We start from the raw sequence: 144,179 nt of genomic DNA on the forward strand, positions 1-144,179 counted from the left end.
TCCCGGCAGCGTCCCCAAAACTCCAGAGAAAGCGGAGAGCCCGCGAGCCGCCCAGAACCCGCTCCGCCTGATTAACGCCCAGAAAAGAAAGACCACGCAAGCTGGTGACTTCCTGCGGCGGGGGGCTTTCCCACGTTCACGCTTGGCACCAGGACGCAGATAAAGGTGACAGGCCAAAAATGAAAGGATAGGTGGAATAGGAAGGGTGCATGCGTTATCGGTTCCCAGCCGTGTGATTGATGCCATGCTTGTCAGATCCTTTATAAGTTGCGTCAATTGTCCCAAATTTATCCTCCCTGAGAAGCGGGTGCTACATTTAGAGTGTGGCTACTGCACCCCTGAGGCCTGAACATGTGTGTTTGTTTGCTTGTTGCTATGCTAGCAAAACTCTGCTGATGTGAATTTCGTACACTGAGATGGATGCTTTAAAGCAGCGTTATGCAACATTTTTTTACCTTAAAATATCCAAGACCAAAGGAGCTTCAGAATCATGCTGATGCTCCACTGATTGTAGTACCCTCTATAGGTAATACTCCCGGCTCAGAACAATGTATAGCTAAACACTGCATAACCAAATATTGGGAAACAGTACCAAGTCAGTAAAATCCTGTAATATTACTCTGCCACATCAGTAGAGTGCATGCTTTTTGTACCTCTCAGCTTGTCCAGAAATGCATGTGTAAAACGTGTCCTTTATGGGTGTCTCAAGCGCACATTACATTCCTTCACTGCACCTAAATTTAGGAGGACCTCAGGAACAATACCAGTTGTCAATTTTTTTTTTTTTTATGTTTCTGGAGATAGATTGTACACCCACTGTCCAGTTTAGAACGCATTTTTTTCCATCACTGGCTACTTTCACCTGTAGTGCAACCTAATGTGCAAAGATTAGAGACCTAATGTGCAAAAATTAGAGACCTAATGTGCAAAAATTAGAGACCACTTTTTTGATTTCCAGTAAAAACAGATTAGAGCACCATCCACCCACCCAAAGAGAGCAAGGCCAATTGTGCTCTCTCAGGTGAGTTGATGGTGCTCTAATCTGTTTTTACTGGTAGCCGATGGCAAGCTACATGAACAGGATTTAAACTGGCGATCTCCCGATCATAGTGGCAGAGCCTTAGCCTGCTTGACCACTCGGAGCCCAAAAAAAACATTTGTAATATAATATAAGATGTTTCAGTGTTTGGCTGTGTCCACTGTTATGTTTACTATAGCTTTAATTCTTTTTTAGGATAATCAACTTTGTTTTTTTGCTGGGAAATTTTTCCACATTTCCAAGGTGTGTGTCTTAGGGCTAATTTATGCTCAATGTTATGCTCAATGTGTTCCTTTTGTCCAGATTTGTTCACTAAAAAAGGCATATGGACAGAACAGAGCAGTACCACTGAAAATTGTGGGGGCAGTGTAGCCAATAGTTCAAGAGAAACATAGACACTGGCAGAAGAACTTGTTCTTTCATTCGTTTATGTGTGTGTGTATTGGTGTGTGTGTGTGTATTGGTGTGATTGGTGGAGTTCTTTCTTTTGTACCTGGCAGATAACTGAGAGATCATAAAATCTGCAGTTATCACTCAGGATCAAGAAGTGAAGAGCCATCCAAACACCACTGAATTCCCATTCATGAATGAATCATGAGAACATATCATTCCGACCATTACTCATCACTGTATAAACAGCACTACAGAGTGTTTTATTTACAGCAAGAACTGCCACTTCCTGCTCCTGTGATATCCCCACAGTTGGCTCCCACTAAAAGACAAGCTGAGAAATACAGAAGCATCACTGAAAGTGAGAGAAGAATATGGGCTGAGACAGTTTTATACCATTTTACACTCATTTGGACTGGGTTATGCTGTGCTACACAGTTCTAGCCAATCAAAATTAGAGTTTTCTTTAATTTAGATTTTAATTTGATTGCAGACAGCATGGGCCCAATATACAAAACCCTCTTATTCAGTGTTTATCTTTATTTCTTGATTTAATTTACTTTCTACATTGTACATTAATATTAAGGGACCAGAGGTGGAAAGTAACTAATTACATTTACTCACATTACTGTCATTGAGTAGATTTTATGAGTAATTTGTTTTTTTAAGTAGGTAATTTTACTTTTACTCAAGTCCATTTTGACACAAGTAATTTACTTTGCTACTTTGGAAAACTCCCCATTACTGAGTAAGAAATAAAATGCAATAAAATAGAAATCTATGCCACTTAAAAAAATGTTGTATGGGGTGGTCTTAACAAATACTGCCTAAGAGTTTGCAATTTTTTTAATTTAATAATTATTTAATTTATGATTTGTACTTATTTTTACATCAAATAAATAAAAGTAACTATGTAACTTTTACTCAAAGTAAATTTCAAATTTAGTATTTTTTACTTTTACTCGAGTAGATTTTTAGATGGGTACTTTTACTTTTACTTCAGTAGAATTTTAGCAAAGTTTTTACTTTTACTTAATTACAATTTTTCAGTACTTTTTCCACCTCTGTAAATACTGTATATTTGGCTCACACTGCCTGCAATCAATTTAAAGTTTAAAATAAATGCAAGAATCATACTGCAGTCATACTTTTTAAATAAAGGCCAGACCTGGGGTTTAGAGTCCGTCAGAGTCATGGGCCATTCAAGTACGTCCAGTTGCCAGGTCAGAGGGGGTTAACAGCTAGCCATGCTTCAGTCTGAAGAAGAAGCCATCCTTCAACACATCTTTCACCCTCACCACAGCAGCACTTCCCGTTGTGTGAAAAACATCAACAATTGACTGTTGGATTCAGTTTATTTAGAAGATTAATTCTTTCCTGGGGACCGAACGGCAGCTCCCCCGGCCTCCTCCTGACGGCCCCATAAAACAGAGCTTTAGAGAGAAAAAGCCGAGCAGACGCTGAAAACCCGGTCAAATCGTCCAAGTCTACGAGTCTGCGGATTTACAAGCGTCCAGAGGGACGAGGAGGGGATGGGGTGAAGAAAGGAGCACACCCCTTCTACACTGCTTCTGTTCTAATGCACCTGCTACACACACACACACACACACAATCAACAAAGACTGCCCGCTAAACCAACGGAAGAACCAACTCTCCACTTTATGGACAAAAGTATTGGGACACCTGCTCATTCATTGTTTCTTCTGAAGTTTATCCTGCTTTTGTTGGAATAACTGTATCTAATGTCCAAAAAAACTTTCTACGGATTTTCGAGCACTGCTGTGAAGATTTCATTGCATTCAGCGAAATCAATTAAAGTTAGTGAGGACAGAACTCCAGAGAACACAGAAAGTCCAATGTTATTGAAACCTCTTTAGAGAAACTAGACAAGTTGTGTGTGTGTGCATATGCTGAGTCGTTACCAAGTAGTTGCTATTGTGCAGCTAGGAGGATGCTATGTTATCCAAAGTAGTTACTCTGGTGTTGCTAAGCAGTTGCTAAGGTGTTGCTAAGCAGTTCCTAAGTGGTTGCTAGACTGTTGCTAAGCTGTTAGCTTACTGGTGCTACTAGCTTTTAATTGCTAAGGTGTTGCTGGGTGGTTGGTATAGAAAGTTGGTGGTTGCGAAACTGTTGCTATGACATGTTTACTGAGCGGTGTCAAGAGTTCTAAGTGGATGCTATAGTGCAGCTAGAAAGATGTCATCCAAAGTAGTTACTCTGGTGTTGCTAAGCAGTTACTAAATGGTTAATATGCTGTTTCTAAGCTGTTGCTAGATGCTGCTATTGTACAGCTTTTGTTTACTGAGCGGTTCCAGGTGTGTTCTAGGTGGTTGCTAGGTATTTTTGAAAAAGAATGAGTGTGAACCAGAAAAAATACAAATAAAAGCCGCCTTTTATATATAAAAAAGGATTATGTGAGGATTATCATAGGAGTGTGATTTGAGAGTACAAAGGGTATAAAAAGTGTGATAAAAAAGGTGGTTATTTAGAAAATGTTACTTTCGCACTTGTATACTTTTAAATATAAATTGTTGTCCATGTAGAAAAAGGTTATTTCAGGCAATGAAATGTGGATTTTCTAAGGCATCGTTCCAAAGACCCCTTTTTGACACATTTATTTTGAGGTGAGAGTAATGTTTAAGACTTAATGGAAGATATGTGGAAGTCGATTGGTTGTACTTTAGTTACACATATTTTAGCGAAGTGTTTGTTACCTGATCTGATAATGCAGCTTTTATTTTGAACCCCACTGAACTGTTTCAAATCCCCCGCAGGCCCGCTTTTTTCTTCTTGACGTGCAGCAGATAAATTCCAGAACTCCTCGGGCTTTTGTCAGCCGAATGGATCTCCAGAGGAGGGGAGATAAGGAATGGACTGACTAAAAGACGAGCTCCCGGATGACGGGGGATCACGGCTGGATCCACTTTCGCTCCCCGCCGCGTGTGAAATAAATCAGACGGCGACGCGGGGCTTTACTCTGGGGTTCTGTGGCCCACCTGACAGGAAGTTCAGGCAGACCTGCTGCTTCCTGTGGAGCCAAATAAGGCATATCCACACCTGCCAGTGGGCGAGCGGTCAGCTGGAAGGGAGTGCAGTGTCTCGCGCCACTGAACGGCCAGGCCCCCTCCCTCAAATGGCCCTTCCCCTGGGGCAGCCAGCGGACAGGCATTACGAAGCTGAACTCCAATCCCTGCATTCCCTCTGTCTTTTTTAACCACTTATACTACCAGTTACACCAGCACACTTTTTAAAAACTTTTTAAAACTGCTATTACATTACCATGCCCAGTTAACCACTGTCATTGCTATCTTACACCTACCAACCATGTGTTTTCACGCCATCCACCTGCGTTATTTAAATAGCAAAGGTGCTTCTGAATATATCTACACCCCTGGGCGTGGTGGTCTCGAAATGAAGTTTGTTCAGGTACATTTCTGGCGTATTGCTATCTTGGCAGTGAAAAACACAGGTGCACATCTAACTGAAATTAACCTAGGCAGACGTCAAAAGCCAAACGTTCATTGCTATCTTGGGAGTGGATTGTTAACAGGTGCATCTCCAACATGTGTACTCCCCCACATGTTACGCACACACATAAACACACAGCAGTGCACAAACCAGGGGCGATTCTAGGGTCAGACCAGACCACACTGACTTTTACATCAAAGAGAGTAAAAAAATGTTGTGAGAAAAATGGGTCAGGGCACAAACTATAGGAGGGATTGTGTGGTCTGACCACCTAATAAAGATTGAACCCCCAAAAGGTGTAAAAACCAAAATTTGGGAGGGGGTCCAGGGGCTGTAGTTATATTAATTATTAATTAGTAATATTATTAGAAGGCTTGTTTCACACCCATTCAGTGTTCCTAATTAAAAGGCAGAACATTTTCACAGGACGCAACTGCAGCATCAAATGAAATTATATCTAAAAAAACTAACTTTAAAAAAGAACACAAACTAAAGAAGTTGACTTAATAGGTTCTTACTGTGTTTAATGTGACTAATTATGAGCTTAGTAATGTGGCTTTTTGCAGCAAGCCCAAACTAATTAGCTACAGCTTGAATTTCATGTCTTATGTGATTTTGCCAAGGATGAAACCAAAACTTCATGCGAAGCATTTCTCTTTAGAGCATCAGTTGAACAGAGCAAACTGTTTAGACGAATTTCAGATACATTCCACATTAAAAGCATAAAATACACACCAGATTTGGTGAGAAAATCAGATTTGGGCTACTTTGACCTGAACGTAACCATGGTAATGTGAATGTGGCATTTGTGCATTTGTAAAGGAAATTCTCTTTCATATTTATTATTAATCCTATATTGTATAACTTTACTAATACAAACATTTTTTATATTGGCACAATGTTAACACAAGCAATTAATTTATTTTAACGCATTAATCACTTTATTCATTTTTAAGTAAGCTGAACTTGATTTATGCTTAGACACAGTTCACAACGATACTATTAAAGAAACATATTTGAATATAAATAAAATCTCACATTGATTCTTTTTTTACATTTTAAAATCCATCATATAAAGTTTCAGTGTTAAGAAAAAAACATGAAGGTGATTAATTAGTTTAATTAGTAAACTTTTCTTAATTGACTGATGTTTTCTTCATTTTAACAGGACACTCTTTTTGGTGTTTTTGGTGTTCTGGAGCCGTACAGTAACTACCTGAGCCTCCCCCACAAGCGTTTCCACATACGTACATCCTCAGCGTACAGTACAGATGATAAATAAAGTCGTGACTATTTCAGGGAAGAGGAAATGTACAGAGGATGCAGTTGGTTTTCCTCAGACGGGGCAGCGTAAAGATTGGCAGTGACAAAAGCGAGTCATTAATAACGGCAGAGGAAATAGAGAAAGGCCAGAGAAGACGTCCAGAAAACAAGCTGCGGTGAGCTCTTCCAATCTGATGTTAAAATATTTACTTTTGTCGACCCGTGGGAGGTCTGCGCTTCCTGTTCCGCCGCCGTCTCTTCCCTCGACCCACTCTATTACATCCTCGCTCGTCACATCAGGCCTGAGCCCCTGAGCCCCTGAGCCTCTGCAGTGGTCTGGTAATTGTTTCTGTCCAATACAAATGCTAAACCTCAGACTTAACATGTCCAGAGGTTATTATCTAGAGAGAGAGAGAGACAGACAGGCAGACAGACAGCAAACAGTGGAGAAATATAACAAGGGAAAAATTATTAAGCAGCACCTCAGCAGCACCTCACCTAAAGCATTAATGAAGGATTTGATGGCATTCAGCAAAAAGTGTATTACTAAATCAGGATGTTGGGTGATCACCACCTCACCTCATCCCCAACTCCCCAACTTATTCTATCCCAAAAGTATTGGACAGAGCTCCATCATTCCAGAGAACACATTTCAACTGCTCCACAGCTCAATACTGGGGGCTTTACACCCCTCTAGCCCACACCTGGCATTATTAGACATGGTACCAACAGATGCATGTTTATCTGCTACAGACAATCCTAGTCTATTGGCAATACTTACATACAGAGACTAGACTAGTGTGTGCATTTATCCATTTGTGTCAGCAATTGGTGTAGCTTAAAGCAGCTTAATGCATTCATTATAAGGAGTGTCCACAAACATTTGATTAAAGAAATATAACAATGAGCTGTGGAGCATTGGAACTGTGATCTCACTGGATATTTTCTCTTTTTATAACCAGTCTCTGTAAACTCTAGAGATGGTTGTGCGAGAAAATCCCAGTAGATCAGCAGTTTCTGAAATACTCAGACCAGCCCATCTGGCACCAACAACCATGCCACGTTCAAAATAACTTAAATCACCTCTTTTCTCTATTCTGATGCTCGGTTTGAACTGCAGTAGATCGGCTTGGCCATGTCTACATGCCTAAATGCATTCAGTTTTTTTTTTTTTTTTTTTAATATATTATATTTACTGTCTTAGTGACTAAAATTGTCATATGGTGTGACATGAATGTTATTGTGTATTAAATTAAAAATGGGTCTAATGTGATAATGTAAGTCAATTTATTCTGATTCTCTATCATTACTATATGAAATAATATAGCATTGCTCACATCATTAAACTACACACGTTTAATCGATTTATTTTAATATACTTCAATTTATTTTGGGAATACCTTTTTATAAAAGTACCAAAATTCTTGTAACCTTTGCTGGCACTATTCCTCATCTGTCACACTGAAGAGTTTATGATAAATAACCAAATAACTTTTTTTTATTCTGAATGTCACACCTTATGACATGGTGTCACACTATATGATGAATCACATCTGCATTAGCTGCATTTAGCAAACAAACAAACTTGGTTTGTTAAGTGACTGAAATTATTTTCAGTTACAGCAGAATCACAAAATTGTTGAAAAACAAGTGAATTCTACTCAACATAGTGAAGAATGTTTCTTTTTATTTTAATCTGTTGAATGTAAACTACAGGAATTCTAATAATCTTTAGTAAATCATGGACCTTTTTAATGCATCATCTCTTTTTAAAATGAGAATGAGCAAAACAAGTGAATGCATCTGCATGAATGAGTAAGTGTTGCTGTATAAATATTATATTTGTGAACAACACACTATAAAAATGTGTTAAACTAATGAAATATTTAATAAACTTAACTATTAGCTATAACATATGTATCTAAGAGTATAATTTATGTATTTAAATGCAATTCATATCGTATAGTGTGACAAAATAGTCATATGACACCATATGACGTTTTATGTACTTAGCCTGAAATTAAGCAATATTGCTTCATGCTAGCATCATAAAACCATGTTAACTACAATATGACAATATAAGGTTAAAATGTTGTATAATACAACATTTTAAAGGTAATGTTGACTGAAAAGTTATTTTATTTTGCCATTTTTGTGTAAAATGTGTCACACCATATGACAGTGCAAAATGGAACTGAGGCAGGAGTGCTAGATATACTTGATTTTTCTGAAAGCATAAAGAGCGATAATACACCCTGTAACTTTCAGTGTCCTTCTGAGATGTTGTTCTTCCTCCTGAAAGAAGGAGGACCCCCACTCCCTAAAGGTCTCCACACAATTGCCTACACAATTTAAAAAAGGAGTATGACATCACACCATATGACATTCATTTTTGGGACAAAATGTTTTAGTTTTTAGTGGCTTCAAAATATTCTGCCTGAACTTTTAGCCAAGCAGACTATTGGTTATTAACCAGAACCCTGGTTGTTAATATATGATTGATTAAACAGAAAAAATAAAATAATTAGCTTGTTTCTATTAAAAATCTAACCGTGTGAAATGTGATTGGGACAGTGAACGTTTTCTGGTTTGACTAAAAATTGTGAAAAAATAAAATGTTAATCCCATGAATGCACTGTAAATTTGTATAAAACAGCACTTTCTGAACAATATCATCACAGTTTTTGACATATTCTTCTACAATAGAGTATGTTGTAGACTCACATATCCTGAGTGGTTAAACTACTGGCAGAGACACATCTGTCTCCAGCTATAGACTCTGGATTACAGCTGCAGTGTATGAGGACGTGCTGCCCTCTGCTGGTAGTCTGTGTAAAACAAACCCTGGGGACAGAGATGCCAGTCTTTTACACTGCACGTGCTGCAGTCAGGCCTGGTATTGATTCTGCTCAGATCAAAAGGTGCAGGGGGGGCTGTTTTATACTGAAGGTCAGGCTCAGTCAGATTAAACCTTTACACAAGGGTCATTCACTGAATCCGACCCTGCAGCTGTACATTTCTAAACCAGTTCTCGAGGTCCCGCACGGTCTCGCATAATTTTCACAAACATAATAATAGAACAAACAAACAGACAGATGGCAAGTGCAGTAATACCATCTGCTCAGCTTTTCCAGCCTCTGTTTACATTTCTTACAGGATTGGAGTTTAACTAGCATCTCTTCTTTCCACTTTTCTTTTTCTTCTTTTCACATTTCAAACCCCTTCAAAATTGGTTTGGATTTCATGTGGTTTCAGGCTGTACAGACTATCAAAGATCAATTTAAATAGAATCTAGATATGCTAAAAATGTATTTGGGCTGGCAGCCTTTAAAACAAGCGGTTATTAAAAATGTGCAAGAGAGCCATGGGAGTCAACTGGCATGCATATATATTGGCATGGCCAATATATGATGGTTGGGAGGCGTGTAATATATAAACATTTGTTTCTGTTACATTCCTACATTCAGTTTTTGTATTGTAAATCTGCATAATGCTACAAAATCAGTCTATGCTATTTTAAAGTGTCTTATATTGTCATTTTAATTGTGACTGGGTATCAAAATGCAGTATGCTTACAGAACCAAATAAATCAGTTCAATATTGTAAAGTATCAACAAATTCTATGATGTTTATTTAATACCAATGTTTTAATGATAATGTAGTATCAGGATCAGCCTATTAATATATATATATATATATATATATATATATATATATATATATATATATATATATATATATATATATATAATTTACAAACAAGACCTTCTACATTTAAAAAAATTATATCTTTACCTTTTTTATAAATAATTTAAAAGACATTTCATCTTCTGTATTTGTATAACTTGTTAAACCCCAATATCACCTCCAGAGTAAAGGCATCACGTCCCATCACCCATAACTGAAATGTTTCAAACACCCACACACTTAAATCTGATGAAATTTGGGAGTGCATAAAAACACTGATTAATCTGTTTAATGGACTGAGGGGGTTTAATTCTGAATGAAGGCCTTCATCATCTTATTGACCTGCTGTGACGTAAAGCACAGTGACAGAGCATGGCAACATTATTATTTTTTTTTGTTGTTGATTAATTACATTACAAATAATAATAGCAAAAATGTGAATTATAAGATATTTTTTGAAAACATAGCCTACTAAAGCCTTCCGCTGAACACATTTTGTGATTTACAGCCAGAATTTTTTTTATCTATTTTGGCTTTTCGACCACACTCGAAGTGTATGGCATAAAATGTGTATATAATAAAGCTTTACTCCAGATTTCATGCATGATGAATTCAAACTTTATTTGATTTTTTTTTTATGTATTCAACATTAACTGATGCCAGAAATTTTGAAATATGGTAAATAAAGGCTTCCCCCCCCCCATATTCTCATTGTTATAAAGATATAATGCAAACACAACATGTATATGATATCAGGTTAACAGTGACACAAAACAGAACCTTGATTTCTATGAATTTCTATTAATTGTTTGCATTGTTTTCTTAACTTGGTAACCAATTAACCCCTTAACAGGAACGTATACGGGCTACAGGTGTAGATGAAACAATTTGCATTCAGGAAAATACTGATTTAAAAATGAAGTTTAGGAAAGTGCCAATTTTATGATTGTTATTTATTATATTTTTAGAGCTACAGACTTTTTTCAATAATTTCTAAAGCAATTACAATTAGAATTTGTAATCCTCAAGATGTAGATGTGTAATATCAGGAAGAATATTGACAAAAATGCTGGCCTGTTAATGGCTTAAATTCATGCCCAGTAAAAAACATATTAAAGCATTTTAAAAACACACAAAAACAAACGTGATAGTGTGACAGGCCGCTCGGCTGCGCAAAGGGGCAAAGGGACGATTCGTCAAAATAAAGTCTAATAATAATCTGAGATAAAATCTCCTTTACATTTTTTTCCATAAGAGAAGGACGGGACTGGATAGTCTGATCGATATTCCACCGTGCCAATGTCTGTATATATTTATACATTTTTATATTTATATTTATGTACAGGGAAGCCACGGGTCTGTCCAATCATACTTGTAGCGAAAGAAGCGCGAATGTGCTGCGCTGAAACCGGATCCGCTGTGATGACGTAGCGACGGGTGAACAACAAAACAGTTGTCGGAGTGGTGAAGTGAAGTGTGCGCGCGGTCTGGTGTTTTTCTGTGTGAGTTTTTAGCCTGTTAGCATTTTCTTCTCACACCACTGCGGAGTTTTCCCCGCTGCCGCGTTCAGGAGCACCGGGCACTGGGCACTGTGTCGCGGAGTGCGTGGAGTTCCAGGTGGACCGGCTGTTTTCTCCTCTATCAGCGGCAGAGGCTCGGAATGACGGCCGCCTTTCCTGCGCCGACCCCCGGACTGCGCTGCGCCGCGCTCCGCTGACACAGCGCCGTGTATCCCCGTGTTTTCCCCGCTGCCCCTCGACCTGCTCCCGTCGAGCCGCCTGGAAATCCACCGCGGCCCGGGCGGGTAACCGTTTAGTGCGGTTTAGCCTAAAAGACTTCGATAATTTCGCACTTTTTCACGCAAATGAAACAGACGGTATTGGCGCAGGCTAGCCAGCGCTGCTAACAAACAGTGAGCTAACATCAACATAGTAACGCTATAACGTCCGGGGAAGCTCAAATTCCTCCAGTTTAATCACAAAACAGCGGGGTTTTCTGATTATTGAGGCTGTTTCATTGGTTCTAAACAACGTTATCATTCATTTAACGCTGCAAATCATAGTGGATAAATAAGGAGAAGGAGAGGGCTCTAGCTAACCTGGCTATTTAACAGTTAGTACTCACAAGTTCAGCTAAATATGTTGGAATTTTACTAGCTAAACATAACTATTTAGTGCTGCCTACAAAAGTTGTAACTATTTAGTCTTTAAAAAAGTGGTGTTTAGCGAGCTTAACTAACTAGTGAGGTAAAGCATTTTATTGATTAGCTAGGTTGGGTAACTTAACTATTTAGGGCTGCACGATATATCGTTTCAGCATCGTCACGTAGGTAAACTAGTTTAACGGTCACATCGCAGGACGTGCAATGTCATGACAAACACATACTAACTAGCTAACTTAATATTGCAACTTTTGTGCTGCTTTTCTTCTAATTTTCATTACATATCTTAACAGCTTAGCTTACTAGCTAGCGGAGTTTGATTATATCAGCTCAGTGTCATTTAACTAGCTATCTAGCTATTTTACTCTCTACACCCAAATATTAATTTGACACATTTGATCGTTGACCTCACATCAATGTAAAATCTGGTGAAGTTGTCTGCAATTTTTTTTTAAATCGCAGTAAATATATCACCTAATAAGTCTGTCACAATAGCTCTATTTCGCTAGTCATTTAAGACATTGTCATTTTTTCACTGATATTATTTGGTCAGTCCACTTTGACTTACTTTTCCAAACATTCTAGCTGAAATTATGCAGTCTTCTGGTAGAACACTGATTAGCCTCAAATAACACAAATTCAGCTATTGCAAATGAGTGTACAGGATAGTTGGCTAAAGATTGGCAAATCTATTGTTGAATTTCATTTTTATTTAAACACTCAAGTAAACACAATAGGCAGTTGTGAGATTCCCACTATTGTGCAGCCCTAGAGACAAAACTAACTTAGCTTGTCAGTAATAGGAGTTTTAAAAGAATGCTGCCGAGGTGAGTTGGAGGTGGGACAGGCAGAAAATTCAGTGTTTGAATATGTGTGTCTTGTGTATTTAACTAGACTAGCTAGCTTAATGTCACAGTAGGTGCTAGCTCACTACTTCGGGCCAGGTGAAGGAAGCTGCTTGGGCTAATGCACAGGTGACATTACAGTCAAGGGACATTAGTTGTAAGCACTTGGCAGCACAAACAGGCAGGAGGCTCTCTGTTTTGGTGGTACGAAAACAAATGAAGCAAAAGTAAGTCACAAGACTGAATGAAACTGATTGCACAAGGCTAAGACTGTCTAAAATCAAACTGTATATGTGGGAACAACAGATGTTAACTATTTAAAATGTGGATTCAAAAGTTGCACTTATAAGAAGCTCTGAAACAGTCTGGAAAAGGAGGCTATTGAAAATATTAATTCACTTATAGGCACAGTTAGTGGTGTACTTTGTTTTTCTTGAAATGAGAAGATGAATAGTGAGAATCAAGCTATAGATTTATGCAATGCTAACACAAAACCTGGTGTCAACAACACTACAGCACACATCTCAGAGGAGATCATTCCACGGAATAGCCTCCACTTGATGGACGTGGATGCAGGGAAGCAACCAGGCGATGCAGAGGCCTTGGAGGACGGCATTTTGAGTCTGACCAGGGCGACGGGTTATGAGGATAATGTCAACGAGAAAGGTAATGAAGAGCAGTTGCTCCAAAAAAACAATGGGAATGGGATCACTATTGCACCTGCCGCAGTGATCTCTGACCCATCGGACGACAAGTCTGATGACAACAAACAGCAGAAAAGTAGCAAAGACGAGTTGGCTTTGGCCGATGAAGGGGACATGGACATCGGTGTGGATATAAGTCTGGATGAAAGTGGTGTTTTGGAGTCTGAACCAGCCATGGCAGCACATGGGACCACTTTGAAAGAGGAAATTGCCTCTAGTTGTACTGGTGGGAATTCTTTAACGTCAAACACAAAAACTGATTCAGACAAGGAGTTGCAAATATCTTCGGAACCAGGAGGAGCTGAAAGAACAGGGGTTCTGTCGCTGTCCCTAGCCCTAGAGGAGGGAACTGGGCCTAAACATGGAGTCAAGAGGGTCACGTTCCCTTCTGATGAGGAGATTGTCTCTGGATCAGTCGAACCCAAGGACCCCTGGAGACATGGTAGGTTTATTTTATTTTTTTAACTATTTTCTGTGGATCTGGAGTCTGGATCCAGGGTTGATGTGTTTTCACAATGTATACTGTCCATTAGGTTCCAGTTAGTTTTGGTATGTCACTGCAGTTTAGTGACTCAGCAAAATGTCTTTCCTGAATTCCTGAATGGCGTTGTCCCAAAATATGCCTCCCTGCCAGAATCTGACTCACTTCAAGTGCAGGTGCGTCCCACAGCTGAATGAGCACAACAGATTGCCCTCGGATTCTTTATACTTTTATTTATAAATGAGGGTACAGGACTCTGTTGTACCCATACTGCTGTGTGGTGCATGTACACATGAAGGAAAGTCTGACTTCGGCCCAACTCAGGTTCTTTTTCTTCTTCTATTGTTTAGTGTGTGACAAGTCAAAAACATCAGTGCTTTCACACTGCAAAAGGGATCAATTTATATACGTTTGTTTGGTCTAAACAAGTTTTGGTCCTTTGACCGTACTGAGCAGTTGATCTGGAACAGCACCACTACCACATCATACAGTGGATGCAATAAATACTGCCAAAATTATAGGACTGTCTGTGCAGGTAAGTATGAACATGCTGGCACCATGTTTAATGCCTATGAGTGGGCTAAAAGTGGACAAAGCCCCATATATTGAGTTGTGGAGCAGTGGAACTGGGTTCTCTGGAATGATGGAGCTCCATCCAATACTTTTGGATAGGATAATTTGGGGATGAGGTGGTTTTCCAACATCCTGATCTCAGTAATGCTAGTTTTGTTGTGCAGTCATATCTTCATTGAACAGTAAAGACAGTTATACCAGCAAAATCAGGATGAACTCTTGATTTCAGAAGAACCAGCGAAAGAGCAGGTGTCCCGATACTTTTGCCTGTGTACTCATATACATCTTGTTTAGCTAGCAATACAGGTTTGATGTCCAAGTAATTGTCTGTTTTCATGTTGAGATGAAAATATGCAGAGGCCCTGCCGCCAGGCCTTTGATAGTGGCTTGTGTTGCGTGTCCCTGGCAGAGAGGAGCAGAAACGCTGAGGGAGGAGGTAGCTGCTGTCTTTTTGAGGTTTTCATAATGAAAATGACATTTGATCACTTAGGTGCTTGTGGTTATTCAGCAGCTCCATAACAGCTGCATTATGCCACATTCCACAGCACTATCTGTTACTCCTTACATCATAAGGAGAAACACACAGAGTGCAGTCCATGACATCATGCTTCCCTGCTCTAAGAGATTGCAGGGCCTATAATATGTAAAGATGTATAATCTCAATTATCCCATTTTAAACATCACATTGAAGTAATAACTTTACTAACATTACTAATGTGCATTTTGTATTCGTGAAATATCTGCATCTTCTTTGGCTCAATTTACCATAAACACTTTACAAGATAACATCTCACAACTTATACAAACCTCATAGTATTGGATGTAGCAAGCAGTCAGAATGCTTTAATGGCAGGAATTTATAAAATAAAGTGGACATTCTCCTTTAAACCTGATTCCCATTGCGAAAACCCAGCCTCTGCATGCTCCCGGGGTCATAGTTCGTCCAAAATGCCTTTATGTTCAGTGAAGAAGGTTTTAAAGGGACATACAGCGTATAGCCACATCACTTTATCTAGCCTAAGACTGAATATCCTGACTTAGCCCAGTAACATTTATGCTGACTCGCCGACAGCCAATCAGAAAAGGGAAATGCTCGATGAATTATCATGTTAGCCTAAGGTTCTGCTTTATTGCCGGTGGTCTGTTCTTTAAACTACAATTAGCTTCAGTGAGTCAGTGGGACATGGCAGGGGGAGGCTGTGAAAATGACGAATGCTTATGTCATTAGCTGTGAGAACAGTTGGACTGCTGCCAGACATAGGATGTTCTATGAAAGTCTTCAAGAGTAAATCTTACGCAACTGACTGCAATCTAATCGCTTAATTGTTGCCAGTAAATGCTCCAAATGTTCAGTTTAGACAATTAGGATTTTCAGGCCTAAACTCTGTGGTTTCAGTGTTCCTGTTGTTCTGTCTGGGACATTTCGTCTGGAGTGCCAGTGTGCTTTGTGTTCAGCTTCTGCGAAAGACATCTGAGAACAGCGTTAACAGTGTTTAACATAATACGTAGTGCTGATTTACAAATTATAATGCCTATTAGGGTGGTGTTTTGACAAGATTAGTGATAAAACACAGTCATTTTAGAAGAACACAAGTGTTTGCAAGTGCATAAAAACCTAAATGGATAAAGGAAAAAAAAAAAGTACCTCACATTTTGGAGGCAAGTTAGAAACCGAATAACTCCCCTGTACTTTCCACTACTCCTCATACTGCTCTACACTACCAATACTGTTTAATAGAACCTATATTTCCATGTACTATCCTCTACTTTCAGTACTACTCTATAGTACCCTATAATCCCATATATTACCCAACACTACGCAATGCTTACCTTTACTAACCTATACTTCTTATGTATAAATCAGTGACAATTCTCTTATCAATTGACTCAAGTGGCTGGTAACTGGACACAGCCAGGCATACAGATGGTTTAATCATGACACAGTTTTCTAAAGGTTGCTAAAGACTTTTTGACATGGTGCACCAAAAGCTTCCAGGTGTTTGGTGGATATCCTTGGCATGGCACAGAGGTTTCCGCTCCTATTTAGGGCTGGGGCGACGCGTCGACATAATCGACGTCATCGATTACGAAAATACATCGATTTGCATAACGTGCGTCGGCGCGTCGTAAATATGATCAGAACTATGTTAATTAACACGGTAACATAGAAGCATAGAACTATTATTTAATTAAAATGATTTTTAATAACAGCTAAACACAGTTCTGCAAGTCAAACGCGGAGGAGTTCACGTGCAAGAGAGAGAGAGAGACACACACACACACACAGAGAGAGAGAGAGAGAGAGAGAGAGAGAGAGAGAGAGAGAGAGAGAGAGAGACACACACACACACAGAGAGAGAGAGAGAGAGATTCGCTTGTTCTGGTGAGAGCTCATATTCTAGTCCCATACATAATTCTACAGCTCCCTCAGTGTTTTCTGCCGTATTTTGCGGCTAGCGCGAGCGCTTACAACTGACACCGCGGACCGCGAGGTGCCGCCGCGTTTGTGCCGAATCCGACTCTCTGCTGAATCTGACTCCCGCTTCGCGGACAGAATCGGCACAACACCCCCGCTGTAGAACTGCGGTAGTGAAAACAGCGCTTATAAATAAATTAGTTTAGTTTCACTTTCAGTTTTCGTTATTTTCGTAATTTTGTTTAAATAAAAATATAATTAAAAAACAGACGCCTACATCTCGGACTATTTTCTGGAGCCCGGGTCGGATTTCGGGTCGGACCTCGGGTCATGTCGGGTTCGGGCAGAGAATCTAAGCTCTAGAGAGCTTGGACTCCGGAGAGCAATCTCCAGCTACAAAAAAAACGCCAGCGGGCATCTAAAGTTTGGGAGCATTTCACGCAAAAGGGCAACAATGTGGTCCTCTGCCATATGTCAACAGGGTCACACAGTAAGTTACCGTTTACATCAGGGTCTCCGCGGGTGTCCTTATAAAGACTTAAGGCTGTCTACCAAAGGTTTTAAACCTGCCACAGGCAGAAATTATACAGTTTTGGTTTATATTTGTGCATGGCATTTCGCAGTTTCCAGAAACAGTAGCATTATTCATAAGTTCAGGTGTTTAGCTAAGCTAGCTGCCTTAAGTTATTTTAGCTAGCGCCGTCGGCGCTGCGGTGTTACACCGTTTTCTGTCACCGTCGGAATTTTGTGACCAGTGCTCACGGTTATGAGCGTTCATTGGCAAAACGGAAGCTTTCTATACCTACACCTTACCCTCAGCCCTAAACTGAACCGTTTTGGCCAGTCGGGGTAAACATTAGAAACGAACACGTTTCGAATCGGCCAGTGCACCGGTCTGCTGAGAACTACTTGCCCGTGGTCACAAAATCTAGCGGTCACAGAAAACAGTGCAACACACGGTTGTGGTGTATGGGAGCTTATCCATTTTTAGCGTTATAGATCTAAACGTGTTGTACATGTAAGTGATTATAAGTGTGGGGTTTGGTTTAGTAGGCTTGTGTTGTTGTTGTTGTTATTATATATAAATATAGTAATTTATCGTTTGCTTTAAAACGTAAAATAACAATTATTTAAATATGTTTCTCAATAAATAGATTAGTCGACTAATCGAAAAAAATAATCGTTAGAATATTCGTTTAAAAAATAATCGTTAGGGACAGCCCTACTCCTATTAGGACTGCTATTATTCCTCCTGCCTGCCATCTCTGAACTTCAAACAACACAGCCATAAAAAAAACTGTCTGCTTGATTCGATGCGACTCCTAATCAGAGCAGTCTGTCAACTACAATGTTTTTTTTTTTTGTCTGCTGAGATTTCTGAATTGCACAAAACATTGGCAAAACATTTTGATGGAAATCCAGCTTCTGTCTCTTTCTCTGTGTGTGTATTTGTGTTTACTAAAGGAAGCCGAGTCAAAGTGATTTGGACTCAGGCAGTTCCAAGTCCTCATCCCTCGGTATCTTGCCGTGACATTGATCGTTTTGATCGGGCTGCCTGGGTCTGTTTATGTCGGGCTGTGTCAGCTTGATAATGTCCTATAGCGCCCGTGCGCAGTTTGTCTGGAGTTGTCGTGATTGTTATGGTTTGTCATCCAAGTTTAAACCAGTTCAGGCCTGCAGTGTCACTGTTACGCCCTGAGCGTTCATACCTCACTCTCCCTCTGACTCCCACTCTTTCACCAGATGCTATAAAGAGTGGCCTGCAGGCTCCTCTTCCTGTGTTCTGTCTGACAGCCCTCATATTAGCCTTAGTGCTTATGTTCTGTCTGAGAGGAACAGAAACAATGGATAATGACCCTCTGAAGTTCTTCTCAGAGCAGCTCAGCAATCCTTTTCCATTGTTACTGAAGCGAGGCAGTATCTGATCTCTCACTGAATCCACATTTATGAGTTTGTATCTGTGAAGCTGTGTACAGGAATGCGGCCTAACTGTAGATGTGCCTAAGGTGTGTATGAGGTAATGCTCACCAGGGAGGTGGAATGTACTTGGATAATTGTACTTTCTTGCTGCACTTTTGTTCTTTTGTTACTGAAATTGAATATGTGTACGCTCAGTTATTATCTAGGGCTGTTTTTCATGTAGTATTAAAAACATCCTAACCCAGCAAAATGACTTGGTTTTGTTGCTTCTGTGAAGCGGAGATGTCTGGTGTGATTGTGAGTTTTACCCTGTATACACTGTGCTCCCATGCTTATAGATTAGCTCTAACTCTTGCGTCTTCTGTTTATCAATGTCATCTATTTGCAGAGATAAAGAGCTAGCTGCAGCAGTTTCAGACCAGCAGTTCCAACACATGCCATAGTTTTAGAGAAGCTAGTGTTAACAATTTTTATTCTGACTCAAAAAAGCCTGCTTGACTGCTAGACTAGTTAAAAAATGTCAGTATTTATATAACACTTGTGTTAAGGTAACTTTTTAGCGTTAGCATTTTCACTGACTTTATAGTTCCTCCTTTCCACCATTCCACCTTAAATTTCACCTTAAGTGCATTAACCCAGAACTTTCAAGATATGCTGTAGTTTTAGAGAACCTTATGTTAAAGGTTTTTTTTTGTTTTTTTTAAACAAATTTTAATTTTTTAAGTGTTTTTGGTCTAAAATGCTGGCTTTCTGAATGCCACACCATACAGGCCAGCCAAATAAGCAAACGATCTTTATGGCTGGGCTGTCTTGTCAGTATAATCTGTTATGTAGTTTATGGAAATATATGTTAAATGCGTTCAGGCATTGCAAAGATGGTGAAATTGAATGAAATCTTTTAATGTATGCATTTTCTTTTGGCTAGAGCTTTCATTAACAAACTTTATACACATTTGCTAATGAAATGTACATTTGGGTCAGTTTTTTAAGCACTCATGACATCCACAAAATGCTTATTAAAGCATATTGTCGCTACTGTAAAAAATGTCACAGTAAAATAAAATATCATATAGTCATATTGCCTTAGGTTTTCTTGTTCCCACTTGCCTACAGCCAGGTCAGATGCTGAAGAAGAACTGAGTTGTGAACCTGTCATTTCCCATAATTAGGCTTTATAGTCTGCAGCTGTAGCAGAAGAATTACCAGGAATGTGCCAGAAACAAACAGAATACTATTCCACAAACAGGATGGGCTTCACAACGAAAAGTTAGTGAGAAACAGAATGTAGTTTACTCAGTGTCTAGGAGAAGCTGAAGAACAAGACACACTCATTTTATTCTGCAACCCCATTACATTATTTGTGATTATACACTCCCTCGTCTGTTGTTTTAGTATAAATGGTTTGTCTGTTCAATATACGAAAAACAGTCTATTTAAATTGTGAATAGTGTACCTGTAGCTAAGTGTATTCATTTCTGCTAAACATGTAGAAGCGATTTGATTAAATAATGCTTCTATATAATGGTGCAGTGCAAAGAAAAAAATTATTTAGATGAGCAAAACTTATGTTTTAGATTTGTTTAACCCTGAGTATATTATTATTTCCAGTGTAGCAAAATATTGTGTTGTGCTCTATTGGAGTGTAGTCAATTACTCTTATTATCCTTATCAATGGCATTAAATTGGCTTAAAATGACTTTGATTTATTGCAATTATATAATCCAAAAAGTATTGTTAAAGGCCAGTTCACACACCCATTATAAATAGTGGCCAAATTTGGACTGACCTATTGGCTGACTTTCGTGCATAAATCCATATTCCGCATACTTAGCCTGTATGTATAGTCCTGTGTGAATTTCCAAAGTATCTGCCTGGGCAGTATAATTTCCTAATATTCCCCTCTCTCTTACTGGGGCATAGAGCAAGGAAGTAGTGTGGTATTCCCTTGGGTTCTCTATACTATTCCAGCCTGGACTAAACTCAATTTCCTGATATTCTGTGACTTTTTTTTCCAGTTTTACAGCTTTGTTTCCTACAATACACCCCTTCCCCCCCTTCAGCAAACCCCTACTTAATCTGTAATCATGTGACTGCATGTGAGCAGGAGTTGAGACTTCCCCAGAGCAAATGTTGTTTAATGCCATTTAAATGCCAGCGATAAGCCATTATCAAAGAAACGGCATGGTGGCCCGCAGTCAGGTTAACAGAAGCTCACTTTAGATTCACAACGGGCTGTTTTATTATTAAATATCAGCCTTATATATCATTTTACTGACCAGCACTGGCTAAACTGTTGGTTTAGATGGTTGTATTTGTGAGTTTTGTGGGCTTGTGGAGTCTTCCAGTGTCAGGGTTATTATGTGTATCTGTGAGAAACAGGCTGTGTTTATTACCACCTTTCCTGTGTGTTTTTAAATAGGGTGGAAAAATGTTGTTGGTGGATGACATTCCAATTAAACGTAGCATGATTTTACACTATCAAAACGTTTAAAAGACAGTTACCTGTGTTTTAAGGTTAATCCAGCCAAAACATATCCTACTTCAAGTATTGGGGTGTCATTATTGGCATTGTATCAGTTTAGCATTGTTTGTGTAACCAATTTATAACAACACATTATATAGTATTCTGCATATCCAAACAAAGTCCTTACAAATCCATCTTTTCAGTCGATCACTCGTTTCCAGTCATGCAAGATCAACCTTTCATCTGTTGAATGGAGAGAGACCAAATTACTGGAAACCAAACGTTGGATTTAATGTAAGAAATATGTTTAATCACTTATATAATCAAAAACTTGAACAGCTTCTAGCGTTTAGATCAGTGAAGTACAAAAATGTTTTTTTTTTTTCTTGTCTGGTATAGCTACTACGGATGGTACACAAAACTGTAATAAACTGGCTGTTAATCTACACAGATTTCTCTCCTAAAACAAAATAGTTTATTTAGGTGAGTTAAGCACTTCTATTTATTTACAGTAAGTCTAGATTCCTGAACTTCTCCAGCACTAAAGCTGGATCATTATCGGCTAACCGCTGAGAAACCCTGAGGAGTGTTCTGGTAAGCCAGAGCTAGCCGTTCGTCCCATGTAGCTTGTTTTAACATGGTAAACGCACAGGCTACAGTCTGATATACTCACCTCTGAACGGCAAAACAACTAGCATGGTTAGCAGGTAATGCTAATGCTGCTCCAGTACAAAAATTTGGGAACCCCTATTCAAATGAGGTATTTGTTTATTGTGCAAGTGAAACTATATTAAGTCCTCTACAGAGAACATGCGTCTGCATATTGTTACAGTAACAACCACATATTTTGCATACAAAAAAAATAGGTCCTGGCTCCATTAACCTTAGCATTTGTTTCTTACCCAAAGAATTGGCTGACATTTTTTGTGTAAATGTTCGTCACATGTGACCTTCTGTGTCTGTTTCTGTCCTCATATGGCTTTATTTTAATGAAGGGCTATCAGAATGCAGAGGAAATCCAACATTGATTTCAATTCAGTAAAATTTAATCCCAACATTCATGGAATCGTTTTATGAACAAACCCTTTAATAATAAGATCCAATCAGCTTGCTGCTTATGCTCCCTCTGTGTGGAGATCTGTAGTGCAGTAGCAGAACAAGCTGAAAAATCTTTTTTTTTTGTACATTGTTGAACCAAATGCTACAAACTGTTCATAAGGTTTTTATAGTGGTTGCCCAACATTGTTGAAAAGATTTCTGCTGTGTGAATGTGCTTGGCTAGAATTACTTTAGTTATGTGGTGAATTGTTGAATGCCAAGAAATCAAACAATTGTTTGAGTCATGAAGTTCCTGTGTGGTGGCGATGGGCTTTACGCTGCATTGGAAACGTTATGGACCCCCCCATAAAAGAGAAAATTACCCCAGGACCCCCAGAAAAATTTATCCCACTTGGATAGAGCTTTAGTCTGCATCTCCAAGTGCCCAAACACAACAGATTACAGATTTACTCACTAAATAGGGTGTACTTTCCATGTTTTAACAACATCTAAACATTCAAATGGCTTTTAAATCTCATGTTCAGTTGTTTCTATCGTTTTTTTTAGAGATGAAGAAAATGGCTGACTAATCAACTAATTGAAAAAAAAAAATCATTAGATTAGTTGAGCACCATGGTCCTTGGAGGAACGTTGTTTCGTTTCACTGTGTACTCTGTATATAGCTGAAATGACAATAAAAACCACTTTGACTTTGACTTTGACTTTGACTACCAAAATAATCAGTTGTTGCAGCCCAAGTGGCAGTAAGGCAAAAGATTTGGAAAGGAGGATTCTTAAAAATATATTTTAAATAAATAAAAAACATTCCTTTGCGTAGCTGTAATTGATGGAGCGTTACTTAATTTAAGAAAAATATCGTTACAAAAAATAAAAAATTGTTACGCCTGTTATTTCTTGTTTTTCTTTTACTGCTAGTTCTTCTTCTTTTTTTTCTTCTTGCAGTTGTTCCTCTTCTTGTTCTTGTTCTTCTTTCTTAGGATGCATGTACAGGTGCTGGTCAACGAATTAGAATAATTTGAAATAGTGCAATCATGAAATTCTTTGAATGCATTTTTTGTGCAGAAAGCAAATCAGGTGTTCACCACACCTGTCCTACTCGTTAGACTAATCACAGAACTCGTTACCTGGAAAAAAATTTGCTCAGCTGAGCTTTCCAAAAGGCCCATTTAGGCCATTTAACTGTGACACTGTTGTTTTATTGAATTAGAATAATGGAGAAACCGTTTCATTTAATTAGAATAAATGCTCGAATTTTTGTTTTCTGTGAAGAGTGTTCACTGTGCAGTATAAAGTCAGGGTTGAGTAGAATTTCTAAGTTGTAAAATCAATCATGGGTAAGCAGCGCGACCTCTCAACCGGAATAGTGGCTCAAATTCAAGCCCTTCGCCAACAAGGCTTGACCCAAACTAAAATTGCTGAGCAGCACGGCATCAGCCAGTCTTCCGTCTGCAAAGCTCTCAAGAAAAACTGCAGCAAGCGCACCAACTGTTCCGCAGCTGAGAAAGCAGCTGAGAAAGATCGCAGTCAGCAACCGGTTCAAGTCCACTTCCGAGCTCACCGACTTGTGGAACAAGCAGACCGGCGCTGACGTCTCCAGATCAACCACTTACCGTCGTCTGCGCGAACTCGGCTTCAAATCTCGCGTTCCAGCAGTAAAACCGATGCTGAACAAGAAACAAATGGAGAAACGGCTGAAGTGGGCCAAAGAACACGGCGAGTGGACTGCTGAAGACTGGCAGAAAGTGGTCTTCAGTGACTAATCACGCTTCTGCATCTCCTTCGGTGACCAAGGTCCTCGTGTCTGGCGTCGTGGTGGCGAAACCTACAACCACGAGTGCGTGAAAAGATCCGTCAAGTTTCCAGAGAGCATTATGGTCTGGGGATGCATGTCCACTCGAGGTGTAGGGAAACTCTGCTTCCTCAAGAAGACTGTCAATGCTGCCGTATATCAAGATGTTCTGGAAACGTTCCTGATTCCGACTGTTGAGGAACAGTTCGGCGAAGAAGACTTCATATTTCAACAGGATCTTGCACCGGCTCATGCGCCAAAGTCGACCAAAGATTGGTTCACTAAAAACAGCTTGAAGTTTTGGCATGGCCGGCCAACTCGCCTGACCTCAATGTCATTGAAAACCGTTGGGCCATCGTCAAGCGGAAAATTCGCGACAGAAAGCCTACTACGCTCGACCAACTGGAGCAGAACATCGCCACTGCCTGGGAAGCTGTGAGTGCGGAAACTTGCGACAAGCTGGTCAAATCGATGCCGCGGAGACTTCAGGCAGTCATACAAGCCAAGGGGGCAGCCACAAAATACTGAGAAAGTGATTGTAATTATAATAAAAATTATTCTAATTCAATGAAACGGTTTCTCCATTATTCTAATTCAATAAAACAACAGTGTCACAGTTAAATGGCCTAAATGGGCCTTTTGGAAAGCTCAGCTGAGCAAATTATTTTCCAGGTAACGAGTTCTGTGATTAGTCTAACGAGTAGGACAGGTGCAGTGAACACCTGATTTGCTTTCTGCACAAAAAAATGCATTCAAAGAATTTCATGATTGCACTATTTCAAATTATTCTAATTCGTTGACCAGCACCTGTAAATCATGCCCTGAAAATTACTAAATTAAACAACAAATTAATTAAAAATGTAAACCTGTTACTTAAATTTTTTTTTAATCCACTGATTTATGGTACTATTAATCTGACTGAACACTTATAACAAGAGGTTCCCTAAAGCTTTAGTTCCTGTTGGGTCACACCGCCGGCAGACCAAAGCCCTCTCGAAACGCTGCTGTATGAAAGGAGCTTTGAATGAATGGTTACACTAATACTGTACTGTACTGTTCCTGCCCATCATCCAGCAGTCTGACTGATCATTAACCAGGATCAATCTTAAAGTCCGAACTCGTGCCCCGCGTGACCCGTCCTCCAGGATGCTGACATCACTTCACACAATTTTTATATATGTCTTGTGTCTTGCTTTTAAATCCGCTGAAGTGGCTCAGCATTAGAAAGGAATATCTTTATAGTGAGCCTATCTTAGGATACAGTAGGTTTAGGTTTAGTTTATGTTGTTTGTAGGTTTTAAACCATTCAGTTCATGCACTAAATTCAGCATTGTCACCTTTGTTTTCTTAGCAGGAGATTTTCAGCTTGTTTACACATTCTGTTATCAAGCCATTCACATTAGGATATTATCTAGAAATACTACATATACTATCTGGTGTCTGTTTACACTTTTTACTCAAATGTTTTCCCAAAGTGGCCGGGTGGGTGTCGGTTTACTCTCAAATATAAAATGCTCTTTGTTTAGTTGTTACCTCATGACAACTAGGATCTAGGTGGTCATGACAGTATTTATGTGCTTGATTACGAGTACTGACCTTAAAAATTTAAGGGTGATTTATGCCTACTCTGGATGCCCACAGCATAGATTTTTTTTCTCATGCGATATTCAGAGATTAATATCTTTTTGGCCTTATGTATTTTTTTATATTTACCTACAGTATCGTGTTATATATGTCTGCTTTCTGGTTCTATTTTTATATCTAGCACATTTGCATATAGTGTTATTCATATTTAGTCTTATTTTAGTGTAGCTCAAAGTTTGTTGTTGTAGTGTTTTAGTTGTTTTTGTAATTTCTCACAATTGGTAGAATTAGCCAGTCATGCTAGCTAGCTAGACAGGTTGGCTTCAGGAAAATTAACCAGTGCAAAGTAAAGTTCATGAAGAGAGCAGTTATCTCAGCAAAGATCTGTTTCTGGTTGCTATATGGCAAGTTCTCCACAGCGAGTTTTCACTCCTTTCTAGCTGATAATGAGCTTAGGGTAGGGCTGAAAGATAAATCGTATTTTTGTTATTTTGGTGGGAATCTTTACACTAAACCACTAAATCACAAGAACTGCAATAACATTTGTAAATAAAATCAAACTCAAACTGCATTACCCTAATGCAGCAACAGATGGAGATGTTCAAACTGTAACTATACTCATGTGACATAACAGGGCTGGAGGCAGAGCGAGGTAGAGGTCCACATTTAACATACACAGAACCACTTTTTAGTGCAGCCAAGCTCCTGAAAACCCTTTTAAGAAGCTTAATTGAAGGTCTTTATTTATATTGGCTTATATCAATATTGGGATATTTTACATCAAATATGTCCTAAACTCCTAGTATTATAGAAACTTACCATCACAGAGTGCTCAAAGATGTGTTGCAGAATTTTCTCCCCAAAGATCTCATCCAAACACCAACAGAAGAAAGAGTGTGTGCGTGTTTGTGTTTGTGTGTGTGTGTGTGTGTGTGTGTGTGTGTGTGTGGGTGTGGGTGTGCTCGTGTTCACACACATAAATATTTGTTCATTTCAGTGTTTAAGACAGGACCCCCTTTTTTGCATTTTTTTATTGTTGAAGAGAACTCTACAATAATACATTTAGTTTTCAATGATTTTTTTATATCTGTTATTTGCTGTAGAATGACAGGCATGTTGCCATTTCCTTGGAATTTACTTCCCGGGGCAGCAGTACAGTTTAATTTTACCAACACAAGGTAACACTGACCTCAGTCTGACCCTTACATAGAAATGAAAATGAAGGTATGAGGTTTACTGGATCTAGCCTAGCTCCTAGCATGTGTCACTGAGTTTGAGACACTCACACTCAGTCACACTCCGGTCACGTGTGTCGTGACCACACCACAGCTGCTATGCGAGTGACTCTATAGTCACCCTGTTGATTGTGGCACTGTGAACTTCAGTGGAAGGGCTATTTTTGACAGCAGTGCTGGTTCATTAGCATCGGTTGGCATCTCATGTGCCCTGCCACCCAAACTTTCTCTCCCAAAGCTGGAATTACACTGTATAACTTTTGGCCCAATTTTAGATGGTTCTCATTCTGGCTGAGTCTGTGCTAGTTGGTTCGAGTAGTGTGTGACTTGATTCAGACCAGTCATAGCTCATCAAACAAGATAAAAACGAAATAAAGTAGGTTTTCTTTATCTACTTGCAGGGTTTACTCTTTATGCTCAAATGTGATTAAATGTTTCCAACTTCCACTGTGCAGAGCAAAGGGTGGCCTCTTCTTATTATTCATTTCTTTAGGGATGTTTTTCAACAGTACTATTAAGGCCTGTTAAAATGGTAAAATGGTCTCATAAATGGTTCATTTACACACATGGAATGGTTTGTTTCGGCAGTCAACACAGAGTCAACTCAGAAATTGCCCTCGGTTGCGGACCAAATTAACGCAAAAGAACTCTGGAGGGGTTTGTTTATCGTAAAAAGGGGATTTGACCCCAATCGACCCAACTATTATTTATAAATTTAATTATTATTATTTTTTTTTTGTATTATTTCATGTTTGAGATAATGGCTGTTCCGTTGCAGTTTAACCTATTTTTTACACAGATTATTAGTTATTATTATTATTACTACAGCTGTGAACAAACTGTCTCATTATACTCCTTTAATGCAGCAGCATTTTTTTCCCTGTGTTCAGTGTGAAAGCAACTTCACACTGCACAAATATTCTCACTGGTCTGGAATAATGGACCTTCCTGTGTTTACTTTCTTGCTTCCACATCAGACAGAGGAGACAACGTGCTCATGTGGTTTGATGGGGCACGTTTTAGTGCATTTAGGTTTGTGCCTATGTGAAAATGGACCAAACAAATGGGGAAAATGCTCCAAGTAAACAAATGAATCAAATGAATCAGGCCAGAGAAAGAAACTGGTCTTATTTTCATTTTACGTTCCACCTTTAAAATGAAGAAGCAACTAAGCTTTGGTGCTAGCACATGTCCAGTACCAAAGCACTATTTAAGGTGGAACAGACAATTTGATACCATTTTAAAAGTCATGTAGTGTATTTAAGTCTAAATTCCACACCACAGCGAAAAACTGCATCCAACCTGGCACTACTGCTCTAGAGAGAAGACACACATATTGGACAAACACTCAAACTGAAATATACACACACTGTATCTGTTGCAGCCCAGGCAGCCGTCCTTCTGCTGGGTAATTACACTGTTTGCCAATGTCACTGGGACCTTGTGGCAGTGCCATTGATCTCACACACTCGTGAAATGCTGCAGTGTTAAACAGTGCTAACGGGGGCCTGGACGGTCCCTAGCCTCTCTCTCTGTAAAGTTTGAACTAATGGCTGTTTGCTGCTGGCCTTATCAGAACGTCCCTTCAGGCCTCATTAATAATGCTTGCTATTAAGTACTAGCCAAGATGTTTTTGTGTCTCATGCTCTAATGCTCATGGTAAAGCATTTGTCTGTTCAAGGCAAGCTCTTAAGATTGCAGCAGTGTGTGGAAGCGCATTGTCCTGTTGGAATAGTGCATCTCTATTTAAGAAATGGTGTAATTAGGCTTTCAAAAAAAAAAACAGTATGTATCTCTGTACTTGCAGTGGCAGTGACTGTATCTGACTGTATAGCGATGGGGTGGATGGCTATGCACTGTCAGTCAGTTTTGACAGTGTTTGCTGATATGCAGATATTTTACAGTAGCTGAATCTCAATGTCAGACAGCTCATTTGTTTTCATTCTGGGCTTCTGTACCTCCTGTACCTGTGCAGCCTGAACTGCCACAAAGGAAACTTGATACACAAACAGGATCAGGCCACTCCCTCCCTGCACTATTCCAGCTTCTTTCTCCAGCAGCTGTAATAGTTTGTTTCTGAGTGTTTCAGTTCATGTCATCTGGTTTGATAATGGCATCTTTTCAGTACTCCCAGCATTATTTGTAAATATTTTTATATTCTAAACTATATTATATACACAACATTAAACATGACCATGTTGTTATCTGTGTGTGATTTAATTCTGAGAAAAGAATGAGTTTTGGAGTACTGGTGTAGAAATGTCGTAATTTAAAGGAGCAGCATAACTACTTTCACCATTTCACAATCTTAAACATCCAGTGCAGTTCACGGAGTAACTAAAATACCACCAGTAGTGTAACTCTCTTATTTAGATTAATATCTTTCTTGATAATTAGACAGTTCTTTACGATTCTTCACGGCATCTGTTTAACTGAACAGAATAAAATACTCCTTAGTAATCAAATACCAGAAATTATTATTAATGTCACTTTCATTGAATTTAACAACCAATGTTCTTCACCCCAGGTTTACCCTATTCATTTAATTTGCACCACTCTGTAAAGCATTAAAGCAGTAACTTTTGGAAGTAAAATTGCTGGCGAGTGTTTGGAAGTTTAGTACACCAGTGTTTCATTAAATATATTGATATTCAACACCATGTATTAATCATTTATCACAAAACAAAACCAATTTTTTTCACAATATCAGTATTTGTAGTAGACAATGTATGTATACATGTATTTTAAAGTATTCGTTTTTATTGTATATCACCATTTTTTTGTGCCATCTCGCCCAGCTTCAATCTCCAGTGTCTGTCCAGAATCTCTCTTTTCTCTGTTCCCTATGGTCGGTCTGTGTGCAAGTGTGTGTTTGGCACAGGCCGGGTGTGAGGAGTCAAAAACTGGGCTAATCGATTCTGAGTAAAGTCCACACTGCTGAGACGGTCATCGTTCAAACACACACTTTGGTAACTTGCTGATGTAGATATAAACTGTGCCCATTGGACGTCTGTTCACTCTCTTTCCTTCGGATTTGCTATTATTGCACATCATTTAAATGTCTGGATGAATCTCTTGATCTGTGTACGTCAATAGCAGCCAGTGACAGAAAAACAAGTGTAATTTCCCTGTAGCTTGTAGGTCTGCGAGCTTATGGTATCTTATGGTATCATTCTTTTCTGGTAAGGATGATACCAAAACTTCACTTGTAGCACTACTGTATTACACATGAGCATCAGTAACTTAGCACAAATTGTTCAGACCAGTGTTCGATATAGACCACATAAAAAAGTAGTGTAAACAGTCTAAAAAACATTGGATTTGGTGAGAAAATCGGATTTTGATCACTTTTATCTTTTGTGTGAATTTAGCCTTTGTCACTTTTAGCAACTTTTCAAATATAATGAGTTATTATCAGAAAGCAAGTTGCAACAAATTTCAGAAGTTTCAAAAAAACTTCCTACATACGTTGTCATCTTTGGCCATACTCACTGTTAGGTTGTCTCTCCTAAATATTGTGAATAGGTCAGTCAGGAGCTTTATTCAACACATTTGCACAGTTTGTAAAAGATTACTAAAGGGAACATGGAGAAACATTTAAAGCTTTAAGACAGTTTCCCATTAAAAAGCTTTTAGCTAACACTTAAGGTTTTTCTTCTTTTTTGTTTTTGTTTTTTCGCAACAAAGGGCAATCCTAAGGGAAAATGAATCACTTAAGGTGTTTTCTGCAACCAGTCACAGACACTTTATCTCTTAATCCTGTATGTACTGCTACTGGTTTTTCACACAGCATCTGGCCCTGGCAGTGCTGGAGCATTTTAGCCTCAATGCTAACAGCCAGCCTCAGTAGACATGGAACATGTTCGGCGCAATGTTAACTGTTTTTATAGACTATAGTCGGGGCACTGCAATGTTGGAGCATCTTAGCCTAATCAGTCCTGTGTATCCTCCTTATAACCCAATACCAAATACAGCCAATTACCGTTAATTGAACCGTTATCTAATTGTATTATCAGATTGGTGCATCCCTACACTGACCTGAAGCTTTGTCAGCAATTTCCAGTCAGCAACTGGAAAAACAGGTCTAACGTTTTGTGGGGTGACCTTGGCAAAAAACAGCATTGTAGAGAGTTTATTTATTTCATATTTTACATAAACATATCTACCAGATAACTGATATATATACCCAGTCCAATTTGTTACTCCAACTATTGATTCACAGATTGCATTTTTAATATAATGACACATTGGATCATTTGACTTCTAAAATTTGGTGTTAATTATCTGTTTTTAGTATCACAATATATATATACAGTATAACAAAATATTGCATGTAATTTTTTTCCAATATTGTGCAGTCCTACTTTCACTCCACTGCAATAAACACACCATTATTTGAGCGTTGTGATCATTCTGAAGCTGATATGTTAATGCTGCATAATGTTGGTTTGTGAGTATATTTATTTAAATGTGCAAGTCTGTTGCAAGAATGTGCTAACCAAATATAATTTGCAGTTAAGCAACATTTAGTCAATAAAAAACGTCAATAGATTATCGAGCAAAATAAAGAGAATCCGAATTGTTCAACTGAAAACTGTCTACTTTTTCAAACCAATCAATATCAGAATAGTGGAAAGTTCAGGTCTGACATTAGTAGTTTATTAATTAAAGACTTGTTCATATTTTAGACATGGATGTTTTTTTACCTCCAAACGTTTGGGCATAAAATCACCAGAAGATGAAATAAATGAATGAAAATGAAAAAATAACACAAAATATTGATAAAGATGACTATGAATCATGATACTCTAAGTGTTTTAAGTGGTGATGTATTAGATGTATTGGCTATAATGGTGACTATTTTAGTATTTTTTTTAATGCCAACAAATGTGTGTCTTAGCTTGCCCGCTTCTGCCTCTGGTTCTCTTCTCTTTGTCGATTATATGCAAATGAAGATTATATCAACAGAGGGATGCCTTAACATCTCACCTGCCTGTGAGAAAGTGCCTTTAGTCACTTCAGCTCATACTTAGTTGAGCAGTAAGACAATAAGTTATAAAATTAAAGTCAAGTCCACCAGAATTCATTAGGTTGGGGGGAAAGTGGAAAATGTTTCAGTGGGCAAAGCTGATCTCTAAGTTTAAATCCACTCCAAGCTTTCATTCACTTGCATAAATGGGCCTGAAGTCGGACACCCTGTCCAAGACAAACAGCCACCGGGTAACTGGATCCTTCCAGCGCTTGGCAGAGTGTCCCAGTGGAGTGAAGCAAAAGTGTAGCTGTGTCAGTGGGTCAGACTTTATACACTTATCAGATCAAATAAAGGACCACACAGAATGAGAGTATTATTCAAATTCATCTGTATAAAATAAGACATTTACACGGACATGCCACACATCATAGGGCAAGAACTAGTATAAGAACCATGACTTTTGCCAGGTTCATTGACTCTGTATGAGAACAGTCTGGATTGCTTTGTGTGAATGTTTGGTAAAGCGAGGCAACATTCATTAGAGGAGTGCAGCGGCCGGGAGGTAGTGTAAACCTTCAGGAGTGAGTGCAGGTAGGAAGGAGCTGTTCTGTCATCACCTTGTAGGTGATTTATAAGAGCTTTGAATTTGATACGAGCATCAACGGGTAGCCAATGGAGCTCAATGAGCAGTGTGGTGACATGTGCCTGTTTTGGCTGGTTGGAGACCAGACGTGCTGCTGCATTGTGGATCATCTATAGTGGGTTTACTACACAGGCCCGGAGGCCCGTTAGTATGGCATTGCAATAATCGAGGCATGAGATGACGACTGCTTGTACCAAGACATTGTGCCAAGACATCAAACATTGTGTGGAAGTGTATGTTTAAATTACACACACTGTTGTGTTATTAATTAATGAGGAAAATGAACGTATATCTTTGGTTAATTCGTCATGTGAACACTAATTTAATACTGGATGGTTGTGTTTTTCTTATACAGTTACAACTATAAATATATTTGACAGATAATTGAAAAAATAATTGACAGGTTTACTGATTATCAAAACCATTAGTTGAAGCCTTAATTATCTTTCTGTTCATGGATTAGAGTAATTGTGAAATTCTGCAGTACCGTGATCATTTCTGAGACTGCTAACATATGGAAATCAAACCGTGTTTTTGCAATCTGAAACTGACCGCTGGTGGCTGTTGTGCTGCTTGTGGTTCACAGCCAAGCAAACAGACAACACAGATTACAGAAGTGACGCAGTTACCACTTCTGGTTTCAGATATGCTTCGCTTTACAAAGACATGCTTTTAGGAACATGTATGGTTATGGTGCCAATGTGCCCAGCAGTATTGTCAGCGTGTGACTACACCAGTAGTGCAGTGTAGGCCTTGCTGAATTTTGAAGTGTGCGAGTAATCCAGAGTGCAGGAGCTCGGATGGATCCTCTCCTCTTTTTCTCTCAGCATTTAATGGTCTGACTGGTCTATTAATTTCCACTGTAGCTAACTGAACCCCCTGCTGCAGTTTATTGAATCTGCTCAGCCGAGACCCAGCCGTTAAACTGTGCTTCTGCAGAGGAGCAAGTCTTTTAGTTAACCCTCCCGTACCAGAACCCAGCATTGATAATATACACTAATAATCATCAAGATGTATGTAAATTCGTCATGAAGTATTATCCTAGAGAACAGCTTGGGAATGCCCACGCCTGTATAAGTTCTGAGGTGTTATCTTGTGACTGTGGTTGGACGCTGTCTGGCAGTGGGCAGCATCCTGTAGGCACTGATGAAGGACTAAAAGATGACTGATGAGCTTCTGTCACTGACTTTACTACATCTCCAAGGAGGAGTAGCTAGGTTGAAAGTGTCTAACAGCGTTTTCACACCTGTAGTTTGTTTCTCTGGTCCGGATCAGTTGATGACTTAGTTTACACTGTGTTCCAAATTATTATGCAAAAAGTGTTTAGGAGTGATAAAGTAAGATATTTTTTGTTTGTCAGTTAAACTCATTGATGGTGATGTGTGTCAGGGCTCTTTATATCACTGAAAGCAATTGCAGACACCTGTGCTAATAAGTTTGGCAGGCGTGTCCAATTAAAAGCAAGACTACTTAAGAAGGCTGTCCCACATTATTAAGCAGCCTACATTTTAAGCCAAAATGGAAAAGAAAAAGGATGTGTCGGCTGCTGAGAAGCAACAAATTGTGGAGTGTTTTTGTCAAGGCATGACTACAATCAACATTGCCAAGACACTTCATCATGATCATCGCACAATCCAGAAGTATGTAGCTGACTCAGAGCACACACGTGTACGTGCTGATAAGGAAAAATTGAGGACTCTTTCCAACAGGCAATTACAACAGGTTAAAAGAGCAGCTGTAAAAATGCCTTGTCATAGCAGCAGACAGGTTTTTGAAGCTGCTGGTGCCTCCAACATCCCCCGAACAACAAGATGCAGGGTCCTTCAGAGGTTTGCAGCTGTGCATAAGCCATCCTGTCGACCTCCTCTATCCACTGCACACAAGCAGAAACAGCTCCAGTGGGCCAAACAATACATGAAGACTGACTTCAAAACTGTTTTGTTCACCGTTGAGTGCCGTGCAACAATCGATGATCCTGATGGATGGAGTGGTGGATGGCTGGTTGATGGACACCCCATGCAAACAAAGCTACGGAGGAGGTGGAGTAATGTTTTGGGCTGGAATCATGGGGAGAGAGATTGTCGGGCCCTTTAGGATCCCTGAAGGGGTAAAGATGACCTCCATAATGTTTGTGGAGTTTCTCAAACAGCACTTCCTGTCATGGTTCAAGAAGAAGAACCGTGCATTCCACAGCAAGATCATTTTCATGCATGATAATGCACCGTCTCATGCTGCAAAGAACACATCTGCATCTCTGGCTGCTATAGGCATAACAAGGGACAAACTTATGGTGTGGCCCCCATGCTCCCCTGACCACAACCCCATTGAGAACCTCTGGAGCATCATCAAAAGGAGTGTCTAGGATGGCGTGAGGCAGTTCACATGTAAGCAACAGCTCTGGGAGGGTATTCTGTCCTCATGCAAGACAATTGAAGCAGATACCATCCAAAACCTGACAAATTCAATGAACTAGAGAGTTCAGAAGATCCTTTCGAACAAGGGGTCCTATGTGCAAATGTAACATCATCTAGAATAAAGTTTTGACTGGAAAACTGTTTGATTTCAGTTTGTAATAACTTGCTAATGCTTATAATTTCACAAATGACCATTTTTTTGTTCTTCATAAAAATGAAAAGGTTGAAAACTCTGCTGTGCATAATAATTTGGAACATGCATTTTGAGTGCATTTTGAGTGTATTATTTTTTTTTATTATACTGTTATCAATGGCAGTTTGTTCAAAAATCTTTCAATTGTACTATAATAGTTGATGACTGGAAAATTACAATAACTGCAATTCATATAGGTAATTTTGGAAAATCTGAGAAAATATTATTTGCATAATAATTTGGAACACAGTGTACTTGGAGCGTTTTCTCCCTCTGTTTGGTTTGTTTTCACACAGGCACAAACCTAAATACACCAAAATGTGCACCAATAAACCATGCAAGGACAATGCGCTTTCAGTGTTTTTAATAGTTCACGTTAGTAAGTTCACGAAGTAAACAGAGTCATGCATCTGCGAGTAGTGAGCACAGCACAGACCGCGTGTGCATGAAGCAGCAAAAACAGAGTTTGTTCATTGCGGTAATTAGTGTTATCTGGCTAAAATATCAGATTAAACTGCTCCTAATTAACATTTTAGCTCTAAAAAAAATTAAATATATATGATAGTTTATATCAGATCAAGAACAGATCACGTTCTCACCACAAGTGAAATGCAACAGAGTTCGTTTTGGACCGGGCCTTGACCACCACCTCTAGCAGGTCTTGTTCATTTTTTTTTTTTTTCCTCACCCGAGTGCGATTTACTATTTTCACACCTGCTCAGTTGAACCAAACTAAGAGTATCAACAAACTGGTGTGAAAACACCCTAATAGATAAGAGTGGACAGTGAGTGGATACCATGTTTAAAAACTCCAGCAGCAGACATGCAGAAGTAGGACTAGTCTGTGATTGTAGAACTACGAAGTGTCCTGTAGAACCAATAGAGCTGAAAAAATTGTAGAGTAGTAGAAACAAGGTGATCATATTGTTCTGCTTGATTGATGCATATCATTACGTCATACTATTGTGCACTTGTGTGTGTGCATGTCTGGAAGTGTATTCCCTGCAGGGGAAATGAGTTTCTGTGTGTTTGTGGGAATGTTTACCCACACTGAGGCTCTGTAAGCACTCTCCGAACTAGCGCTTTTCCAAGGACACGGTGTACAGAGGCCTGTGGAGCTCACCCAGTATATACCCCCCCACACACACCCCACCACTACCACCACCCACCCTATATTTCATTCTCTCTCTCCCTCTCTTTCTCTCTTTCTCTCTCTCTAGCCCCCTTCCCTCCAGCTCATGCTGTTTTACACAAACAACAAACACAGCCCCCCCATCCCACCCCGTCCCATTACCAGTGTTCTGTCTTCTGTTTTTTTAACCTTTTTCTTAAATCTCCTGAGGAGTTTTGTGTGGTTCTCTGTTTGCAGTAAACAAGAAAAAGATGCAAGCACAAGAGACTAAACGCAGAAAAGCTAAGTAAACATACTGGCCCATAAAATGCACTTGAGTGAGTCAATAGGAAGAAGCCTTGAAGTAGATTGCTTTTTTAATGTTTGCAATTTTAAACGAAGGACAAACAGTTTAGCAGTCAGTGCTAAACTCACTCAAGCGGGAAGAGTAAAAGCTTTGTGTACAAAAGAATATCTGATTTTGCAGTCAGGATTTAAAAAGCAGGAAAGGTGGCAAATCCACGTCCATACATATTATGATATAGCACTAGCACTAATGGAATAATTCTGGAATAATGGAATAATTCTCAAAAAGACAGTATTAAAATGTAAAAATTAGTTATGTATGTGAACTGTTCTAAACTTTTCTATTACTCTGATTTTTTACATTCTGACAAAAGCATTTATCTTGTTTCATTTCTCATTATAAGTGTGCTACAGTATATGAAACATTCAGACACAGTTCAGAGGTACACTTTGTTTATGGTGGATTTGTCACGCTTGGTTTCTACACGCTAGGTTTTTACTAGGTTTAAAACACTTTAGTTTTAAAAAGGAAAAATCTGGTTTAAAATGGAAGTGAATTGTATTGAAACCCTATAACAAATACAAACTTTTGTTGAAGTAAAAAAAAAAAATGTTGAATAGCCCATTTCCATTACCCCCCACCCCCCCCCCCCCCCCCCCCTCCCCAGCATTCCGAAATACAGCACTTTTACCCGGCGCTCCCAACAGACTTACAGTGCTACTGATTGGGGCCTAGCATTACCCATGCAAAGAAATAGCTGTTTTTACACCATTAATAAAAAACTCAAAGTAGCTCCACACTTCATTGGTAGAATTTTGAGGAATTTGAATTTTTTTATGTATTGTGGCTAATTTCAAGATGATGGCGCTTGAAGGGACTACTTCAAAGTACTGTGTATACACTGTTTTTTAAACTACCTGTGCACTTAAGTTCTCAGTGCCTTGATTCAAAAAATGTCAGGGCCCTTGGAATTCTACCAATGAACTGTGGAGCTACCAAACACTATGCCCCTGTCACTGTTGAGCCTGTTGGGAGCATTGGCTAAAAGTGCTGTATTTTGAAATGCTGGGGTGAAGAAATGTGTGCTATTTTACAGAAGTCAGAACTTGTTAACATGTTTTACTACACACCACTACACACCGTTCACTCCTGTTGTCCAGGCTCCTGGTCCAGCTGAGGTCATACCTTGAGACTCTGGTTTAAGGATGTTAAAGTCTGCAGATTTTATGAAGCCCACAGACCGTTTGACCCTCTGCATCTGGGATCTGAAAGCTCAGCCTTATCTGCAGCAGCAGTTGTGAGCTGCAGAGCTAGCAGGGCAGTGCCCGCTGGTGGCCTAATTGTTGTGATATGGAGGTGATTAATCGGCGTTAGAGCGGCCAGAGCCAGAGCCTCTCTCTCACCTCAGTGCCCACTCAGCTGGCAAATAGAGTCCAGCCTCTGCTAATGGATAAATGATTGACTTGCAGAGATTTGCACGTCAGCCCACCGTGCCCACCCTCCCCCTGTCCCGCTCGTCCTCAACACTTTAGTGATGCAGAAAGTTTAACCGGTCTCTCTTCTTTGGCCCAGTTCACACCTGGCATTAACGTGCGTCTTGGGTTAGCTGAGCCCGCTAGGGGTGGACAATATTATATCGTATACAATATATCGTGACACAGAAATATCATGATATTAAAAATCCATATCGTGATAATCGGGCTATTCTGTCTTAAAAGTAGTCTATTATTTACTGCGAAGCTTTAGGTGTATTTATTGTATAATTGTTTTTGTTTGTTTATATGCATGCACTAAATATTCTGCAATATTATTTGCTGCATTATATTATTATATGCTATATTATTTATTTTGCCACATTATGATTATACTGTTATACTATTATACTATATTCCTGAAATGAATTAATTATTTTAGTTTTCCTATATCGCCAAGTATATCGTTATCGCAAAAATACCCTGAAATATTGTGATATTATTTTAGAGCAATATCACCCACCCCTAGAGCCCGCTACAGTAACATGGGGTAACAAAGGGGAAATTCTATTTTTTCCTCTATTTGAGCTCTTTGAAGTACACAGCTCCTACAGGAAACATATTTAACTACATAATGTGCCGAAGCTTTATTTATTACTTTATAATTCTAGCCGTTGGGTGATTAGGACCTGTGGTTAACCAGACTAGGCTCATTTAGATTGAGCATTGGTTACACATTCAAGGCAGACTGGATGTCCTGCAAATATTGCTGAGCTGTGAGTGCCTTAAGTATCACTATTAGCGGTCACCGGCTGTCATATGTGATGGCTCCCCAGATCATCACACCAGCAGCTGAGTCAGTGTGTTGCTTCACATTAAAGTCAAGATTAAATCTCTTACCACAAGGCCTTCATACTCAAACTCGACCGTTGTTTGATCCCTAACAGTACCTGGGATCGTCACTGAAGACAATACGGTTCCCATCTGTAGCAGTCCAGGGCTTTTATTCACAGCACCACATGCAATTTCAGGTAATGGTGGCTGTCAGAGAGATGTCTAGATGGCAGAAAATGTATCTGAACGACCATCCTGCTTCTCTCTGTTTGATGATGTGCCCTTTTTTAAAGTCTGTCAGCTGTCAAGTGTGTTGTAGAGGCATGTCTAGCAGTGAATGATCTCTCACTAACAGGTACACTACCCAAAAGTACCCTCTAAGAAACTGTTTATACACCCTCTTTTTTTTTTCTTTTGTGTAAAGCAGTCAGCACATCTATCAAATAATGGTGTGTGTCTCTGTGTGTGTTTCTGTCTCTCTGTCTCTGTCTCTCTCTCTCTCTCTCTCTGTCTCTCTCTGTCTCTCTCTGTCACTCTCTGTCTGTGTGTGTGTGTGTGTGTGTGTGTATGTGTGTGTGTGTGTGTCTCTGTAAGAGAGAGAGAGAGAGAGAGCTCATAGTGATTAATGTGGCATTATGGTTATGAATAGAATCTCAGAGTTATCAGAGGGAGCAGTATGAGATAAAGTCTGGAAACATTTCCTGTGACAGGCTGCTGGTTGGCTGACTCCGTTTAGGCGGTTCAATTTCTCTGAAGGTCACTGATGTGCTGTTAAAATACCTAGAAACCCTCAGAGACCTGGAAACATTAGTGGAGTTTTGTGAAGAGAAGGTGTGTGTTGTCTAACTTCTCGTCAGATTCTCACACTTCTGTCTTCACTGTTCTCACATCTGTAGTTAAAGAGTCACAGAGTGGAGTACAGCTAGGGAGTGTGTTTAATCTTTGACCCCCTGACTCTCGTGTGTGTGTGTGTGTGTGTGTGTGTGTGTGTGTGTGTGTGTGTGTTTGTGTGTGTGTTTGTGTGTGTGTTTGTGTGTGTGTGTGTGTGTGTGTGTGTGTGTGTGTGTGTGTGTGTGTGTGTGTGTTCATTCTTACACTTTCATCTCCTTTGTTCCAGCTGTGAGGTCAGAAGAGTCAGCTGACTGCTGCTTGAGAAGGCTGTGTGCACTAGGAGGCTGTATTTTTAGGAGTTTTCATGGTTCACAGTTAACGCACACACCAAACAACTTCCTGTCCTGGGCAAAATGAGTGCTGAAAATCCATTAGGAGGCCTAAACTAATTTAGAGTCTTAATTTATTGTGTTTCAAATCTTTATATCAACATTTCCAACATAACACACAACAGGTTTTCTGTCCATATCATTTCTCATTCTTCTGGCAGTACTTCTTTACAGGGACTAGATAAGCTGAATGTGTGCATTTGCACATCTGTGTAATATAGCCTAGTTGTTAACTGCTGTAGCTGATGACTGTAATGCTAATCTAAGCTAATTGCTAAGTTAAGGCCTTGTCTGTTGGCTATGCATTTCCAAATCTTAGTTTTTTCTGCTGTACCGTCTGTTCTCCACGACCATTCTTATTGCCAGATGATGAAAAGGTTATTTTTTTTTTATTGTTCTTTAATTTTAAAAGGAGTATAATAAACCTCATACACCATTTTCATTGTCTTCTTTAGGCCTGCGCAATAATGAAAAACTGACGTTTTTGTTGGTTTGCAATATATTTTGTGGTATTAAAAAAATTACAGGAATTTTCACCAAGTTTGATCAGAAGTGAATGGTTTATCATATGGTCATCAAGAACACATTCTGTGCATCAAAGATTGTTAGATATCTAAGATAATTACATGATATTGGGTGGATTTAATCTTCATCTGGTAGATATTTATTGGAAAATGAGATTATAAGAGTTTTCTTTGGTATCAAACAAGTAGCATGACATGTATGCTTTAATTTGTTTTACAAGACATTTCATATCCTGCAGTGTGAAAATTGCAATGGCTGTGTTCAAGTGTTATATTGTACATCCTTGGTTGCCTTGCAACAGTACACTTTTTTCATGTACCAAAGCCATTATGTTTAAAAAAAAAATCATTATGCATTTATTTATGTAGTTATAAATTTTAAGTATGTGTCAGTTTGAGCCTTGACCCCTGTATTACTTGTGTGTCTGCAGCTCAGAACGTGACGGTGGAGGAGATTCTGAATGCCTACAGACAAGCCTGCCAGAAACTCAACTGCAAACCCATCCCCAAAGTGCTCAAACAAATCCAGGTAACACCAAGGCACACACACACACACACTATTTTTTTACTCTTAAAATTATTCAAACTCAGGGGCTCTCCAATATACTATGTAGAAAGTAAATAATGAATGGTCCAAGAGAACTGCCCCAAGTGGAAAATATGTCTTGCAGTAATTTATTTTTCTTTTTAATTTATATTTCATATATATGTATAATTTAGGAGACTATAGTTAGTGCTAGACAATATATCAATGTTATTGTACACAACCGGTCAAAAGTTTTAGAACACCCCTTTTTTCCCGTTTGTTTTTGCAATTTAACCATATCCAGCCTGGGCCTAAATGACCTAATTATATTGTAAAAAAAAAAAAAAAAGGGAAATCATACATTTTTGAGGTAGGAAATCTCTGTCAGGTCGGGTTCGGGCAGAGAATCTAAGCTGTAGCGAAAATGCTTCATAGAAAGCATTAACTGCCACAGAGGAATTGCCAGAAATCATATCACACAGGTTTCTACAGCATTCTCTAGCTTCCATAGCATGTGGAAATGTAATGGACACAATGCTAAGTTCCAGTCCTGATATGACTTCTTGCATATTAGTGTATCATGGTGATATTTGAGTGTAAACGTAAATATTATATATACACATATTAACCAGAAAATTAATGTTGGTCGTAATCATATGCATCCAATACCCACATAAACAACTGGTACAAAACTGGAGCATCATCCTCATAATGCTCAAGCATGTCAAAGTACCACACACAGAGGCCTCCAAACCAAACGGCAAAGCCTGTTTGGGTAAAACACTCACATCCCCACCCCCAAACACACTCCTTACAGTGTTTTAAACAGGCACAGCCACATACCACCATTTCCTGCCACCACCACACACACCGTACACACCACCACACCTCTACAGACCAAAAACAATTCATAGAACAACCTTCATGATCTGTGTATACACACACACACAGACACACTCACACACACACACACACTCACACACACTAAGGATCTCACACAGGGTTGGACTGTTCACCATGTGTTGTGGGTGTTTTCTGCAAACATCTCTAAGATGCTGCCTTAGTCAGTTAGCCGTTCCTAGAAGCTCAGAAAACAGGTTTACCCGCAGGTATTATTCAGCTCCCAGACACTGGCGTCCCTGTTCATATTAAACCAGACTGTGTACAGAGCCTTTTCTACAGTAGTGAGAGGGCAAACAGTGCCATCTCTAATATCACCCAGAGGAACCATATATCAATATTTGGTGGAATAACCCTGGTTTTTAATCACAGTTTTTATGCATCTTGCCATGTTCTCCTCCACCAGTCTTACACACTGCTTTTGGATAACTTAATGCCACTCCTTGTGCAAAATTCAAGCAGTTCAGCTTGGTTTAATGACTTGTGATCATCCATCTCCTCTTGATTATATTCCAGAGATTTTAATTTTGGTAAAATCAAAGAATCTCAATTTTCAAGTGGTCTCTTATGTTTCCCATAGCTGTATAATGTGTACAGTTTATCTGAGCTCCCTGCAGTACAATTTGATAGACAGATGCATTGGTCGACTGCCGCAGATGGAGGGTTATTGCTACAGTGTTCTCAATGCTGAGTCAGAAAAAAGAGACAGAGACAGAGAGACTGATTGCGAGAGAGAGGGAGAACACGTTATCACTGCCCGCTGTTTGCACAGAAACACATGCCAGCTGACACCCACCATTACACAGCAACTAGCACATGCTTCCTCCCTCCATCTTTCTCCATCCCTGATTGTATATCCCACAGCACTGCTATAATATAATATAGTACATAAATACTGCAGAAATTTCATCTATTACAGCTGGAAAGTCTTTTGTCCAAATCTCAGTACTCTATCCATACTCTTGGGCTAGGTTCAGTGTCCCAAAAGTGTCCCAAGGAAGATTTTGTGACTAAATCTGATTCTGATGTTATTTTAGGGTGTTGAAACAGTTTTTTAATATGACCTATATCTGACCTGTGTCTGAATGGTTCATGCCGTGTAACAATGCTTCATATTAAGTTTCAGTTTCACCCTTACCAGAATCAAATGAGCTATCAAGTTCCAGTGTCTGCAGCTGTGCACACTGTAAAAGGGCACATATTTGTACCACAGACACTTCTTTAGTTTGTGTCCTTGTCTTTTAAAGCCTTTTTTGTCCTTTGATCTGGCTGTTGCATCCTGTGGCCAAGTTCAACCATTTCATTACAACACAGAGTGGTCTGCTGTTTACTTACTGTTTACTAGCGTCCATTTTCCCGTCTACTCACAGCCTTTTTTCCCCTTCTCCTTGAATTAAAAGTTACACAAAATCCAGTCTAGCTGTTCAGACAAGTCACATTGCCACTAATTGGATATCTGATCAAATTTCAAAACTGGTGTTAAGAGACATGATCATTTATACCAAGCAAAAACTAATTTATTTAAATAAAAATTTCCTCTAACAGTAGGGTTTTTTTTCAGCAGCAGCAGTATGCCCACACATATATTTTAAGGCAGCATTATGGCAGGTTTTAGTAGACATAGGGCTGATCAGTGTTCGATAATCCTTCAGATTGCGATTGGCTGGTACCGATCTTGGGCACGGCCAAATATGATATTAATGCCGCACAAATGCCAGGCAAACTTTGTACAGATTCCCCCAATTGGTATATCAACATTTTTCCAGAATCACGCAAATAATTACTGTTAAAAATTCAAATAACTTGATTTTATATTTTTATGTAATTTTAATAATAACATCAATATTCGAACACTCCAGCTAGTCTGTAAATACCTGTACAGAATTGCATTGTGGAGCTTAAAGTAAAAACAACGAAAAAAAGCGCTGCTTATCCAGCACTAAAAACAGTCTGAGCTTGATAACGCTTTCTGATGGCGGCTGCTGCTGCTGCTGCTGTACTTCTGCAACGCTTGGTGGTGTGTGTTGTTAGCTGGCTGTACTACTTACTGATTGAGCTAAAAAAAATGCCCTGTAGAGATCGTATTAACATATTATGAGGGTACAACTTATATATTTTTTCCCTCCATGAGGCGCACTAGTCCTACACATTCAAACTACAGAAACCACAAAAGCTCCACACTGGCTAAGCTCAGCTAACGAGCGAGATCTGTTAAACCTGCATAGCAAATGGAAGCTTATTAGATGCCACAATGCTGTTCATTACTGTATTTATGAATTAATTTATTTATTAGTTAGTTATTAATTTAAACATCTTGTTCCATATTCTGCTGAACATTTAATTCATTGAATTGTAAGCAATCAATTTTCTGTTTTGACTTGCCTATCCACCCCAACCAACCAAGCACCCCTTTGCCTGCACAGTGTCCAGTGTCAATTCCTGTGTGTGTGTGTATTAGAGAGTGTGAGTGTAGATCACACTCTGTCGTGGAAAGAAACATTGGGCTGCTAAAGCTCCCCAGTGGCCGGTGGTAAATTTCCACTCCAGTCCTGAGGGATGGAGAATGGTGAGGCGTTAGGGCGATCGAGAGCGAGTGAGCGGCGTGTTTTTTTCCACACTTAAAGTTTACTTTATACACACCCCCACTCCCCCTCTCACAGCTTTAATCACTTGCTCACTTCTGGAAAAATGACTTCACAAAGCCTCCTATGACAGAAGCGTGGAACGGGGGGCGGGGCAGTCAGGGAGTGGGCTGGGCTGGTCAGCTGATGTCTGACTAAATGCTCTCTTTATTTCGGTTTACGGGGCTCATGCATGCAGCCAGCATGATGTATTCACTGAAGGTGTATGTTATGCCAGGGTGTGTGTGTGTAAGAGAGAGAGAGTGCAGTCTCTGCTACTTACATAATTAGGTACTTTTTGAAAGGTTTCTGTCTTCTGCTTTCTCACAGAGCTTTTTAGACTGCCTGCTTCCTCTGATCACTGTATATTATGTATATATAGAAGTTTAGCACAGTTCATTGTTCTCTCATATGTAATTTATGTAGATAAAATATAATCAAGAAGAAGATGGATGATCACAAGCCATCAAACCAAGCTCTGAACACATTGAATTTGTGCACCAGGAGTGGCATAAAGTTATCCAAAAGCAGTGTGTAAGACTGGTGGAGGAGAACATGCAAAGATGCATGAAAACTGTGATTAGAAAACATGGTTATTCCACTAAATATTGATTTCTGAACTTTAAAAACTTTATGAAAATGAATTTCGTCACTGTCCAATGAAAAACACTTATCTCCAAAACAGCAACTTTACAGGAGAGAGAAAAAACCTTGTCAACTTTCAATGGAAGTTAATGTAAAAAGAGCTTATTTCAGGTCATTTTGAAGAGTTTCTATTGGTCCGTTCATCAAGAAATTTTGGCACAGTGTAAGGGAAAGTTTGTATGTTCAAATTATGTAGTAAACTAAAAATCGACAAAAATGGAGATAAGTGTTTTTCATAGGACAGCGACGATTTGTTTTCTTTGCATTATTTGAGGTTTGAAAGCTCTGCATCTTTTTTTGTTATTTCAGCCATTTCTTATTTTCTGCAAATAAATGCTCTAAATGACAATATTTTTTATTTGGAATTTGGGAAAAATGTTGTCTGTAGTTTATAAAATAGAACAACAATGTTTATTTTAGTCAGACATATACCTACAAATAGCAAAATCAGACAAACTGATTCAGAAACTGAGGCCTCTTAATTTTTTTCAAGAGCTTTATTTAGTAGTTATATATGCATATAATACCAGTCAAATATTTGGGCACACTTTTTTTTATTATTTATTTTCTACTTTGTAGACTAGATATTAAAGACATGAAAGCAATTAAGAGACCAGCGGAATTGTATACTAAACAAAAAAAGTGTGGCCTCCTCAATCCCCTGACCTAAACCCAACTAAGATGGTGATTTTAGGATGATCTGGAGCACAGCATGAATGAAAAACAGCAACTATTGTTCAGGACCTCCACCTCTCTCTCCATGTCCCCCACTCTGTGGCTGGCTCCTTGCTCCACACACACATGCACACACCTTTATTGTTGTGCTGAGCGAAGATTGGATCCCTTAATTAACATTTGTAGCTGTATTTATATTGCTGGGGGTGTTTTGAAGTATATTAAAATTAGTGTTTCAGGTACAGGGCAAAATTATAATGCATAATGCTCTTTTTTAATCAGTTTCTAATTATAATTGAATTCTGAATGCACATATCTAAACATAATTCAGTAAGCTGCATGTGAGATCATTAAAATTCACCTAATGCTACAATTATTTATAAAAGCTCAGTTACATTTACAGGTGTATATAAAAGTGTGAACCGTTATGGTGCTGAGGGAAGCCATGTGCGGGTATCAGGCGTATGGTTGGCAGTTGTGTGTTGAATGTTTTGGCGTCAGTAGCATTGAGGCGACTGTTCATGTCACACCTACAATTCTTTGTCACAAATTGTCATACATTCAACATCCTGCTGATATATACACTGTATGAACGAAATGTTGGAACACCTGTTCATTTATTGTTTCTGTAAAAACCAACCTCTCCATCATTCCAAAGAACACGGATTCACTGTACCACAGCTCAATACTGGGGGCTTTATTCCCCTATTGCTCACACCTGGCATTAGGAATAGTGCTAATATATGTATGTTTATGTACGTTATGTGTCTATCCACTCCAGAGAATCCTATTCTATTAATAGTAGGTCTCTACAGGTACTAGACAAGCTGTTTGAGTGTGTGCGCACGCACATCTGTCTAGTCCACAAAAATGCTGACACATCCCTTTTGTCCACACATATCTGGACATGTAGTATACATATACTGTAGACATAATTTTACACTCACTTCTATGCGCTTCAAAAACATACTCGCAATACCTTGCTGTCTGTAGCGCGCACACACACACACACATTCTTTGTCTGTGCTGACAGACCTGTGGGCAGTCTGCCAGGGGAGCTGCAGTATAATCCTGCGATATTAAGTCTCAGAAGTACAAAGCATTTTTCTCTCTCTCTCTCTCCTGAAATGACTCAACATGGGAAGGTACAGGCCATCTGCCCTCTTCAGCGCTCCAGAATGTTCCACAATCGCCGCCGCCTTGTAGTGGGAGGCTCGTTTTACTCAGTTTTGGAATGCATAGTGATGTGCTGTGTGTCGTGCATTAAGTTCACAACTACTGATGATTTCTGTTGTTGTTGAAACCTGTCACTATTAGGGCTGCATCGATTAGTCTGCGTATTAATCTACAGTCTGTCTTTACTAGTTATGCACAGTTTGAACACTGACTTCTATATTACCTGTGGTAAGTTAAATTACTGCAGAGAGCTGCTGAGGTGAGTTTAAACTGGCTTCACTCCCTCATTAACATTATTAACACTAGTTAAACTAATGTTAGCTGGCTAAGTGTTAGGGGAGATACTGTGCTCTTTCCACTCCATTCAAATTAAGTTATGTGTTATAGTAAATACAGACTTTGATGAATAAAAAAAACTAAATCAATACATACAATTATCCTTAAATCTCCTGAAAATAATATCCAGCATGTGTGAATGTTTTCCATAATATACTTTTTTTATATTATATATTGGGGCCTAAAAGTTTAGCTGTTGTCACCAGTAGAAAGGACAAATGGAGGGCATGACAAAAATATTTGTGACTAATCAACTAATCCCACAAATAATCGGCAGATTAGTCGACTACTAAATTAGTTATTAGTTGCAGCCCTAGTCACTGTTATAGTTTCCCTGTCACATCACCATGTATTAGCCCAAATTAGAGTTGTGTTTCGACATATTTAAAAGTAGTATGCACAAATTAATTCATTTTTAACCAGCCAACTTAAGCATTTTGTGGGAGTTTAACTCAGCAACTCAATGAGGGCAGTCTGAGACACACTTATGCCTTAAGTGACTTAGGCCACCTTATGTGTAGGTGAGTCTGAGTCCACTTTTGGTGTCTACTGTGTAGACTCTACTGTGTATGTTGCAAGTTTCACAACATGGCAGACAGTTTTGGCTTAATTTCTTTAGAACAGAAGGTAATTAATTCAAGCCGCTGATGTTTTCTACAGTCATACGTTTGCCGATGTAACTCGTAAACCAGAAGACTTAGCTTTGGTTCACCTTATTTTCAATTAGATTAGATATATATGTGTCTGATCTCTGGTATTAAGTAAGAATCACTAAGAATGTGGAATATGATCAGTTTAATTCCCTATACTATTAGGAGGTATACCATATTCTTCACTACATGCTGGACAGTTGTAGCTTCATTCCTATAGAACCCATGTTTCTATAGTCATTAGTTTAATGAATATGTGTAATGTAATACACAGATAAATAGCTTGTCATGTGATTGCGTTCTCTGACCTGAATAACTTTGCAATTACATGCTGTCATGTCAGAAATTGCTCTCTCTGCTCAGTATTTTAGCTAATTTCTTCAAGGTCTACAGTTTATTACTCCAGGTCAAAGAGGTCAATCTGCCTTAAAACTCAAAATACAGGCCTAAATTATGAAGCTTGGTTTCTCCTGTAGAGGACGTGTTCTTATTTTCACTCAGAAATGAATCAAAACATTATTTAGTTATTTAGCTTCTTACATTTATTGAATTATTACTTAATAATTGAAAGCCCTGACTTCCTTGCCAGCTGTGCAGTTTCTTTTTCATGCCTGCCTTTTTCAGCACTGATTAGTAGCATGGCATGGCATTGCTCTGTAATGACCGGTTGCATAACTGACCCCAGTTCAGACACAGCAAGATGTATTGTGTATAGTGGTAATATGGAAGGCCATGGCCGGACCTGTTTGCAGTTCAGTGTTGAATGTTGGATTCGGGCTCTGAATGCAGCCAGTCATGCGACCTTAGTACACACTGATGGTTATTGGTTTTGGCAGAGGAAACTCGCAGTGTGCCCTCTGTTGGCAGACAGGTAAACTTTAATTTTTTTTTAGTTTTACAGAATTCACAGGCTGATCTGGTGGATCTGACAATCTGTCTGAAATCACCAAAGTTTCCAGGCTAACCATTTATCTCTCTTTTTCATCTACTTTGGCAAATTCGCTCACTGTACACAAAAAAAAGTAAAAAAATAGTACATAGATAAATAGGCTATCATGTGTTTCATGTGGTTCTTAGGCCTAAACAACTTTGCAATTACATGATATGTCAGTAATTGCTCTCCCTGCCCAGTTTTTTAGCTTATTTCTTTGAAGTCTAAAGCTTATTACTCCAAAGTCAAGGTCAAAAAAATTAAAAAACCCAGGCCTCAGTTCATTAACCTGATCACCTATGGCTAGATTATGTAGAAGGGTGTATCCTGTAAAAGTTCAGTGTTTTAGTATTTGGATTTGTCCAAAGTCAAATCCAAGCTTTGTTTGTTTGTTATATTTGTCTTCAGTACTTTCAGTGTGGTAACCCACTCTCAGTGTGGCACACTCAGTCTTGGTTTCACATTGTGGTTTTGTGACTGAGCATTACCTATGTGGGCAGAGTCTCCCTATACTTCATACTGGTTGGTTTATAGAATGTTATCAGTTCAGTAAGTTGCCTTCCCAGGTGTTGTGCTGAATTTAAAATTCCCACAGCAGAATCCCAAAGCAGAATGAACATAACATGCTTCCCATCAGGTTCCCCTTTTTGATTTCTGTTTATAAATAAAGGTTAATCTATAGTTACAGTAGATACAGGAATCACCAGCGTAATTTGTTGTACCCATACTGCTGTGTGACATGCCTGCACGCCAAGTGGAGTCAGACTTTATCACAACACTGATTCTTTTTCTTCTTCTATTGTTTAACGGTGACGATAACCTGCATCAGCTGCCTATGATTGGTCTGAAAGTCTGAACCATCCGAAGAAATATTTTCACACTGAAAAAAATAAACCACGGTTCAGTTGATCTGAACTGGGACCACCTCTTTTGAGCAGTCTGAATTCTGGTTGTTTGATCTAGATTGTGGTTCATTTCACCTTTCACACTTTTGATTTTGGTTCAGACAAACTGAAAAGTCTAAAAGTTTGGACTAAACAAGGTAGGAGTGAAAACAGCCCATAAGTCAGTTTCTTTATACTGAATGAAATTAAAATAGAACAACTGTAGGGTGTGTCAGCTTGCAAAAACTGTTGATAGCCAGGTAGGTGTATTTCTGTTCCCATTTTAGATATCTTCACCTGCTTCAACGCACTTCTAATGCTATTCTTAGCATGTTTATGATCTACCCACGTATTTCCAGTGTTGATAAGTCAAGGCACTGTGAGGATCACTCAAAGCTTCAGCTTTCCGTATTTTTCGCACTATAGGGCGCACTTAAAATCCTTTAATTTTCCCAAAAATCATCGATGTGCAAGAAGCTGTAAAGCTACTCTGCTGAAGTAGTGTTACACAGGAGTTTCAGTTTAGTTCTCCAGCACCAGGGCTGGAGCAGCATTAGCGTTAGACACTAACTGCTATTTCTCCGTTCAGAGGTAAATATTATCACCCTGTAGCCTGCTAGCACTGCTGGAGCAGCATTAGCATTAGCTGCTAACCGCTTAAGCTCATTCGCCGTTCAGAGGCATGAGTAAATTGGACTGTAGGCTGTGTTTTTACCGTGTTAAAACAAGCTACGTGAGACGGACAGCTAGCTAATATCGCCTTGGCTTACTGGCTTACTGGAATACTCAGAGTTAGCCGCTAAGCCGCTAATGCTCCAGCCTTAGTGCTGGAGAAATTTGGGAATCTAAGCATACTCTAAATAAACAAAAGCGCTTTACTCACCCAAATATAAACAGCTTTAAGGAAAGAAATCTGTGTAGATTAACACTCAGCGCAGTTTTTTTACTTATCTTAGCTTTTCTTAACTTAGTTTACTAACTAACTATTTTGCGATGTTTTTGAATCATAGTCTTGTTGCAGAATCCATACTGCTTTCAACTTTAGTTTATTAATATACTCAAGCCACGTTTTCGTTCAAACATTTTTTTAAAAATATGCAAAATTACACCATTTGGGCAGAAAAAGAAAATGTGAAAAGTTATTGTACAGTTGTATAGACTTTTTATTTGCCTCATCTTAGCATCAAAACTTTTTTTTTAATTTAATTAACTCTGTTGATAGAAAACCTACATATGATGATACTTAGTGCAATCACAACCTTAGAGGCTGAGGAGATTCCTTGTAAAATTATTAGTTAATTAAAAATTAAGTTGTTTGAAAAGAAAAGTGGTGATGGTTGGGGGTGTCTCCAATCATGCACCTCAGTAGCCACTATTCATAAAGCCTTATACCTGTTAAATGAGAGAGATAGGATTAAAACTTAATTGAGACCAATGGCTGCAGGTCCTTGTGCCCACCGTAAGTTTCTATAATCTTTGGTTTGCTGAGCACTGCAGTTGCAGTATAGCTTTACTGACGTTGGGCGCTGGGTGTAATGCTATGATTAGAGCTTTTTGAGACGGTCATGTGGTGAAAATAATTATCGTCTGATATGTTTCACAGCTGTAATAATCACTGCAGAGTTAGTGGAAGACTTTCCCATCTGCCTCCAAGCTCCCTTGTGTTTTAGGGCATGTTGGTGCCTGATGGAGCTCTGAGCCTTCTGCCACCTGAACACACACACACATATACACACACAAAACGTTGGCATACAATCTTGCAAAACATTTTCACAGTCACACATTCACTTGTGCAAGTTGAAGCATGTAGGCACGATGTGTACATTAGCACTTACATACACAGCTACGTCCAGAAGACATTAACACACCCTGATCTATTTGTTGCTTCAGGCCAAACCTGATGGAGAAGCTTGTGTGATTATTCCACAGGGATCTACAGGGTATTGTGTCCTATGACATTTGCCATGCATTTATGGCCTGCATGTCTCAGGGAATTAAAAGAATGCTGCCCAAGCTGTAAGATATTTATGAGGGATCGGTCTTCTGCATTGCATTTGGATTTGATTTCTGCCAAAGTCACTTATGTTAAAATGGACAATTCTAGCTAGACAATGTTGGTCATTGTCATTACCATCCACAGTGTAAACCGCAATTTGTGGTATTAATCAGCCATCTATTAGATCTTAGATCAGGCCCAAAAAATCCAACCTGGCCCGAGCCCGTCTAGGTTCTGCCTGTTCTGTCACTATAAGCCCGAGCTCAAATTAAACACCACATTTTTTTAAAAGTAAGTAGTGCATTAAAACTGAGTTTTTTAAAAACAATTTCGGGTTGTTTAAATGAGCAAGATCTGCAACACTAAAGAAGCATAGACCTATTATTTAAGAAAAATGTTTATTAAGAACAGCTACACACAGCACTGCAAGTCAAGTGCGTAATGCAGACAAGTGGAGCTGCTGATTATAGCATTCTAACTTGTGCAACTTTTTTTAAAAACAGTTTGATTTGTTACTTTACTATATTGTGATTATCACACCATTTCGCTTTATATTAAATAAAATAAAAGCATTAAAAAAACAGACTCCTACTTCACAGACCATTCTTGAGCCCGACCCAAACCGGCCCAAAGAAAATGGTGGAAAATCTCGGGCAGAGAATCTAAAATCTAATGCAGTCCCATTGCAATAACAATCAGTTGCTTAAGGCCCCTAGATAACATCTGGTTATGAATTACATGCAACGACAAGAGTCCCTTTCATTTCTGTGACATCAAAACTTTTATCGGAATCCCCCTCAAGAGGACCCTTCCAACTAGTTGCTGACAGTAGCCAGCTTCCAGGTTTGTGATTCCTGCAGCCAGCAAAATATGAAACTTCTGCAATCATGAAGCCCGGAGTCCATTTTGCTTGGTATTCCCAAATGCCTTGAAATGGCTTTGCGTTTAAGACGTATTTCTGGTACACATTTGGATGGAGGAATGTTAAATACTCACACTTAAAACTTCAGAAATGGAACGTGTGTCCCATCCATCTGCACCCATTGTCAGACCTCACTCTAACTTCCATAATTCACATGGCCTTGCCATGAGCACCCTGGCCAGTGTTCAGCCTCACTCAAGAGATAGCACCTCATAACTTACACAGGTGTGGGTGTTCCCACAATGTTTCCTGAGGTAAAACACATAATAATGAATTTACATATTGCTATCCTGTGACTTTTTGCAATGCTAACCTTATTAGCCTGTGTGCTAGCTGCTACAGAACCCATTTTCTCACACAACATAAATAACTATGCATTAATTGTCAGTGTCAGTGTGTGGCCAGGACAATGCAGATCATTCTGTGCCTGTAAACCAACTGGTATTTGCTTGAAACTGGTAATCATTCATTGATATATTTATTTATTTATTTATTTAATTTCAGGACTTGACAGACCTGACTCAGCGAAATGAGTGCTTGGATCTTAAAGGTGAGGCCTCATCTCACACTTACACGGACACACTCCCACACACACACACAGCACATAGCACATTTACTGTTGTTGCTTTAAATAGTCAAGGCTCATTTGTTTCCCCCTCAGGCTGGTGTTTCTGTTTAAAGCCTGCATTTTAGTTCAGTATAATGGGCTTATGTGTTGTGTATGTAACATCGAGTCACCCCATAACCTCTCATCATCCTCCTCTTCTATTTTAACCACATTACTTATTTTTTATGACTGAGCTGCAGTTGTCATACTTAAATACAGCAGCATACAAAGGCTTTGTCACCATTTCTGGTCATCATTGTTACTGTGACTTAACTATGTCTTTGGGATAAAGTCAAACATTTTCTAAGACTTTTTGTATTTGTGTATTTTTTATGTAGTTTGTTTTGTACAATAACAAAAGGGTGAAAAAGAGAAGGAGCACCATGCAAAATATAGGGCATCCCAAGAGATGTAAGCTCCCATAACCTTTACTACAACCCCAAATCAAAAAAAGAACTCAAGGTCACTTTATTTTGTTTGATTTAACCTATTAAAATATACAATTGTCACCTGTTTTGAGGAAGCCTCTATTCAATATAGAGTATATTTTTTAAACATGCTGCCAAGGCCTGTCATGATAAGAATATTTTGTGGACATTATATCATCCCAAAACTTGTGTAATTGTCATTTTAGGACAATTTAAATGTTACTGACATAATGATAATAGCACAACACAGCAATTATACCCTTTAAAGACAACACAATTTTAATTAATCATAATTTGGGAAATGTATACTTTTTTTCTTCACCTACTGCAGTCTGTGCACACTGTGTGTATAGAATTGCAGTTATTGAATCATTGTTCATTGCCTGACAGGCTAAAATACTTCTCACTGTTATTGTTGAGAACATTTCCATATATTGGATATTAATTTGATAATGATGGTTCATGGCTCCTATTAATGTGCATACCTGAGCTCTTAAAATGTAATCTTTTGGCTTTTATCATTTCTATGAAATCACATGAGCAAAGGATTACTTTAGTAAACTGCAAAACTGAAGCCTGCAAAACAGATTTTAACTATGTCCTGAAACAGTGTTGACTTATCTCTGAATGCTTATCTTGCTCTCTTTCTATCTCCAGGAGAGAAGTTGGACTATAAGGCGTGCGAGTCTCTGGAGGAGATCTTTAAGAGAGTCCAGTTTAAATTGGTGGACCTGGAGCAGACCAACCTGGATGAAGATGTTAGTAATATATTTTATCACCACTACTATAAAGCATATTATATAGTACTATATTTATGAAGAAAATAAGCATTTATTTACTAATGCATATGCTGGAGGTGGCAGTATTGAAGGGTGTAGGTATCAGGTGTTGATACGTGTAGGTATCAGATTGTTATCACGCCATTTCTCCATCAGCAGCCAGAGTCCGAGAGAGCACAATTGGCCACACTCCCTCTGGCTGGGTAGGTGGCGCTTTCTTATCACACCTTGAGAAATGATGCAGAATATTACAGAAGCCCTGCATGATGATGCATTACCAAGTAGAGTCTGAAATTATTATTATTATAGGCTCTATCATTATAGGCAATCAACTCTCCGCGCTGAAAGGTGATATTAGCAATTAATATAGGCTCCAAAATCAATGATCAGACCATCTATTATGGTGATTGAATTGAACACATCTACTGGGGAGCTGGCTGGAGGTGTCCAGAAGAAATCTGGTACCAAGCTTTGGACTTTAAACTTGCTCACAAGATCTTAGTGCAGTCTTCAGAATGAGAAATCTCCTTATCTTATAAAAGTAATTATTTGAAATTCTATAACGTATATGTATCTTGTGCTTAATACAGTACAAAAGAATCAGGTCAAGTTTGGCTCTAGATCACAGATATAGATTACAATAACTCTACAGTGCCTACAAAGACTAAATATGGATGTAGAGTTAACACTGGACTGTGTTTTGCAGAGCTGATGTGTCCTGTTGTTTTATTACAGCAACCCATTAACCCCCCAGAACCATTACTTTATACTCATTACTCAAGGCCGGACAGTAAAAGCAGAGGACCTGAGAAACCCAGCTCAGTGAAAAGCTCAGAGCTCTTTGGCTCAGGCAAGCTTATTTACTGAAAAGCTTCAGTTTCTTCTGTTTTCTTTTAATCACAGTTTAGGTTAAGTCTTAATGAGTTATTGCTCTGATCTGAGCTGAATCAGTTAACAGTAGTAATTCACTTTATGTCTACAGTTGGACATCACTTTAGCATTACTATGAAACCTCATTTACATGCTTGTTGGTTTATTTACCTTGTCCACCTAAGAACATCTACTAATGAGAGTTTTTCGCATTAGAGAAAATCCAAACCAGTTTATGCTGGTTCTATGTGAGGGCCACCTTAGTTAAAGTAACAATTTATACAACCCAAAACTAGAAAAGATTAATGTTTCTTATATTTACTTTGACTTTAAAATAATTGTAGATGGTATGAACCCAAGGCATTCCATGTTTTATCTACTTAAGTTATTATTATGCATCTATGCATGGATTCTAGGCCTGCAACACAAAAAAATAGGACATTATGGAATCTCCCAACTTTGATGTGCAACAATACCGGATCGTCGTCACATTTTCAATTCCAGATGTTCCACACGTTCTCTATGCAGTTAGTCCAGTTCTGTACCTGTACCAGCCATGTCTTTGCAATATGCGCAGCTTGTGGTTTTGTTATTTTGCATTAATACTGCATCTAGGCCTGTCACAATAATTGCAATATCCATTTATCGTACAATAATTGAACATGACCTAAATAATTTTTGATAATCGTGATATCGTCTATTGTGTTTATTTGTATGTTTGTTCACATATATAACAGTGAACAGTATTTAAGCCAGTCATGCTTCGATATCTGTGGCTCCATACACACAGTGTGGACTAAATAAGGTGAAGAAATAAGTATATAATTCCCAAACTAATTATAATAAATGCTTATTTAAATTTTTGCTGTCTTTAAAAAGTGTAAAATAACTTTATGCTATTCTGTTATCAGTACGTCAGTGGTATTTAAAATTTTAAAATTTCTAAAATGTCGGGTATCACAATAATACCGGCACACCCCCATACCATGAGAGACTCTGGTTTTTGGATTTTGCTGATAATGTTCTGGATGTTCCAAAAAAAAAAAAAAGTCAGATGGCAGAGCACATGACCACGAGAGAAACTGAGACACCCAGCTCTCAGTGTAGAGTGTTGTTATTGTAGGTGGGCCTTTGGTCCCATGTGCCATAAAGAGCACCCCTCTGTTCTGTTGTGTTTTGTTCTCTGAGGGCAGACGAATATGAAGGGTTCATGTTCCAGAGCTCTGCTTTGTGTTGGGAGAAGAAGCTGTACTGAACCTCTCTGGATACTCTGTAGTCGAGTGAGACACTGTGAAACACTGTGTCCCCTAATAGTTGATAATTTAACCTCCACTGCACTGATCAGCCATTATAATAACATCACTCTAGTGAACTTTTGATGCAAGTGTGCTTTAATATATTCATTTTTTTATCTTTGCCTATTTAGTAAGAAAACTGTGCATGTATGATTGAGAGGAAGAAGCCTTCTTTAAGGGGCATTATGGAATGCCGTCATTACATGTACTGTACGTCATAAAACCTTGTTTCATTGGACTGTCCATATAATGATTCTGTGACCTTAATACAGCTGCACTGGGCTGATGAGTGTATAGAACACCACCGCTGGTGAAATAATCTGCAGAATAAACTATATGCAACATTTGTAAGACAGGGTTTGGTGATCTATTAGTTATTTGCTAATTATTTTTTAAAGCTTCTTTATTGACAGCACCTCTTTGCATTTACACTTACTGTCTATTAGAGCAGCTCAATTGCGCTTATAGGACACTTTGTGGTTCTAAAATGCTAATGCTGATGTAATACCCATGCTCTTTAGTGTTCAGGACCCCAGAGGACCACCACACAGCAGGTATTATTTGGGTGGTGGGTCATTCTCAGCACTGCAGTGACATTGGCATGGTGTTGGTGTTAGTGTGTTTTGCCGGCACCGAAAAATTATCAGTACACTTCATGTGATATGAGATATTAAAGCAACATATGCTGCTTGTAAGATACATCTTTTCTAGGCACATCCATTCATTTTTCGACAAGACAATGCAAAACCACATGTATGGGTATTGGGTTGGCCTGCCTGCAGTCCTGGTACTGGGCAGAGCTCAGGTCGTGGTGAACTGGGTTGATTGCAGGCAGGGATACTGGACTTCCAGAAGCTTCCAGTTCATGGCAGGCCTGTGCCTTTGTGGGTCTTGACCGTCACTGCTACGGGTGACAATTTAGGTCTTTTTTCCAGATATTGATTAAGTAGTCACCTGCCAGATGTAGTCAATCATGATTAGTATCAGTAATTTAAGAGTCTTGACTAGTTAAACCATTTTACAATGGCTGCAGTGACACTAATTGGCATGGTGGTGGTGTATTAGGTGTTAGTGTGTGTTGTTCTGGTATGAGTGGATCTGACACAGCAGTGCTAGTGAAGTTGGAAACGCTTTTTCGTCAACAGTGGTCACAGGATGACGCCCACACGACACCTCCTAGAGGAGAAGTGAAAGCAGGATAAAATAGTATGTGGAGAAACTGAAGAACTACGGTCTGTAATTATAGAACTGCAGTTATAGACGTGCTTATGAATTCTCAATGGAGCTGATGTAATGGGCATTAAGTGTAGACACATGGAGGTGGTGTTAATGATATGGATGATTGGTTTGTATGCAGGTTCAGATATTTAAATAACATTCAGAGCTTTAGTAATGTAACTCAGGCACATTCAGGCTGATCAGAATGCGTTTGTAGAAGGTGAGAGAGAGCGAGATCAGGTGAATAGAGCAGGTTCCTCCCCAGCTCTGCCTTTGTAGGAGCTCCCTGCAGGTGTGGCAGATCATCACTATGGTAACCTGTGCCCTCTGCTGTGTGCCCCTGGGGTTTCACTGGCACAGCTATACACCCCGGCATCCTCTCAGAATAGAGCTGTTTGCATCTAAAGCAGCTGATCGACAGTAATTAAAAAACATTTGCAGTGAAGCACGTTAAGTGTCCGACAAATATAAAAATTTGCACTCAATCTACCTGGATTAAAAAGATGTGAAAATCATAAGCAGTGTTTGTATAGTACATGGTTACATGTGTCCATACAGAAAAGGCAAATGTTTGCTAATTATTTCTCCTCTCCATTCTGTCTCAGGGAGCCTCAGCCTTGTTTGACATGATTGAGTACTACGAGTCTGCCACTCACCTCAACATCTCCTTTAACAAGCACATCGGCACCCGGGGCTGGCAGGCCGCCGCCCACATGATGAGGAAGGTGAGGACAACTGGGTCTTCTTTTTGTTACAGATTTCTTCATAGTGCTCACACATTTCTGTAGTTAGATATTTTTGATTTTTTGTGTAATAATTATCTATATATATTATTGTGGCAAGTTGTATCAGGCAGAGTTCTTTATTAAAATCCCAATTTGGATGCATTCTACTGAGCAGAAAACCTAAGTGCCCAAGTAACCCACATATTAAACCTTACCAGTCTGTGTCCCTCGTCCACAATGACCATGAAGTATCTAACAAACCACCTATAGAAAAACAAGCCCAAATAAAACACAAAAATTATGTCAGGTAATATTAACTCCAAAAGCCTACAGTTAACCATTTTCCACAAGGTTTGTGATCTCCCATGAGTCTCCGTGGCTGACTCAGATTTGCAGCCCACCTCTTCTTTTTTGTCTAAAATTAACTTTGAGAAAACTTTGACAAGTGGGCGAAACTGCCAAGGTTTCTTACATGCCAAAGTAACAATCTGGCAACCCTGGTGGCTTGCCGTTGGCTTTGTTTTCTGGTGCTTAGTAGCGAGACTTGCAATGCATTTTGGAAAACATTTATCTCATATACAGTTGTGGTCAAAAGTTTACATACACTTGTAAAAAAACATAATGTTATGGCTGTCTTGAGTTTTCAATAAGTTCTACAACTCTTATTTTTCTGTGATAGAGTGATCGGAACACATACATGTTTGTCACAAAAAACAGTCATAAAATTTGGTTCTTTCATAAATTTATTATGGGTCTGCTGAAAATGTCACCAAATCTGCTGGGTCAAAAATATACATACAGCAACATTAGTATTTGGTTACATGTCCCTTGGCCATTTTCACGGCAACTAGGCGCTTTTGGTAGCCATCCACAAGCTCCTGGCAAGCTTCAGGTCGAATGTTTGACCACTCTTCTTGACAGAATTGGTGCAGTTCAGCTAAATGTGATGGTTTTCTTGCATGAACCCGTTTCTTTAGCACTGTCCACATGTTCTCAATGGGGTTTAAGTCAGGACTTTGGGAAGGCCATTCTAAAACCTTAATTCTAGCCTGGTTTAGCCATTCCTTTACCACTTTTGATGTGTGTTTTGGGTCATTGTCTTGTTGGAACACCCAACTGCGCCCAAGACCCAACCTTCGGGCTGATGGTTTTAAGTTTTCCTGCAGAATTTGGAGGTAATCCTGCTTCTTCATTATCCCATTTACTTTCTGCAAAGAACCAGTTCCACTGGCAGCAAAACATCCCCAGAGCATAATACTACCACCACCATGCTTGACAGTAGGCATGGTGTTCCTGGGATTAAAGGCCTCACCTTTTCTCCTCCAAGCATATTGCTGGGTGTTGTGGCCAAACAGCTCAATTTTTGTTTCGTCTGACCAGAGAACTTTCCTCCAGAAGGTTTTATCTTTGTCCATGTGATCAGCAGCAAACTTCAGCCGAGTCTTAAGGTGCCTTTTCTGGAGCAAGGGCTTCTTTCTTGCACGGCAGCCTCTCAGTCCATGGCGATGTAAAACACGCTTGACTGTGGAGACTGACACCTGTGTTCCATCAGCTTCCAAATCCTTGCAGACCTGCTTCTTGGTGATTCTTGGTTGACTCTTGACCATCCTGACCAATCTCCTCTCGGCAGCATGTGATAGCTTGCGTTTTCTTTCTGATCGTGGCAGTGACACAACTGTTCCATGCACTTTATACTTGCGTATAATTGTCTGCACAGTTGCTCTTGGGACCTGTAGCTGCTTTGAAATGGCTCCAAGTGACTTCCCTGACTTGTTCAAGTCAATAATTCGCTTTTTCAGATCCACACTGAGTTCCTTTGACTTTCCCATTGTAGCTTTTGTAGCTGAGTCTAATCACTGGGTCAAATGAGCCCTATTTAAATGGGCTCATGAGAAGTCAACAGCTGTAGTCAATCAGAATCACTTACAAGAAGTGAAGAGGCCATGACATGAAGCTAATTTGATTGACACAACTCGCTACATCACCAAAATTGACAAATTTTGTTGCTGTATGTATATTTTTGACCCAGCAGATTTGGTGACATTTTCAGCAGACCCATAATAAATTTATGAAAGAACCAAATTTTATGACTGTTTTTTGTGACAAACATGTATGTGTTCCGATCACTCTATCACAGAAAAATAAGAGTTGTAGAACTTATTGAAAACTCAAGACAGCCATAACATTATGTTTTTTTACAAGTGTATGTAAACTTTTGACCACAACTGTACTATGCAGCAATATTTACTATAAATCATCAAGGATTATGGGAGTTTATAGTGCCCTAAAAAATAGGTCTCAATTTCACTTAATGATTTAAATGACCAAAATTCTTAATGGTGCACTAAAACGTAAATAGGGCACCATTTGTTCAAGTTTGCCATTAATTTTGTTCTGTGTGCAGACGAGTTCCCTGCAGTACCTGGATGCACGGAACACTCCTCTGCTGGACCACTCGGCTCCATTCGTGGCTCGTGCTCTGCGCATCAGTGGAAGTCTGGCAGTGCTGCACCTGGAGAACGCTGGTATCTCAGGACGCCCGCTGATGCTACTGGGTAAATACGAAGGAGAAAGAAAGAGAATTGTTAAAATACATTATTTACTTTTATGTCCAAGATTAAACTAGATTTAAGTTAAAGGGATTTTTTTTAAAGATTTTTTTTTGTTGAATTTAATGATTTTTGTCCAAACAGATATTTAGCATTTATTGATTGCTCTTTTTGGTTTTCTCAGAGAGTGTGATTACTAATAGTAATTTTATCACCAGTAAAATATAACTAGGATACTATTACCATATACTAGGACATATGAATCTGTTCACACCCTGCATAATGCCAGGCATGGGCAGAGACTCTTTTTTTTTAATAGCCTTAAAAGAGTGAATGAAAAGGGAATGTGGAATTTATTATCATCCTGTAGTATGTTACTTACAGCACGCTATGTGCCCTCGTCAGAAAATCTCAAAGTTACACCATTGCTGACAAAGTAGCTGAATGCATTTATTAGAGATGCCGTCCACAAACATTTGGACAGTGTTTGAGATTCCTGAGAGGATGGTCCAAAACGTGGTTGTTGTGAGGGTGACTGTGACTGTTAGTGGACTAGGGTAGGCCAGGCCTTTTTCAGCAATGAGACTGGGAGCAGGAAAGGCATGTACTCTGGAGTTACTCAGCAGAAACGTGTCCAGTCCTGCTGCTTGAGGAACACCGCCCTGCAGGGTGTAGATCCGGCACTGCTGAAACACACCTTCCTCTAAAAAAGATCCAGAATTTTCTTGAGTAACTAGATTAGATGTGTTTGATTAGACTGGGATGTGGGGCAGTACTTGGGAACCCACACACCCTCACACTTTTAATTTAATTTTCAAGGTTATACAGGGTTCATATGAATCCCCAAAAGGACTCCTATAAGATTTATTTTAAACATTGACGTACAAAAGATTTAAAAACTTTAGAATTTCCACTCTTTTGTTTTTTTTTTGGCTGAACTAAAAAAAACAAAAGTGAAGTGGTGATCTGATATTGTAGGCATCCAACATGCTGACCACACTAATACTATTGTTGCCGAATGCAATAAATTCCTTTAAAATTTATTAGAAACTTTTTCCTGGATAGTAAAGACAGTTACTCCAACAAACACGAGGTAAAACTCTTGAATGAGCACATGTCCCAAAACTTTTTGTCCGTATATGCATCTTCACGCTGATTATATGCAATTGAAACATGTAGAAACATGCAAAAACAGGAAGAAACATGACCTCCACTGGATACAATGAACATTGAGCTTTACTGAATATTGCTGTAGAGCTTAATTTATGCAAGGCAAACTGGTTCATGGGCACTCACACAGTGTTAAATGGGTATTTTTTTAGTCTTTCATTTGAATAAAACAGACATTAATACATGCCACATTTGGATTTGCCTGTACTGTTGTGCCATAGGGGATATACACAATGTGAGTTTATTAAAATATTTGTAAAATATTAGTGAAATAAAGACAATGAAAACCTTTATTTATTTTAAATGAAATTTTGAGTGCATGCATTGTTGAATATCAGTATAATCTTGTTGAATCACTTTAAATTCTATGTATTTATCCCCAGCCACGGCTCTGAAGATGAACATGAACCTGCGTGAGCTGTACCTGGCCGATAATAAGCTGAATGGCCTGCAGGACTCAGCTCAGCTGGGAAACCTTCTCAAATTCAATTACAACATCCAGATCCTCGACCTGAGGAACAACCACATACTGGACTCAGGTCAGTGGGCACTGTGCTTAGTTTAGGTTTTAGTTTAATGTCCCCATCTCGCTCTCTCACACTCACTTCTTTTTGTGTTTTAATGGTAAAAGACCCAATCCCTCCTAGTTAGTTAAGCTCCTTTATTCTACAAATGGGTATCATCTTTAAAGGGCTATTTTCCTCATAATGTTGATGATACTCAGATTATAGATAGTGATTGAGGCTCATAGTGGTTCAGTAAAGCCTTTTCATACTGCAAGTGTTTTAAAAAGGATTAGGATAGGAAAGGTTTTTTTTATATATATATACATAATGTAGGGGAACCTTTACCCCAAAGTATGTTTTTGCCTGATGTAGAACAGTCACAACGGTGTGAAATGGTCTTAGGTTGTAGTGAAACATCATAACGAATACAAACTTATGCCAGAAAACCCACCTCTGTTCCCCGTCTCAGTGCAGCACATTTAGCTGATGCAAGTGATTTGGGTATACACACATTCGTTAACAAGCTCAAAGTAGCTCTGGTAGAATTTCGAGGGCCCTGACATTTAAAACGAGGCATTGAGAACTTGGAATGTGCACAGGTTGTAAAACACCTTTTATACACACAGTACCTTAGGATAGTTCTCTGCGTGCCGCCTCCTTGAAATTAAGTCACGATAATTCAACTAATGGGTATGATAGCAACAGCTGGAATTCCTGCATTTCCACTGAATTAATTTTGCAATATGTTCCCCTATCCTGCTTAATCGCTTGTGCTCATCAGTCGCATTATTGTGACTTCATTTTTTATCTGAGAGCTTCACTATTAGCAGCCGGAGTCCACGTGTCCAAATTTGATTATGAATAAGAAAAATGCTACTGATTCTTCTCTACTTTATTTTCATTTCCCTTTTTTTCTGTCTGTGTGTGCTGTGTAGGGTTGGCGTATGTGTGTGAGGGCCTAAAGGAGCAGAGGAAAGGCCTGGTGACCCTGGTGCTCTGGAACAACCAGCTTTCCCACAATGGCATGGGTTACCTTGCTGCTGCACTGGTAAGATGAAAGTTGTTTTGTTTTTAACACAGACTGAATTGTCTAACTTGAAATCTGACCTTGATTATTTTCTTGTTCAATCAATGTTCAATTAAATCAAATGCTTATAACATATTTAAAAAAAAAAGCTTGAAATAAATATTAAACAAGCAACTTTCTATTATATTATGAATCATTGCTGTGAGGATTTGATAGCATTTTGCGACAAGAGCAGTAGTGAAGTCAGGATCCTGAATGATCTTCCCCAACTCATCCCTAAAGTATTGGGTAGAGCACCATCTCATTCAAAAGAATTATGCCCTTCTTGCCCCAAACTACAAGGCATGATGCAAATAGGTATTGTTAATTTGTTAAGTTTCTACTCTCTTGGCAGCTCTTTTCTACTACAGGGAGTAGACAAGCTTTGTGTGCGCATTTACACATCTGTTTCAGGAAAGGGTGGAACCTTATGTAGCTGGATTGTAATGCATTAATTAGTAGGGGTGTTGACTAAATGTATGTTATTTTGGTCACACAAAAAATACCTTGTATATCCAAAAGTCAATCTAATCTAACAATATTTTATTACAAATAAATACATTTCCAAGCATTTCTGTCACTTCGTTCATAATAAAATTCTCGTATCTCACAAAATAAACAACAAGTGCCAGATTTACATTGTCAAAGCCTAAAACAGTGAATACAAGATGTGTACAGCAGAAAGTGTAACATCTGAGGTGAACAGAACTGTAAACGGTTTGGGAATCATAGTCCTCTAGAGTTCCAGGCTATTCTAGATCTGTTGGTCTGCCATTTTCCAGTTTAACATGTTGTGCTTTCTGTCTCTGTGCCCTTTTACCTCAGCCGGCTTCTCTTTAACTCGCTCAGTACTGTAGTACTGTGTATGTGCGTGCGTGCTGTGCTGCTTGTTTTATTGGCGTTCTGTAGTTAATTAAGTGGTGCGATGCCCACAGACGGAGATGGACTCTCTCTCTATCTCTCTCGCTCTCTCTCTCGCTCTCTCTCTCTCTCTCTCTCTCTCTCTCTCTCTCTCTCTCAGGAGGGTAATACTGTTTCAGCAGCTTTGAGGAACACTTTATACTGCAGAGTAGAAGTGTGTGAGTGTGTGTTTGTGGGTCTTGCAGAATTTTTCTCAGAAACTCGTCTTAAACCTGCTGAGACAGATGTGCCATAAATCGTGACACAGGGAATAGACACCCTGATGAACCTGCACAGCTTTCAAAAGGGTTGTATGCCACAACGCTTGCATGTTTGTTCATTTTTATTACTTCATTAAATTAATTAAATTTATAAAAAATTGACATATTTCCCGTTTCTCATTACACTAAGTTTTCTGTTTTCTGCATTTTCCTCCCACTTGATTTTTTTTATTTTTATTCCCTAACCTGTCTGACTAATCACTAAACTATGTACTGCTTTATACGACATGCCAAAAGTCATTCGACAGGAACTAGTATTGTGTCCCATGTCCCAGTGATGTCCCATGGAAGCGAAAGAATGCTGCACAGGCCTGTGGGGTAACTCTAGCCAGACATTGCCAGTTACCATTAAACAAACAGGATCAACTGTTTTATTATATTTTGATTGAATTCTTTTATTTTTAAGCCAGTTTCACACATGTACCAAAAATGTGCCACAACAAATCACACAAGCGTGTTCTCTCCTCTGATTGATCCTAGCTGTCAGTCGTGGAAGCAAAAAAGTAAATATAGCTAACCGCATCACTTTCAAACACAGTGTTTTCAATGGAACATGCAGTGCAGATGTCCTCGCAGCAAAGACAACGTTTGTTCATAGATGTGATAATCAGGGTTATCTGGGTAGTATATCAGATTAAACTGCACATTATTAGCAGTTCAGCCCAAATAAAAGGAGAATATTCAATCAGATCACATTCTTATCACAACCACTCCAGAGTTCGACCTCCTCCTCTAGCTGGTTTCAGTGTGGTTGTTTTGGTCTAAACCCAAGTGCAGTTACTGTTTTCACACCTGCTAAATCGAACCGCACTAAGGATACAAATGAGTCCGTTTTAACTAGACCAAATAGTGCTGGTGTGAAAATGCCCTATTGTCTTTCTTCTGATCAGGTGTCTCATTCATTCTGTGTCTCTCTTTTACAAGAAAGTACAAAATCTTAACAAATCACAAAAAAACATTTCCTGTCTCATTTTCTGTTCATATTTCATGAATTTATAAATATGTTGATCCGAATGTCCAGATGTCATGTCTAACACTGTGTCTGTATCATGTGTCGTGGAAATCGACAAACGACAGGAAGACCCGGGATGCCAAAAGAATAGGTTTTTATTTTGAAGTTGCAAAAGGAAAAGCAAAGCAATGAATGAAGATGAAAAAAGTCAGGAAAGTCGGAAAAAGCCCCGAGTCACTCTTGACTGGCCTTTTTATACAGTCCCCCCTGCATACATGAGGCAATCCCCTCGTGATCTGTTTGGAACAGGTCCCTACCAAATATAAAAAGAGGAACAGAAACTGCACGTATAACAGATGATAAGCTTTTTAGGAGAGAATAATTGAAAAATCAGAAAACTCTATTTACTATGACAAAACAGTTTCCAGGCAAAACTTGATTTCCATTCCTTTAGGAGAGAATAATGCATAAATCAGAAAACTCCATTTGCTATGACCCGCTCGTTTCCAGGCAGACCTCTGCTTTTATAATCTTTGCCCTTAAGTCTGAATGAATGGCCTTATCAGAGAATATAAGTTCACATAACACTCAATGATAAAATACAAGAATATAGTGTAATACAAGAATACAGTAATCAACTCTGTTACAGGGAGTAATAATACTGATTGAATGAATAATCAGTGTAATTGATTATGAATACATGAAGTAAATGTTGATTTTCCCTCACATTTCCCCCCTTTTAATCAAATTTTCATTTTGATTACACAATAAGAAAAAAGAAAAAAAAATTTCCAAGCATAAATGCTGATTACAAGGACATATGTCCGTGTGTCCTTCTGTGATGGTCAAATGCACAATGTCCTGCTGTTGTCCTGCTCCCAGAGCAACAAGGAAAAAAAATACATTAAAATCATCGTCTATAGTGCTTTTGCTTCCTTTCTCTTGCTTCAGGGTTCTGAAGGTAGACTACCTCAGCCCCACGTACGAAGAGCTTTATTCTGGCTCTTGATGTCTGCAATATCAGTGAATGAAAAGTATGAGTTGGTGTGTGATAAGACTATGTGTATTCTTTTAATGAGATGTGTTTAAGACTCTCTGTATGTAGTGTACTTTGACGCAAACGAAACGTTGCTCAATCAGTTACTTCCTCACTTCCTCTCCTCGTCACACACTGCTGTGTGCTGTCTGCTGCTGTGGGCAATTTCAGCTGCCCCTCCTTCCTGCTGCGGCCTGCTGAGGGTCAGACTTTTTAGCTGCTGCTCTCTCGTCTCCTCCCGCTTGCTCTGTGAGCGATCTCTGTTGTTGTACAGCTGTAGAACCCTCGCCTATCAGTTGATCTGCGTGCGTTGTTCTCTCAGTCACCTGGAAAGGCTCAATCCAGCCATGCTCGTTCCCCTTTCGTGCGCAATGGCGGAGTAGCCCTCACTCTGTGTCTGGACTGGTCCACCTTTGCACCACGTTCTCCTTCTCCCCCTGTGTAAACAGATCTGAAACAAGACTTTCGATTCGTTATAATCATGTTTAAGGTTCTCTATTCATTTTGGAAGTCTGTTAAGGGGTCCTCCGTGTCTCCTTCCTGCAAGTTAAAATACATGGTTAAAATACATTTATCACACTTAACTTGAGCTCTAATTTCCCCTTGGAAGTTAATTATTTCATATTTAAATTTTGTCTGTGCACAGATTTCAGCCCAATTTTTGTTTTCTTACCTTCTTCAGTTGTCCTGATTTTCAGTTATACTCAATCATGATCTTTACTGTCAAATGTGCTTTAAATCCCTAACATTTAGTCATTTTCAAATTTTAAATTGCAACATTTAATTATCATCACCATTAATTACTGGCTTTTACCTTACTCTTGTTCACATCCCTTTCCCTTTTAGTGTAACTGCTTCCCCATGGCTATAACTAATCTCTTATAGCCAAATTAGCTTTTACAAACACTTCCAATTTTCACCACCTAGTTTACCACTAGACACACACTATGTCTCATGCACACACAAATGCACACAACTTCACCCACACAAGTACACATAAACAAACTCAAACACTTCTACTTCCACTCTCACAAACACTAACCAAGCTAAAGATCACACACCTCAATTCTGCAGCATCATTGTACAGACCATATTTTACTGCTTCACAGCCCAAAGCTGCTGCTTTAAACGCACCTGCTGTTAAACCTACCACTGAATGCTTCCTGCATATCTTCTTATATTGTATTGATAATACTACATAGATAATAAATAAAGGAACAAACATTTGGAAATATATCTGAATCATGTTTATTATCATTGCTCCATGCAAAGTTTTAATGATCAGCTGCTCTATTCTCCCATTCATCTCCACACTGATTGATATAACATCAGGGCCCAAAGTTTTAAACTCTGCACAAACTACACATAATGTGGCTTCTGTGTCAGGAATGGGTCCATATTGATGTACTGGGCTTTCTTGGGTTACTCTTGCTTTAACTTTAGCCTCACCGCTTGTGGCTGTATTTTTTTACCTGCCACTTTTAATTTCCTGCGGTGTGCTATTTATTAAGAAAATATGTTTCTGACTTTATTCAGTTCCCAAGATTTTTATAAAGCCTTGATTTCTAGATTTAGTTGATTTTATTTTGCTTTAAGAATTTGGAGAAGTGGAACGTGATTAAATTTCTCTGTATCAATCGTTCCATTACAACCAATAATATCATCAATATTAATAAACACAGATGTTATGCTTTGCTTTGTCCACGTTATTATAGCAAGTAAATCCGAACAATGCTTTACATTTACTTTTCAATATTTTCAATATGTATTTATGCATATACAATGCCAAGCAGATTGCTTTTCACAATTATCAACAATACATCTATTTCCTTAAACAATTTATCAAATCTCACTTACTGTTTCCCTTGCTCAAAAAGTGGCTCACATGTTGAATAGTCAAAGTTCAATTTTGTGATTTCTAAGTTTCTTATTTCTTCCTTTTAAATTAGGACTGAGTGTGTCTTAAAGTTAAGACTGTTACAATATTGCTGAAAGTAATTGCTTAGCTGATTTTGTTCATGCTACAGCCAGAAAATTATGCATTTGTTTTATAGGTGGCATTGTATAAGCATGAAAACTAAATCTATGCCGTTTTCCAGATCTCTTTCTAGTCTAATTTAATACTGTAAAGCAAAACAGAGAGCTGCATTTTCAAACACATTTTATTTCCCCTTATTTAAAATGAGAAAGACCCAATTCACTAAAGCTTGTAGTTTCATTTTCAAATAAATAAGGTTTTTTCTCATTGGTTTCTGAAATCAACTATCCCTCTTATGAGGATCAAAATGTAACATAGAGAGATTAGATATTACATCCGTCTTATATAAGTCTCATTCAGCTAGGACTGAACTGAGATCAGTCTGAATGAGAAACGAATAGTAAGATAATTGACTAAATCACCTGATAAAAAGCTGTGTTTGGAATGGCTCACTCATTAATTCATTCACTATTCACTATGTAGCATTTTCTATTTATTAAACTTATTTATTTAACAATCAAACAAGAAACCATGTTTATTTGTCCTGCTCTGAGGACATCTGACACAGCAGTACTGCATGGCATAGTATATTTTGGAATTTCCAGTTACTTTTATTTTTAATTTGTTTTGCTAACCAACCCCATAATCCCTTTATTAAATTCTCTAAATTCTCTAATCATCTATCCAGTCACATACCTTTCCGACATTATTCAACAACTTAATTATTTATATTAACATTTCCCCAACCTTGCTTACATTAAAGTACACTGTACTCATGATTGGGTATTCACATTTTCACATTTTTATTTTAGAACTGTCTTATAGCGTATGCATATGTATATTATATTATATTTCTATTTCACATTAGTCACTGTCATATTAGATGTCATTGCACTTTACTCTGTTAATTATTTAATTATTTATGACCATTAGTAACATCTACTGCACTGCTCCGTTTACAGATAGATCTTTACCTTGTATATTTAGGTTTTTTATATCCTTATATTTTCTTATATATATATATATATATATATATATATATATATATATATATATATATATATATATATATCTACCCATACAAAAGCCTTTTCCTTTTCTGTTCGCCTCTGTCCCTCATTTTCACTGTGTATTACTCTATTTCCCTACTGAACTGATGTTCTATTTTCTATGATATCTCACAAGCGTTAATTCACAATTAAAAATCAACCTCTCAGTCTAAAACCCAATGGGCTGGACCAACTCCAACTACTTCACCTTGGACTCCTCCCCTGCAGTGGGACTCATCCATTTCCTATTTCGTTGTCACTCACGACTTCGTACACTCAATCAGCCCCGCTCTCACACAGTTTCACACACACTCCAACACATACGCACACACTTCTGTTTCACTCACTCTAAACAGGAAAAGACGAGAGGATGAAAACCAGACAGAAAAATTTAGAAGTGAGGAAAAAAAAACGGAAGCGGTGCGGAGCAAAGCCTAAAAAAATTTAGATAGCAAAAAAATTCATAAGACACTTGTCTTTCGGCATCCCCGTTCATTTCCCCTTAGAAAAATGTACTTTAACAAAGTTTCCCCTCTGGCCCGAAACCCCCCGCTCTCAACACACAGATGAGGGATCGATCCATTTTTCTTCACCAGCAGGTTCGCGACTCTATCGCTGTGCCTATGTGCTCACAGCCCCGTCAAACTGTGCCCTCCGTTTTCTCACAAAAAACCAGGGGAAAAAATCTTTAACCTTTAAATATCGTCATACAAAGGCGGGTTATCCGGCCCCCCAGGAACCAGTTTTTTCTGGGCTATGCCCCAAATCTTGGATTGAGGCAAACACACAGCACCAAAAAAAATTACAGGTTCCTCCTTTTGCCTCTAACCTCTTCACATCAACTCAGACTGTGTGCCAGGGGGCTCAAACCAGACGAAGAAAGATATAAAAATATACTCACACGTGGTGCGGCTGCAGCGGCCCCGGACACCCCTCGACCCCCAGAGAAAACGCCTTTTCCTCTAAAAAACAGTTGAGGTTCTAAGGTTGGGTTTCTTTTTTTAACCCAAGAGCGTCCTCCGCTTTTCTTGCAGGGTCTAGAGGTCCCGGTGCACGAGCAGCCCACCGCAGGGACGCCAATTTGTCGTGGAAATCGACAAACGACAGGAAGACCCGGGATGCCAAAAGAATAGGTTTTTATTTTGAAGTTGCAAAAGGAAAAGCAAAGCAATGAATGAAGATGAAAAAAGTCAGGAAAGTCGGAAAAAGCCCCGAGTCACTCTTGACTGGCCTTTTTATACAGTCCCCCCTGCATACATGAGGCAATCCCCTCGTGATCTGTTTGGAACAGGTCCCTACCAAATATAAAAAGAGGAACAGAAACTGCACGTATAACAGGTGATAAGCTTTTTAGGAGAGAATAATTGAAAAATCAGAAAACTCTATTTACTATGACAAAACAGTTTCCAGGCAAAACTTGATTTCCATTCCTTTAGGAGAGAATAATGCATAAATCAGAAAACTCCATTTGCTATGACCCGCTCGTTTCCAGGCAGACCTCTGCTTTTATAATCTTTGCCCTTAAGTCTGAATGAATGGCCTTATCAGAGAATATAAGTTCACATAACACTCAATGATAAAATACAAGAATATAGTGTAATACAAGAATACAGTAATCAACTCTGTTACAGGGAGTAATAATACTGATTGAATGAATAATCAGTGTAATTGATTATGAATACATGAAGTAAATGTTGATTTTCCCTCACACATGTTTTCTATTTTTCTGTCTCTCTCTCTCTCTCTCTCTCCAGCCATGCACACAGAGTTTGGAGACTCTGAATCTTGGCCATAACGCGATTGGCAATGAAGGAGTTCATAAATTGAAGGACGGACTGATAGCCAACCGCTCTGTCCTCCGACTGGGCCTGGCCTCCACCAAGCTCGCCTGTGAAGGTAAAACCTCAACTGCAGCGTACACACTGGATTACTTACATATCCAATTATAGAAAAAATGGGGTGTTGTGAAAAATGTATATAAATGTTAAAAAGCTGCAGTTTTTCACAGATTAGTGAACTTGCTTCTGAGAGACTCTGTCTCTCTAAAATAGGGTATTTTTTTACCCAGTCTTGCTAGTTATACATGTCTCCTATTGCATCTGCTTTTGTCAGTAGCACATACATCTCCAGCGTTCCGTTGTCCTTAATGGTTCTAAATGGTAAAATGTCTCACTTTCAGCATCTGATATTTGTTTTATGATGCATTGTGAATAAAATATGGGTGTATGAGTTTTTTTGTATTCTGATTGTTGCATTCTGTTTTAGTTTTCATTTATTTACATTTTACACACTGTCCATCTATTTTGAAGTTCTGATTGTTAGTACCGTATTTTTCGGGCTATAAGGCGCACTTAAAATACTTATTTTTTCCCAAAAATCGTCATTGCGCCTTATAATGCAGTGCGTCTTGTGTATGGATTTTGCTTGTGTTTACTGACCTCGATTTTATGTGGTACACGGCGCTCTGTTGTGCAGAATTCCTCACCCACGCCAGAAAAAGATCCCCCTCTTGGGCTAGCGCGCGGTTACCTTTGACTGCCGTACTGCCTCTCGGCTGTGGCTCAGGGTATCCACTGTAGCTCCGTGGCCAGAACAAGGTGCCGGTAAACTTTCCTTTCCACCCGTTCTGGGGTAATAGCACAAACTGTTTCTTTTTAGCGCCCACTTCTAAGTAAAGTTAACCTCTTAACACGCGCTGGCCCACCGGCGGGCCAGAAATATTTAATATTTCATAACTGGCTGTGTTTCTGAATAGTTATGAACAGTTACAGGTTCAATATAGACACCCAATATACCATTTTAAAGCTTAGAATCTCTGCTTTTGAGCTATTTAGCCTATTTAGCGGAATATCCTTTCAGAAAAGAAACATTTAGGGCGAAATATGCCTTGGTTATGATTTTAATAATTCATAACTCTCATATTTGCGTTTATCGTTCGTCCATATTTCATCGAATGCGGTCATGTCATACACCATTCGAACCGTCTGGCTCTCCGGATTCCAGAACTGTGCTTTTACTGTAGGATGTATGTTTCATGAATTAGAGCTGCGTCAGAGCGCATGTTTCCAGTAATAAAAGGCTCTCCTTTTGTCCTGGGGTAACCTCCGGTCACTGCCGCCACCCCCGAACACACACCCGCGCTCAGCCACAGGTCCTACCTTCAAAACGCGTCCAGACTAAAGAGAATCCGTCAATCCAGTCTCCTGTAATCCACAGTTATATCCAAACAGCGCTGGAAATCACTTCATCCAGAAATTAAACTTATCCAATCTTTATCTCTGTTTTAAAACCGTTTTATTCACCGAATTCGGCACAACACGCTATTATAGTCAGAAGCCTCGCAGAGTAATGCGGTACTTGCTGTGCTTCAACATAATATTATGGTCTGTCGGAGCGTTGCGGCTACCGTTGTCAGGAGCGTCGCGGAGTAATACGTACTTGCTGTGCTTCAACATAATATTATGGTCTGTCGGAGCGTTGCGGCTAAGTTTCATTTAGTGCGCCTTATAATCCAGTGCGCCTTGTGTATGGACTAACACTAAAAATAGACCGTTCACTCATCGTGCGCCTTATAATACGGTGCGCCTTATAGTCCGAAAAATACGGTACTTACAAATATTTAAAAACCCCATAACTTTAAAAATCACAACTTTACAGGAGATTTCTTTTTATCTTTTCATGAAAAAATTCAGGTAATTTAGAGAATTTCCATTCGTCGCAATATTTTGGTACAATATAAAGAGCTACTGTCAGAGTAGTATACTAAAAATAGTATGAAGTGTCAATACAAGGTTTCTGCAGAAATGTATTGTGTTGAGTGGTGGGCAATATGGTGAAAAAAAATGAGGAACTAAATGTTCACAAAATGTTATTATTCACTTTTAGTGTTTTGGCCAAATTGTAAAAATATCAAATAATTTGTTAAAAAAAATATTTAATTATAGGTCATATCAGTCTTTGTAGAACCCTAAACATTTTTTATCATTGCAGCAGACATGCCAACAAACATTTTAAATTGAAGTTTTGGAATTTTTTTTGACAAAGACAGAACAAACAAATAAATAAAAATATTTATTTATTAATGGATGAAAAAAAGGTGGCAAAATTATTAACAAACAAAAACTATGGAAATATCTGTTCAGTATTCAGCCCTCAGCCGCAGATCGCAGTCACCTACCGTAGGAATGAAAGTAATATAATCTTATTATTACAATATTGTCTGTATAGCAGAACCGTAATGTGTGCAGAATTTCTCTATTAGAATTTAGGTCATGTGCACGGTTACTGTGAGTGATCCTGTACTCCTGTGTTTTAGGGGCGGTGGCGGTGGCAGAGTTTATTGCAGAGAGTCCGCGACTGTTGCGACTGGACCTTCGAGAGAATGAGATCAAGACTGGGGGGCTGATGGCGCTTTCACTCGCACTGAAGGTCAACACCTCACTGCTCCGTCTCGACCTGGACCGAGAGCCCAAGAAAGAGACGGTAAGATTGCTAGTGGGTTTAGTGGTTATGATGGTGGTTGGACAAAACGGTTACAGTTTTACTTAGTTCTTTGCAGTGTTTTCCAAAGACAGAGAGGAAGGGTCAGTGTGGCTGGGGGGAAAATGTATTTATTACTTATTCAGAACTACTGTTTTGATGTTTTTTTTCCTCAGTAAACAAACCATGGTTTCATGCTGCTTTTAAAATAAATGAGAAAAGACGTAGCTGTACTTTCCTCAGACTGATTTTTTGTTGTAAAGCCGGCAGGAGCAGCAACTTTTTGTGTAATATTTTGACATTACACACCATTTCCTATTAGTGCTGTGTGAATAAATAAGCACTAATGTAGCCCTGTTTAAAATATGTTCAGTAGTGGTTGCAAAAGTGGGTCTTCTGGAAGATTGATTTAAATGAACCAATTGATTCAGAAAAAGATTCGATCTTGTGAGACATTTGAATCATCATCCACTACAATGTAGCGACAGCAGAGCCAGATCTTTTTTTTCCAAGATCCTCTATTTTCACAAATGCTAATAGTTTGACAAATTATGAGCAATAAATAATAAAGCAAGGTCTTAGACACTGTCCTGCTTATCTTCATTACAAAAAAAATTCTGTTGATTCCCCCCCCTATTTTTGAAAACATTTGTGAGCACGAGTTTTGTACTTAAATATTATTGCAAAAAATGTATTCAAAACATAAATAATACCTACAGCTGTACACAGAAGAAAAGTGTGGGTTTATTGGAACACATTGTGTCTGCAGACCCCAGTGTTAGGCCTACCGCTCCTATCTCCAGCAGGAGGACCCTGTTATTTTGATATTTGCTTGTTTTTAAAGGCACCAGTGTTAACTGTGGGTTTACTGTGTTAGCTTGGGGCTGTGGTGTCTTTATTTATTTATGGGTAGAAACTATGAGTTTTTTGTGTTTGTGCTGTGGATTGATAAATCAAGAGTAAGCATGCAGCCACAGTAGTTAAATATTCATTAGTTAGCAAGAAGCTCATGCAGTAAACGGCACAGTAAACGGCACAGTAAATGGCACCGTGGAGCTTTCATAATGAAGCTGAACTTCCACCTGTTGTGAAAGACCCCAGATGACCTCATACGGTCCTCTACCTGCTGGAGCTATGAGAGACGGGTGTCTCACTGGGGGTCTACAGCTAGAGGCTATTGGTTTATTCACAGTGCTAATCTGTTGGTGATTGTTGACAAAGTACAGAAACCATGAATTTGAGTTAAAGTACAGATACTGACAGTAAATTATTACGCCACCAAAAGTAGGAGTCCTCTCCTTAGACCTCTAAACAAACTAGACAATCTGTGCGCGTTCCTTTTTTTTGTAAAAACTCTCCTGAAGAAGCAAAATTAGTTTTTGGCTGATTAATTTGGTTGGTACATTTGACACCTTTCATATTTATTGCTCTGCGATTTGATTACTAATGGCCACAAACTCTTTCTCACTGTTATTTATTTCGCTCTCTCTCTCTCTCTCTCTCTCTCTCAGGTGAAAAGCTTTATTGAGACACAGCGCGCCCTCCTGGCAGAGATCCAGAATGGCTGCAAGAGGAACTTCATCTTGGCCAAAGAGAAGGAGGAGTCTCAGCAGCAGATGAGCCAGTCTGCCTCCATGGTAGAAATTGCCACCGAGGATCCGCCACCTGAGGAAGAGGAGGAAGACCCCACCCCATCCACAGATCAGGGAGAGGGAGAGAAACCTGCTCATGAGGGGAACAAAGATGAGGAGGACAGTGAGAAACTAGCCAAAAGCCAAGAGGAGGAAGTTCAAACAGCAGTCACAACACAGGTAGAGCTATCTGCTGACATCCAGTACTGCACTTTATTACAAATGTGGCTATCTATAAAACCAAAGGTGGAATCATTATATTTTTACAGATGTGTAAGTGTAAAGGACCATCACACTCATAATTATCTCTTAGGGCACTAAAAATCACAGTCTGTGTCTGCTCTGTGGTGCTCAGATTCTCCAAATACAAAGTGATCATGTAAAAAAAAAAAAAAAATCTGTAACATGCTTACTGGGTAAATAATTATAAAATCTTATTTTATGCGAAGTCATGCTGTAATCTATAAAGCTCATTCAGCTTATATCAAATAGAGCTTAGTTTTGTTGTTCACAGTAAAAAAAAATACAACCAAAAATAGATTGTGTGAGTTATAGGCCTGTCATGATAACAATTTTTGTGGATGAAATATTGTCATGGAAATTATTGCAAACAGTATTATTGTCATTTTAGGACCGTTTAATTGCCATTGATATAATGATGATAGAATAGCATAACAAAGCTTTTCAAGCCTATTTAAATACAACTAATTTGCAATCAATCATAGTTTGGGAAAGTTCACCTACTGCAGTTCACACTGTGTGTATTGAGGAGCAGTTATATAAGCATTGGTCAGTAAAGCATGACTGGCTAAAATCACTGTTCAGATGTGAACATTGTGATATATAAGAGGATTGTGCATGTGATCTAATAATGAATCAGATATTGGAAGAAGAAACTATAATCTGTTATAATGCCAATAATCTAGGCCTTGTAATGTACAGATATGACACACTGATCATAAACAACTTTATATATTAAAAACATAAGTTCTGTTGCAGTGCCATAAACCTGTCATCAAGTATCTGTGATAAATCAAATTTTTATTGCTTTGAGCATGATGTTAATTGGTTGAATGTGCCTTCAACAAATATGCTATGTGCTTAAAGTAAAAGAGGGAAAAAAGATGTTATCTGATTATTTTGACTGTGTAAATTCTAACTCCTCCTCCTATCTTCTCACCCAGGAGGATTCTGATTCCGATACTGACGATGATGAGGTAGAAATCGAAGTGATAAAACCCACATTGCAGACATCACCCCTGAAACAAACCCCGCCCCCAACATCAGCTATACCTTTAGCCATCAGTGCTTCACAGAGTGTCCTCACCTCTAGCCCCATCCCCAGTCCCACCCCCAGCCCTGCTATTACATTATCTGAGAGTCCAGCCGTGGTCTCGAACATCACGGTGAAGGAAGCCAGCTTGCCTTCAGGAGCCCCGCCTTCTCCTGGGCGGTGCATCTCCGTGTCCAGTCCAGGGAGGGGTCACAAGATCTTTATGGTAACTCGCGTGGAGAGCCCACCGGAACAGCAGCAGCTTCAGCAGCAGTCCATCATTGCACTGGCCAGAAGCCTCCAGGAGAGGGCGCCAGAGAGCAAAGCTTCAGCTACTGCAGCTGCAACCAAGCCGGTTGATACTAAAGCACCTTCTGAATCATTATCAGAACAGTCTGAGACGAAACTTGACTCAAAAAGTACAGACAACAGCACTTTTTCAGCTCAGCAGATTTCTGAATCTTCTTCACAAGCACCTTCTGAGAACACAGGCGCAGCAAAGCCTCAGTCTCAGCCAGAACAGACGCCGCTAATAGAACCAGTGTCTGTAATAGAACAAGGTCCTCTTAAGCAAGAGGCTCAGGCATCCTTATTATTACCATTACAGACCACCACAGCCCAGCAGCACTCGTCTACAGTGGACAAAACTGAGTTAAACGCCGTTCAGCAGGAACAGCAGCCTCTCAGTGAAGAGCATCCAGGAGATAATGCCGCTGTCTCTCTGGTGGAGCCCCTAGCACATAGTAATAGTAATAGTGATGAGCAGCAGCCAATAATAAACAGTGAACTCCCAGAAACAGAGAACCCAACAAACGACACTCACACAGGTCAGATAGTCCAGTCCGAGGGGCACACCGTGACTTCATCGAACCAGGCCACGTCAGCGGCAGAGCCACAGACAGCTACACCCCCACAGCCCATCACAGAGGCTTACCAAGAGGAGCACGGACGTATTGCCTCGTCCGCAGGGACGGAGGACTCCACAGACTCCCCCGATGAAAGTTCCACGGAGGAGGTGGAGTGTATTAATACAGATACTGCCGCCCTGCCCAACGGCCTCAAGCCTGAGTTCGCCTTTCACCTGCTGGAGCCGGAGGCACCCAAAGCTGCCTGCTGCGTCATGGAGCACAGTGAGTTCCTGCAGGATTATCTGAACGATGAGGATTATCAGGACTAATTCTTCAGAGCCGGCCTGTCTTTCCTTTTATGCTCATATTTTGTGTGTGTTTTTTTTTTTTTTTTTCTTTTGCAGTGAGTGTGACTGCAGAGCTGAGCTGTGGACAGGATCTGGAAGAGCTCCTCTTAGAGGCCAGTCTGGATACGAGCAGAGACACGCCTTAGAGATTTAGATACGGTAAAAACTTTTTTAAAGCATATGAAGTCTGGTATATGCTTTTAATCTTCTGGGTTATTATTGGGTTATTCAGTGGGTGATGTGTAGCCTATACACGAGGTCACAGTATAATATCAGTGCATGGGCTGGTTAACAATGTTTTGAATCATTGATTTGAGTTTGCTCTTTATTCATGAACCGATTTAATCCTCAAAGCATCCAAACACCACACAGATCACATAATAATTCACAAAATCTCAGCAGATTTCCAAGTTTAAATGTCTCCCAACTTTTAAATGCCTTATTTTCAGCAGTACAATGACTCTGATCTTATCTTGAACTTTGATGACATCACTGACTTCTTGCAAATGTATGATCTTACTTAAAATGAAGAACAATCATGATCACATTTAGTATCACATTTTTAATAATAATAAAAAAAAAAAACTCTTCTCTGTTTCCTCCCACAGGGTCCACCTTTATAGAGAGACAAAGTCCTGTCTGCAGACCACTGGACCTCAGAGTCTCCTGCTCCCACCCTCCCTCTGCTCCGCCTCTCACAGCTCCTCCTCTTCAGTACAGACACTTTGTGGATCATGTTCTCCTGAGACGCCGCCGCGGAACGTTCACTACATGAAAAAAAAAAAACTCTACGGAACACAAATATTTAACTTCTTTATTATTATTTTTAAACATCTCTGATGAGAGGAGAATTACATGATTTCCTGTCGTCCGTCACTACATTCCCCTCCCCCTCAGTAATGGATTCAGTACATACGGGAGCCAGACAGAAACCAAAGACAGACACACACGTGCACCGAAAAAAGAAAAAGAAAAAAAAAAAAGTTCTCTCTGGAAAACTGTTCCTTTTACTATACCTAGCTGCGGAACGGACAGCAGCATACCTCTATCTCTCTCTCTCTGTCTCTCACACACACTCTCAATCTCTCTCCATCAAGTTCTGTCACTCTGTCACTCTCTCTTGATGGCCCTTCCCACTCAGCAAGATGTTATGAGTTATTGTAGCAGGAGGAAAGTCCTGGAGAACAAACGAGATCTGATTGTGCAGGACATTGAATCAGTTGTGCTCTTTAAATGCTTTCAGGACTGATTGTGTGTGTGTGGGAGTGTGTGTGGAGAGGGTGGGGCTTCTTCAGGGGTGGTGTGGGTGGGTGGAGTCAGGCTGTTTGCTTTGTAAAGGACAATTTATACTACTGCATCGAATCAACACACAATCTACCGTGTAGCTTGCACAAGTGACTTACAGTATGTTGGTGTGACGCAACGCAAAACTGCAAAGGTGGGATTATGATTCTCAGTGGACCAATCCCAGTTGCTGCAGTCACACCACAATATGTAGTTTTTTCTGACGAGTTGTTGTCGAAGTCGAGCGTACTTTGTGACTTTGGGAGGTCTGCTGAGGCCTTAAGGGTACGTGGCTTCGTCGATTCGACGCAGAAGTATAAATTGGCCTGAAGTTTGCGTGCAGATATGTGTTTGTGTCACGTACCGTTCTGTCTCCAGGAGAGGGAAGGAAAAAAACTGAAAAAAAAAAAAAAAACACCTGCCAAAGTGACACGGATTCCTATCATTTTTTTTTTTTTTTCATTAATAAGTTTGTTCCTCCTGGTTCTTGGTCCCGCTCAGGAACCGTCTCAGTGTCTGGCTAGCTGTGCGTCCTACTTGATTGCTGTTTGACCGCTGTTGTCGATGTTGTTTCTGATGTTGTTGTTGCTGGCGTTGACTACCAAGACCACAAGACACTCTGTCCACACTCTAAAGTCTAAAACCTTACCCTCACATTTTTGGACACCCTGGCAGGAGTGGACAAGTCTCTCTCTGAAGCCTTCTGGAAACCCAAGTGAATGTTTAGGTGTGTGCTGTGTGTATGCGATTGTGTGGTTGTGTATGTATGTATGTGTGTGTGTGGATAGGAGGGTGTGGTCAGGGGAGGTGGGCGGTTTTCTTTTCTTTTCAATCTGCTGTTCTGTAAGCGAAAAACTGCTGAATTTTCCAGGTCCGCCCGCATCCTCGCCTTCCATCGAATGCTTTCATTCGTTCTCATATATACAGTGCAAAACACAACGTTCCGAGAATTACGAAGCCATGTGTTTCCGTAACTCTCTCTTTTTCCTTAACATTATTTTTGTTACCCTTTGTGCCACCCACCATGATTTGCACCCGGAGACGAATTTTTGAAGGTTTTGGATGCATTGCCTTTACGCATCCTTCACCTTTTCATTTTTCTTTTCATTTTTTTTTTCCTTTTCATTTTTCTTCTAATTCTTTGCTGCTTTTGAGGAATCATTTGTAGTTTCTATTTATTTTATTGGAAGATGAGCCTTTATTTTTGTTGGTTTTCTTTTGAGTGATTTCTTTCTCTTTTTTTCCTCCTCTTTTCCTCACCCTGTCTTTTATTAGTTGTTACTGAGGGATTTGGTTTTAAAGATTCTCCCCTTTGGTGTATATTTTCAGATTATATAAAAGAGCAGTTATACTTTTTCTTCCTTTTTTTTAAGGAGTTACTTTTTTTTTCGGGGGGTCAAGTTGTTCTATATATACATATATAAATATATATATAAATAAACCGGGGCTGGAAATTTGGGGAGAGTGCAGGATTTTTTTTTTCGTTTTCCCCGGATGTGAGAACAGACGAACAGCTCTATTATTATAAATAAGGCTGAAGCTGAATGAACGAATGCTGTACAAAGAAAACACTACTGTCGGGAAAAGCTGCGGCCAGCGGGGGGAGCTAGAATCTACAGTTGGCACCAAAAATCCTGGTGCTGTTTCCAGGGCAAGGCCAGTGACAGCAAATGAGATACATAAAATACACAGATCCACAGTGTTGTTCATCACTCTGAGCCATTTACTGGTATATATATATATGTACTATAATATGTACTTTACACCCCACCAATTCCGAGGTCTCTGGCTCGTGCCCGCTGGCCGCTATCTTGAGCACTTTGCGGCTACAGGTTTGTAGTATGATGAAAATAAAACAAGTTCACGAAGCTGAAGCCCCTGGACAGGTTGGCCTCTGCACCCAGATGGTCGTTGGCCCAAATAACTGACACTTCTGTGCTGCCCCCAGCCCAACGTTTGTAATGCTTTAATTTTTAGTAATTTTTAAATGACCTGTTAAATTAATCAGAAATGTGCTGGTATCCACAAAGAGATGTGTATGGATTTTTTTTTTTTTTTGTTTCTCTCTCAAATAAATGCATGTAATGACAAAGTAAAAGCCTCAGATGTTTCTTTCTTCTATAGGGATTTCACCCTTTCTATTCCAATGGGTAAGGGGCACAAAAGAGAAATGGGATTGGGCCTTCGTGAACATCATGGCAGCTGACTAAAATGTCATAGCAATTAGTTTGAGATTTGATTAGAATTGTGTGTACAGAGATCCAAATTTAAAACCATTTAAAAAATGAATGATTTTGCCATGAATCCAAATGAAAAGGCCAGAATTATGTGGGTTTTCTCTTTCTCTTTTTTGCTATAGAATATCTTTAATTCAGAAATGCCAGTAATCGTTTTGGTTCAGGTGTGTTAAGGGTTGAGATAATTAGAGGAAAAAAAGGATTGTCTTGTTGGCAATGAGGCCCCATTTCAGAATCATTGCGTCTCATGCTAATGCTTTTAACTAATTACTTTTACTGTGATTTTTTTTTGTGCTGCATTGTTACTCGTTACAATTACAAAAATTTTATGAATCCTTTTAAACCCACGTTATCACTAAAGCCAAAATGCTTATCGTTGAGTGAATCGAGCGATCAAACTTTTTGATGAGACTGCATTGCTCCCATTCTGCCTTTTACTTTGCTGCCTGTTTGCAATATGCTATTCAAACTTACATAATAATAACAACATAACATAGTCCTGTAATTTTTCTTTCAGTACTGTATTTTTCGCACTATAAGGCGCACTTAAAATCCTTTAATTTTCCCAATAATCGTCAGTGCCTTTTAATCCAGTGCACCTCATGTACTAATTTTACCAGTCAGGTATTAAGGAGCAGTAAAGCCGCTCTGCTGAAGTGCAGCATTATACAGGAGTTTCAGTTTAGTTCTCTTCAGCAACGGGGCTGGAGTAGCGTTAGCACGAGTGCTAATTGCTATTTCACTGTTTAGAGGTGAGTATTATCAGCCTGTAGCTTGCTGCTAACCCCGGCTAGCACTGCTAGAGCAGTGTTAGCATTACCTGCTTACAGTTAGCCGCTAATGCTCCAGCCTAATGCTGGAGAAATTCGAAAATCTAAACTTTCTGTAATTAAACAAAAAGTGCTTTACTCACCCAAATTAACAGTTTTCAGGAGAGAAATCTCATACTTTTACTTGAGTCTGGCTCTCTAGTACTTTATACATGTCTGATTTTGAGTGTAATGTGTGACAGAGGGCTGAGTGCTGTTTCTGGGCGGTGATGAAGGTGGGCTGCAGGGGGGGCTGGCATGCTTACACACTGAACGACCCTGCTGACCCAATCCAGCCCGACCTGAGACGATGCAGGATGATTTTAATGCCCTGTGCCCCAGGGGTGCAATATGTTTGAGATTAGCGAGCTGCTGGAGAACACTTATCCCAACACACTGGATACAGTGGAGAGAGAAAGAGAGACCTGCTGTTAGCAGTCCTTCAGAACGCAATCAGTGTTCCGCTTACTGCCAATTTATTTTATTTAGAGAGCATTATATTTTTACACCTTACACGTTGTGAGGTGTTATCTTGTGAGTGAAGTTAAAGACGTGATCATCGAAGTTGGAGTATGCCCTCATAGTGACATTTGCCATGTCTTATAGAAACACCATTATTACCAGTGTCCTGCACTACTGTCCACTGTGGTTGGTACTATTAGCCTTCTATGGTTTATTCCCACCCTCACAGAAATGTAATGTCCCATTCATCAGACCTCGCTTCAACTCCCATAATTCTCCTGACCTTGCCATGAGCACACTGGCCACACTGGAACTGAACATGGGCACCTAAGCCTGGGAACCTAGGTTCCTTTCTCAAGGCATTTTGGTAACTCCTGATTTCGCCTCCTGCTGAGGTTCAAGGTATATGAGTTTGCACCCCTCCCTCTTCCCTCCTCTCCCTCCCTCGTTCCCTGCTTATTACTGTATGCCTCAAAAGAATTTCCAAGTAATCCCTGGTCAGTCTCTCGCTTATGTAACAGTAGGGGGAACTCATAGGGAAAGGATTGTGCAGCTCCACTGGTCTATAACAATCTCTGTTTGATACGTGGATATTAAAGATGTCGGCTGAAGCGGGTTACTAGGTTCATTCAGAATAAAGGTGAATGTGCTGCCAGATGACCATTTGGTTTTGCCATGCTTTGTACCATATTGTACGTTATATCAGCCATGAACAGAAAGCTGAGGCTGCAGCAAGCACAAACTCACCAAAACTGCACTGGAGAAACCTCTTTAGAGTCCAAATCAGACACCTTGTGTGATCAGCCCAGGCTGATGGAGGTTGCTGACCCTGTGTGATATTGCACAGCCACAATTTATCTTCTTTTCACTGTTACTTTCAGCATGAAGATGCACCATGTCACAAAGCAAAAGTCTCTTAAACTGGTTTCCTTAACATGACTATGTTCTTCAGTGGTTCTTCAGTCACTGGTTCATCTAAGATGGTGTAGAACAGCCAAAAACTTTTCCTAAGTATATGCCAGAACTTTACCTAGCATCTCTAAAAACATTTTGTCCTTTGAGTTTTAGAGCTGTAAAATTGACTGTGGGGGGCAGGTATGCATTGTCTGCTGCAGTGCTGTTAGCCAATCAAAGGTGATATGTTTGCATGTATGAATATTCATGAACAAGGGCTGAAATCCTGACCTTCAGAGACCAATATTTCAGTGATCTAAAGCAGGGCTAAATAAAAACACCTGAGCAAATTCAAAATGAATGAAAATACGACGGAAGTAATATGGTAAATATGAATTTTCAAGAGCATTTTTTTTTTCTTAGTAGAAAATTACCTGAATCATTTCTGAAACATGTTCATGGTGAAACTGTACCTTCTGAATAATTTTCTTGATGGTAATGATTATTTGAAGCATTTAATGTATGTTTTAAAGCATATTCCTGTAGAGGATGAACCTTCTGAGACATTGTTCTGGGATGTGTCTAATACATTTTTGTAAATGAAATTAAGCACACATTCCTCTGGTGTTGATGCACTCTTACCTGTAATTGTCTTTAGGTAATTAAAACTAAATGGTTAATGATCACATTAAATTATTACATGTTTTTTAGCATCTGTGTAATGATGAACATCAGCTAAGTGTGACTGCAAGTATCACAGTCCATGCTGGTGGTTTATCGGACACTGAATGCGTGTAGGTGAACCTCCTGAAACCTTTTAAATGGGGCTTTTGGGGGCAGCACATTGTCCTCCAGCATTTTCTGCGGTGTGTTTTTCAGTCTGCGTACCAGGACCTGTGGAATGTGGTCTCATGTTGGTTTAGCACTGAAAGAGCTTTTCCGTCATGTCAGGCAGAATCTACTGTGTTAGCTTTTACAGAGCTGACTCACAGCGCTGAAACGGTCAGTCAGTTACTAACAGCTCTGAACAATTAACAAAGACTAGTAAACTCAATATTCTAATTACATTTGAACATTTCTGGCTTTTGTATTACACTTAATAATATAGGAATTTTACAAATGCAGATTAATTTATTTATCAATTTAAACCTCTTTACTCTAATATCAGTGTGTAGTCATATTATTTGTATTATTATTTCATGAGGAAGCAAAAGTCATTACATTTTGGTTGAATGTAAGAGAAAAAAAAATGTTTCTCTTTAACTGATATGATGAATTATAGAAACATGAACACACTTTTGGTAGAAGGTTAACATTCAACACTCTGTATGTCAATAAGTGGTATCATCTCACCACATCCTGCTGAAGACTAGTTTTTGCTAGTGGCTGTTAATCCACCAAATCTAGTCATCATGGTCAACCAGCATAGTGAAGCTTAAAAAAAAAAACAGCCCTGCCAGTTCTGGATCATATCAACAATCGGTGTGTTTAAATTGGATTGTTTAGCTGCTCTATAAGCATGGTAATTTCAAAATTAAAAATGTCATTGTCGTCTAATCGTTAGTTTGTAACATTACTGCATTATACAAAGTGCTGGGGACAGAAGCGCAATGGGAGATGGGTAAATGTCTCACTCACACAGTTTGTACTTAACTAAGTCTATGTCCCCAAAAGTGCCCAAACTTAACAGATTACATTTTTACTCACTAAATATCAGTACTTTCTACCTTTAAACAATATCTAGACATTTAAATGCCTTTTAAATCTCATGTTCAGCTGTTTCTATCGTTTTAAGAGATAGAGGACATGGCAAAAATAATTGTTGACTAATCGACTAATTGAAAAAAAATAATCATAGTAGTCAACTACCAAAATAATCATTAGTTGCAGCCCTACCAAACAACCAGTATGACCAACAAGACTGTTTAGTTGACATTCAACTGAATTTCAGTGTGGTACCATGATAGGATGCAGCAGCTGAGCAACAAGTTTAGTTGTAACATTTTCTCACTACTAAATATTCTAGTTATAGTTTTTACTTTAATAACGTAACAGCATCAGTATATAATAAATGGTCTGTACCTAAAAAGAAATAAAATAACATCGCATGTAATATTTTAAAGATAACTAGACAAAATCAGATCCAGTTCTGTGGCATTACTTTATTAAAGAAAACTGAGTTGTCGGACATGAAGCGGTTAAGCTTTCTGAAAATACTTTTTTTTAGGTGTATGTAGGTTGTGTGAGGGTTCTGGGTGTGAGGTCTCAGTAGCTGGATTTAGCACAGGTATGTGGTGCTGTGTGAGGGTGAGGAGGATGAGGCACAGGGAGGAAGAATTCTCTCTCACATGATGGTGATTAGTGGGTGGGTGGAGAGGTGGGAGGGAGGGGGGGGCGTGGGAGAATGGACCCTCTCTGGAAGCCCCCGCACTCTAACCCGGACAGTCCAGAGGAACATCCATCCCGAGCTTTAATGAAGTGAAGACTTACAGCGGGCAGGTCTGTAATCTTTAAATCTTACATTTACAGTGAGGGATTCAGATACAGGGAGGTGAAGGTGAGCTACCGTATAGGGTTTTTATTCACGATTAGTTAATCCAACCCTTCTGTTATCATGTGTAATGAGGCAAGAACTTAGAACCAGAAATATTGTCATTAAGAGTTCAAATAAAAATGCTTTAAAATGATTTTATAAAAGTGATACAATGGCAAATATTCAACTGTACCTGGTGCGATTAATCAGAACGAGTTTGTATTAGGTGCCCTATATGGAGAAAAGTACTGGGACACCTGTTCATTCATTGTTTTCTTCTAAAATCAAGGGAAATACTTTAAGAGACTTTATCCTGCTTTTGTTAGAGTACCTGTCTCTATTGTCCAGACAAGACTTTCTACTAGACTTTGTGGTATCATTGTGAGGATTGATTATCCATTGGTATTTGTTTGAGTTAAACAAATATTGTTTGCATTCTATAAACTACTGACAACATTTCAACATTTTAATTTAAAAATTAAAACATTTATTTGCTGTGCAGTTCAGACCTCAAATAATGTAAATTAAGCAAGTTCATATTAATTTAGTAACAACAGTACTAATGTTCACAGCTTTCATGCGTTTTGTCATGCTCTCCTCCAGTCTTTCACACTGCTTTTGGGTGGCCCTATGCCACTTTTGGTGCAAAAAATCAAGCAGTTCGAAAATATCTGAACTTTACCTTAACTTTTCTGATTTATTTTTTTACTTTTTTACTTCTACCCTTCTACTCTTACTCATTACACAAGGAAAATCTATACTGTAGATCTGTACATTTTATTAGTAATAATAGTGTTTAAAGTGTGATTAAACCCTCTGATTTTTACTAACTCCACACTCAAATTTAAAAATGGTTAAAAAAATAGAAGGGTAAGTTTGGGAGGGGCACTGGGTGATGTATGGGTTTAGGGGTGGGACAGAAGCGAGAGCTTATTGGCTGAGCTGCAGCAGAAGCAGCGTGTCTCTGATAGTGGTGAGACCCAGATGATTGGACATCAGCAGGAGGGCGGTATTATTGTTTGACTGATCTGAATATTGTTATGTGTCTGCGCACCAAAGTACACGGACACATCATCCACGCTTTTAGCACAGCTGAACCTAAGAGGGCGCTGCAGAGATGGAAATTTACACGATAAAAGCCTTTTTTTAAAGGTTAGGAAATGTGACTCATTAAATAGGCAGTAAATCATGCTGTTTTTGTGATACTCCTTTTAGTATGTGTGAATTAAAAAATCCTAGCCTCACTAAATTTTGCATTAGAGACAGTTACTCCAATAAAAGCTTTTTTTTATACACTTACTATTCATAAAAGAAACAATGAATGTTCAGGTGTCCCAATACTTTTGTCCTCTTGTACTGTGTTTGTTAAGGTGGTGTTGTGTGTTTTGCTGTGTTGTTATAGGTGTAATGGAAAGGTCAGTGTTATGGGGCAGCTCTCCTCACAGGTGCCTGTTGGCGTTCACCTCCGCCCTCCTGCTGTGCGAGATTGTGATTGGACGGCTCTGCAACTCCCTCATTAACATGGTGGACAGTTTCCACACCCTCTACATCCTCATCCACCTAACCCTGCTGCCCCTGGAGAAGCTGACTGGAGTTACTGTGACCTCTGACCCCACCACATCCACGGACCCCAGCCAATCAGAGCCACAGGATCCCACCACTACCACCGCTGATGGGCCCACAGTAACTGACTCAAAACCAGTGCCATCTTCAGAGACCACCCAGCCAGGTCACATGACCTCTGGAACTGTTGTCTCTAAAGCGGATCAGTACAGTTTGTGGCGCGCTCAGCCTTTTGGGGCGGTACTCTCAGCTCTGCTGCTGATCTCTCTGTGTATCTCCATCAGTCTCCAAGTCATCAGCAGTACTCTACAGGCCCTTACAATAAAGCGTCCTCTGCTGGCCACTGTGATCGGTGCAGCCAGTCTGATGTTCAACTCGGCCATACTGATTTGGAGAGGAGGCCGAAAAATGGATGTAGGAGTTGGTGCTAGGCTTAGCAAGGACCTGATTGAGACCCAAAATGAGAACGTTGCTATATCAAATGATACAGGTATGATATTTCATTTTATACTATTTTGTCAGGGAAAAAAGAGCACGGGAAAAAAATCTATCCATCCTTTTCCACCAGTTGAAAGAATTTGATGTCAGGAATCATATGCTTTTATGAGCTGTTTGAATGTTCTCCCATTTCGGTCATTTTGGGTGAGAACCTCAATACACAATACACAGCAGGATTAGCCAGCAGACTTTGCCTGATAGTGGGATCTGTAACTACTGGCATGTCAGCAGATGAGGGAGATGTAAGTACGTCTGTGCACTATGCACCTCAGCATCTGCTGTCATTTTTTATATTGACAGAGCAAGTTGCTGTCATTTCCAGTTGCTTCAACTTTGTTATAATATCACTGACAGTTGGCTGTGGAATGTTTAGTAGTAAGCGCATTTCATGACTAGACTTGACTATCACTATACCACACTAGAACTGTTTGTGTGAACTGGCAAGTGACAAACAGAAATCACATCCCCAATCAATGAAAGAGACCCCACCCACATATCCCACAAATCAGTGCAGCCTTCTTTAGCTTCCATGGGATATGGCAAAAGTCTCATAACTTTTGGCATGTCATTGTGTTATTCATTGTCAATCCTAAAAAAAAAAAAATCTGTTTTGTGGTCAAAAACTATACAAAAAAATCATCAGTATATACATTTACACTAGAGGGACAATTGGTATTGGTATACCTGTTTATGCATTTTAACTTCTAGAATTCTAGAAGAGTATTTAAAAGAGTGTTTTCTGCTTATATTGGAGTAACTGTCTCTATTGTCCAGAAAATACATTTTGTTGTTATTTTTGAAGCGACATTTTTATTTTTATTTAAAGCTACCAAAAATTTGTGATCGCAGTGTTCCTTAAGGGGTCTTAAAAGTTTACTCTGTAAATGTTTATTCACTGTGAGTAAGGGGCCATCAGGGGGCCACAATACTTTTAGAGGGACCTTGTATTATTATTATTATTATTATTCCAGTCACACAATGTTCAAACACTTATATATATATATATATATATATATATATATATATATATATATATATATATATATATATATATATATATAATTTAGTATATATATATACTTAGTTACTTTATAAATTTAAGTAGTTTGATTTGCTTTTGGATTTTGCCAGTGTTTGCTTTTGTTTTGCTTTTTTGTGGATTTTCTGTGGATTTTGGAAAGGGGCACTTCAGGGGGGTATTCAGATTTTAGCTGAGGCCAGTGCCTCTGCGGCCCTGCCCCTAGAACCACCTGTAGTTACCGCATAGTGGTATTTTCAGAGGCCTGAATTACTTTTCTTGCCTGCAATGTAAATATGGTTCATTATTCAACGTGGTCACTGAAAGTATTTGTATTTTAGATTGTATTGTGAAAATTCAGACTGTAATTAATGAGTAATGAAAGCAGAATTGCAATTACAGAATTACATTATTTCCTCTTTAATCTAAGCATTCTTCTCTGTGTGCTGTTTGTTTTAGCTAAACCTCATAGTCAGCTTAGATGGAGGAATTCCAGCAGGTTAAAGATGTCAAGTGATCCTGATCATTCTGCTCCAGAAGATCGTCTTCATAATGGCGTTCTGATGTTCTGCAACCCTGCAGTACCCAGTGTGCTGAACCCGGACCAGAACTCAGCACACAGAGAAGACTTCTCATCCTCTCTCTCATGCACTGATCTTCCATCAGCCCCCACCACTGACTCTCTCCAACAGTCAAACCATGCACAGAACTCCATCTCCCATGATGCTGGTGACCAGCAGACCCTCCAGCTAACTGAGACGCAGAATGAAGAGGGTAATTGCACGGCCTGTATCGGCCAAACTGGTGAGAAAAGTTCCCCACTGACCCATCAGGTTTTAACCACACATCTTCACTGTCTCCATATCACTGCTGTCTCAACACAATCTTGAAATTTTGTTTTTACTCCAAACACTCTTTAAAAGGGCACTTAACCTCCTGTCTGTTGCTGACTCCACTGCCAGCTCAATGCTTGAAAAAGGCCAAAAAATGGGAGGGGTAGTTTGGGAGGTTGCCACCAGCTGTAAAACTGGTCAAATAGAAACAGAGCTTATAAATAAATTAAAAAACATGAAAACTGCGCCAAGTGGTCCAGTGATCTAAAGCACTGCCACTATGAGTGGGAGGTCGCAGGTTCAAAGACCTGCTCATGCAGCTTTGCCATCAAGCTGCCAGCGCTCAGAGGGAGCAAAATTGGCCCTGCTCTCTCTGGGTGGGTAGAGGGCACTCTCTCCCCACATCACTCCTAGGATGATGTCCACAGCACAGGGCGTCTGTGAGCTGATGTACCGGAACCGAGTCGCTGCGCATTCCTCCGAGCGCTCTGGCTGCTCGGTAATGCTGCATCAGCAGCAGCTCGAAAAGAAGTGGTGACTGCCTTCAGATGTATCGGAGGAAGCATGTGTTAGTCTTCACCCTCCTGGTGTGTTGGGCATTACTAGTAATAGGGGGAGTCCTACTGAGTGGGTTGGGTAATTGGCTGTGCAAATTGGGTGAGAAAATGGGAAAAATTTGAAAAAAAAAAAAAAAACACGAAAACTAAGGGTTTTCTATCTATAATTTTAGAAGTTATTTCGTCCATTTTTATTAATGCTAATATCCTTGGTACACAGCCACAGCTTGTCCAGCCTATCAACAGTTTCTATGACATCACATTTGAGGGCGGAGCACAGTTTTGTCAACATTTTACTTATTTATTTTCTTTTTTTTTCAGGCAGGAGTGAGCTGGTGAACTGCAGGCCTAAAAGGCAGCAGAGGAGAACCTGCGTAAAGGGCACCATCACTGTGATCCGTGGCCTGCTGAGTTCTGTTCTGGTTCTGGCCAATGGCCTAATCTTTCTGCTGGCCGGTGCCGGCTGCCTGCAGCCTCGGTCAGACTGTCGTTACCTCCGGTACCTGGACCCAGCGTTCTCTGTGGTTACAGTACTGGTGCTGATCGGCACCACCCTGCCGGAGTTCTGCCGCCACGCTCTGGTGCTGCTCCAGGCCACTCCATCACACCTGCGCATGGAGGAGCTGACGGCCAGTATCGGGCAGGTGCCAGGTGTGTTGGCAGTTCATGAACTGCACGTGTGGCAGCTGTCGGGGATGCACCTCGTGGGGTCGGTGCACGTTCACTGCCCGTCTGGTCTGAGGGCTGTAGAGTGCTCTGAGCTCCTGGTGACCGTCACAGAGGTACTGAACCGGTTCGGTGTAATGGACTGCACCGTCCAACCAGAATTCATCACTGATCCCAGTGACGATCCTCACTGTACTGGTACTGGGACTGAAATGAGGGCGGGGTCAGGGGCGGGGTCAGTGGTGCCAGACACCGTGGACGCTGCAGTGCAGGCACACTGTAGCCTGCAGTGTGGAAAGGAGTGCGCCAAGAAGATGTGCTGCTCACCTGCACAGGTGCGCCCCTGCTCTAGAGCACTCTCTACTGCAGATATGCTGGTAAAGCAACAGGACATTGTCTTGGAGAACCCATACCTCTAATACTGGTGTTTACTGATGTTTACCTCAAAAGTATTATTTAGACTGTAAAAAGAATATGTTTTTAGTAATAAATTGTTAAATATTTGGGGTTTTATGGTTTTATTGTTGCAAAAGACCACAAACATATATCTTAAAAATGATTTCTTAATGAACAGTTATGTTCATTTATTAATTATACAACTTTAGAATGTCCCTAGTCACCACCTCTGTCCAGCCAGACTCCAGGGCTACATTCACATTACCAGGCTGAAACGAATCAAATTAGATTTTTGCATTAGTCTGATACAGATCTGTTATGTTTCAGGGCAAAAATTGAATATATTTAACACATCACTTCAGCCTGATAGTGTGAACATAGCCCCCCATATCTGTTCCTTGATCAGATATATGTCGTGGCCATGTGGCCGGAATGTGAATGGTTAGATCGAATTTCATGTGTCTTTTCGTGCTGTCATCATCAGCCACCAGCCACTGTGCTGAACTCTGACTCCCCTTAACATGGGCTCTGTGAAGGTGTCAAATCTGATTTTTTAAACCTGATTTTTTGCCTTAGTCTGATACAGATTTGATTTGTTTCAGGGCTGTGACTTTAGCTGGGTTCACAATCTCTATAAACAGCATTAGGTGTATGTGACCAAAGATTTTATAATAAATCTAAAATACTCCTGATCTCACCAAAAAACATGAAAAAACAGAAATACAATCTAATTTTGCTAATGACGAAAAAAACACCACTAGCTCAGGCTTATTAAACCGGCTGAGCCTAAGGTATGTTTTAGTTTATACAAGCATGATCAACCTGACCAGACCAGAGAGTAAATTTTGACTGATAAAAAAGCTGGTTAAGCAGCAAACCTTCCAGTATAGTTTAGTTTTTTTTCATCAGGATTAGCAGCCTTCAACCATCAAAGAGCAACTGGGAACAACTTTTAGATGGGATTATTTAACACATGCCAAATTCTCAGAATTCTATAAAATAATACAGTAATATAGTATCTTCTGCACACACTTTATATCTAAACATTTTTGTTATTTATAATTTTTCTTGCTTTACATTTTTATCAACTTGCATTTTTGTACAACTTGATGTAAGTGAAATAAACCTTCTGATAAATTATGTTAATATGATGTGATGACATGTAATCTATCTGTCTGATTAATTAATTGATTCTATTGTCTGATTGACCTGATTAATAGGTTGCACACTGCTGCTGATTTACACTGAATGGAGTTCCATCATTCCAGAGAACCCAGTTCCACTGCACCACACCTCAATACTGGAGTCTTTATACCCTTTTATTGGTCTTTATGGCCCACCTTAGGGATGGTGCCAGTAGGTTCGTTTTTGTTGATCTGCTCCAGAGAGCCCTATTCTGTTGGCAATATTCTCCAGAGGGCCTAGACTCCTGTGTGTGTGAATTTGCATATAGTACACATATAGTGCACTTAATATGTGGTGCATGTTTGAGTAAAGCGGAGTAAACAAGCATATATTGATTTCTGAACTCTTAAAACTTTATGAATATTAACTTATTTTCATTGCATTATTTGAGGTCTGAAAGCTCTGCATCTTTTCTTCAATTTCTGCAAATAAAAAATGCTCTTGATAAAATTTTCTATTTGGAATTTGTAGTTTATATAATAAAACAACAATGTTCTTTTTACTGAAATATATACCTATAAGTAGCAAAATCAGATAAACTGGTTCAGAAACTGAAGTAGTCTCTTAATTATTTTTCCAGAGATGTATATTAGGGTTATTATAAGGATGTTGGTGTGTTTAGATTTGACCGCAGGGTGGAGGTAGTGTTACTGTGTGTGTGATCGGAGCGGAAGAGCTGAGAGTCTCCGCGGGTCAGTGTAGTGTGTCGAGCCGCGGCGGCAGGATGGGCTCCCGGTGTTTAGCGCTGTTGTTTCTCTCGGTGTTTTCTTTATATCACGCTACAGCGGATAACGGCAGCGTTAAGAAGCTGAAGATGCAGTACACCGCCGGACCGCTGCTCAAATTCCAGATCTGGTGAGAAAAGACCGCGGGGAGTCGGTGGCGTTAGCTGCGTGGCTAACAGCGCTAACAGTGGATCCGCTGTGGGTCTGACTCCAGTGTCTGAGCGGAGATTCTCTCAGCGCTGGAGTTATATTATGTTATACTAGATTAGTATATATAATAAACCCTGAGTTTTCCCGCTCGGGGGGTTGGTATTGTTAAATGTAAGATATCAGGGTCGGTAAGCTGAGCTGAGTTAACTGAGTAAATGATCTGTTTCCCTGTGTGAGTCTGTTTCCTGTGTCAGGGTTGTCAGTTTAGCCTTTAACCTGTATCCTAACTGTAGCTAAACTCGTTGTGCTGCTCCGACAGCGATCATATGATAGATAACGATAGATAACGTCTGGAGGAAGAAGAGGGTAAGTGACCCCAGGGTTATGAACTACAGTGTGTCAGAAGTTTGCACTGTTTATTTAGCTGTTTACCATTATTATTAATTCCTGACACAACTTTAATTATAACTAAAATTTTAATGACCCTCAGTAAGTCCATAACTAAGTGTGGTATGTGACAGTAGCTGTGATTCTCTGTCAGGGTTGAAAATATTTCTAGATTAAATTAGTCATTTAAAATTTGTCATTAAAGAAAGTATAGGTATCCACACATTCAGATAAATAATAATTTGCAGTAATATCCTACAGCAGCGCAGAACACAGAATTGTCAGGAAATGTAAATGGACCATTCCCCAGTGAACTCACTCCTGTTACTTGCACTCATTCCCGTTACTTTTTGTGTTTTGAGTAACAAGAATTAAAGTAACAAAAAATACTTTTTAGCATAGAATTAACAAAAACATGAAAAATAGCTAAATGTTGGTTGTGCTCATATCATGAGGACAGTGAGCACATTCAAGTGATTTTCCCAAAATGTTTATTTTAAAAATAAACCAAGACGTCCTAAGAATTAATTTAGGTTACAGGACAGAGTATTAAAGTTGAATTCCTCAGTCATAGTTACAATAAGATCAAATATACAGAAAACAAATTAGGGAACTTAATTTTGGTCTTCCCATTATCTTCAGAAGAACCAACTGATGTAACGTCCTGTTGTAGATGTGACTTGTGAAATGTTGATTTCTTTTTTTTTTTGTAGATGTTTCAGATGGGGTAACGTGTTATAGTAACAGGAATGAGTAAAACCCAGGGATACCACTAGAATGTGTATTTTAACTTAAATATTATGGATTTATTGTGAAAAAAATCGTTTTAAAGCTTTTGGAGTTTGGATTTGGAGTCACACAACAATGCAAAAAAATACATCTGTGAAGGATTGTAATAATTTTGTTACATGGTAAAGTTTATTATTGCCTTATGGTAAAATACAGTCCTCATCTAACTAGAAGTACAAAATGCAGTATTATCTACTTGAAAGTAATGCTGCAGTTAAAGTACTTTTTAAGTGTATATGTAAAGTAAAATATAGTAGCTTAGGCTATGTGCAGTGTCTGTGGATCAGTATAGTGCAAGAAATACTATGTAAATATGAACATTGCATTCATGCTTGGACAAAGTTCTAAGTAGTACTTGTTTTAAATTTTAGCTGTGTGGGTGAAATGGTAGAAATATTATCATAATATATTTAAGAACAATGCAATACCTGTCGCATATTTTTTTTATTTTGACTTGCAAACAAAATGCGTCAGTAGTGGCAGACCACAATCTAAAGTGTATCTAGTGATGCCATTTCTTTGTGTTTAGCATATCCTGAGGATACAAGCGGGTGTTTGAGGAGTACACTCGGGTTCTTGCCCAGAGGTACCCAGACATCCGCATCGAAGGGGAGAACTACCTGCCTCAGCCCATGTACAGGTACATATACAGCTTTTCTTTCAATTAACAGGTCAATAAACAATGAATTATTTTTTCTGATCACACGTTTACGTATTTCTAAAGCTTGTGTAAATTCTCTGTTTGCAGACACTTTGCTTCCTTCCTGTCCATATTTAAGCTTGCAGTGATTGGTCTCATTGTTGTGGGAAAAGACCCGTTTGTGCTCTTTGGTGTGGAGACCCCTGGACTCTGGGCTTGGGGTCAGGAGAATAAGGTAAGGATATAACATTTGTAACCCCTCTACTTATTTTAAGAAGGAACAATTAGTCATTTTCATTAGTGATTAGTCTATTTACGTGTATTAAAATGATAAACAGACAATAGTATGATTTGTTATAAATATTTTTGAGGTGGATAGAGACAGATTAAGCGTCTCTACACTATAGAAAACAAGAAATCCAGCTAGGGAAAAGAAATTGGTGTAACCATAAAACCAGTAAAGAACGTGGATTACCCAATACAAGTGTGGTGCAAGCTGTTTGTAATTCTTAAAAGGTTTACATGTTTTCTCAGTACCACTCTGTGAGGCTCTCTCTGTGATTTCTGTGATTCAGAGATCATGGATGGAACTACCGAATAGATGCGTTTAAAAAAAGTATAGTGCTAGTGCGTCATCTGTTCAGTCCCTCGTCAGTTACCTGCAGCGCACTGGGATTCTGTTTATAAGTGTAACCCACACCATAGGCCCTACTGGGAGGTTGTTAACGATGTCTGCTGGGAGACTTGCATCAGCCTCTGTCTCTCTTGGTAATCTTGAGATAGATAGGAGTGTAAAGGGCTGAGGGCCCTTGATGTATTTGATGATTTGATGCATTATTTTGATGATTTGATTTATTATTATTTTTATACATAATGCTGAATGCTTACTTAATCTTACTTTAAACTCTGTAAATTTGAAAGGGGTATTGGAATGTCTTACAGAGTTGATTTCCCAAACACGGATTATGCCTAGTCGTAGACTGTGTTTTCCTTTCAACAAGAATTCTCTATTCAAAATGCTGTACAGTCTGAGACTGTGCTTAATAATTTGTGTGGAAAAACTACCCATAAAGACTTGCATTTAATTTCTCCATGCCTGCAGCTACCCTTATGATGCACATGAGCTGAAGTGAACTATTTGGATTTGTTTTCCTTTTTTTTTTCAGATATATGCTTGTATGATGGTGTTTTTCCTCAGCAACATGATTGAAAACCAGTGTATGTCCACTGGTGCCTTTGAAATATCACTGAATGGTAAGTTTATTTTAAATGTATTATTATTTTATTATAAATCAGTGAGGATTTTTCCGTTTCAATGTTGTATTGTGCAGAACAGTCAAGACTTTTTCCAGAGGCTTTGCCAGACTAACCTTGTGCTGTGTTTGTGTATGTGTGTGTCTGTCCACAGATGTGCCTGTTTGGTCCAAGCTAGAGTCTGGCCACCTTCCCTCCATGCAGCAGCTGGTCCAGATCCTGGAGAATGAGATGAAGCTGAATGCACACATGGACACCCTGCCCCTTCAACGAGCCTAAGTCAAGACTGTTGGGGAATCAGAGCTCTTCCTTTTCCTGTAGGTAACAATAGAGAAACCTGCTGATAATAGAATATTCAAAACATTGTGGTAAACATGATTAACCAGTTATTTCTTAACTCCTAACACCCCTAACAAACCTTTCCTCCTGTCTCCCACTATTTCCCTTGGCCTCCTTTAAAATGTTTTTGCCTTAAAGATCTATGTCCTCTATTGCTAAATGTACATCATTAATTGTAAGTCGCTCTGGATAAACGCTCCTGCAAAATGTTATGTAATGTAATTTGGAAAATCAAATATTCTAAAAGGGTTATGCAGTTAGGGTTATAAAATCGGATTAATTTTTTTTTTTTTTTTTTTTTTTTTTTTTTTTACATTTTACATTTGTTTACATTTTCAGGCCTCTGTTTATATTTTGCAATTGATTCTTGTTAAAGGTCTTTCTTGGGAAAGAAACAGTGAATGAGCAGGTGTTCCTATACCTCTGTCCATACCTCTGCATTTACAATTTTAAAATGCTTTTACTGGTCTGACAGACTTCATTTTGACACAATCATGCCTTTTATTTTCCAGCCATTAGGGTTATAGCTCGATACATTTTAAACATGTATTGGTTTTAAAAAGTGATAGCACTGAAATGCCATTATTGGCAGAATATTGATCAGGTTTTTATCAGTTTTGTCATGATTTTCATCATTGCACAAATGTAATTTGTTAAAAAAAAAAAAAAGGACATTTAGGCATTTAAAAAAATATTAGTTTTAACTTTAGACATTTAACACCCAATGTGGGTGCAATCTGATTACATTATTAAATATGTTATTGTTTGTTAAACCTTTTTTAAGCTTTTACTTGTGTTCTAATTATCAAAAATGTTAACTTTTTCAGTTTAACAATTTTTTGTTGCCAAATATTTGGTAAATACATAGTTTCAAAGTGATGATTGCTGATTTTCTCTTGTTTGACATTAATTGGTGACTATTTTGTTTCTCTCTCTAGGTATATGTTAGGACTACACAGTCAGTAAAGGGGCACCAATGAAAGTCTTCACTGAAAACAGAGTCTCTGCTGGTGTAGACTGGATGTCCTCGTCCACTTTTACTGTTAGCTGTGGGAGTCCTGACATACACAGTGGGTCGACTGCCTCTGGATTAGCAATGGTTTTATTGGAATGGTGGGAAATCTTATTTGAAAAGTCCTTGTGAAAGCTACAGCCTTTCATTTACTCTAGAAGTCAGATATTGGAGCTGGGAATGATCTCACAGCTGAGTTAATGATGTTCCAGTTCATTCAGATAATTTTACAAAATTTTAAAGCATTTTTAAAATGCAATATTATGGTAATAATATGAACAATACCAGTTAATAACAGTGCTTTACACAGACTTTTACATACTTAACAACATGGAGAATGGAGTCATAATTGGAACTTCGACGTCCGCTTTTAAATGGCACGCAGCAATCCTACATTTGGCTATCCATTGTTAATTAATAAGCCTTGTTGCTCTTAAAGATGCAGTCAGCTGATCTACACATGCACTTTTCAATAAGCCCCCCCCCCCTCCCAGTCTTTACAAAAACAGTTAATTGTTTATAGTAACAGTAATCAAGGGCCAAAGTTGTGTGTGTAATTCTGTTCCCATTAACGCACACATTTTCCGCGCACATTTTTGATACTTATGCATAATTTCCCAGATTAAAAAAATTGCTCTTATGGCAAACAAAACACACGCACAATTATAAATTATTGTGATTTTAGATATATGGATCAAGAGTTTTATTCATATCTGAAGAATTTTATGCTAAAGACTTAATAAAGATGAAATACATACCTTACTGTATATTTTATCCAGATCATGAGGAAATGTACGTCATTGAGTTAATATATTCCGATTTGTTTATTTTTTTCAATGTTTCTTTTTATATTCTCAACTGAAATAAAATATCATTTATGTCTAAAACTGCTGCTGCTTGCGAACTCGTTCTTAAGTTGTTTCTAATTTATTGTATATGAATTTTATGTATTTTAAACCTTAGTATCTATTCTTTTACTTGAGTTTATGAATGTGAACAATTTTGAGACATTTGATGATGTCCAAACACTTTCAGACCAACACTGAAACTGTAGGATTTAAATAATCTTCTACCTGATGTATTATCAGTTTGCGTCTGAATGTGTTAAAAACACAGTGTAAAGTTACACTTCTGTAAGTATATTAGCTGGTTTCAAAGCAAAAATGTGAATATTCATTTTTGACTTCAATTTTCTCTAATCTGACTCAAATTGTATTATTTTTGATCAAGTAGAAACTTAATTATAATTTTTTTGCTAGATGAGCACTTTACTGCCACTCTAGAGGGCACTTTAGCTTTTTAGTTGTTTTTAACTGTTTTTTTTTTCTAAAGTTGATGCAAATGCAGTTTAGATGCCAGTTGTTGAATTGTTGAAAGAAATCACAGAGGAGTTGAATATTTTCTAATGGAATTTTATTGAGACCTCAGGAATGATAATTTAATAGGACTTCATGGTGTCCCTGATCCAGGTGTTGTAGTTGCAGACTTTGGTGTAGACGCCGGGCTTGTTCCTCTGGGCACATCCGTAACCCCAGGAGACGACGCCCTGCAGCTGTCCGTTGCAGACCACGGGTCCACCGGAGTCGCCCTGGCAGGAGTCCTTTCCGCCCTCGAGGAATCCGGCGCAGAACATGTTGGAGGTGATCTGACCGGGGTAGGAGTTTCTGCAGGAACTGTCACTCAGGATGGGGGCATCCAGGCACCTCAGGCGGTCGGGGTAGTTGCTGCCACTGCTGCTGGTGTTGCCCCAGCCGGAGATGAGGCAGCGGGTGCCGGCGGCGGCGCAGCTGCTGGGCAGGGACACGGTCTTGACGTAGCTGTTGAGGTTGGCGGGTTGGCTGAGCTTGATGAGCATGATGTCGTTGTCCAGGTTGTTGCCGTTGTAGCGAGGGTGCTTGACCACCACAGCGGAGTTGAGGAACTGCTCGGTGCCCTCGTTGACGTTGATGTTGTGCTCTCCCAGGCGCACCTGGATGCGAGACTTGTAGCAATGGGCGGCAGACACCACCCACTGGCTGCTGATGAGGGAGCCGCCGCAGAAGTGGTAGCCGGCGTTCAGGGAGACCTGGTAGGCCACACCGTTCTTCTGGCACTCGTAGCCACCGACGATCTTGTCATCGTCACCATCCAGGGGGGCGGCGTACGCCACGGCGCACAGGGCCAGGAGAATGAGAGCCTTCATGGTTGTGCTGGACAGGAACGTCTCGCTGTATTTGGACGCCCTCAGGCCTTGCTTATATACCTAGAGAACAGCAGATTTGCTGACCATGCTCAAGGACAGGTGGTGCATATGTTGCACACGTACAAGTACCATGTACGCATTAACAAGTAACCAGTGTGTGAAATGACATATGGCTATAGATATGGTATCATGCATAGAGCAGGACTGAATACTCGGCACTTTCTGAGTATGATCATACGAATATGAAGTTTAAATGAAGTTTGGATAATATAGATATGTTATATAATAAAATGCAACATACACACATTTTTTACTGCAGCTTTAGACAATAATGTGATCAACATTGCAAGTACTTTCACCATTTACTGATGCATTTTGTCAAACATATGGCATGGATTGGAATACCTATATGAATATATGATTTATTTACAGACGTGATAATATGAGCCATGGATCCCAGTGTCTGCAACAGATACTGTAGAACTGAGATGGGTTAAAAGTTTATTAGTGGGTTCAAGACGGCTATGCCTCTTGGACAGGGTGTCAGTTCATTTTAGGGGCAACAAACACAGGACCACAAACATTTTACCAGCAGTCAACTTAATTGTGTCTTTTAAGTTTTACATTTAATGCTGATGATGGTAAAACAGTAGTAAATTGGAAAACAAAAAAGATTCCTTCCTAGACTATTTTCACTTTTTTGAACACCCTGCAAGAACCTCCACAAAGGATATAAAATATTTCAGGCCAAAAGCTTCTCAAAACTGTAAGTCAGTAAACACTAAAAAGAGATTGTGCAAAAGTTTTAGAATTAAAGTATATATATTAGGGATATATTGAAATGAAACAATATAATATAACTATACAAATATATAAACTATTTTTCTACTACCCACTTGTTCTGCTTTATTTCTATATTTTTAATAAAAGAAATGACTTTAGCCATGTCTTTATTATTGCACTTCACCTGTTAGACATCTAATTATTTTCTTCACTGCTGAAACAAAGACTTAGTCCACCGTTAAACTAAGCTAAAGGTGTTGGTACGTGGGTCAGTCTGGCCGTGTACCAGTTTTCTCCAGTTTCTATCCGGATGGGATTAGTTTCTCAGGGGGTCCTGGGTTAATTTTCTCTTTTATGGGGGGCCCTCTGTGATTTTATTCCCGTCCAGAACGACCATGTACTCGTTTTTCTCAGACGTCTCAGAAAATTACATGCCTGAATTACCTACTGTTTTTTGCTGAACTCTGTCGTCCTCTGGTAATTTTATTTTTTTGAGTTTCGTCTCCTCACGTTTAATAAAATAGCTATTTGTCCACTGCTACACACCATATTTACACTTTGGGTGCGTGTTTCCACGGAGATGCACGTAAACACAATGGCAGTGGTAACTTGTTGAAAGAACTGACTTATGGTTTTAATAGTTACAGAGTTATCTGTGTTTCTTTTTTAGTTATTATGATGAAAGTGCTGTGCAGTGGCTTGGAAATTCTCATTTTTTTCATCAATTTCCAAAGCTTAGTTTACTTATATTCCTACAGACCAGCTATAACTCTTAACCAGTAACTTATTTTAAAAAGACTCCAAACCTGTTAATTTTTTTATTTTTACTATATTCAGTTTTTTTTTTACAAAATGAAACAGTGAGTGTTCTAAAACTTTTTTATTTTTATTTTTGATCGGTAGTGTAATTTATTTCTGCATAAAAAAAAAAAACTAAACGTAACGTTATGTTAAATAAAGACCTTTGCTTAAAGCCCATTGGTTATAATGACAGACGTAGGCCACGTGGTGTTTCGCGTCACGAACGTAAACAGTGAAAACAGGAAGTCGGACCTGTAGAGCAGCGTGATCAACAGATAAAAGTCCTGCTGTTTAGGAGAAAAAGAAGTTTTGTTAAACTGTGAATAAATCTAGATTGCATAGATTAGTATCTATTTTATATTTACTTTTTTGTTTTTATCTGTGTTTTAATCTACAGTACAGAAAATACCCGTAATATAGGTATTAAATATATTAAACACAGACAGACTGAAACTGCAGTGTGTGGCCATGTGGTTCATCCTCAGCCCAGCTTCAGCGTTCTCTAACAGAACTTGTGTTTAATGGTTAAACATGTTCTAGGCTTAGTTCTGGTTCTGAGATGGACTGTGAGAGGCCGGCTGAAGATCACGGCACTCGACAGAACGGAGGAGCCGGGGAGGGCGGTGAAGCAGCGGGGGCTGAGAGTGAGGGAGACCGGGAGAGGAGCAGGGAACCCCGTGTGAACATCAGCCTGGTCGGGGGCACTCCTCTACTGTGGAGAGCAGGCGACATCCGGAGAGTCCGGGAGGAGGACGGGGTGGTCGGGGCGCTGGTGGGCTCGCTGGCCAGGCAGCCGAGGCAGAATGTGCGGCTGGGGAGACCGCTGGAGATCCTGCAGGAGGAAGCCAGTCTGCTGCTGGAGAGAGGCAGGGCTGCTGTACAACACACACACAACCAGGTTATCTAGTGTTAACTGTCTTTATTTTATTGGTTATATAAGAATTGGAGAAATCACTGGGTTTATTTTCATCTTTTTGTATTTGGCACCCTCAGATTCCTATTGTTTTTGCTTTTTAAAGCAAAGATTAAAAACACATTTTAATATCAGACAAATATAACCTTAGTAAATATAAAACACACTTTTTAAATTATCGTTTTATTTATTAGGGAAAAAAGTCTATCCAAACCAATCTAACCCTATAAAGTGTTTGCCCCTTAAACCTAATAACCTGGTTGTACCACCCTTGGCAACAACTGCAAGTTTGTCCCACTCTTCTTTACAGAATTGTTTTGTTCAAAGGGTTTTGTTTGGATCATTGTCCTGCTGCAGAACCGAGGTGCACCTGAGCTGAAAGTCATGAACTGATGGCCAGACATTCTCCCTCAGAATTTTCTGGTAAACAGCAGAATTCCTTGTTCCATCTATTAAAGCTGTGAACAAGTTGTTCAGGCCCAGAAGCAGCAGAGTAGCCCCAGAACTTCACACTACCACCACCATGTTTTACGTTCAGTATGATGCTCTTTTTCTGAAATTATTATTTTTTGATTTACGCAAGTTGTAATGGGCCACACATCTTCCAAAAAGATCATCAGGATGTTTGCTGCCAAATGTGAGATGGCCTGTTGTGTTTTTCTTGGTCAGCAGTGTTTTTTGTCTTGAAACCTGCCTAGAATCTAATGAAAACCATTTTCGTCCAGTCTCTTTTTTTTATTATTGAATCATTAACACTGTCCTTAACTGAGGCAGATGTGGCCTGCCATTCTTTAGATGTTGTCATTGGTTATTTTGTGACCTCCAGGATTAGTTGTCCATACCCTTTTAGAGTAATTTTGGTAGGCTGGTCACTCCTGGGAAGGTTCACCAGTGTTCCATTGTATCTGCGTTTGTGAAAAATAGCTCTCACTGTGGTTCACTACAGTCCCAATGCTTTAGAATGTATTTTTAAACCTTTTACAGATGGACAGATGTGAGTGAATTTCTTCAGAAATACATATGATGTGTTGCTTTTAAGATCTTATATTTTGCTTCATGTTGTCAGACAGGTTCTATTTAAGTGATTTCCTGATTGTTTGACAATCAGGAAATCAGTTCCTGGGGAGTTTATACCACTCTTATACACACTGGGAGTACTGATAGTACTTCTCTAACATTGACTTGTCAAGCAGTTGTTCTAGAGTGTTTACTGGAGTAAAATGGCTACTTATTGTTTGCAACCATAGAATACCCTCTCATGTTTATTTTTGTGAGTGTTTTTTGTTTAATGGCACAAAGAGGCTAAAATATTGTTTAAGGGTAAAATTGATATTTGTTTTTTTTGTAATTTATACAAGCACTGTTGGGAAATGCACACTTGTCAAAAGCTTGTATATTATAAAGGCTCCTCGCCAAGAAATGGCTAACCATGTGTAGGCTTATTGTCATGCTGTAGAGATAATGTAAACTGTACCTGCATCTATACCTGTGGCATATTATTAAAAAAAAAAAAAAACTACTTACTGCATACATACTTTGGTCAAAGCAAGATGGTGGTGGATTCTGTTCTGTTTACCATTTTTTTCTATAGGAAGATGAAGAAAGCCATGTGAAGGCTGTTGAGGCATACCAGTCCAGACTGGAGCACAGTTATGAGGAGCAGTGTGTTCTCGCCCTCGAGGACAAGAAGGCGGTTCTGCAGAGAGTAATGAATGCAAAACAGAACGGTGAGTAAAAGTCAGTTACAGCCAGGACTGAGCATTAGGTATTTTAGAGCTTTCAGAACAAGACCTTTTGTCTCCATTTATCATCATTTGAAAATGGCAACAGCTCTGCACTGGGCATATGCCCCAGGAACTGCCTGACGTTTTGGAGATGTTCTGACCCAGTCGACTAGAGCATCACAGTTTGTGCCTGTCAAAGTGTCTCAGATTCTTTCTCTTGTTAATTTTTTTTTTTTGTTCAACACATGACATTCAAGAACTGACTGTTCACTCGCTGCCTAATATATCCACCACTTGAAAGATGATCTTGTAGATTAAGAAAATCTGTGTTTTTCACTTCACCTGTTAGTGTTAGAGTTAGGGCTTATTATGACTTTGTATCGCTATTTAGTCTACACCTAATCCAATCTTCTCTGCCACCGTCACCAGAGAGTCCAGCTTCATGCAGACCCTCTTTTTCCCTCTTGCTGAAAAGCTGATTTTTAAAATTTTGTTCCAAAATCAATGTGATTGGTTACACACACATTTATAGATACTTATTAGATTTAATTATACAAATCTAGATTTAAACATCTAATTACAACTCTTTAACCCTATTAGACCCTGCATCCATTACAATTGACATCATATATGAATGGTCCATATCATCATATCATAAACCAGCCAATGAAACAGTAGCTTAGCCCCACCATTGCACTGGAAAATAAGACCAACTCAGAAATTAGGGCATGGCTGCACTTGAGCCAGTGAGGCAAAATAGGAGCTTATTGTTACTATTTATATGTGATTTAGAACACATTAGGTCAATATCAAATTAAAATTACAAGCATTATAGACAGAAAGCAGCATTCCTTTATTTTTTATTTTTATTTATCACTCCATCACTGGGACATAATTCAGTTCTGAAAGGGTTAATCACAGTGCTACTGTTATAAAGGATTAAGATAAATAATTTAATTGAATACAGTAGCTGAAGCATCATTTTGTTTTTTTTTGTACAGGCAGACAGTTTCTAAATATAATGATTTTTTATTGTGTCTTTTTGCACAGATCACACATGTGACGAGGGCACAGAGCAGGCAATGAGAGAGCGGCTCAGCTCCCTGCAGAAAGGCTTCACGTTACCACGCTCCGCCATGGCAGTGCAGCTCTGCACCGCCCGTGCTGGCTTCGGTCACTGTCCCGAAGAAGCTGCTTTCCTGGCTGCTGATTGGCCAATGCCCAGAGATGAGCGGTCTGAGACAAGGTTCAGAGTGTATAGAGATCTGAGGGGGAGGGGCTTCTACCTCACAGCAGCAGGGAAGTTTGGTGGAGATTATCTAGTGTATCCAGGTGAGTTCAGTAGATTTAGTAGACTTATTATAGTGACATGACAAAACTTTTGGGACAGTAGCTGTTTTACAAAAGCTAAATACCTCTGCACTGAGCTGTGGGATACGTGGGCGGGGTCTGCTGCACTGAATGCAGATATGATTTCTTTCAGAGTCACTTGTCTGTTCACATGGACAATTTTAGCCAGATGCTGGTGATCACCATCATGATCACCCACTGCTGTTCGTAACCAAGGTTTTTTTTTTTACATTCAAGGCATTTGTGGGGCCCCAAGCAAAATGGACGCAAGTCGCATACTAACTATAAAGAAGGACCCCATATTAAAAAATCTGATATATTCAGTCAAATATACAGTGAAAAATATATTTGTCCATTTTATAACTATGTTGGCATATTGAAATAGATACTTTTTATGTATACACATAGAAATACATTTGTTTTGTAACATAGACTGATTGTTTTGCTTTTTTCCTGCAGGTGATCCACTGCGTTTCCATGCGCACTTCATTGCTCTGTGCCTGTCGATGGTTGAACAGTTGCCACTGTGTGATGTTCTGGCTGTGGCTCGGCTCGGTTCTAATGTGAAGAAAACAGTGCTGCTGTGCTCCCCACGGGACAGTGGAGTGGAGGGGGAGGTTGTGTATTCATCTCTGCAGTGGAGTGGAATGGTTTAGTGTCTAAAGTTTTTTCAGACACTCAGCTGTTCATGAACTAATAAAACATAAAAAGAAAAAAAAATCAGACCAGAGGATCTATTAGCTTGTGATATGGAACTCAGTCAGTGTGGGGGGAGTGCCTTTTGCAGGTTTGTTAACTATAACAATAAATAAAACATTATTTTTTTGTATTTTTGGTCTTTATTTGTTTGTAACGTGGGCAAGCTTCCATCACAGTGTAGAGTAGCCCTCACATTAAAAAAAACAAAAACAAATTTTAACTTTACAATTTTCATTATTAATGCAGAATTAAAATATTAATGTAAATAAAGTCATTAATTGTGAAAGGGTGTAACATAGTTATTTGTAGAGAAACTTTCCCACTCCAGATGTTCTTATAGTGGCAGAGCTCTGATTATGCTCACACACTGTATCTAAGAGCACATTGTCAGTGCTGATTGGTCAGTCCACAAATAAATTAAAACTCCTGACCTAAACCTGATCAACTGAGATGGTGATTTGGGATGAGCTGGAGCTTTACAGCGTGAAGGAAAAGCAGCAACTATTGTTCAGCACCTCCAGAAACTCCTTCAAGATGCTGAGAAACCTATATTCCATGTGACTCTCTCTCATGAAGGCACTGAGATTAAAATATTAAGAGTGTGCAGATCTGTCCTCAAAGCTAAATGTAGCTCCTTAGAATCTAAAGTAAAAACATGTTTTGTTTAACACTTTTTGTTGACTACATAATTCTACATATGTTTCTGTATAGCTTTAATATCATTAATATTAATCTACAATGTAACAAAAAATCATAAAACATTGAATGAAAAGGTGTACACACTTTGAACTGGTACTGTGTTTGTATAGCAGCTTCATTAGACAGAGAGTAACTGCGAATATTAGATTTTCTATGTTTTTGTTTTGGCTGATTTATAGGCAGTATCCAGTATTAAATATAACAGGAAAATGCAGAAGTGTCAAGTAACCTTACTTAAGTAAAAAGGTTGGTTATCTATACTGGAGTAATTATTTTTTAGACATCTTTGCACTATAGGCTTGTGTGGTGTGGCCAAATGGCATTTCTGCCCTTTTACCTTACATAAGTAGTTTTGAAACCAGTTTTACTTAAGTAAAAAGCTTCAGTTGATATTTCAACTTCTACTGAAGTATTTTTAAACCCTAGTATATATACGTCTACCTGAGTAATGAAAGTATATGCATATTAATGACTGTTTTTTATACGTCAGTCATTGTTCCACCAACAGCTCTGGAAAAACAATAAGAGTTTCTCTGATTTTGCTATTTATAGGAATATGTTTGAGTAAAATGAAAACGTTGTTTTTTAATCACAGTTTTATGCATCTTGGCATGTTCTTCTCCACCAGTCTTACACACTGCTTTTGTACAACTTTATGCCACTCCTGGTGCAGTTCAGCTTGATTTGATGGCTTGTGATCATCCGTCTTTCTCTTAATTATATTCCAGAGGTTTTCAATTTGATAAAATCACAGAAACTCTTTATTTTTAAGTGATCTCAAGTAAAAAGAAAAAAAAAAATCTAAAAAAAAAAAGAAAAGAAAACCGACGCCTGCTCTCGAAGCTGATCTCAAACCTCGCGAGATTTGGGGAGTGCGCAGAGAGAGCGAGTGGCAGCAGCGGAGGAGCGTGGAAGATAAAGCGGGGTCATCTTCATAAACTCATTCGAACATCATGTCGGGACGGTCCGTCCGAGCCGAGACCCGGAGCCGCGCCAAGGATGACATCAAGAAAGTGATGGCGGCGATCGAGCGGGTCCGCAGATGGTGAGCGCGTAGTTTCAGAGCCGCAGCCACGAAAACAAACTTCAGAGTGGGGAGGCGGGGCTTAGGATGAGTGACAGCTAGGCGACCAATCAGGGGCTTAATACGGCGTAGAATGTGTAGGGGTGTGTCCTGTAATTGTCAGCAGTGAGGCACGTTTCAGCAGAGGAGCTGTTAGCCCTGACTAAGGATTAATATTAAATTGATATAAATACAGATAACAGCGGTAAACTAGACACTGTAGACAATACATTAACTGATTAATTACTGTAATTACTGTGATTAAATAATGACTCAAATAACAGTACAGTTTATTTAAAAACTTACTGAGTACATTAGCAATAGCTAACTGCTAACCTGATTTTATTCATCATCTGTCATTATAGTATGTAAAGGTATTTATTTTATTATTTATTGTTGATTTATTAGCTCTGTTCTTTAATTATAAAAAAAACAGCCCTAAACTCTTACAGGCCATTTCTTGAACATGGTGTTGTTTGGAGTTAGGTGTGGGGAAGAGAGCTAGCCAAGAATTTCATAAATAGTAATAAATAAATCAAGATTTTTGCATTTATTTCATATCATATAAAAAAATAAATAAAAAAAACCCTAAAAAAATAATTCCTTAAAAGTGTATTCTATAAAATAAGACCATCATCATATTCACCATATTTGTGTTTGATATTAAGGAAATTAATCTCTAAGTAACAAAAAAAATCTCTAACTTTGGCAGCCTGTGTATTTTAAATGGTACAGATTATTTCTGTTAATATACAGTGTAATAAATTATGTGTCTAAAAAAATCTATCTAAAACATATACTGTATACTGCGAAAAGTATCCACTGGCCTGAACAGCACTTGGTGATGTAAGGCTTGGATGGAGCTACTTGGTCATGGAAACCTATTCCATGAAGTTTTCTATGCTCTACAGACAGAGTGAGTTGCTTTTATTCTCATTTTTTCCACTATATCACTGACAATTGTCTGTGGAATATTTTCTATTCAAGACTGGACTTGCTGCACAGCTGCTGCATCCTATTACAGTACCATACTGGAGTTCACTGAGCTTCTAAGAGCGACCCATTCTTCCACTAATGTTTGTAGAAGCAGTCTGCATGTCTAGGTGCTTGGTTTTATACACCTGTGGCTGTGAAAGTGATTGGAATCCGCTAAATCAATAATGATAAATGATGATGCTGTTCTGCAGGGAGAAGAAGTGGGTCACTGTGGGGGACACGTCGTTAAGGATCTTCAAGTGGGTTCCTGTAAGTGAGACCAAACAGGTATGAGTACTTGAGCAGACATGTTAGATATACTATATATATCTTGACATGAAACACATGTTAACAAGCTCACGGAAGCTCCACCTCTCTCCATCTGTCAGATATTTAAAATGAAAGGCTCATCTGGGGCAGTGAGGGAACGGAAAGGCTTCCCGACAGACGTGGTTCTGGAGAATGCTCGCTCAGTCTTACTGGATTTTCAAGGTAATGCCATTATTCAGTATATAGCGTTTAAAAGTGGTGGTCAAATTTGATGATCCCAGATTAAGTATCGCTAAACAAACTGTAAAGTAATTATTTGCTTGGAATATCTGGTGATGTTTCTTGAGTCAGTAATAATGTAATACATGTAATAACTGTAGATTATTATAAATATTTAATCATTATTTATGCTCAACAGATGACAACAGTAACCAGAGCTTTTTGTCAGATGCCTATCAGTCTAATAATAAAGTGGACAGCAGCACTAACTCTAGTCCGCAGCATGTCAGCAGAGCTGTCAGCCCCACCCAGACCTACTTCCGCACAGAGGACTCCCAACCACCTACACTGGGCCAGGAGACCATGGAGGGTAAGATCAGTCCCACACACTAGAATCATGTCGCATGACATTCTTTATCTAGCAAAAAGTCATGCGACATGATTCTAGTTCCTGTCCCATGACATGTGCACATACAGTGAGCACACATGCCTAGAGAGGTGGGCAGCTGTGTCAGCTGTGGAGCAGAGAGGTTAAAGGGCCTAGGTATCAAACTCACATCTCTGCAATAACCCATCAATAACCTAGTGCTCTATCCACTAAGCCACCAAAGTTTCTAGTGACTGTTAGCCACTTAGCTCCAGTTTAAAAGTAAAGAAGCAAAATGTAGACTCCAAACATTGTAGTATTGGCTCGGTAATTGGTAATATATAAAGTTAAGTAGTATATATTGTTTTATTAGACAGAACATTATGTCTACTTGTTATGACACAGATATAGCACTGTCCTGCCTCTAAAACAGGTTTTTCTTCCCTGCATACAGAGCCTTCAATGACCAGCAGTGAAGTCACAGATGAACCCCCGACTCTGATAAAAGAGGATTTGCTGCCTCTTTCTGCCCAGGTAATTTATAGTAATCTTTAATCCCCTAAACATTTATGAAAATATTTTTTTATATTAAATATTGTAAGGGGTATTAGATATATTAGATAATATTAAAATAATAATCATGTGTGGACAGCAAATAGCAGATAACCTTTTTTTACTGTCTTGAAATCAGACTTACTTGTACATACTTTTAAAGTACATAAAAGTGCCCAGATAGTTGCTGTTAAAAATACTTATGTAAAGTACAAATCTTTCAAAATAATACTTATGTTTCCTATGTAAGAATATAATAATTTCATATTGTAAAGAACTGTATCTTAACAGATCATATTGTATCTGTACTATATGGGTACAAATACAGCTGTGGCTAATTTATTGTTTCTTTTGAAATCAAGAGAATTAAAAAAAGAGTTTTGTCCAGATTTGATTTGAGTAACTGTCTCTACTGTCCAGAGATAAAAGCTTTCTAGTAGATTTTGGAGCATTGCTACGAGGAATTGATTGCATATAGCAATAGTAGTATTATTGAGGTCAGGGTGTTGGATGATCACCACCCCCACACACCTCATGCCAACTCCTTAACTCAACCCCAACTCCCCAAGTCCTGTCATCCAAAGGTATTTGATGGAGCTCCATCATTAAAGAGAATGATTGTGCCTCGTACAATAAAACCAGGATAAACTTTTTAATTCCCTTGTTTTAGGAAGAAACAATAAATGTGCAGGTGTCCCAACACTTTTGTCCTCATAGTGTATAAAATATATAAATATGACAGATGAATGAATTCCATGAGTTATGTTATTGGTATTACAGGAGGATGAGGATGTTGCGGTTGCTCCACCCCTGAAGAGAGTTTGCACTGAGGAAAAGTCTGAGCTGGGCTGTTAACACCATGACAAGTATGGGTGACCTGGGCATCCCTGGTGTCCACCTGACCTTAATCAGAAAAGAACATATCATCTCATAAACATGATTCTGTGGGATTAATAAAACACCACAAGAATTTATGAAGTTTTTTTAAAGACTGCAAATAGCAAATCTTGAAGTCCTTGGAATATCATTTTGATATTATACTACAAGTTTCATATTACCGTCGCTAAACATGTACTTGAAGAGGACGCCGTCAGTATTATTGTTGTTGTACATATACAGTGTAAATGAATCTGAGAGGGTGCAGCACTAAGTGCAGTAAAGAGAGTGGAAAAAACCCTCCAGCTTTTCTCTAAAACTGTATACACTGATATGCTAAAAGTCATGAGACAGGAACTCGTATTGTGCCCCATAAATTGTGCTTTGTCCCGTGGAAGATAAAGAACTCTGCACTGACCTGTGGGATTTGTGGATATGGGTTCTGCCAGAGCCACTTCTGGTCAGGTCACCATCATTACCACCCACTGCACTGTCCACTGTGGGTGGTAATATTAGCTTTCTATGACGTATTCCCGATATCGAGGAATGATAAAACTTGCACTTCAGAAATGAATTGTCTTTTCATCTGCACCCACTATCAGACCTTTCTTTTACAAGACACAAATTACAAGATAACACTTCACAAATTATACAGGGTCAATTTACATACTGCTGTTTCATGACTTTTGGCACTTCAGTGTGCTTTTTCACTGTTTTACTGGCTTTTAGACTTTTAAATATCTACCTATTTATGTGAAGTTTCTTTTAGCCTTCATAAACAGAATTTCTGCAGATTTTTCTCTTATAGTAATGTTTTGCTTCTTGCTTTAGTACATTGTTGTACAGCATGCGATCAGGGTCAGTTTATTACTCTTCCCTGAGGAGAACTAGCTAAAAAAGCACATTTATTCTTAATTCTTAATTGTCCGTGAATGAGGCCCAGATGTGCAGGTGTTTACTGCCCTAGATCAGCTTCACCTCTATATTCTGTTGTTCAGTAAATACATCATCAAATTCCAGTTCTGAAATGCAGGCTAGACATAAATATATCTGCTATCTAAACACTGTTGACTAAATGCAGTTCATTATGATTCATATCTCATTGTGTATCCATACTTTGTGTTTTATTTGTCCTTTTTTCGGTTTTTACTGTAAATATGATATTTCTATTACTGTAAGAATATTTTTGCTACAGAAAAATAAATAATGCAGAAAATCCTGACAGTTTGTATTTCACTTTGCATGTATGTCTTACATCCATCCAACACTGCAGCTGCAGCATTTATAAATACACATACAGACACAGATACAGATACAGTTAGCATGCACACAAAGATGTGGGCACCCTGGTCAAAAAGGTCTGTTACTGTGAATTGATAAATACAAAAGGATAGGAGATGTAGACTATATGCCCAAATGTTTGAGGACATCCTTTATAATTACTGCAATAGAAGATAATTTTCTAAAATAGAAGAATAAACATTGTATGTTTTTAATTACATACATACATACATAATTACATTGTATGTTTTTAATAACATACTGGTACCATGTCCAATGCCAGGCATGGATAGAGTGCTATAAGCCCCCAGTATTGAGTTGTGTAGCAGTGAAACTGTGTTCTCTGGAAAGATGGAGTTGGAAGACTTACCATTATGTCCAGGGGTTGAGCTATGCATGTACAATGTATATGTAAAATATTAAATGACACATCAGGTGATAATGTGATGTTACCTGGAAACTGATCCATCTTTACAATAGCTGACTGATGACACTGTCTGTAAAGATCATTTCTCCTGCTCAAGGTCAGCAAGTCACATGTCACACACTAATAAAAAACACAGATTATTTTGTTGTAAACTGATTACATTCTCTTTGTGTTCTCTGTGTGTATTGTTCCCTGCTAACAGACACTATAAATCCCACACACAAAACACTGCTGGATTCTCACTCAGTGTGTTATGCTTATATTTCCCTTTACTATTTACTGCATGTGGCTTAAAGTTTCATTTCCTCTTAAAACACATCTTTAAAGTGGAATAACAGCATATTTTCCGCAGAATCCGGTGGTTAATATATGAGACAATAGGTTAATTTTAGAGAAACTACAACCCCAAATCAGTAAAAACTAAGACAGTATGGAAAATGCAAATTAACTCAATAAATTAACAAAAAAACAAAATAAATAAACATAAACATACGACGCGAGAATGTCTTACATTTACTTTGTATTTTATTTGATTGCAGACAGTATAAACCCAACATATTTCATATATTTGGGATGGGGGAAATTATTGTTAGTAATTAATGAGGTCAAACAAATGACAAAATCTTCGGTACCACTTTAAAATAAGACTACCTTTATTTAGGGGTTTGGAATGGTTTATAAAGGAGATTATTAATGGTTATTAATTAGGCTGCAAATACTTTAAAACTCATTAATAAGAATTTAATAAATAAATAACAACATAGATAGAAATGACAACAGTGAGTTAAATAAAATGGCAAAATAGTGATTCCACACCCATTTCTACTGTCAAACCTCAGATATCTCTAGATACTGATCTTACTTTGTGTTTTCCATCAATCAGCATTAAACTTCTCATATTAATATATTTGTAAGTATGTTTAACTATTTACTGTAGATTAAATGACTACACAAACAACATAACACTGTTGCCTTTTTAATTAATGTGTTGTAACTGCTTATCAATGGTTTTAAGGCATTTACAACCTAATCAATACTTAATAATCTAAATTATAAACCATTTATAAACCCTTTATAAGGGTAGTCAGTTGTAAAACAACTGTTACAGTAGTTCACTTAAAGTACAATGTATCATGTGGCATTTATAGCTTCACTGCATAGTTTCCCAGTGCCTGAGTTGTAATATTAGCTTATTGATAAGTTATTACTTGGTAACTTCATTAAAAGCAAAGTAAAGTGGCTGAGATGTTTCTACTAGTGTGTAGAGGGTGCTTCCTCCGATACATGTGAAGCCAGCCACCTCTTCTTTTCGAGCTGCTGCTGATGGAGCATTACCGAGCAGCCAGCGCGCTTGGAGGACAGCGCAGCGACTCGGCTCCGGTACATCAGCTCACAGATGCCCTGTGCTGCAGACATCACCGTAGGAGTGATGTGGGGAGAGAGCGCCATCTACCCACCCAGAGGGAGCAGGGCCAATTTTGCTCCCTCTAACGCCGGCAGCTTGATGGCAAAGCTGCATGAGCTGGGGTTCGAACCAGCGACCTCCTGCTCATAGTGGCAGCGCTTTAGACCGCTGGACCACTCGGCGCCTTATTGATCTTTTCTAATAGACAGTTACACACACACACATAATCAGACAGACTGAAGGCTTGATTTCATAGTTTTGATCTCTTGTAGTCCTCATTGTCTCAATGGTAATAATACAGGTCTAGGTGTTTAAGACAGCAAATCCACTTCAAATGTTTTGAACCACTCTCTAATCATGGCTGCAGCTGTGCCGATTTGCTCCTCTGTACCGGATACAAGGATGGTCTTGAGTCTGCCTGTGTTTTAATATCTATCTTTGCTCCAGATTCCTCCATTAGGTACTTCACTTGCCACCCCTTCTGTCCAATGAATCTCCCAACCAGAGACTTTGGCACCCTCGCCTTCCACACAAACTGTCTGGTGCTCTCTTTCGGAAGCTTGCACATTTGAGGCCTTTGAGGACATTTGAGGACAAATGGCTTCCCAGACATGAGGTTTGAAAGATCCAGAGGTTTTGCCCACTGTCCCATAGAGGATGTAATTTCTTCTTAATAATTTAATTTAAATTATTTAATTTAATAATTAAATAATTTAAATCAATAAAGGGATTATTCAAGGAAATTAAAACCCAAAAAGGAAATGAATTTACCTGCATTTTTTCCTTTACCAACTTTAAAGATTTTGCGGAATGTTTTTTTACTGATCATTTTATGTTTATTCATGTCATAGCATATTTTTATGTAATTGTTCAATGTAAAGAATGGGTAATGCCTTTTGTTTACAAAAAAAAAAACATCTCGGGGAGAGTAAATTGAGCTTCCCCTCCTTGAAAGACCAGCATCCGCCACTAACATTTCAATGTGTGACTTTGTAGTTAAAATGCACACTAAACACGTCTAGCTACTAAACTAAACTCGGGATGAATACATTTGCTTATTTGCCTTGTGTTAAAAGCAATTTCATGTCTGTGGCACTGAAATATACATAAAGGAAAGACGTTAAACAAGCTAGCTCATGTCAGCTAGCTTAGTAAGCTTTAAAGCTAGCTAGCTAACTGCTACGCAGCCGAGAAAAAACGGGGAAAGTTGCAGGATTTCTTAATAGTTTAGTCAGTTAACTTATATATAATGATATAACACGCAAAACTTACCGTCTCGCTCATGTGTTGAGATTTGGGTCATCTGTTGACGCTTTGGGAGCCTCTTTGGACGAGTACTGGCAGCAGAAGTTGCTGAGGAACAGGGTTCTTTTTCACGCTGACCGTCCATGATACTTCAGGCAAAAAAATAAACGGTTTGCGGACGGGATGGGATGATAGCATGAGTCATCAACAAGTTTGACTGTGATTGGATGTTTTTTTATTTCCAGAAGCACCTAAGATATCCAAAACAGGTAAGCATTCTCTTAAGGAATATTTTTGTCATTTGTAAACATGTACGATCTATTTAAACAGCAGGATAGATGCAAAGAGATCAAAACGAATGATTATGCAGTCCTATACTGTGTAAAAGCTTGAATACCCCTATATTTTCAAACTACTCCATTGCTCCGTGCACAATCCCAGGACTAACTTCACTCTGTTTCTGGTTGTTATTGCAAGGCTTCATATAAGCTGGTTTCATTTATTTATCAAAAACCTATTAGTTCATTAATTTGTTCTTTTCACTTTTTAACTTAATTATTTTGGATTCTATGATATTGTGTTTTAGTGTAAAGTTTTACTTATGTGAATTTTTTTTCCATATAAATGAAATGGCTATACATATAACTAAAAATCTTGTATAATAAAGGTATTTCAGAAATGTTCTTGCCAATTGTTGGTGTGTACACCTTCAGCAGATTGTCACTGAAAAGAAAGTTACGGGCGGATAGAGGGAAAACAAACAAAGCGCAAGACATTGAAGTTAATTAAGTGGTTGCAGAGGAAACACCTTCTGAAGGAGAAGCTCAGATGCCCTCACTGCTTCCACAAAATGAAAATGTTCTCCGTGACAAAGAAGGACCAATACATCTGGTATGACAATCTCTGTGTCATTGAATAGAACATCATCAGACTTTTACTATGATTGTAATAAACATCATTTTTATTCCTTCTCATTATCATCATTATTACTACTACTACTACTACTACTACTTAAACACAACTCAGTAAATCTAGCAGCATGTTTCATTGCTGATAAACTATAAATAGTAATGTAGTGTAAGGTTTTTACAATATCTCACAACAAGAGTATAATGTAGAAGCACACAATAATATATGTTTGTAATGTTCACAGGTGCTGTAAAAGAGGAGGTCATAAAAGAGTCTCAAAAACCATCAGAGCTGGCTCCCTCTTTGAAAAGTTTAAATCATCTCTCTTCAACTGGATGAAGTATATTTACAGGTGCTATACTGTGTTTTTGAATAATGAAAGATATGATATTTTTATAAATACATTATAAACACATCAAGGTACTCAAATGGCTACAGGTACTCAATGTATGTTATTACATTATTTCTCTTTATTAAGTCTGGATTTTTATTATTTAATCGTGGATTTGATTGGTTAATTCCAATATACCCAGTTAGACTACAAGCTACAGACAACGTTGTCAATATAATATAATATAATATAATATAATATAATATAATATAATATAATTGTATATAATATAATATAATAAAATTGTGTATAATATAATATAATATATTTGATTCAACCACAAAAATAATCCTTTTTTAACCCTCAAAATTGGCGGCCCCTGGTGTTGACGGTGATGAACTGCAAGCAGAATCCCCTTAATGCGTTTTTTGCTGAATGACGACTGGGTTGGGTTACTGGTTAATCTGTGAGCGAGTTTACGTAAGAACTCTTAATTAAGATTATCATAAAACCCTCTAGAAATCTCTCTGATGAGCCAACAAGTTTAACAAAAACAGAAAATACATTTCTGCACTGTTGATTGGTTTACTTTAAAATGTCAATATATATATATATATTTTTTTTTACCTTAGAATTCTCCAAATATATATAACAGGATCAATAAAACTGAAACTCACTTACACTCATTTCTATACTGCTGTAACTTTTCTTTAAAAATTATAAATCTTGTGTGCAATTAAAAAGAGAAATTAATTAAGAGGCGTTGAAAGGAGAAACGCTACTCTCTTCAGCTATACGCACGAGTTAAGGAAACACTTAACAAATTCTTAGCGTTACCAAGCTTTCGGGAAACCCACCCTTGTTCTGTTTCCTAGATGTTTATATTTATTAACTATCAAACATTAAATACACAGAGATTACTTGCCACAGCTCTCTAAGGAGTTATTCACAAATATTTGTTCCTATGTATAAATAAAAAGACAATAAAATGTAAAATGTAAGTAAATATATTTCTATAGAGTTGTTCCTATGTATCTAATTGCTAATGTAACAGTTTGGAATAAGATGTGCAATATTTTCTGTCATTTGTATGCATTATACTGATAATTCACCCTTTAAAATATCGTTTTTTGGGGGGGTTTTCTACGGTGGCCGAGAAATCCCAGCGCAGTGCAAACTGAAAAGTGCTGCAAAAGCACAAAACACATCCATCAAAATTACAACACAGGCGCAGCAAATAGAAAAACGCGCTGCAAAAAGAAAAACGCGCTGCAAATAGAAAAACGCGCTGCAAATACAACCACAACACAACGGAAGTGAGTCACAACACAACGGAATTTTCCCGGGGGACCTTAAAAGATGCTGTATTAGCTGTATACAAAGGACAATAAGTGGCAAACAAGCTTCTGAAAAGTAAGTTATGTTTATTAAAAGTTCTGCTTCACAAAACGCCTTGTTTGCCACTTATTGTCCTTTGTACACATAGTGAAGTCCGAGACGTTACTGAAGACGCAGCTTAGCTGGTACAGTACCTGGTACAGGTCCCCAGGGAAAATTCCGTTGTGTTGTGACTCACTTCCGTTGTGTTGTGGTTCTATGTGCAGCGCGTTTTTCTATTTGCAGCGCGTTTTTCTAGTTGCAGCGCGTTTTTCTAGTTGCTGCGCCTGTGTTGTAATTTTGATGGATGTGTTTTGTGCTTTTGCAGCGCGTTTTTCTTTTTGCACTGCGTTGGGCTTTCTCGGCCACCGTAGTTTTCAGCATGCGCAGGGCCGGTTTGGAAAAACCTGGAGGAGAAAGAAATGGGTCTTTGGAATGATGGGAGTCAAAGACAAAAGACGGAGAGTTAAGGCAGGAAGTAGCATAATCAGTGATGAGTGGAGGGCATACAGGGTTGTGTTGAGAAACTTTGGGTACAAACACTATACCACAAACCATATCAGGGGGTTTGTGGATCCTCGGTCCGGTAGCCACACACAACATATTGAAAGAGCTTGGGGGATCATCAAAGGACATATCTGTAGACTAAGAGGAAATCATACAGAGACTTTGTTGAAGGAGCACCTCATGGTACTTGAATGGTCATCCTGGCTTGGATCTCTTAACCCTGATGGGCCACTTGGACGCCTGTTAAAGAATATTCAAAAAGCCTTTCCAGTATGAATTTCATGATCTATTTTCAAGTGCTCTAATTATCATTCAGCAACGACTGTTTTAATGTCTGAATCAGTGGGACTTTTATTATGAAAAGTGATTATTATGATTATTATGAAAAGTGTGCTTTGCATGAATGAAAATGTTTGGTTGTTTCTGTTGTAACTAGGTTTATATTTCATGTGACAAAATCATATTAGCTGTGTAAAGGTTTGTAAGTCATGAATAAATAGTGAAGTGTTTTACAGTTTAAAACAAGGCTCCTATCTGGTGTTTATAAGTGTTTGTAACTCATTAATACATAGTGAAGTTATTTATACTTTAAAATAAGGCTCCCTTTTGGTGGTTATAAAGGTTTTTAACTGATTAACACATAGTGAAATGTTTTACACTTTAAAATAAGGCTCCTATTTAGTGGTTATAAGTGTCTAAAACTCATTAATAAATAGTGAAGTGTTTTACACTTTACAATAAGGCTCCCTTTTAGTTGTTATAAGTGTTTGTAACTCATTAACAAATAGTGAAGTGTTTTACACTTTAAAATAAGGCTTCTATTTAGTGATGATAAGTGTTTTTAACTCATTAATAAATAATGAAGTGTTTTACACTTTAAAATAAGGCTCCTATTTAGTGATCATAAAGTGTTTGTAACTCATTAACAAATAGTGAAGTGTTTTACACTTTAAATAAGGCTCCTATTTAGTGGTTATAAGTGTTTGTAACTCATTAACAAATACTCATCGACAATTTAAAAATCTGAATCTGCAAAAGCAAAATGGAAAACTACATGCTGGGAGCTGCAGTAATTACTTGCAGTGAAATTGCCTGCAGCAGACCAGTAAAGGAAGGTTACATCTGGAATGCTGTCCTAAAGAAGATGCCACTCAACCTTAAGGATCACAACAGTACTTTTATGTTCTTTGAACATTAGCACCTGGCAGCATTATATCAATATCTGTGACAACCCCAAGGACGATTTTAGATAGTATGCAGAAAATGTAAAGGTAAGGGTAAATATAGCTAAACCCTTAGATGTCAGTTTTATTATTTCATATGACAATATACACCACATTATTATAAATGACTAAAGGAGTTAGTGGTGGAATGATTAAACTCGGAAGTTAAATGGTTAAACTGATGTTGACTGATGGAGGATATGGAGATGGAGAAGCAATATGAGTTAGATGGAGAAGACAAAGTAAGTTGAGTATATGACAATATCTGAAGTTTAACAATATAGACGGCTGTGGGTTCACTATTTGGCAAACAACAGGTTATTGTTGCCCTTTCTACGCATGTGTTATAACTGATTATTAATTAATTGTAAGGCATTTACAACCAAAATATTAACCTTTAATCAACTAATTGGAAACCATTTATAAACCCTTTATAAATGTAGTCTTATTTTAAAGTGGTACCAAACTTTTACTGTGCGGAATAGAGAGGCCTTGTGTCAATCATATCTAGAAGCGGCGTTGACTAGCCATATTGGACTACATATCCTTAATGGATTTCTGAATAGTCATTGAATAGTATGTTACCATTGACATATCTCTCTTTTTTCGTACACTTTACTACTTACAGATATAATTATTTACTATTATCATTATAAAAGATATTGTCATTAATGTACATAATGTATATGTATGTATATTGTCATAAATGTATATAATACATACTTATATAATACCTAAGATACCAGCTGTCAGATTACGATGTTGCAATGTATTGCAATGCGTTTTTCTTCCGGTCAAGAGTGATAGACAGCCAAGAGAGCCAATGAGATCCCTACATTGCGGGCGCGGTATTTGGGTAGCCAATAAGATCTGGTGGTGGGCGGACCTAATAGACGCTAGTTGCTTGTTGCCGGTGTAACTTTTTAAGGGTTAAACGGAAAATTAGAACTGATACATGAAACAAAAATGTATACTGCTGAACATAAACTACATATTCTGACAGCATTACAGGACCGTTTGTGACTTTGTTCATGTGTTTGTTCATCTGAGCGTAGAAGTGCTGAAGATAAAACTATTAAAGCTAATGATATAAAGCTCCTATTAAAAGTGTATTTTTGCTTTAACAGGTCTGTTCCAAATACTTTAACAATTCAAATACTTAAATTAAATGTTTTGCATAAAATATAACTAGTTCTGATATAATTACTAGCACAAAATACAAGCTATGAAATAACTGATGTGTTATTTATCAAATAATTGATGTGTTATTTATCAGGATTATACAATATTACAATGTTTACAGCCATGTGCCCACAAAAAAACATCAACCATGAATGAGCTGCTCACTGAATTTGGCTGATTCAATTTTGAATTTGGTATAAATATTTAGAAATTGGTGTGGACTCTTATAGGTTAAGATAATTAAATAAATAAAATCTAACTTATAAGTATGGTTATTTACAAAATGTAAAATAATTAAAGATAAACTTAGATTCAGGTTTAAGAGTATGATGTTGCGATCTAAAACACATATCCGACTAGTCAAGGCATAGACGGTGGTGTGATAGACAGCTAGGCGAACCAATGGGATCCCTCCGCTCCGGGCGCGGTATTTGATTAGCCAATGGGTATGGGGGGTGGGCGGACCGGAGCGACACGACGCCGCTTGCTGCCGGGGTAACGGAGTTTTTGGGGTCGAGCGGAATGTTGCCGGTGGAGTAGCTCTCCCGCCATTTTTCAACCAGACTTATTTGTTCTTGGACGGGAATTCCGTCTGTTCGCGGACCGGAGCGCGGCGCGGGTCTTTACAGAGCGGAGTAAAAGTAGTTAGATAACTAGCTCAGCGTTCGTCATCTGCGGGAAGGCGGCCAGGAGGCATTGTGGGACGGCGGACGGCTCAGAAAGCGCGCCATACGCCCCCGGACGGCTCCTCTGTTTTCCCGCGAGTCTCTGTGTCTCAGCAGCCCGGCTTCAGGAGTTTCCCCTCCACAGGAGGAGGGTCTGCTGAAAACCGCTTGCTTCTTTACCTCCACAGGGCTGGACGCGTTGAAGCGGCCCGCTGGATATGCTGCAGCGGGCTTGTTTAATCGGTGTCTGGCGGTAAAGCGGCTTCTTCTAACCCCGAACTCCAGCTAGCTATTGTTTTTCTCCTAGAAGCTGCAGCAACAGCAGCTAGCGTAGCCTAGCCTAACCTAGCTTAGCCTGATGCTAGCTCCGCTTTGAATGTCGGCGGTGGAAACGCGGGGACAGGCGCTTTGCGGTCCCGCTTGATTCAGCAGGAGTTACGCAGCGGCTAATGGTCGGGTTCGTGTTGTTTAAGCCGAGATTCAGCGCTAGAAGGAGTTCGGACTGATCCTCCGCCGTCTGTAAGCGAGCGATGGCACCGCTGCTGGGCCGGAAACCCTACCCGCTGGTGAAGCCGCTGGCCGAGCCGGCGGGCCCCGGCGAGGAGGTCTACATCATCGAGCACACTAAGGAGGCCTTCAGGAACAAAGAGTATCCTTTCTGCGGTCAGAGCGCTCTACCTAGCCCGCCGCCCCCCGGCTCTCCGCACGGAGGAGCGGGCAGCACGCCAGGGAGGACCATAAATATGACCAGAAAGCTGATAATATAATCAGACCGCGCTGTGTTTATTTTTACTGCCCTTGTTTATTTGTTTGTTTCACTGCTTAGCAGCGTTACTTAACCTAGCTTAAACTGAGTGAAGCTGTCTCGGCTAAGCTAACCGGTGTTGTGCCGGATTGTGCCATCAACGTCAAAGCGTGTTACCTGCCATAGTGTATATATACATTTATCTGTTAGTTAAAGCAGTCTGTTAAGTGGCCATGTGTCGATAAGCAGAAAGCATTATTAACTATATCTATGGCAAGCCTTAACTTCGTAAAATCTCAAACAAAAATGAAATCTTTAGTAGTAGAATATCAGATCTACAAATGTATAAAAAACAATCACTACTTTTACTATTATGCAATGTTATTTTAAATATCTGGCTACACTGTAAGGTCGATTAGATAAAAATAAATAGATCTGAAGATCTCAAATTAGTACTATTAAAAATGTATAACTGATACGTGAAATAGGAGTTTCTACAAGTAAAAGCTTAATTGCAGAGATCTGGTACAAGTAAAAACGAAAAAAGTCTGGACGTGTAAATTTACGCTATAGAACGCAGAATATTTGCCATAGAAAGCACAATATCACAAATCTTAATCTTACAGCAGAAACAAAATATTTTATATATCACGTAATTATTTGTGTCCGTTTTAACGTTAGGTAATTGGTGTGAAAATGAAATATGTGGTTTCCTGTGGACATTTTTGTCCTATTTAAACTGTAACATTGAGCTCAGATTGTACAACACACTTGGAGAAACAGAAGTATTAGTAAGGACACTTGAAAACATTACGTATGCTCTCCGCGCATGCGCAGGGCCGCTAAGTAGCACACGTTGATGGGTAGTAGAACTCGGCAGCACACCGGCTAAGACGCTAATGACACCGAGAGCTGGCATTATTTCAGGAGGTCGGGTGTTTAGAGGGATTATGGAGGTAATGATCCTGCAGGCGGGGCTCAGGCCCGGCGGGGTCAGGTACTGCCGCTCCTGCGGTTCCGTTTTGGGCGAGTTAGCGGGCCAGTGTCAACGAGCTAGCGGCCGCGGCGCTCCGTGCTAACGCGCGTCACACGCCGGTCTGCCATGACCCGAACCTGTGGGGCTCCCCGGCTAACGCGCACGCGCGCACACGCTTACTCTTTTACTCTCATACACTCTAAGCTAGTTCCTTTTTTATTTAAATTATTTAGACCCACATGTTCTTACAACATCAGTGATGAAACAAACACATGAAGGAGATTAACTAGCCATTTTTGTTGCATCGAATTAATTGTATAAATCTATGGATAGATACCTAGTTTATTGATCCAGCAGGAAATGTCTCATCTAGTAACAAAAAATACAATTGGATGGTAAAAATATTGTATAACGATATTTAAAGACAATTTCACGATACACAGTATTTATTGCAATGTTTCTCATGCAGACAAAATGCATTAATAGTAGCAGATTCTTAAGATTTTCCTGACTGAAAATGTATAGTTGGGTCAGGGTTGTTCAGGCACTGATGATATCCTCGACATGCTAGAAAGGATATTGTCAATATGTCACGTGAAAATGTGTCACAATATATTAACATAAAATGTCATTGCCGAGCTCTGCAGCACAGTTACAGTTCACACAGTCCATAAATAAATATGCGTAGGCTGCAAAAAAACTTGCTTTAACGTAATATACAGGTGCTGGTCAACGAATTAGAATAATTTGAAATAGTGCAATCATGAAATTCTTTGAATGCATTTTTTGTGCAGAAAGCAAATCAGGTGTTCACTGCACCTGTCCTACTCGTTAGACTAATCACAGAACTCGTTACCTGGAAAAAAATTTGCTCAGCTGAGCTTTCCAAAAGGCCCATTTAGGCCATTTAACTGTGACACTGTTGTTTTATTGAATTAGAATAATGGAGAAACTGTTTCATTGAATTAGAATAAATGCTCGAATTTTTGTTTTCTGTGAAGAGTGTTCACTGTGCAGTATAAAGTCAGGGTTGAGTAGAATTTCTAAGTTGTAAAATCAATCATGGGTAAGCAGCGCGACCTCTCAACCGGAATAGTGGCTCAAATTCAAGCCCTTCGCCAACAAGGCTTGACCCAAACTAAAATTGCTGAGCAGCTCGGCATCAGCCAGTCTTCCATCTGCAAAGCTCTCAAGAAAAACTGCAGCAAGCGCACCAACTGTTCCGGCGTCCGAAAAACTTCTGCTCGCGACAACAAGCAGCTGAGAAAGATCGCAGTCAGCAACCGGTTCAAGTCCACTTCCGAGCTCACCGACTTGTGGAACAAGCAGACCGGCGCTGACGTCTCCAGATCAACCACTTACCGTCGTCTGCGCGAACTCGGCTTCAAATCTCGCGTTCCAGCAGTAAAACCGATGCTGAACAAGAAACAAATGGAGAAACGGCTGAAGTGGGCCAAAGAACACGGCGAGTGGACTGCTGAAGACTGGCAGAAAGTGGTCTTCAGTGACGAATCACGCTTCTGCATCTCCTTTGGTGACCAAGGTCCTTGTGTCTGGCGTCGTGGTGGCGAAACCTACAACCACGAGTGCGTGAAAAGATCCGTCAAGTTTCCCCAGAGTGTTATGGTCTGGGGATGCATGTCCGCTCGAGGTGTAGGGAAACTCTGCTTCCTCAAGAAGACTGTCAATGCTGCCGTATATCAAGATGTCCTGGAAACGTTCCTGATTCCGACTGTTGAGGAACAGTTTGGCGAAGAAGACTTCATATTTCAACAGGATCTTGCACCGGCTCATGCGGCAAAGTCGACCAAAGATTGGTTCACTAAAAAACAGCTTGAAGTTTTGGCATGGCCGGCCAACTCGCCTGACCTCAATGTCATTGAAAACCTTTGGGCCATCGTCAAGCGGAAAATTCGTGACAGAAAGCCTACTACGCTGGACCAACTGAAGCAGAACATCGCCACTGCCTGGGAAGCTGTGAGTGCGGAAACTTGCGACAAGCTGGTCAAATCGATGCCGCGGAGACTTCAGGCAGTCATACAAGCCAAGGGGGCAGCCACAAAATACTGAGAAAGTGATGATTGTAATTATAATAAAAATTATTCTAATTCAATGAAACGGTTTCTCCATTATTCTAATTCAATAAAACAACAGTGTCGCAGTTAAATGGCCTAAATGGGCCTTTCGGAAAGCTCAGCTGAGCAAATTTTTTTCCAGGTAACGAGTTCTGTGATTAGTCTAACGAGTAGGACAGGTGCGGTGAACACCTGATTTGCTTTCTGCACAAAAAATGCATTCAAAGAATTTCATGATTGCACTATTTCAAATTATTCTAATTCGTTGACCAGCACCTGTACATATAAATTCTGGGCTAATGTCAATATCCAATAATTACTGGATATAAATGTATCCTAAATAAGCACGTCTTATAAGTAATTTTTCACATTTTTTGGGTTTTGCATTTGTTTAGCTAACTGTCCTAACATAGACTGATCACAGCTTAAAATACAAAAAAATATGTATAATCAGGTTAAATAAAACAATAGATCTAGTGAAACTAATTAAAATACTAGAGTGGAATAAACCATCTTTTATTAAGCTGTGGAACTGTGTTCTCTGGAACAACAGTGCTCCTACCAATATTTTGACTTGGAGTGACTCTACCAGTTGCTATTGAATGCAAGCAGTTCCTCACAATAGTGCTTCAGAATCTAGTAAAAGGTCTTATGTAGACAAAAGACACATTAACTTCAACAAATGCAGTATAACCAATTTTTTTATACCCTTAATTTTGGTAGAAACAGTCAATTGTGCAAGTGTTGACTCATGTAACCAGTCACACCACTTTTCTTTATGAAGATAACATATGTACGTGTATTAAGGTAAAACGGGGATCTTCCTCGGGTAGAGCCTTTAGCTGATTTCTGGCCGCTCACTGTGTGTTTAAGTGAAACAGTGTTTTGGGATTCCCCGTGCTTTTTATTATCATGTGTTTGCTGGCATGAGCATGAAGAGCAGCAAGCTGAAGTTCTTTTACTGTCAAACTAAATCAAATATACTGTTAACATATATTTTGTTTTTTTGTCTACACAGTTTTTGTAGGGGTGCTTTCAAATATTTGGCAATTGAAATATTTGCCTGAAAAAAGCAAAAAAAATATAAAAAAAATAAGTGAAAATATTGAATAGTTTAAAGAGAGCTGTATTAATTATTTTGGTTTATATTGCAGTGTTTACTTTAACATTAGGATTATTTTCATCAGTGGAGAAACTTTGATGTAGTCCATGTGACAAACAAATTGAACCAAAAAGACGCCACAGTTAGTTTACAGGACTGCAGCATTACATACTTTATCCCAACTGTAAGCAATTGTTGCTAAACTGCTTCAGCCCAGCCGAGACATGAGACATGCAGAGCAGCTAAACCATCCCAGGCCACCTGCAGTGTCTTCACCCTCTCTTTTCAAATTAAAAGTCCTTTTCAGGGTTTTCAAAATATCAATTAAATATCAAAATATTTAATGTTAGTATTTATATTTTTGTGGTTCCTTTTACTTTGGAAAGCAAGACAAAAATATGTTTAAACTATTTAGTACATGCTATGGTGGAAAAGTGGCTAAATTAGTAAAAACTTGTAAAAAAAAAATACTTGGACTTTGAACAATTTTTTTGGGCCAAATCTTTAATTTTGGTGCATCACTAGTTTTGTCTCGTTTTTGGTAAAGCAGTCCATATTCCGCTAAATCATATAGAGAAATGTTCTGGGATGTTGGAGAAGTCCCTGATGCTACATCTTTTAATTATTGAATTCTTCTTCAGCTACAAACTGACTCTCTTTAATTATGAATGAGGACTCTCTCTCAGAGGACCCAGGAAGTGGAGCTCCACCTGAGGCTTCACTTAGTACAGTGACCAGTTTGCCCCTCCCCGTTCTGATCCTGAGTGCTTTTGGAAGGCTTAGGTTTCATGGAAACTAAAACTTTCATGTATTGCAGTTGTAGCGCTAATCAGTCTTAAAAGAAATCTATACTTTGACTCAAATCACTCTACACTTTACTCTCTACATTAATGAACATTTCTAAGGGTGATTCACAGTTTCTAACACACTATTTAATGTGATATTTTTTGGTTTGGGACACAGACCCTGTTTCAGTGGCCAGAATCATTGGCCTCAGCTGTAGTTCATATATAAACACATATAATAATTAGTGTTGTTGACATATGTAGTTTGTCTTGCCTGATGTAACCTGTGTGCATTAGGTGTTTACTGGCAGCCGCTGTTTGAGATTATCATTTTTTGTAGTTGAGATGTGTGTTTTTACCATTTGTTCTTAACACTGCTGTTCAGAGAATATGAGGCCCGATTGGAGAGATACAGTGAGCGGATATGGACGTGCAAAAGCACTGGCAGCAGCCAGCTCACTCACAAGGAGGCCTGGGAAGAGGAGCAGGAGGTCACTGAGCTGTAAGTAAGAAACCACGAATGAATAAAAGATCAAATCAATGAGTAAAAGCTAGGAAGTGCTGAACTCTATTGTTAAATCTGAGGCTGTGGAGTCTATGGACGAACATGTTTTTCACTCAGAGCCTGGTATGTGTGAGTCCAACGGTTCAGATGGGCTTGGGCAAGGTACACATCTGTTGTGATCTGTACCCGTGCCCAATAGTATGTTACATAATCAATAAATCTATAAAATGTGTGAGAAGAGGATTGTGTGAGAGGAGGGGTGTGTATTGACGTGACCAAAACCACCTTAATTAAACCACACACTAAATACTATGTGCATCGCCTGCCTGATCTGGACTGTGCATGTGTTACTTTTAAATGTATTTTTATTATTGTAGAGGGCTTATTATTATTATTATTATTATTATTATTATTATTATTATTATTAATAAAATAAAAAACATGCATATTAAGTTACAAACATGCTGTCAGAGTATTTGCATTTAATTAAACAGGCATTTTGAACAAAAAGGCTATATTTGTGTATATTTACAGTTCAAATACTTTTACCAGGGTTTGTATATTCATGAAAAACCTGAAAAAGTCATAGATTTTGAATATATCAGTTTCCAGTGCTGGATAAGTTTAGGAAAAGTCATGGAAATGTGCTCTACAAATCTTTGTTTATCAACTAAGAAAAGTGATTTTGTTTAAAAAAAAAAAAAAAAATAGTTTTTGGCAAATTCATAATGTCACTGCATTAGCTAGCTTTCTGCGTAGAGTTCTACTCAGATTGGAGTTCCAGCTAAACTATAACTATATTTAAATTGTGTGAGTGGAAAATACTGATTTAGGGTTGTCTTGCTTCACTCAGGCAAATATAAGGCATAGACACAATGATTGCAGAAATGTTATGCAGCTAGTAAATTTGTGATCATTCAGCAGCACAGGATGAGCTCTTTCAATTTTCAACACTAATAAAAAGCCTCTATGACCAAAAAAAAAAGATTTTTGTATTTTATTTTGGTGCCATCATAAAAAGCAAAAATAATGAAAAGTTGACATGGATTTTTAGTTTTATTATCCATGTCTTCAGAGATTTTGTAAAGATCACATGGTCATGGAAAAGTCCTAAAAAAAACATAAAATGTATTGGTTTGAAAGTTTATGAACTTTTTACTTAACAGCATTTCTTTTTTGAAGAAGAAGAAATGTATTCAGTATTAAACCTGACATCATTCAGAATACATAATCAGAGATTTTTAGGCACAGAGAATATAATATTTTTTGATAAGGTTAAGTGTAGTTTAGGAGCAGGCCTTTCTTTCTGTAGTTATCTATGTTCTGTCTTTTGTTTCTGTCCATCTGCCTTCATGTGTCAAGGCCCCGGTGTGTTGAATGTTGCTGTTATGAAAAGCTGAAGGATCAACAGAGATCTTGCAGCCTCTAATGTCACTGTTGTTAATGTCACACGACTTCACCTCCACTCCGTCATTGGCTGTACTGTCAGTACCATGTCTGATCTACTGACACTGTGTGCGGATTAAGCTTGTTCTGGAATTCAGCAGACGTCGCTCATGTAGTGTCATCAGGCTATCGCTGTATGATAGATGTATGCACGGTGACTGTGTGTAAGAGATAGCAAGTGAAACATTGCACATTCATACAGACTGGTTGCTCTTGGATTTATTTTTTTATTTTTTTTATTTAGACACACATGGCTAGCTCCCTCTAGTGGCTGAAGTGAAGAACACACATCACACGCACTCTACTTCAAAGTGTCTGTATCCATTTTTATTTGGTTTCCATAACAACTTCCCTCTGCTTGCTTTCATGGCTTGGTCTCATTAAGTCTTGGATTTGCTGAAACATTTACAGGGTTCTGACGTTATGCTGGAAATGAGTCTGTTTGAAGATCTGTTTCTCGTTCTTTCACATAGCAGATCTACAGGCTAGTGACTCAGACTAGGAAGGCATGAATAAATAAATATTTAAATAAATGCTGCCATTTCTTTGAAGTTATTCAACAGTTTATTTAATCATGCCTGAAACACTTTTGTGGTTGTCTTTTCTGTTCACAGGCTACAGGAGGAATACCCTGTGTGGTTTGAGAAGCCAGTTCTGGAGATTGTGCACCATAACACCGTGTCCTTGGACAAGTTGGTGGATCAGGTCTGGGTGGAGATCCTCACCAAGTATGCTGTTGGGGAGGAGTGTGACTTCCTGGTAAGTGTTTTAATTGGAGGATGGAATGCTGCCATAAATGTGACAATTTCCTGTAATTATTTAAAAGAAATTCCAAGGTTTTTAGGACCCTTATTTTCATTTTAGTTTTATTTGGTGTTATTTTATTTTTAGTATAGATGTGGGGTAGGTGATATGGCCGTAAAATAATACCACCATGCAGGATATTTTTGTGATACGATATTTTTGCCTATATGACAAAACATATAATTAACAAATAAAAAACAATGTTTCAAAAATACACTTCTGCAGCTAAATAAATATCAAAGTTTTTTGGTGATCTTGCATATGATCTGATGTGGCACAACACTAATTGAAACTAAATTGATTTTTAATTTGGAATACATTTTCCAGATTGTAACCAAAGTCAATCAGCCAACGTGTCATGATACCAGTGATGCAGTCCATTTATTCAGGATTTGAGTAAAATGAGTCTTTAGTAGATATTATTTAATTGGTGAATTTACAAATAGCAAAAATAGTTGATGGCCCATATGGACCTAAAACAAATATCAGATACCATAGTTTAGTGTTGTTTTGCGATAATGATTTGACTATGATATTTGGTGTACAATACGATATGACTCAACCCTAACTCTATACTTGCTGAATCCCTTTTTGTATTCAAAATGGTAACAGAAAGCAGTGTTTGCTTTATTTGCATGAGGGAAAACAAATAGATGAACAGTATTAACAGTAATAACAGTGTTATTATTATTATTATTATTATTATTATTATTATTATTATTCAAATAGAAACAAAAAACAAGCATAATATGTCACAAACATGAGTTCAGATTCAGGAGGTTCAGATTGCAACTTTATTCACATTGTAGACAGATCCTCTGAGTAGCCTAAATATTTAGCTGTTAATCAAATCTTAGCACCAGTGCATATGTAACACTGCACAAACAGTGTATTGGCATTACTATTATAGTCTTAATCATATGGAAGTTTTTTTTCCACCCCTCTTATATCTGTGTTGTGCTTCTGTTGTTTTCAGGTTGGTAAGGATAAAAGTATGCGGGTGACTGTGGTGAAGATACACCCACTGGAAAATGCTCAAGAGGAGCAGGCAGAGAAAAAGATGGAGGGAGCGTGTGATTCCCCCTCCAGTGACAAAGAGAATGCCAGCCAGGAGAACCAGAAGAAGGAGCAACCGAAAGAGGAGGACAACAAACGAGAGAGTCTTAGTAAGATGCTGCAATCTCAGTCATCTTATTCAAAACCAAACAGACATTTACATTCTGGATAGCTTTGGAATTTATTTGCTATAAAGGAATGTTTATTTTTGCTAAAAGTATTTATTTTTTATTTAACTTAGGTGATCGGGCACGACGCTCTCCCAGAAAGCTTCCCACCAGTATGAAGGAGGAAAAGAAAAAGTGGGCCATGCCAAAATTTCTGCCTCACAAATACGACGTAAAGCTTGTCAACGAGGACAAGGTGATCAGTGACGTTCCAGCTGACAGCCTGTTCAGAACCGAGAGACCTCCTAATAAAGAGATAATGCGCTACTTCATCAGACACTACGCTTTGAGGCTTGGCATGGGAGAGAGTGCTCCCTGGGTGGTGGAGGATGAACTGGTGAAAAAATACAACCTACCCAGCAAATTCAGCGACTTCCTCTTAGACCCACATAAGGTACAGTGCACTGCTTTTACTCCAAAGTTTAAATCTAATTCAGTGTATTTTAATAGTGCTTTTTTACAACTGATATTGTCAAAAAAGCAGCTCTATAGAAATCAGTAATAGTAAGAAATCAGTGAAAAAATGCAAGGGTTATTTTTACATTATAGCAAAAGCCTTCAACATTGCCTTTTGTTAAAAAGCTGAACAAATGATTTCACTAATTCTAATCAGAATTTGAGGTGCTAGAGGGTGTATGTAACACCTGTATATAACACTGCATTGTTACTGCACAACTCAGTAAATAAACATTAAAATAATACTGTTTTTATTTGTGTAGTTTCTGGCAGAAAATCCTTCTACAAAGAGAAAGAGCCTCAGCTCTCCAGAGGGGAGACTCAGCAAGAAACTGAAGACCTCTGAATCAGGAACCGAGACAGAGGAGAAAGGAGAGAAGGAGAAAAAGAGGAGGAAAAAGAGAGACTCTCAGAACATGCCCCTCAGCCCAACACTGTGGGCAAACATGCAGGTATCAGGTTTTGTTTGGCTGTCCCTCTAGTAAATAAATCAAAACCTCCGGAGCTATTGTCAAGGTTTTTTTCCAACCGTCCCAGTTCTGATCAAGTTTACTTTGTAATTGAGAGTTTCTCCTATTTGAAGTGTATTAGGATTTTATTATTTTTATATTGCCCGCCCTGAAACAATGTTGAGGTCAAGAACAATATATGCAGCTACACTAGTATTTATTTCCACCATTAAAGTTCTCTGTTAAACTCAGTTACTCTGCACATTTACAATATTCATATTTAAAAAGCATCGCTACACTACTTCACTACACTACATTATATATTTTGTGTGTTTTAATATGTTTGCAGGTAAAGAAAGTAAATGGCTCTCCACTGAAGATGAAAAATTCAGGCACGCCTAGAAAATCAGACGGCAAGAAGTTTGTCGATCCCAAGAGGGGGCGCAAGAGCGGTGCAGGGAGGCCACCGAACAGCCAGAAAGGATCTAAAAAAGATGAAAAAGGCCCCAAGAAACCCAGGATGAAGCAGATGACACTGCTCGATCTGGCAAAAAGTCCCTCTGCTAAAGACAGCCCCAAAAAGAGAGCACGGAGCACAGGGCTTGGCACCCCGAAACTGGGCAAACCTCTGCCACCCATGGCTCTGCACCTTCTCCGCTTTTATAAGGAGAACAAGGGCAAGGAGGACAAGAAGAACGCTCTGTCTGCACTGGTGTCCAGGGCGGCAAAGACTCTGACGCCAGAGGACCGTGGACGCCTCCCAGAGGAGCTGAAGGAGATAGTCCAGAAGCGCTGGGAGCGCCTGGAGGAGAAACGACGGTGGGCACTTATGAGTGAAGAGGAAAAGCAGGAGGTATTAAAAAAGAAGCGAGCAGAACTGAAAGCAAAGCTGCGTGAGAAGGCTAAAGAGCGACGCGAGAAGGAGATGCTGCTTCGGCGTGAGCAGCAGCGACGCTACGAAGATCAGGAGATTGAGGGCAAGAGCCTGCCTGCTTTCCGATTGGTGGACATGCCCGAGGGCCTGCCCAATGCACTGTTCGGTGACATAGCAATGGTGACGGACTTCCTCAGCTGCTATTCTGATCTTCTCATGCCTGATGACCAGTACCCAATCACAGCTCAGGCCTTAGTTGAGGCACTGGCCTCAGACAAGGGTGGCTTCAACTACCTGAACCGTGTCCTGGTGGTGCTCCTCCAGACGCTGCTTCAGGACGAGCTGGCAGAAGCCTACAGTGAACTAGACATGCCTCTCTCTGAGATCCCGCTGACCATGCACTCTGTGTCAGAACTGGTGCGCCTGTGCCTGAGGCCGTCGGACGCTCAATGCGACGAAAGCTCCCACAGCTCAGATGAGTGGTCCGGAGGTGGCAGCTACGACGATGTGGTCAGCAGCGAGTTTCTGGAACGCCTTGAGACAGCTGAGGTGTTTGAGCTCACCCCACAAGAGAAGGTGAGCCTGCTGGTGGCACTCTGCCATCGCATACTCATGACCTACTCAGTGGAGGACCATGTGGAAGACATGCAGCAGCGTGCAGCCGGGCTCTGGAGGGAACGTCTCGCCACGCTCAAGGAGGCCAACATCCGGCGGAAGGCTGAGAAACAGAAGCTCAAGGAGCAAATGATTGCGTCAGGATGCATCGCCCCCAAGGCAGAGGAAGCGGGAGCCAAGGCAGAGAAGAAGAAGGAGGGGAACACCAAGAAGGAGCAGGTGAAGGCCTCTCAAGAGCCGGAGGACATGATCAGCACGGTGAAGAGCCGCAGGCTGATGTCCATGCAGGCCAAGAAGGAAAAGGAGGAACAGGAGCGACAGAATAAGGGTGAGTTAAATTTTCACACCTATTTGTTTTGATCCAAACTCATTCATACTAAAAGGGGGAAAAAATCCCAGATTTAACAATAAACGTGATGTTTTGCCAAAATCTGACCCCCTTGGCATGCAGACGTGTCATACAGCAGATTATACTGGTGATTCTTGTATCTACTTTAACTGTAGATTAACCCTTACATAAACATAAATAAATCCAGGGTGAATCTCTTACACTTATTCTGCTCATTCTACAAACTAATCAGTGTGAAATATAGGGAGACTTCACTACGTCCTGTTCCAGGCAACTAAACTGCAGTGTGAAACCAAAACTATCAGGACTAATTATACAGAATACAATGCAAAAGTTATATGCAATAGTTTTAGAGAAACCATGCACACAAACACTGACAACTAGCCCTTATGTGAAGGGCATTCTGCCTACAGACTTCACTCAGTCATGTTGTCTGTCAATCACAGGCATTACCCAAAGCAGAACTGCAGAGTTGACAGTGTAAACAAAAAAATAAGCAAATGGGCATCAACACCATTGTTTTGTACATTTATGTGAATCACATGAGCTTGAGGAAAAACAAAAGTTGACTGCTAAAAATAGTCATTTTAAATAGTAGTTCAGTGTTGTGGATGTAATCTGTGAGTAAAAGACTTTATGAATGTGCAATAATACTGTGATGTATCTGGTTATAGAGCGCATGGAGAAGGAGGCTGAGGAAGAGCGACTGCGGAAGCAGAAGGTTGCAGCAGAGAAAGCCTTCCAGGAAGGCATTGCTAAAGCCAAGCTGGTGATGAGGAGAACGCCCCTAGGCACTGACCGCAACCACAACCGGTATGACCACAATTTATTTAAAGTTAGGGCTGCACAATAAATAATTTCAGCATTATCACGATGTGCTTATGTGCAGTATTTATATCACAGCACGTCTACTGTCAAATTACGTTATGTATTACATTGCTATTGCTGTTTTATACAGAACGTTTGCTGATGTTGATTTTGTGTGTGTGTTTAGGTACTGGCTGTTCTCTGATGTGGTTCCTGGGCTGTATATAGAGAAAGGCTGGGTACACGAGAGCATCGATTACAGCTTCACTCTTCCTCCCCAGCCTGAAGCACCTAAGGAGGAGGAGGAAGAGGAAAATGAGGAAGAGATCAAGAAAGAAGAGGATGCAGAAGGTAAGGACACCCTTTTTATATAATAAAGAGAGGGACAAATTCCACCTAAAATCTTTGAAAAAATCAGTATTTACTTTTGTTTGTTTGCAGTTGCATGCACTAAATAAGTTGCTCTTTATTTTTGTGGCAGTTTTTTTTACACCATTTTACACATGTTGCTAGTGTTATTTATTTATTTATTATTATTTTTTTTTTATACAAAGATGTAGACAAAGATGATGAGGGAAGCATTGCCAGTGCCACTAATGAGAACGGCCAGCGGTGGATGTCAGCTCCTGAGAACTACATAGAGTCCACTGTGCCGAAGCAGGGCCAGAATCTCTGGTATGGAATTTATGAAATATGAAATATTGGCTATTTTTTTCCCCCTTTTGTTAAGATATTTTAAATATTGTCTTGTATTTTAAATTATTGCGTTGTATTCTTTTCTCATTCTCGTCCTGTATCATTCTTCTCAGGTTTGTGTGTGACTCTCCGAAAGACTTGGAGGAGCTTTTAGAAAGTCTTCACTCGCAGGGCGTGCGAGAGAGCGAATTAAAACTCAAGCTGGAAGTCAAGTGAGTCTTTGTTTGTTTGTTTATATATTTAGGTCACTTTTTTTAAATTGGAACTGAAACATTGAGTGTGTATGACACTAATGGGTTCTCACTTTAGGTTCCAGGACATAATGCACTCCATTCATATGAGTAAGAAGGGTAACCTGGGCCTGCGGGCATGTGACGGCCACCAGGAGCTCCTTAAATTTCTGCGCAGTGATATTATTGAGGTGGCCTCTCGCCTGGAGAAGGGTGGACTAGGCTGCATGGAGGACACGGCGGAGTTTGAGGCGCGGGTAAGTATCTGGGGAATTGGTCGTGTGTGTGGTACAGGTGGTGTAATACATGTCTAAGATCGGAACGCCAGTAGTTTTGCCCTTCGGTGGCTTTGTGCTGATTATTATAGAGCAATGTCCTCAATTCTAGTATTAAGTTTACTTTTGATTTTATTTCACATTAACAATTAGCAAAAACAATTATAGACTTCCAGGGGTTTGCTATCAACATTGTGTGCACTGTTTTGTAGGGGTGTAAACAATATCGATACATTTTAGTATTGCAATATTTGCATAGTTTTGCAATACTGTAATGTACTGATTTTTAATTAGATTAGGACCCCCTGCAACTTTGGGACACATTGACTGTCCCTAATAAAGGTACATCAAAGGTACTTTTACTTTCCTGTTGTGTTCTGCAGCAGCGTGGGACGTTTTTAGACCTTTACGGCCTCACTTTTGGACATTTCAATGCATTACGATTGGAAATGTATGTTGTCTGTCAGTGAGCTATTTACCCTAACTAACTCAAACTTATCTTAACCAGAGCTGCTTTGGAATGTGTAAATGGGGCTTGTGAGGAAGCAAACTAATTATTTGTACGTGTTTTTTGAGATTAGAGAAACTAATTGATTGATTGATTATTTAGGTGGAAAGCCTGGAGAAGCTGAAGGATTTTGGCGAGTGTGTGATCACACTGCAGAAGAGCGTGATTAAGAAGTTCTTGCAGGGCTTTATGGCTCCCAAACAGAAGAAAAAGAAGAAGCAGAGTGGGGAGGAGAGCGGGAAGACTGAAGAAGTGGATGAGGATAAGAAACTGGCTGAGGAGGCTAGGGTGAGTGTGCGCGCATATCTACAGACCTGCTAACATGTATGCGTTTTGTGTAATGGGCACTCGTGTTCTAAAATACGCATTATTTAATCTGGCATTTTGCCATTTTCATTCGGGTTGATACTGAAGTTGATTCCATAACTCAGCCATATAGATCTGCGCATAAGCAAAGTGCTTCAATCAGAGCACTACTTCATATTCACTTAGTGACTCTTCCCTGTCTCGTCTAGCTTTGCGCTCCAGCCTTATTAATAAAGGGATTGAGTTTGTACACTACCCCTTATGATTTACACATTTTCATTTTACATGATTTTCATATTTGCACTGGTGATTTTTATTGTTTTATTTGTGTGTGTGTGTTTTTTTAAAGGCCTTAAATACTAAATAAACTGTTTGCTGTTGAACCCATTACATTACTCTAAATATTAATTTGACGTATCTTTCTGCCTCTAGGTGGCGACAGCAGTTGAGAAGTGGAAGACTGCCATACGAGAGGCTCAGACTTTCTCCCGAATGCATGTGCTGCTGGGTATGCTTGATGCCTGCATTAAGTGGGACATGTCTGCAGAGAATGCTCGCTGCAAAGTGTGCAGGAAGAAAGGTAAGACATATTTAAGACTAGTGTTTATTAAGCTTGAGTGTATAAGTCGATCTCTGATCTGTTTAGAGTTGAGATCACTCTAAACCGAAAGCCGTGATAATAGACCTTTTGTCTTTCTTTTTTTGTAATTAAACATGCTTTTTAAAATAAATGTATTTTTTTTTTCTCTCTATTTTCCAGTTGGAGATGATGATAAATTGATTCTGTGTGACGAGTGCAATAAGGCCTTCCATCTCTTCTGTTTGCGACCGGCCCTGTATCGCATACCGGAGGGTGAATGGCTCTGCCCGGCCTGCCAACCGACCACTGCCCGCCGCTCCTCCCGTGGCAGGTAATACAGTGTGATCCTGGAGTCCCTGCACTGCACCCAGGGCTCAATATAAAAATACTGATTTGTTTCTTTTAATAGAAGCAGTAAAAGAAAAAAGGAGGTAAACACAATTTAGTCACTGTTAATGTTACATTATTAAAAAATGTTTTACAATACTATTTTCTAAAACACAGTATTGTCAAGGTTTATGCAAATGATTTTTTTTTTTTTTTAAACTTTGACAGTTTTACAATTTTACAAAATATCGCCTTGCTTACGGTGTTGCAATATATTTTTTTACAGAAACTACAATGAAGACTCTGAGGAGGAGGAAGAAGAGGAGGAAGAAGAAGATGAGTCGGATGAGGATGACTCTGATGAAGATGAACACAGGGACACAGGGCACAGCTGTGAGTCGTCTTTGCTTTATTAATTTTTACCAAAGCTTTTTTTTTCAAAGTTTTTTTTTTTTTATGTGGTGTACCACAGAGTCTTGCTTACTCATGCTGTAACTCTTGTCTGATGGCAATTCTTGTTTGTTCCACAGTGAGACCGAGAAAGAAGGCCAAGTCCAAAGTCCAGAGCAAGTCTGGGTCCAAGAAGAGCTCTCCTCCCAGTGCCAAAACCTCATCTAAAACAGCTGCAAAACCTGCCTCAAAACCAGCACCTAAAACCACTTCTAAATCTCGCTCTGCTCCCAGCAACCCGGCAGACATAGAGGAACTGGTGAGAAACCCTGCTTTTATCATACAAGTAGTACGGATGCAGTGATGCATCTTTTTCAATTCCAGTAAATAAACAAAACAGATTTGACCGCATACCTCATGGGAGACAGACTTAAGGCATCAGGGGTTTAATTTTGTAAAACAAAATAAAATAAATTCAAGTAAACAACAGAATGTAAGTAATGTAAGAATGTAAGTAGATCTGTTTATTTTTGAGCATTTTATGAACTCTGCTGACCCTGTTCGCTCAGAGACTGAATTAAATAAATCATTAAGCCCATAGAGTCTCAGGCTAGCCACAATCTCTTTTGGTATTAAACCTCTTTTAATGTTAGAATTGTATGACTTTTTATTTATTTATTTATTTATTTATTTATATTTGCATTTTTTATAGGTGCGTCAAAGTTCCAGAACAGGACAGAAAAAGCAGGCACAGGAGCTTGAAAAGTGTGAAGAGATCCTTCTAAAAATGATTAAATTCCGTTACAGCTGGCCCTTCAGGTGAGTCATGAACACTCTGAGTCTGTCTTTTTCAGTTTAATGCCATCCTGAATCATTTACAATATGTACTTTTTCTTAAAAGCATTTTATTTAACTCTATTCTTTATTCCCATCCAGAGAGCCGGTGTCTGCGGAGGAGGCCGAAGACTATCAAGACATTATCAGCACTCCCATGGACTTCAGCACTATGCAGAGCAAGTTCAAGTCCTCGCAGTACCGCGGCGTGCAGGACTTCATCGAGGACATGAAGCTGGTGTTCTCCAACGCAGAGGAGTACAACCAGCTGGGCAGCAGCGTCCTGCAGTGCACCACCCGCACTGAGCAGGCCTTCACCGACCTGCTGCACAAGATCCTGCCCGGGGTCACGTACCTCCGCCGCAAGGTCCGCAAACGCAATGCTCCACAGCAGGAAGAGGACGACGAGGATGAAGAGGAGGAAGAAGAAGAAAATGAGGAAGAAGAGGAGGAGGAAGATGATGATGATGATGATGATGATGACAATGATGATGACGAACATGAGGAAGAACAGAAAGGAAGGAAAAAAATGCAGAATGGGAAGCAGAGCAAAGCGGCGCCCAAAAAACGGCAGGAGGATCGCGCTAGCAGCCGGTCGTCACGGAGCAACGGCCGACAGCGCAAACAAGCGGAGAGCGAGAGCGACGGCGAGGAAGAAGACGAAGACACGAGCAAGAGGAAGAGCAAGCGGACAGTAGCGACCACGAAGCGCAAGGACTACCGCGAACAGGACAGCGACAGCGACCGCGAGAACAGGAGAACTGGCTTGAGGCGATCAGGGAGGAGGGCGGCGGAGCCTAGCAGCGACGAGGACTCAGTCAGCCAGCGACATTCCAAGAGGCAGAAACGCTCATAATCAAAAAGTGCAGGGTGCCCCCCCCCCCCCCCCCCCTTTTTTTCTTTTCGTTTTTGTGCTCTTCATACAAAAAAAAAAAAAAAATCATACTCCCGGTCCTACCTCCCGCGGTTACAAAAAACAAAACAAAAACAAAGGACCCTCGTTGCTTACTTTGCGTATTAGTCCGAAATCGAAACTTCTCCTCCGCTTAGATTTTTGTTCTTTTTTCTGGTATATCTGACCCTTTTCGATGTTTGTTTTATGTTCATATTGACATACGAAAGAAAACTGATTTATATTTGTAAGTCGTAAGTTTATTACTGGTGACTCTTCGTTTTCTTTTTCTCAGCCAGGAAAAAATGTATCATCTCCGATGAGAGATGATCTCTCTGAGCGCTTAAGATTTTTTTCCTTTTTTGATAAAAAAAAAAATTTACCTTTAAGCCACTTATTTCTTAAAAACCAGCAAAAAAACAACAAAATACACAAAATATGGATTTGTCGTTGGTGTACATCTTCGCCTGTCTGTGTGCCGTTGTCAGGCAGGGCAGCTAATTAACGACAAGTCAGCTGAGACCGAATATTCTGGAGGATTCAAATGTTTTTTTTTTTTTTGTCTTTTCTTTCTAAGTGATGCTCTAGAATACAGAAGCTCCAGCTGATCTTGTTGTGCACCGATACTTCTTTTTACTATCCTCATGGAGAAGAGAACCAGCACCAAAATATTTTTATTTTGTAATGTGTAATGATTTTTCATTTTTCAGAGTACAATACAAATGAATAAAGCATTTTTTGATCTAGATGAAATCATGTCTGCTGCATTTGGATTTTTTTTTTTTTTTTTTTTTTAAGAAACTGATTGTTCTAGGTCTGTGTAATGCACATCATTTACAATTTCCAGTGGAATGTCTCAAAATAAAAAGTAAAGGAAAGCTTTAAAAAAAAAAAAAAAAAAAAAAAAAAAGTTTTTTTTACTTGATAAAAAAAAAACTAAACTTAAGACATTATATTCATGCTTGTATTTTTAGGTTTTCTTGCTTTTGTGAGCATATTACTACACAGAGAATATGATTTGTTATATTGCAGTGTTGTAAGCAAGACAATATACTGCGAATGTTTAAATCTATTTTTTTTGTTTCCATTTTTTAATTTGAGAAATTCAACAGGAAATTCTAAATATTGAGTGTTACACTGACCACTCTAGTCTGTGCAATGATACACGTACTTTTTAGTGGAGGCGTAAATCTCTCTGCCTCTGAGATGAGCAGTGTGTTGGTGCTGAGTACCAGGCTATTTTTTAGTCAGCCTTTATGTATCATGTGTTGTATTGGTGCACCCAGTCTCGATCTCAGCATTGGAGTTTTGTGTAAACTGGTTTTTGGTTGTCTTTCGATTTATATTAAGACTCTAGCCGTGGATTAGACTGACCACTAGGTTTTCTTAACCTTTTTCTTCTCTGTTGTATAAAACAAACATGCCATCTGTTGTTCGTCATTCATATTTTTTCAGTTTTGCAATAAAGATTAGTGAAAAATGTACGAAAAGTCATGTGAACGAGGCAAGATCACTCATCAGGGTCTTGCTGAACTCATTTCTCTATGTTGATTAAGTGATTTTGATCATGTTATGTTTTTTTCCTTCTATTTTTCTTGTTTTTCTTGCTCTTCCCTCTTCCATTCAGAATGTGGTCGCACCAGATTTCTATCATTTTCTGCTGATAAATTGAAGTATTTTAAGGAATTCTGAGTCTGATCCTGGAGATACTGGAGGCTGCTTCTGGCTATTAAGCAGAAGGTTGTTTAGGTCAGAGAGGCTTAGCCCTGGCTCTAATATTCAGATATCCTGGTCCTAGAAGGTTGTTTTAGGGAGTTTCACACCTGTAGTTCAGATTAGTTATTTTGTAAGATTAGTGTTTTCTCTTTAAATTGATTTGGTTTGTTTCCACACTCCGAAAAAACACAATTTAACAAAATGTAGCACTATAAATCTTAAGAAAACACAGTATGTTTTGGACTAGAACGTGTTTCTGTACAGTTTAATGGTCGAATTGTTATCGGATTATGGTTTATTTAATTGAACATGAGTTTGTTTGGGCCTAGGTCCTAGTAGGTTGTCTTGTTCCATAGCTGAATGTGATTACTGGCACAAACAAACTGCATTAAGCGTGAAAAATAAATCTGTTTTAATTTTTGATTTAAGCAAGATTTAAACATTTGTAAATACACCCGAAGGCTGCATTCACATAGCAGGTAAAAGTGAACCCAATTCAAATCAATTTCACAGTATGTGACACAGATGTGTCATTTGTGTGGCAGTGTGAGTGACACAAACGGACTCAATCGGACTTTCACGTGTACTATGCAAAAATGTTCATGTGTCTTTCACGCCAGTAGAACTGACAATAGTGAGGTGGGGTGGTGATCATCCAGCATCCTGATATCACTATTGCTTATGCAATCAAATCACAACAGAACTTCACAGCAATGTTTCAAAATCTACTAGAAAGATAGTCGCTCCAACTAAAAAAAAGAAAAACAATGAACAGGTGTCCCAACACTTTTGTCCATATAGTGCAGTTTTCTGCGGTGCTGTTTTCTTATGCCAAGGTGCGAGATGTATTGGTATGTATTGGTACTCTACTTGTAAAAGAAGGGCTCTGGCTTTTTACAAAGCTGTCCAAACTCCAGTCCAACTGAAGTTTAGTTCAGTTA

The 144,179-nt window shown here is 39.0% G+C and overlaps 7 protein-coding genes across 7 annotated transcripts; 6 read left to right on the top strand and 1 right to left on the bottom strand.

Moving 5' to 3' along the window:
- The first annotated feature begins 11,290 nt into the window (after window positions 1-11,290).
- Window positions 11,291-82,399, top strand: ppp1r37 (protein phosphatase 1, regulatory subunit 37). Its single transcript, XM_007235626.4, has 14 exons — window positions 11,291-13,999; window positions 41,200-41,297; window positions 53,535-53,580; window positions 54,723-54,823; window positions 58,833-58,952; window positions 61,357-61,507; window positions 63,055-63,210; window positions 64,113-64,225; window positions 72,194-72,335; window positions 74,755-74,921; window positions 76,430-76,729; window positions 77,734-78,952; window positions 79,075-79,176; window positions 79,626-82,399. Exons 1-13 carry the CDS (start codon window positions 13,300-13,302, stop codon window positions 79,161-79,163), a joined length of 3,402 nt encoding a protein of 1,133 aa, XP_007235688.3. The 5' UTR covers window positions 11,291-13,299; the 3' UTR covers window positions 79,164-79,176; window positions 79,626-82,399.
- A 6,154-nt stretch (window positions 82,400-88,553) lies between these two features.
- Window positions 88,554-93,727, top strand: LOC111194732 (uncharacterized). Its single transcript, XM_022679424.2, has 3 exons — window positions 88,554-89,289; window positions 90,775-91,119; window positions 92,027-93,727. The coding sequence occupies exons 1-3, from the start codon at window positions 88,554-88,556 to the stop codon at window positions 92,788-92,790; spliced, it is 1,845 nt and encodes a 614-aa protein (XP_022535145.2). The 3' UTR covers window positions 92,791-93,727.
- Window positions 93,728-94,619: 892 nt separating this feature from the next.
- selenot1b (selenoprotein T, 1b) lies at window positions 94,620-100,135 on the top strand. Its single transcript, XM_007235627.4, has 6 exons — window positions 94,620-94,807; window positions 96,533-96,643; window positions 96,752-96,878; window positions 97,810-97,897; window positions 98,052-98,214; window positions 99,175-100,135. The coding sequence occupies exons 1-5, from the start codon at window positions 94,677-94,679 to the stop codon at window positions 98,174-98,176; spliced, it is 582 nt and encodes a 193-aa protein (XP_007235689.3). The 5' UTR covers window positions 94,620-94,676; the 3' UTR covers window positions 98,177-98,214; window positions 99,175-100,135.
- A 509-nt stretch (window positions 100,136-100,644) lies between these two features.
- LOC103027426 (trypsin-3-like) lies at window positions 100,645-101,470 on the bottom strand. The gene has a single exon (XM_007235622.3). It carries the CDS (start codon window positions 101,428-101,430, stop codon window positions 100,687-100,689), a length of 744 nt encoding a protein of 247 aa, XP_007235684.1. The 5' UTR covers window positions 101,431-101,470; the 3' UTR covers window positions 100,645-100,686.
- Window positions 101,471-103,256: 1,786 nt separating this feature from the next.
- tsen34 (TSEN34 tRNA splicing endonuclease subunit) lies at window positions 103,257-107,830 on the top strand. The gene is made up of 4 exons (XM_007235623.4): window positions 103,257-103,912; window positions 105,519-105,654; window positions 106,702-106,983; window positions 107,461-107,830. Exons 1-4 carry the CDS (start codon window positions 103,574-103,576, stop codon window positions 107,655-107,657), a joined length of 954 nt encoding a protein of 317 aa, XP_007235685.3. The 5' UTR covers window positions 103,257-103,573; the 3' UTR covers window positions 107,658-107,830.
- A 1,428-nt stretch (window positions 107,831-109,258) lies between these two features.
- bcl7bb (BAF chromatin remodeling complex subunit BCL7B b) lies at window positions 109,259-113,943 on the top strand. Its single transcript, XM_007235624.4, has 6 exons — window positions 109,259-109,444; window positions 110,650-110,725; window positions 110,827-110,929; window positions 111,126-111,296; window positions 111,748-111,827; window positions 112,626-113,943. The coding sequence occupies exons 1-6, from the start codon at window positions 109,353-109,355 to the stop codon at window positions 112,698-112,700; spliced, it is 597 nt and encodes a 198-aa protein (XP_007235686.2). The 5' UTR covers window positions 109,259-109,352; the 3' UTR covers window positions 112,701-113,943.
- Window positions 113,944-123,077: 9,134 nt separating this feature from the next.
- baz1b (bromodomain adjacent to zinc finger domain, 1B) lies at window positions 123,078-142,275 on the top strand. Its single transcript, XM_007235625.4, has 19 exons — window positions 123,078-123,922; window positions 129,342-129,458; window positions 131,522-131,666; window positions 132,688-132,877; window positions 133,009-133,328; window positions 133,654-133,842; window positions 134,189-135,656; window positions 136,352-136,490; window positions 136,672-136,835; window positions 137,039-137,159; window positions 137,294-137,392; window positions 137,490-137,667; window positions 138,296-138,481; window positions 138,932-139,079; window positions 139,260-139,410; window positions 139,693-139,799; window positions 139,937-140,115; window positions 140,509-140,615; window positions 140,733-142,275. Exons 1-19 carry the CDS (start codon window positions 123,804-123,806, stop codon window positions 141,484-141,486), a joined length of 4,881 nt encoding a protein of 1,626 aa, XP_007235687.3. The 5' UTR covers window positions 123,078-123,803; the 3' UTR covers window positions 141,487-142,275.
- The last annotated feature ends 1,904 nt before the right edge of the window (window positions 142,276-144,179 follow it).

Source organism: Astyanax mexicanus, chromosome 9, assembly GCF_023375975.1.
Source record: "Astyanax mexicanus isolate ESR-SI-001 chromosome 9, AstMex3_surface, whole genome shotgun sequence".
Taxonomy (NCBI): Eukaryota; Metazoa; Chordata; class Actinopteri; order Characiformes; family Acestrorhamphidae; genus Astyanax; species Astyanax mexicanus.

What these genes read in the sequence shown, in the direction of transcription:
- baz1b (XM_007235625.4), top strand. Translation starts at nt 123,804, where the DNA reads ATGGCACCGCTGCTGGGCCGGAAACCCTACCCGCTGGTGAAGCCGCTG. An exon ending in CAACAAACGAGAGAGTCTTA is followed by an intron (nt 132,878 to 133,008) that starts GTAAGATGCTGC and finishes TATTTAACTTAG; the next exon opens with GTGATCGGGCACGACGCTCT. An exon ending in AACTGGCTGAGGAGGCTAGG is followed by an intron (nt 138,482 to 138,931) that starts GTGAGTGTGCGC and finishes TTCTGCCTCTAG; the next exon opens with GTGGCGACAGCAGTTGAGAA.
- LOC111194732 (XM_022679424.2), top strand. Translation starts at nt 88,554, where the DNA reads ATGAATGTTCAGGTGTCCCAATACTTTTGTCCTCTTGTACTGTGTTTG. An exon ending in TGCTATATCAAATGATACAG is followed by an intron (nt 89,290 to 90,774) that starts GTATGATATTTC and finishes TGTTTGTTTTAG; the next exon opens with CTAAACCTCATAGTCAGCTT. An exon ending in GGCCTGTATCGGCCAAACTG is followed by an intron (nt 91,120 to 92,026) that starts GTGAGAAAAGTT and finishes TTTTTTTTTCAG; the next exon opens with GCAGGAGTGAGCTGGTGAAC.
- bcl7bb (XM_007235624.4), top strand. Translation starts at nt 109,353, where the DNA reads ATGTCGGGACGGTCCGTCCGAGCCGAGACCCGGAGCCGCGCCAAGGAT. An exon ending in GGGCCAGGAGACCATGGAGG is followed by an intron (nt 111,297 to 111,747) that starts GTAAGATCAGTC and finishes CCCTGCATACAG; the next exon opens with AGCCTTCAATGACCAGCAGT. An exon ending in TGCTGCCTCTTTCTGCCCAG is followed by an intron (nt 111,828 to 112,625) that starts GTAATTTATAGT and finishes TTGGTATTACAG; the next exon opens with GAGGATGAGGATGTTGCGGT.
- ppp1r37 (XM_007235626.4), top strand. Translation starts at nt 13,300, where the DNA reads ATGAATAGTGAGAATCAAGCTATAGATTTATGCAATGCTAACACAAAA. An exon ending in CAAGGACCCCTGGAGACATG is followed by an intron (nt 14,000 to 41,199) that starts GTAGGTTTATTT and finishes GTGTGTCTGCAG; the next exon opens with CTCAGAACGTGACGGTGGAG. An exon ending in AGACCAACCTGGATGAAGAT is followed by an intron (nt 54,824 to 58,832) that starts GTTAGTAATATA and finishes ATTCTGTCTCAG; the next exon opens with GGAGCCTCAGCCTTGTTTGA.
- LOC103027426 (XM_007235622.3), bottom strand. Translation starts at nt 101,430, where the DNA reads ATGAAGGCTCTCATTCTCCTGGCCCTGTGCGCCGTGGCGTACGCCGCC.
- tsen34 (XM_007235623.4), top strand. Translation starts at nt 103,574, where the DNA reads ATGGACTGTGAGAGGCCGGCTGAAGATCACGGCACTCGACAGAACGGA. An exon ending in AATGAATGCAAAACAGAACG is followed by an intron (nt 105,655 to 106,701) that starts GTGAGTAAAAGT and finishes CTTTTTGCACAG; the next exon opens with ATCACACATGTGACGAGGGC. An exon ending in AGATTATCTAGTGTATCCAG is followed by an intron (nt 106,984 to 107,460) that starts GTGAGTTCAGTA and finishes TTTTTCCTGCAG; the next exon opens with GTGATCCACTGCGTTTCCAT.